This window comes from Uloborus diversus, chromosome 5 (genome assembly GCF_026930045.1).
Source record: "Uloborus diversus isolate 005 chromosome 5, Udiv.v.3.1, whole genome shotgun sequence".
NCBI classification, from domain to species: Eukaryota; Metazoa; Arthropoda; class Arachnida; order Araneae; family Uloboridae; genus Uloborus; species Uloborus diversus.
The window spans coordinates 80,731,091-80,875,269 of record NC_072735.1 but is presented as its reverse complement, the minus strand read 5'-3'; the positions used below and the strand labels follow the sequence as shown (position 1 = coordinate 80,875,269).

At 33.7% G+C, this 144,179-nt stretch overlaps 1 protein-coding gene across 1 annotated transcript; it reads left to right on the top strand.

The window, feature by feature from the left end:
- The first annotated feature begins 44,418 nt into the window (after positions 1–44,418).
- Positions 44,419–92,855, top strand: LOC129222702 (A-kinase anchor protein 10, mitochondrial-like). The gene is made up of 13 exons (XM_054857233.1): positions 44,419–44,624; positions 54,039–54,188; positions 57,092–57,829; positions 64,004–64,102; positions 69,391–69,475; positions 74,197–74,320; positions 78,768–78,901; positions 84,184–84,328; positions 84,419–84,530; positions 87,697–87,871; positions 90,627–90,703; positions 90,813–90,865; positions 92,730–92,855. Exons 1-13 carry the CDS (start codon positions 44,600–44,602, stop codon positions 92,847–92,849), a joined length of 2,037 nt encoding a protein of 678 aa, XP_054713208.1. The 5' UTR covers positions 44,419–44,599; the 3' UTR covers positions 92,850–92,855.
- The last annotated feature ends 51,324 nt before the right edge of the window (positions 92,856–144,179 follow it).

Here is a 144,179-nt window from a genome sequence, read left to right as displayed (position 1 = left end):
GACAGTGAGCAGGTTTAAATTTTTAAGAAAAAATATTTTACAGACATATTACTGTACAATATAAAATGACGCAATATAGGTTACAAACCTTTCAGTGTAAAAGGTATAGACGCATATGTTTCAAAGAGTTATTCTTTGAAACACGCGATTACCTTCTTGTTTCCTTAATCCTCTTTATATGTGATCCAAGCTTGTTCAGTGAAGAAATACTATGACTCAAAGAAACGACAATTCAATCATGGGAAAGCTTTGTTCTGAGAAGTTGAAAATATTTTTCGAAAAGTGAAGAAAGGAAAAAATATGCTCACATGCGCTTTTCTTTCCTTTTTCCGATTTTCGGGTGATTCTTTTGAGAAAGAATAAAATGAATTGAATTTCACTACTAAGAATAAAGCTGAAAGTATGTATGTCTGGATCTCTTTCTATTAATCGTATAGGCCTAGACCAGAGCCGATTTATAAATACGCTCAATTAGTCTTTGAACTGGAAGCTAAAAACATTTTTCATATTAGTGAACTTTGTAGCAATTCAGGAAACTTTTTGGCAATGATACTTGATTTTTCCAAGAAGTGGATAAAAACTATTGAAATCCCGAAGAGTAACACGGGAACAATCAGTTACAGTGATAATTTTTTTTTTCAGTGATAAAAAAAAAACTTTTTTTTCATTTTTAATCGAAGTATGTATTTTTTTGCATATATGTTAATAGTACATTAACAAAAACAACAAATGCATATAGATATCATATATACTTTCGAAAAAAAACAGCATAGATTACTGCAAAAAATATTTGAAAGTGAAATCATGATTGTCTACACAAAGACACAGAATTTTAATACTGCTTCAGAACAACTTCAGTCTGCAGTTTTTGCATGAATGGTTGATAACAAAGCTGAAGTAGACTATTTAAGCACATGATTGAACACAAAACACTTATTCAATTATGAATTAATATTTATATTTTAACTAATTTATATTAATTTTTTGCAATACCCGTATTATGATGGTGTAGTGACTACATTATACTGTATTGTTTATTGAGTTCGGCCGATTTTCATGAAATTCGGCACAAAATTAGTTTGTAGCATACGGGTGAGAACCTCGAAGCAATTTTTCGAAAATTCGATTTTGTTTTTTTTTTCTATTCTAATTATAAACTCATTTTACCGAGCGAATTGCCATAACATGGACGAGCAAATAAAGTATCAGAGCATATTGGTGAGAAATTCATGATCCATTATTTGTAAATATACATGCGAACCAAAAGGACCTTTTAATTTTTTACTACGGACAAAGCCGTGCGCGTACCGCTAGTTTGATATGAAATTATTTCCACATATGTAATTTGTTTGCTAAAATAGAAAGTTATGCTGAAACTCAAAATTTTAGCATTTTTTTCTTCAATTTGTTTTACACTTGAAGCGATTTTTTTTTTTTTTTTGTAGTTCTGAACAACGCGATTTTAAAAAACCCGAAACCACCGAATCGAGTTCTTCAGGGGTTACCTGCAAAACTTATTGCAACACATCAGATTTTAGTAGCAATATAACACGTTTAAGATGAGACACACAACTACACAGACACAAAAAAAGAACATTGCTAGACGAATTAACACCGGCATTGTCGTCAAGTAAAAAGTACAAATTCTAGGATCACTTAGTGCTATTTTACACTGTAAAATATTCCGAAACGTTACTGGGTATTTCCGTGTTACGTTTCAGGATTTTAATGGTTTTTATCCACTTACTGGAAAAATCAAGTAACAATGTCAAAAGTAGGGAGTTATTTGCGTTTTTAGCTTGAATTTTTTTAGGCTTAGCTGAAATTTAGGCACTACTTTCTTTAGTAAATCTATCAATAAAAAGTGAAGGAATTGTACCACAGTTTTCTTTTTAACGCCATTCGAAAAAGCGACCTTTTTTACTCGAGATATAACTTGACCTATGGTCGAAAAAATAAGCTTTTATCTCGAAAGGAAAAAAAGTTACAAGCCTTTTTAAATCAAGTTTAAGAAATTTCGATTCTGTTCAAATTGTGAACCATTTTCTTTCGCATTTTAATTCCTTAAACTTATTTTATTTTGTGTTTCCATGGTTACGCATTTCAAATCCATCTCTCTGGAATTAATTTCTTAAAAGTATTTCAATATCTGTTGTCATTACTTGGAAGGGAAATCGTGATGTTTTATTTAATTATTTGTTACGCCTGATTGTTGAATATACGTCACTTGACACAATTTTTATTTTCAAGGTAGAACGGGCAAAGTCGGGCAACGCAGCTAGTGTTAAATAAATATTAAGTTCGTAATGCAACATTTTCTTAATTCTTCTTGCGACACTAAAAAGAGCTTGACTGCACAGGAAATGTATCTTTTTGACATCCGAAATACCTTTTAGAATGAATGGCTCAACCCAGTGCATAATAAATAGCTACACTCTTTCCCCGTTGCCATGTTAAATGCGTTTCTTTCGCGTGACTACAAGACATTGGTTCCTTTTCATCGACGCTTCCAAATGGATCTGTTTGATGGTTTAAAGGAAGGATGAAAGATTAATCTTATTGAATTGGTAGTATCGATTAAGCAGTCTTCATTTCCGTCAAGAGAAATCTGAAGACTAAAATTGAAGTTTCTTAAGCGTTTTTGTTGGATAAAAACTTTGCAACATTTTATCGATTTTAACGGAAGAACTGTTACAGAGTAATTTGTGTAAATTTTATTGACGGGTAAATGTAAAAAGTTTTGTCTTAAAATTATACAGAGAGTTGGGATCCTTTTCTCCTGTAGTGTCTCACAAAATGAGACAGACAAAACCGTTTGAGCAGAATTTTAAGTTTTCATATTCTGTATTAATTATATAATCCTGATACTTAAAATTTAATTCACTGATTCAGGTAACGCTTCTGACATCATCAGTTATAAAACTCGTACCATTGCATGATAATTTGATAATATTTTTTGCCAATAAATGACATGCTGGGAAATGCTTTATTTTGACAAGGTTGAAGTGGATCCGATAATTTAACTGTTTTACAGGTCAGACTGTCATTTTAGGAGAATGAAGAATTGAAAAAGTGCTCAACTATTGACTCTATCTAACTGGAGTTTAGAGTTAATACACTGGATTTAGGGTTAAAATTTCAGTTTTCAAAATATCACCAAACAGGCAATTGCTAACGTTCAAGTTTAGAAGCAGTTTTCACCCGTTATATCTTGACGGGAGGTTTTCTAGTTTTTAAATCGGGAGATTTAAAAAAACTGATGAGAGTAGTATCTTAGCTTTTACATTAATGTTAAGCATATATTTTTTTAGCAATTACACACATACACAAACACGCACACACAAATACATACACCTACACACATACACAAACACTTACGCACACAAACACATACACACACACAAACGCATACACACACATAAACACATACACACACTCAAACACATACATACACACACACACGCATAAATACAGGCACCTACACATGCACACACACCTACACACATCTACCCACACACTCATCACACTCATGCCTACACACAACTACAGACACCTGCCTGCACACAGACGCAAACACATATGCCTACACACACATACACATTCCCCACCACACACAAACACTCATACACACAACTACCCACACACTCATACCTGCACCCAGACACAAACACACATGCCAACAAACTTATACACATACTCTCTACACACAAACACACATACCCCACACACACACATAAACACACATGCCCACATACACATAAACACACATGCCCACATATACACACACACGCACTTGTGATTGCGAAAAACATAATTTGAATTCAAGAGGTCAAAATTCAAATTATTATTATTATTATTTTTTTTTTTTTTTGTAAAAATATGGGTTTGCAAATCATTTTAGGAATGTTACAGCATGATTTAATTTTGAAGAAATTAATAGCCATGAAGTCTCAAGTAAAAAACAAAAAAGTTAGATACAAGAGCGAGAAGAAAAATAAAACAAGATTCTTGAGAAAATTGGAAAACGCACCATGGAAACGAAAAAAATGTTATTTTTTATACACTGACCTGAGCCATTTATTCTAATAGCTACACCGGACAGCAGAAATTTAGAACAGTTTAATGTTTTCTTGGCCTTTATAGCGTTCCAAACGTGTTTCCTATTTGTACCGAGAATTTGCGAACTACCGATCGAATTTATTCTCTTATAACTAATGAAAAAATGTGAAGGTTCATTTATCTGTCTCTCTCTATCTGTATATCTCTTTCAATTAAAATCTTATTTGTTGTTTGTAAAATTTCGTGAATGGTAAGCCTTTTTTTAGAACTCAAGATGTCTTTCTGAAATAATCTGAAAAAGTATCTGCCATTTGTTATACATTGATGGTTTTATTTTCAATTAGCGATATCCGCACGGCTTTGCCCGTATTGTAGAAAATTAAAAGGTCATTTGGTTCACCTGCATATTTACAAATAATGGATGATGAATTTCACGCCAATTTGCTACGTTAATTTTCTCGCCCGAGTTATGGTAATTTGCTCGCCCATTTTACAGTTCCACGTTGTGATAATTTGGTAATTTACGCATCCACGTTATGATAATTTGCTCGGTAAAATGTTTTTAAAATTGGAATAGAAAAAGAACGAAATTGATTTTTCGTAAAATCGCTTCAAGGTGCACAACTTCATGCTACAAACTGATTTTGTGCCAAATTTCATGAAAATTGGCAGAACGGTTTAGGCGCTATGTGCGTCACAGAGATTCAGACATAGATCCGGACAGATATTCTGACAGAGATCCAGATATCCAAACAAACTTTGTGCTTAATTATTAGTAAAGATTTCAAAACTTTAGAAACTTTGCAGAAACTTAAAAGAATATCATAAATCTAAAAATTGTTATTTTTTAAAGTCTTAATTACTAATAACTAGAGGATTTATTTCAAAAATTTTAATAATTTTTGCCTTTGAGAGCTTTCACGTGTATAAAACACCACTAGCTTAATACTTAAATACTAAAAAACGTTCATGAACTAAAATTAAGAAGCATAATTTACTATGCGCTAATTTGAAATAAGTGTTAAAAATATCCACTTATTGACTCATTTCGTCCTCTCATGTCAATTTAATTGTTTGACAACACTAGCTAACGAGTATGTTGTGGCCATCACGAAACTTTCTTCTATATATATATATATATATTTTTTTTTCTGATCCCTCCCCATGCTTGACGAGGAAGCAATATTCCCAACGAAAACAAAATGACACATGCAAAAACTTGACGACTATACCAATGTCTGAATTATTGCAAAAGCAAAGCAAAGAGCGAAAATTGAAAGTTATTTTAAAAGCCTTGCTTGAATGAATTACAAATATTTTATTTGTTAACAAACATAAGATGGCAACAGTTAAAAATTTTAAATCATTGAGATAATATTTCCTATCATTTCCATACAATTAAAATCACGAGAAATACGCAGACGACAATCTATTACGATTTATCTTTCTTATTGTTGCATTAATAAAAATATTTTTATTCGCAAAAAAAAAAAAAAAAAAAAAATCAACACCTCTTGGAGCGATCGGCGTCAAAATAGAACCAAAGCCTGTTTACATATGGATTCACATATATTCCAAATTTCAACCAGAACGTAGCATTACTTCTTGAGATAGGGCACTCAAAATGGAAAAAAAGAACGGGTGATTGCGCTGCCACCTTTTTAGCTGTTGACACAAAAATAAAATCAGTTCTTATACCCACTAAGGGCTACTTGCCGATAAATTTTTCTTTCATTCCGTTCATTATTTCTTGAGATACAGCAGTCACAATTGACGACAAAAAACGTTCTATAGCTCAACCCCCGTTTGAGTTATTGACACCAAAATTGAATCAGCACCTGTTCCTGTTAATACCAACATATGGACCAAATTTTGTTTGATTCCGCCAGTAACTTCCTGAGGAATAGCAAGCACGCGTAACTCGAAAAACGTCCCATTGCTCCACCCCCCTTGGAGGAATTCGCGCCAAAAACTAATGGGCACAAGTTCACATAGGGGCACATATGTGTACTAAATTTCGTTCGATTTCATGCGGTAGTTTTTGTTGTAGAGCGGCCACAAAAAACTGGTCACACACAGACGTGACACACATACATACACACACACATACATACACACACACACACACAGACAGACATTTTCCAAAAATGGTCGAAATGGACTCAGCACACCTCAAAACGTTCGAATCCGTCAAAATTCGAAATTCGAAAATTTGCACGAATCCAATACTTTCTTCTATATATTAGATATAGAAGAAAGTAAAAATGGGGTCGTTTCCAATATTTTAAAAATATTTTTTTCCTGAAAGAGTATGCTTAAAAACATAGGATCTAACCATTTTTTAAATAATTTGTTTAAGTTTAATATTTTTAAAAAATTACTTAATTCGGAGATCTTTCATTGTTTACATTTCTTGCCGATGACATCACAGATGATGAAATGCCATTCCGTGTTGCCATTCACGGTCCAAAATATTTAATTCGCATCTTTACTCACGTGTATTGGCAACGATAGGGTTGATAGCGAGCGTAGAGCGCAATTTTAATTCGCTGCTTGATTATCATAACGTGGAAACGCGGTACAAAGATGCGCCAAAAAGCATCATTTGTGACGTCATCTACACCATGCCTTGTTTGAAAAATCGGACATTAAAAAAAAATTAATTAAAAAATAACTGTTGGGAAAATAAAAGAATTTTCTGGATCCATGTTATTATTATTTTTTTAAAAACTTATTCTATCAATTTCAGTGACTAAAAGTACTACTTTTGACTGAAGGAAACAACCCCATTATCACTCAATGTGAGCAAAATACACCAGCTCTATACATGCCTAATGGTAACTGCTCTACTTCTTTTCCACATTATTCAGCAAATAATATTTTATGTTTCATGTCTGTAAAATCTAACTGCAAAATAATGGGAAGAACGATTCAGGAAGTTTTCTGAAAGCTTTCAACCAAATGATATTCGAGATTTCTTTTAAAAACTGTAACTGAAAGAACTTTGAGCAATTTCAAATGATAGTACTATTTTTTTTTTCTTTTACAGAAAGCATTCGCGAAGAGAAATGTTCTGGGAGGCATCAAATGTCTGAAACATCAGAGTAGAAAAAGCACATGATAGAAAGAAGAAATTCTTTTATTATAAACTTAAAATCATTTTATCTATGAGCTGTCTATGAATATTATAGACCTTTAAATAAAAATCAAACATCGTATGTGTGGGCGTGTAATTACACTGTTAGATTAGAATTATGTCATTTTCTTAATCTCTACATAGTATAAAATGAAGTCTCCAAAAAGCGTCTGTGTGTTCGAACTCGCAAACCTCGAGAACTACCCGGCCGATTTAGCTGAAATTTTTACAGTTTGTTCCTGTAAGTCCTGAGAAGGTTTGCAGACCAGTTCGAAAACAATTATATGAATAGTTCTCTTTTTATTCCAGTTTAGGCCCAATTTTCACATAAGTTCCCGAATATGGGGGTGAAAAATTACTTGCAAATAGTAATATTATATATCGTTGGAAAGGTAAGAATTTTCCGCGTTCTACGCAATTTGTTTCAATGATCTAACTTAACTACGACGGGAGTTATTTGCGTTTTTAGCTCAAATTTGTTCAGGCCTAGCTGAAATTTAGGCACTACTTTCTTCATTAAATCTATCAATAAAAAGTGAAAGGATTGTCCCACAGTTTTGTTTTTAACATCACTGGAAAGAGCTGCTTTTTTTACTCTAGATATAACTCGACCTAAGGTCGAAAGTTTAACCCTCTATCTCCATTAGGAAAAAAGTTACAAGCGGATTAAATGAAGTTCAAAAATCTGTTCTCTATTCAAGTTCTTAACCATTTTATTTTGCGTTTCCACGGTAACGCTTTTTGAATCCGTTGTTTATTTCCATCTTTTTCATTACCAATTCTTAAACTTATTTTATTTTGTGTTTCCATGGTTACGCCTTTTAAATCCATCTTTCTCATTTTATTTTAATTTCTTAAAAGTATTTTAGTATCTGTCGTCATTGTTTGGTGAGAAAATATTGCATGGTGGTTTTTTTTCTTTCATTTAATCCTGGTTATATTGCTTTTCAGAAAAATTCCAGAATAAAATCAGAAAGGTTGCTGAATTTTAGCGGAAAGCGTTCCGGTTTTTTGCAAGACATGTTACTTGCAGAAATTGGGCACATTAGCTGCCTATAAGTTTCCAGGCACGTTTCTAAATTGTTTTTACAGTCAAAATATGACTTTGAAGCTGAAACTGGTTAGGTTTGTAAACGAATTTATCGACGTTACACAATGTTTAGAATAACTTTATCTTGAACATATTATTAGATCACATGAAAGCAGGGTTGGCAAAAACCCGGGTTTTTTTTAAAAAGCCCATGGACCCAGGGTTTTTTGGGTTTTTTTAAATAAAACCCAAAAAAACCCAACTAAAGCTGGGTTTTTTAAAAGAAATGTTTGTTTTTTTTGTCTTTTTTTAGGGAAAATGTATGGTACTTGTAGCATATTGTAGCGTAAGTATATGAACAAAGCACAAGAATTGTCTTGGGGTAAAAAAGCTGGAAAACTAGTTAAAATTCAGCGTTTTCTGAAGAAGAGTATGAAAGACGACGAAACCCAAGAATGGTGAAGTTTCAGATTTTTTAGTTTCCATGATTACCAACAGTTAAGGCAAAATTACTTCTTGAGTAACCTCAAGTAGTTTAAATCCCTATTTACTGAATTCCAGCTTAATCAAGACATTTCTTTGAATTTTATGTTGCCTGTTTTTCTATTTCTGTGTATAGATTAAGAAATATTAAACTTTTTTGTAAGATAATGAAAATACTGTACATCCTATTCTGTTTTCTGTCCGACCATTTGTAAAACCTGTTAATTTCTAAAAAAAAATATAACTTGTTAATTCGAAATTTGTGACGCGTTGGGTTGCAGAAAATAATTCACATGAAAGCCTTTTAGTAGAGCAGTTTCCTCAGTACAATCTACAAATATTGAGAAAACCAGAAGTGACAGGACTTAGTCAAGATAATTTGAGTTATTTATTGAACAGTTAAAGATAAAAGTTAAATATATATATTTTAAATCTTTGAAGTATTTTTAATGCCGTTAAGAGTTAAGAAATACTATTAAAGTTCAAAATTCATTTTTTATGTCCATTGTCTGTGGTGAAGAACAAATAAAATAGAAATTTAAATTGTAAAAGTATTTAAATTAATTACTTTTTTTAAAAACTTCTCAAAAAATTTAAAAAAAACCAAAAGTGGGCTAATTAATGGGTTTTTTTAAATGGGTTTTTTCAAAAAAACCCATTGGGTCCAACCCAATTGGGTCCAATCCGGCCAACCCTGCATGAAAGTAACACATTAGATTTAAATGTAAATTAATTTGAAGTAATCTAGGATCTTGGTAATGTTAGCATACAATACCTCAACAACAGTTTAAAAACGATTCAGAAATGCTCCTGGAAAATAATGGATAGCTGATGTGCCCAATTTCTGCCAGTAACATATCTCGCGAAAATACAAAATGTTTTCCGATAGAATTGAGTAACGTTCCTGAAATTATCCTGAAAAATCCACAAACCTTTCCTTTTACGCCCATTGTGTCTCTGGAACTTCAGAGTAATCTTACATAGAAATAATAATATAACAGCTCCAGAAGCAGAGTTACTAACATAGCCAAAGCTAAGCAAGAAGTGCAAGCATCTCACTTGCTTGCAAATTCTTGCAAAGCGACGTAGTCCAGAGAATTATTCTTTCCCTTTGGGAGCTTACTCAGTCTGGACGAGCCGAATTTGAAACAAAGCCGAAACACCTCATAAATACTCTCAGTTAATCTTTAAACTGGGAGCTAAAAATATTTTTCACAATAGAGAGAAGCATTGGTGCAACTTGTAACAATTCAGGAAACTTTTTGACAGTGATACTTAATATTTCCAGGAAGTGGATCCAGGATTTACATTTGAAATCTCGAAACGTTACACGGAAATACTCAGTAACGTTTCCGAATTTTTTTACAGTGCACTGTAAAAACGATTCAGAAATCTTCCTGGAAAATAATAGACAGCTGATGTGCCCAATTTCCGCCAGTAACATATCTTGCGAAAAAACAAGAATGTTTTCCGCTAAAAGTCAGTACTTTTTCTGAAATCATCCTTAAATCTTTCTAAATAATACAGAAATATCTTGGGCTGAAGCCAGCCATAATTCTATAGAAGATTAAGTAGTAGCTTGCAACCTCCCTGATATGTCAAAAAGAGCTCCAAAAGCATTACTGCAGCTAAGCCAGAATTGCAAGCATAGGCATCTCGCTTGCAATTCTTGAAAAGCTTCGGAACCCAATGACTTATTCGCAGCCAATAGGGGTTAAGTAAATTCGGATGCACCGTAATCGCTCGCAAGCGGATACACTTAATAAATACGTTCAGTTAATTTTTAAAGTGATAGGTAAAAATATTTCTCCAGCAGTGAGGCGTCTGCATTCGTGCAACTTTCAGCATTTCAGAAAAATATTTGACAAAAATACCTCATTTTCACAGCAGTTGCTGAAAACCTGAGAAATCACGAAATGTTCCATGCATATAACCAGCAACGTTTCGTTTTTTTTTATTTTTATTTTTTACAGTGAATGGGTATGCGCTGCTACTGCTTTTCATTGATTTGCATTTTTTTTTTATTTTAGATTGTAACTTGTATTCTTTACTAATAATAAAGCTGAATGTCTGGATCTATGTCTAGATGTCTGGATGTCTGTGACGTGCAAAGCGCCTAGACCGTTCGGCCGCTTTTCAAAAAAAATGTCACAGAATTAGTTTGTAGCATGGGGGTGCGCACCTCGAAGCGAGTTTTCAGAAATTCCATTTTGTTCTTTTCCTGTTCCAGTTTTAAGAACATTTTACCGAGCAAATTATCATCACGTGGACGAGCAAATTATCATAACGTGGACGAGCAAATTAGCATAACGTGGACGAGCAAATTACCATAACGTGGACGAGCAAATGAACATAGTCAATTGGCGAGAAATTCTTCATCTATTGTTTGTAAATATACAGGCTAACCAAATTATTTTTTTAATTTTTTACTACGGGTAAAGCCGTACGGGCACCGTTAGTAGATTATTAAGCAGTGACCTCTGGTTACTTTCAGTGTATTGCTCGAAATAGTTTCATGTGGTCACAAAAGTGAAGAATTTTGAATAAGTTTCTCGTTTTTATTGTACTTTTTGAAATAATTTCAAGCCGCCCCCCCCCCTCCTCTAAAATTCTTATACTCCCCTTTAGCGACACGCCATCGCCACCCTGGTTGAAAAGCGCTGGCCATGGTCGCACTTAATGCTCATACGCTCATAATAATATGCGTTAGCGCGATCTAGTAGGAACATAGACTGACATAAATGACGAAGTAAAACAGCATAGTCGATTTCATCGGAAACTATCAAAAGCTGTTTGAAAATGAAGTGACGGTTTAAATTTGCCTCAAAGTTTTTAGGGATGTAATCAAATTAGCTATTTTGACACGTTATTATTTGGCATTGAGGTTGAATTGTACAAAATCTTTACTAACAAAAAAAAAAAAAAGAAGAATAGAAAAACTTGTAAATTGTAAATACTCATTTCCGGACGGATGGAAAATATACTTTAAATGTTCGCAGACATGCTATAGAGATAGGAATCGACTGCAAAGATCATGAGACCTGCCATCGTTGAACTTATATTATTTTTGGGATCATCTGAAATCAACGCCCCGAAATACTGATGTAATATTTCTGTATCGTTTTTAACATTGAGAGAAAGGCAGTCAAAATTATCTCTTACAAACTGCCACCTGTCGGAGATACTAGATACTAATAGCGGAAAATTTAATTAATAAATTAATGTTGAATTAATTTTATCCATCACCATACCAACGCCATTCTTGGATAGCCACTGGGTGGTGCTGTTCGCAGGGTTATTTCTATCTATGAGCATTTTTCTTTTTCAAACAAATGCGATGGGCATTTAGTATTAAAAGGGCTCAGCTTAAATGTAAAAATCAAACAGTTGAGAACTTGAAAAATAGGTTGGGCATAAATACCAAACTTTCCGAAAAGCTGTGTTAATATTTTGCGAAAAAGAATGGGCATTACAGTTGCAGGCAACAAAACGCTTCAGTTATCTAGTTACTTATTGGATAGCACTTTTAAAACTGAATGTGAGAGATCAATTTATTTAATCACCGCCATCTATTGAGTATCGATATAAATAGAACAGTAGATCGCCTACTACATTAATAAAAAAATAATTATTGCACGAAAACGGTATCAGGTGTTCCTTTTTCATATGTTTTAACTCACATATGACATGTGTGTCACTGCACCCTAATAAAATAAAAATATTATCAACTATCAAATAAAAAAAATAACACATCGTTAAAAATTTTAAATTTCAGCTCACTTTTGGTCACATTTTATGAAAATTACGACTCAGCTCCAAGTGCTCATTAACATAAAAAGCTATAAACCTGTCATTTTTGTTGATGTTTTACATAAGTTATATTCTTTTGTAAACCGCTGTGTAAAACATAATCGTGAAATTATTTCAGACCCGATGAAATGAACATTGTAAAAACGATTCAGAAATGTTCCTGGAAAATAATGGGCAACTGATGTGCCCAATTTCTATCAGTAACATATCTTGCAAAAACCAGGAACGTTTTGCGCTAATATTCAGTAACCTTCCTGAAATTATCTCGGAAACCTCCTTAAAAATTCAGAAATCTTTCCGTTTGAAGCCAGTTGTGTCTCTGGAACTGTAGAGTAAACTTTAGAAGGTATAATATTATTGCTTGGCCCCTTCCCGATTTATTAAGAAAGTTCCATAACCAGAATTGCAAGCAGATATCGAGAATTTCACTCGCCTGCAACTCTTGCAAAGCAGCGTAGTCCATACTTATTCGCTCCCTTTGGGAGTTTTATCAGCATGGACGGGCCGTAAGTAACCTGAAGCCGATTCACTTTATAAATACGCAAAGTTAAGCTTTAAACTGGGAGCTAAAAATATTTTTTACACCAGTGAGAAGTGTGCATTCGTGCAACTTTAAACAATTCAGGAAACTTTTCGACAATAATACTTGATTTTTCCAGGAAGTGGATAAAAACCATTGAACTCCCGACACGTTACACGGAAATGCTCAGTAACGTTTCGGAATTTTTTACAGTGAAGACTGTTTTCAACGATAACTAATTTACTACTCAGTAGTTTACATATCATATTTTTTCAAAAATTTAATAAAATAATTTTCTCGATTTTATTTAAATAAAATACTTTTTTTTAAAGGACGACAAAGATAAATAAGCGTAAATACTATCACTCTAGATTGGATTACTTTGAAAAAGAATCTTATTTGACAATGTTTATGTGACGTAAAACCTTTCACAGTCGACTTTACTGAGACATAAATTTTCATCCTACTCATTTTAAGTGGAGGGACAAAATCGGTCCCGCTTGTTTATGGGTGACATATTATAGCATCCGCATTGAACCGGGTTTTATGGTTGGATATATGTTTGTATCATATATAATCCGGCGTATCAAAGTGCAGGCAAATTCAGAATAATAATGGGAATCAAGATAAATGGTTAATGATTTTTCAGCATTTTGTTTGAATGGTTAGGAAAAACGAGCTGATGTGTGCATCACATGACTTCCCTTTACTCCAATTTAATGTCATTTCCTATTATTGGCAATTTTAATGTGATTCAATAGTTTACTTTCTAAATATCACCAACAATGGCCAAATTAAAACCAGATTTAAAAAAAAAAAATTTAAAAACGCCAAATTTGTCGCCAAGTTGGCGACAAAGCTTGGCGACCAAAAGATTGCCGATATATCGCCAAGTGTCCGCCAAATTATAACACCACTTGAGTTTACATCAAAACTAAAAATGATTCCCCCCCCCCCAAAAAAAAAGGGGCAAAAGGCCCTCTTTGGAGCATCCGATGCAACCAAAAAGGGAGGTGCACAACTAGACCCCACTAGGAGTCTACGTACCAAATTTCAGCTTTCTAGAACATTCCGTTCTTGAGTTATGAGTACGCACATACGCACGTATTCACATACGCACGTATTCACATACGCACATACATACGTACACACAGATGTCACGAGAAAACTCGTTGTTTTTTTCTCGGGAATCGTCAAAATGGTTATTTCGCTTGTCTATACGTTCTTAGACGCTTATCCACGAGTGGTCGAGTCGAAAAAAAAAACTCAATATTAATTCGGGGGTGAGCAAAATGGAAATTAAGGTCGACTTTTGAGTATACATTTTTTTTGCGAATACAATACTTCCTTTTTTGCAAAAGGAAGTAAAAAGCAAAGCCTATTCTCGAAAAGAACAAGCGCTAGTCTCCGCACCAAAACAAAACAGCTGATGCCCAGCTTTTAATTAGCATAATTTGATCGTTTGAAAACGCATAATATCAAAAATATACCTTTTTATCCACACTAAAAAAATTCCTAAACGTCACTGATTATCTCCCTGGAACGTTTCAAGATTTCATGAGATGTCCTCTATTTCCCCGTAAAATCAAGTATGATTGTAGAAACGTTTCCTGAATTGCTGCAAGTTACACGAATGCAGACTTTTCTGAGTCGTGAAAAATGTTTTTAGCTACCGATTTAAAGATTGACTGAGCGTGTTTAAAAATTATATCGGCTTTAGATTGTCCAAGCTCCCAAAAAGCGCAGATGAGTCTCTGAATTTTTGCCGGCTCCCAGTGAGAACCAAAGCCACTATATAAGGGGAGCTGACTCTTTCGACATTCTGGTTCCAAAATTGCAGAAGCATAAAATTAGTTTTTTATAAATAGAAGTCTTGTTACAGAAAACTGGTGCCCAAGCTTGAGCTGAGTTGCCTGATTGATGTTTTATTATTTTATTCTGTAAATGAAGATTTGATTAATATAAGTTAAAAACTAATTAGGCGTGGAAATGACGAAAATACATTGATGAAATACATTTGTTGAATTTGTGAATTTAGTTACCTTTCTAGGTTAACCTAGAGCCCCTTGAAAAGGACAGGCTGACTTATCCGACATTTTGGATCCACGACAGAATTGGATCCAACCTCGTTTCTAGTATTTATAAATACGTCATAATATTCGCTGGTTGCTAAGTCGTAAAATAATTGATGATAAGTTCAGTAAAATCTCACTTAAGGTAAATTTAGAAATATAACTTCGTTCACAAATTCAGCAAAAATGTATCGGGGAATATTAACCGTAATAAACCTCATTTTCACACCTTATTTGTTTTTAATTTGTAGTAATTAAATCGTATTCATCTATAGAATAAAATAATCAAACATCAATCGGGCAACACACCTAAAGGTTGGACACCAATTTTCTGCAATGAGGCTTTTGTACAAATACTATTTTTTTCGCCCGACAATTTTGGAACCAAAATGTCGGATAAGTCAGCTCCCCTTATATAGGAGCCTTAGGTTAACCTTAAGTGAAATTTGACTCAACTAAACACCAATAGTTTAACGACATAGCAACCAACAAAAGTTATAGCGTATTTATAAATACTAGAAACAATGTTGGATCCAAAGCTTCTTGGAACCAAGATGTCGCATAAGTCGGCCTGTCCTCGAGTTCTAGTGAGAGCAGATGAGTCTGGATAACTGCAGCTTTGCTGGACAAGGATTGTTAGCAAGGGAGATACTGTCTGACCATCGATTACATGGAAAGGCTAATATCCGGTTTATAGGCGGAAATGGACGTATCTATTAGTTTGTAGGGATGTTACTTGGTTTGTTTCAGATGTGCACTTTTGCCTCTCTATTATTTAGCCTTAGTTTAGTAAACATGAAAATTTACTCGCAGCAACATTTTTTAAATCTCAATTATATTCGATCTATATTCTCACGGCAAAAATGAATTGATTTATTTATTCACAACAAAGTTTTGAGCTTACCATTTTGCTTTTACGTTCCTGAACGAAAGGAAAATATTTTATTTTCTTTTTGTTGTTTCCATGGTAACTATTCTTGTTTCATCTTATACTTTATTTTTGTGAATGCAATAAATGAATAAGGCGCTCGGGATATTATAAAACGCATGCATCAAAACCCCATCATTATTTTCCCTTCTCCCCTGCTCAGTGGCGCCGACTCCATGGGGCCTGAGGGGGCCCGAGCCCCCTCAAAAATATTTTTGAGGGGGCAGAGCCCCCCCCCCAATAAATCAAGAAAATTATTAATTATATTATGCTTTCTAAACTCATCCCAAAATCCCAAAGGAGTACTACGATGCACTTGATATTGAGGTTTGTTAAATGATACAATCTTGCATTATTGTGCGGTTTACATCAACTGGAAGACAGGTCATTGTATTGAACAACAGTGCTTGCTTTTTTTAAACAGAGGTGAAACAAATTTTGAAAAATCAACAGTTTTTCAAAAAGGGACTAGACATTGAGAGATTGTTTATACTCGAGTACGTTAGCCGATATCACTAATGAAGAAACAACTGGTCTTAAAAGACATGCGTAAATTAAATTACCTTTTTACGAAAATACTGTGAGTGTTTGTATATATTTATTTCTTTTATTCAAAACCAAAAAAAAAGTGTCAGGCTCGTCGAGTTTTCGGGGTTCTAATGTTGATTATATGACTTTAAAATACTTAAAAAAAACTTTAAAACTCACTATTTTTCATTTCAAATTTAGAAATTTTCCCGCAGTATGACCCCCTCCCCCGGTTTCTCCCTCCCTCCATTTTTTTTTTTAAGTCGGCGTCTCTGGGAGTGCCCTTCCATTCAAGTCAAATGTCCTACCTTATATCAATGCCTAGCGCCGCACTGCACGGCCCCCATAAAATAGAACACAAAAACTCTTATTAAGACAAGTGACATGATTTAGTTGAACCAGAAAATTTGTAAAACAATTTTTAGATTGTTTTACTTCGAAAACGCCATGTCACATGCTGTTTGTTTGTTAAAATTATACACACAAGAAAATATGGCATTTTCAAGGTAAAAAAATCTGACCTTTATTTGGGGTGGGGGGATCTCCAAGGGATTGCATAACCCCCTAAACCCCCGGTGATGTCCCCCCCCCCCCCAATAATTTTTGCAAGTCGGCGCCCCTGCCCCTGCTAGTTTCATTCAGATAGAATCGTCTTTACTTGGCAGATTACCAAATTACATACAATCCATGGTCAAACAGTACTCGGTTATTATTTACAATTCTACCGCGGCCAAGGTTGCGTTATTGCTTCTGGAGCTTCCCTAGTAAACCATGACGATGCTAATCAATTACATTAATCTTTCCTAAACTTCTTTAAAGGTTATAGACTGACTTTAACCAGGAGCTTTCCTAATTCTTCAGAAAGATTTGGGTTTAATTTTAGGAAAGTTATTGAATTTTAGCGGAAAACGTTCCTGGTTTTTGCAAGATATGTTACTGGCAGAAATTGGGCACATCAGCTGCCCATTACTTTCTAGGAACGTTTCTGAATCGTTTTTACAGTGTAAAAGTCAACATTCCAAGACGCACTTGTAGAAACTATTTATCAAGCCGTAACAGTCCAATCAATAGCAATTGTTAGTTGGGCCTTCTCAAGAATCCCTCTCAAGGAACAGACACATAAAAACCCCATAATGGGTTATTTTTTTAATGTGATTTCATTTTAAAACGCACTGGTATTTTATTTTTAATGGAACTAATACTCATTACTCTAATTTTCAAATAATTTCGATTAATATATTCTTAGTTATACGATAGTGATCAAGAAATTTTCGTTGATTTTTATAAAGAAGATTACACTGCGTTAAGCATTTACCGTTTCATTTAAATTAAAGAGCTGTTTATGTAGTTTTAGTAAAAGCGGATATTTTGATTATTACAACTGTAGTTTTAAGTTGAACTACTGATTTATAATATTGGCCTTATATGGAGCCCTGTTCCTTGTAATTCCGTTTGTAAGAGCTTTACAAAGTATAATAAGTAGTGATTATATCTATAATTTAAAAAAGTAATTTATATAACACACAATAAAACCAAGTGTTAATTAATAGTTTGTTTCTTTCATTTATGCAGTAATTGAATTTGTTATTGGCAAAAATTGGGCGCATGAGCTGCCCATGGTTTTCCAGGAACGTTTCTGAAATCGTTTTAACAGTGCAAGAGCAAGACAAATCCTGATATTTTGCATTTTGTAACCATAACAGAAATATCAATGTAAGTCTTTTTTCGGTAGAAACACAATTCGGGTTGAGGACTGTTGATGATATTAATTGAAGACCTAAATTGATTTTCAAAAAATTTATTTATGAGAATATTTTCTTAATTTTTGTATTTTAACTTGATGGGAATCCAAACACTTTTTGGAGATAAAAATAATCACTCATGGAAAAAAAACACGAGGAAATAGCTTTTAAATTTCGAAACTTAGAAATTCACTAAGAACAAAACAATCAATAAATCATCTTCATATGCGTCCTGAAATAATGAACTAAGCAAACAATAATTTTATTTGAAGCAAAAGGAGGGAAAAGTCATTATTCATAATTTTCAGTAGAATAATTTGCATGAACGTTACAGAAGCTCATTCATAGTGGTTTATTAATGACCACTTCGCTTCAAGTTGTTGAAGCCAGACTTCTAAATGCGCTTAGTTGGTGATCTGTTCCATAAATTATGGAGAAACTTTCACAGAAATTTGAACTTCAAAAAGTAACTAAACAACGGAACCTCCTTTTGATATCTATTTGAAATACGGGATGTCCGAAAAGTACTTGACACATTTAAAAAATTCATAGATAGCCAACAAATTGTCGTATGAATTTGCGGTTTGCACCATAATACTTCTCAGGTTTAAGACTTTTTATGACATCGAAAAAAAAAATTGAAAAGGGGAAAAAGAGAAGAAGAAAAAAGGAACTTCGAAGCCATGGTGTCAGTATATGCTATGCTTGTAATTCTTCGTTTAGTAATTTTCATTCCTTTTTGCGTTTTCCCATGTCAACAAAAATGATTTAAAAGGGGATTAAAAACTTTCTAAATCGTATTTGTTGACATGGGAAAACGCAAAAAGGAATGAAAATTACGAAACGGAGAATTACAAGCACAGCATATACTGACACCCTGGCTGCGAAATGCCTTTCTCCTTCTTCTTTTTTTCCCCTTTTCTTTTTTTTTTTTTTTTTTTTTCGATGTCATAAAAACTCTTGAACCTGAGAAGTATTATGGTGCAAACCGAAAATTCATACGACAATTTGTTGGTTACCTATGAATTTTTTAAATGTGTCAAGGACTTTTCGCACACCCTGTATTATGGTAATCCACTTTTAAGAATTTTATTTTAGCTAGCATCGTTTGGGGGCCGAAATTAGACTAAATGTGTTGAGTGTATCTCTCTAGTTCTTTTCAACCTAGCATTCTTCTTAATGCCATAGTAGAAATATCTTTTCTGTAACCTATAGATAAAAACTTTATACTTTATTATTAGAACATCTAAACACAACTATAATAACTGCTTTAAAACACTATTCTGATGAACTTTTGTAATTGTTGTAGATCTAAAACAACCTAATGTATCTACTTATTTCTTTTAAAATAATAATAAAGGCCAAAAATAAATAAGTAAATGAATTTATTTATAATGGGGACGCTGCTGGGGTGGAAAAATCGTGGCTGTAGTAAAGACAAAGAACAAAACCGATTTATTTTTTTTTTTTTTTTAAAAGTCATTATGAGGTGCGCACCTTCACGTTAAAAAACATTTTTTCAGTGAGAGGTGCAAAAAAAAAAAAAAAAAAAAAAAAAAAAAAAAGATCAAAAGACGGGGAAAAAAACTCTTTCTCCTTCAAAAGCACAAAAACTAAAAAATAAACAAGTACAGTATAACCTTGATTTAACGATTGTCAACGGACAGGAAAAAGTGATCGTTAAATCAAGGAAATAGTTAAATTGAGGAGCACAGACATTCAATGCAGTCAAATCCGGATCAGTGAAATGTATTATTAAGTTCAGGAAATTGTTAAATCGGGTATCGTTAAATCGAAGTTATACTGTAAGACCAAAAAACTAACCAACAAAATAAACAGCTCAGTCTTAATTTTCTTGCTTTTTAAACGCTAACTACGGACTTTAAAATCAACTTAGAACAATCTTCATTTCACGTAAAAAAAATCCGACCTTTTTTTGGTAAAAAAACTAGAAACGTGCTAGTAACTTTGGCCTCCAAATTGGAAAATTTATGTGAATATTGTACTTAAATTTTTTATAAAGAAAACAAATCGAACTTTAAACAACTTTTTTGCACGTCTAAAAGTCACGGTACAGTTCTAAAAATGTAAGTTACGTTCAATTCCTCTTTTGTACTAAAGATCTGTGAGGACAGCTTTTAATGTTCACGTGTTAATAAAATGAGACTTATAGAGAATTTCGCATGTAGAAGAATTTTTGAGTTTCTTTTGGTTACTCTAGCATAGCTTAAATGCCATTATAGCATGCATTTGTTGCAAAGATTTTGTAAAACATTGATAAAAAAAATATTGATATAAATTAGCAGTTTTGTTGTAACCCAATGAAATATGTTTCAGCTGCGAGAAGTTCAAATTCAAAGAGTTAATCGAAATTTATGAGATTTGCTTTCAGGACTAGATTTTGGCTTAAAACTTAATGTACTTTCGAAGACAATTTTGAGTTCTGCATTATTATTATCGTTGTTATTATAGGACTAGTTTTTACCCGCAACTTCACTCGTGTTGATGTGGATTAGGGCATTCAATGTAGGTTAATGGCCAACCCTGACAAAGGTCAAATAGTTAAAAAAGTAATTAAATTATATTAATTTGAATTTTTGTCATCTTGAATTCAAATTTTGTTTTTTGCAATCACGAGAGTGTGTGTATGAATGCGCGTGTGTGTTTGTATCGGCGCATGTGTGTGGGTACGTGTACGTATGCATGTGTGTGCGTGTTGTGTATGCAGTGCTGTGTGTGTACGCGCGTGTGTGTTTAGGCGTTCGTGTGTGTGTCTATGTAGGCATATGTGTTTGTGTTTGTGTGCAGGCATGAGTGTGTGCATGTGTATGTGTAGGAGTGTGTGTTTGTGTCTGTGCGCAGGCATGAGTGTGTATGCGTGCGTGTGTGTAGGATATGGACGCAACCTGGAGACGGTTTTCGCAAGAGGAGCAACATCGTGAGGCCGGACGACGCGACGGTGGTGCTGGCAGAGGGTGCTGGTGGGAAAATAAAATGATAGGAATTCAAAACAGTCAAGTGAGAACAATAAGCAATCGTGGTTGCTCAATAATAATAATAATAACTACATATATAAATCAGAAATAAATATAGGAGCATAAAAGAAATTAGCACTAGCAACACTGTGAAAACGATTCAGAAGCGTTCCTGGAAAATAATGGGCAGCTGATGTGCCCCATTTCTGCCAGTAACATATCTTGCAAAAACCAGGAACGTTTTTTCCGCTAAAATTCAGTAGCCATCATGAAATTATCCTTGAATCTGTCTCAAGAATTCGGAAATCTCCCTGGTTAAAGCCAGTCATGTCTCTGAAACCTTCAAAGAAATTAGTTAGGCTCAATGCAATCGATTAGAACCTTCCTGATTTATCAAGAAGCACCAGAAGCATTATGCAACCTTGACAAAAACTAAGACAAAACTGCAAATAAGAACCAAGCATTTCCCTCGCGTGCAACTTTTGTCTTGGAAAGCTGCCGCTATCCAGTGACTTATTCGCTCTCATTAGCCGCGTTTTACATGGACATTTTCTACCATGGAAAAAACCAGCTTTTAAGCAGCTTCCGGTTATTTGCACGATAAATATGGAGTTGTCTTCCTCCTGCTATCGACTGGAGTCAAAGCGAAGTATTTACCCAGAATGCACTTCGCTAAATGAATTTCTGCACTAGCTGGGTATAACCACGAAGGATACTGGGTAAAACCGCTTTATCGGGTACAGGGTTCACGCTCTTTTTGCATGTGAACGGCGTATTTTCCAGCCGGTTCCCCCCCCCCCCCCGGAGTTGGAGCGGGGAAATGCGAACTTCAACAGATTCATGTAAACGAGAGTTAAATCAACCTGGGTGAGTCATAATCGCACTACAGCTGATACATTGACTAAACACGCACAAAAAATCTTTATTCTGGTAGCTAAAAATAATTTTCACAACTGTGAAAAGTCTGCATTCGTGCAACTTGTAGCAATGCAGATAATTGGTTTTACGAGGGAAGAGATGAAAAACCAAGAAAATCCAAAACCTTCCACGGAAATAATCAGTGACGATTCGGAATTTTTTTACGGAATGAATTCTTAAAAATTCCCATCCATTCCCGGGAGCTTCCAATTCGTTGTCCCGAAAATATTCCAATCGTTAAATAAGCAAATAATTAATTAATTATTTTTTGTTATTATGCCATCGCAAAAAATCGCTGCAGAGTAAATAAAAATATATAGATGAAATGGCTTTTTTTTTCTTTTGAGCACTTACATTGCTTATTGTTCTTATTTGACTGTTTTGAAGTCCTTTGATTTCATTTCCCCCCCGCCTCCCTCTGCAGCAGCACCGTCGACCGGCCCCTCCCGATGCTGCTCCTATAGCGAGCAGCGTCTCCAGGTTGCGTCCATATCTTACACACACACACATACACACTCATGCCTGCACACACACAAACACACACACACTCATGCAAGCACACACACAAACATACACGTATACATGTACACACACACTCATGCATGCACACAGACACAAACACACGCATACACACACCTACACACACATGCCCACACATTCATGCCTGCGCACAGAGACAAACACACGCACACACACATACCAACACACACACGCCTACATACACATACACACTCGTGATTGGGAAAAACATAATTTGAATTCTAAACGTCAAAATTCAAATTAATTCTTTTTTTTTTTTTAATTGCATTGAAAGTATGCAATGACTAAATTTACAAATGCGCCTCGGTTCAGTAAAAATCAAGTTGAAAACTATAAGAAATTACCATTCGCATGTAGACACTACGGTACTCAGTGAAGATCGAACTTCTGAGAAAATTAAACGTCAGTCAACATTATTTTAAACCAAGCTTTCCTTTTCATAAAATTCTGAAAAGCAATGCAATATAGCGAGCAAGGAATTGTCATTTCTAAAGTTCGCTTCACTATCTGTCAAATTTAATGAAAAATCAATTTCCGTCATGGCAATTTTAGTCTACCTAGTTTATTGTTCAGAGAGTATTTCTGAACAATGTATGACAAGAAACTTCATTTAATGACGTTTACTTGTTTAGAACATGAGCTTTTGAAATTTTCCTGTAATTGTTGCACTTTTGCCAAAATAAACTCAATATAGTACGTATGCAAGCTTAACTTCCAACTACATAACAGAAACGGTTAAGGTAGATTTAGTACTTATGCACTAGGATTTATTTATTTATTTCATTTTCACTTTTTTTTATTTTATTTACTCATTTATTTCATTTTCACTTTTATTTTTATTTTATTTATTTATTTATTTCATTTTCACTTTTATTTTTATTTTATTTACTTATTTATTACATTTTCACTTTTATTTTTATTTTATTTACTTATTTATTTCATTTTTACTTTTATTTTTATTTTATTTACTTATTTATTTCATTTTCACCTTTATTTTTAGCTATGTTACATTCACTCATCTATTTATTTATTTTCATTTTTATTTCTATTTATTAATTTATTCATTAAATTATTTATTTATTTTCCAAAATTATTCAAATGATTTTTTTTCCTTATAGTGAGAATTAATGTTAGGTCACAAGGGCAAAACGGAAAAGATGAAAATATCCCTTCGTGATGCTCATAGGTCAGGTTATGTAATATTAGTTTAGTAGTAAAGATTTGGAATAGGTGACTTCCTACGCCATTAGGGGCTTCATTTTTGCAAAAAGTTGAAAAGTTAAACTTTCATAAGTAGATTGATGTTTTGATTATTTTATTTTGTATAAATGGGACGAAGATTTAATTGATGTAAATTAAAAACAAAAAAGGTGCGAAAACGAGGTTGATTACAGCAAACATTTTCCGATACATTTTTGTCGCTCTAAGTTAACTTTCTATATTTACCTTAAGTGACATTTTATTCAACTTATCATCAATTGTTTTAAGACTTAGCAACCAGCGGGTAGTATATTTATAAATATTAGAAACAGAGTTGGATCCAAATCTGTCTTGAAACCAAAACGTGGGATAAGTCGGCCTGTCCTTTTTCAGGGGGTTCTACTTTAAACAATGTAGATTTTTCCTTTAACCGGGAAGATTTTTGTGTTACAGTGAAACCTCTCGAACCGGCCACCCCTGTTAGCGGCCAGTCTCCCACGGCACGGAATTTTCTGCCTATTCGCATAATGTTAAATCAACCCTTAAGAGAGGCTATTTAAACTCCTCTGAGCTCTGAGCACAATACCCTTGCCACGCTGAGCTGCGATATAGACTAGAGGCTACTCTTTCATTTCGTTTCTTTTTTTCGTTTATTTATTTATTTTTTTTGGGGGGGGGAGGGGGGAATTTTGAAGTATAGGCACATGTACACTGCTTGACAATTGCTAAGGAACAAGTGATTCATGCAAATTTTTACCTCAACCAGCTGATCAATGGAAACAAATTCAAGTTCAGATGGCGTGATATATCAAGACTCGTTATCTGTATAAAAGACAGTGCATACACGCTCAAGATTGGTACAAAAATTCACGCTGTTTGGTTTTTAACAAAAATAGTGCTGGGTGTTAGAAAAGGTTTTTCTCTGAAATTCTGTTTGGTTCTTGTAATATTTAAGAGTAAAATGTCAGCAAGACATCATTTGAGTATCTACGATCGTGGACGAGCGGTTGGACGACTGGAAGTAGGTCAAAGTGTCACCACTGTGGCTGCTGCAATGGGTGTATCAAAAAGTGCCATCTCCGGATCATAGAAGACCGCTGAAGGTGGAAATGTTTTGCAAAAGCATGCCGGGGGTCGTGGTAGGAACACCATTCCTTCAGAGGATCGCTTTGTAGCCCTCGTGGTAAAAAGGAACAGAAATTTCACTCCTGGACAGATAGCTGCAAATCTTACAACCGCTACCAGTACGCATGTTTCTGTATGAACCATCTCACGGCGAGTAAATAATGTTGGTTTATATGCACGCGAGCCCGTACGTTTCATCCAAGTTCAACCACGCCATCGTCGAGAGAGATCACGCTGGTGTAAGGGACATGTTGGTTGGGATCGTTAAAATTGGTCTAGAGTCATGTTCTCTGACGAATCTCGTTTCAGTGTGACAAGTGATTTTGGTCATCAACTACTGTGGAGAGAGCATGGAACACGTTATGCACAAAAATTTGTTTGCGAACGTGATCGGTACGGCCCAGGCGTGATGGTGTGGGCAGGCATCATACACAATGGCAGAACACAGCTTCACATTTTTGAACAAGAAAGCGTTACGTCGCAAATGTATTGCAGATAAGTTATGCTAGACCATGTTCCTCTTTTTAGGGGGAATGTAGATCCAGACTTTCTCTTTACGGACGACGCTACACGGCCACACAGAAGCATTGAAGTCTCAGACGCACTGCAAAGTGAAAACATTCTCCGTATGCAATGGCCTGCTTATTTTCCCGACTTAAATCCAAGTGAACTTGCCTGGGAGAACCTTGGCAGACGTGTTACGAGAAGAACCGTCCCTCCCAAAACAGTACAAGAACTCAAATCCGCCTTAAGAGAGGGTGGAAAAACATCCCCCAAGCACTCCTCAATAATTAGTGGGGAGTATGGAAAACAGATGTAAAATGTGTATTAGTGTCCCTGGTAATCATACATCATATTAAGGAACTCATGTCTCCATCATTCTGACCTAGATCATTTTTTTGTGGTTGTTTAAAAATCATCTAAGTAGGATTATTTTTTTATTTTTAAGTTTTAACTTCATTGATGCAGTAATATCTGTATTATTTTGTACTTTTAATAAAGGCACATCATCCATACTAACTATATACTTCGTTCTGTTTTTTTAAACATTATCTATTCTTAATTTTTCCAAAAAACGTAATAGTTCCTTAGCAGTTGTCAAGCAGTGTAGGTTAGGGTGATTAAAAAAAAACCTTCTTTCAGTTAGAGTACAGGACGTTTCCTACTTTTTTTTTAGATTTACTATTAGTATTATGCTGTAAAAGATTTAGCTTCTTACTCAAATTTTAAGAGAGTGCTCAATGCTCCCCCCCCCCATTTTAACATTTGCCGTAGCATAGAAAATGTCACAAATTTAGAAATATTTGATTTCCCTCGCTGTTTTTTTTTTTTTTTTTTTTGTATCTAATTATTTTATTGCAATATATATGCATTTTACTAGTGTATATTATGCCATATAGCATTGTTTTTTTCAGTTCAATGTATTTTTTTAACCTCTCTCCTCATACTTATGAAGTTTGAGGGAGGGGGTTGAGCACCGTCTTTCAATTGAAATAGGAAACTAAAATCTTCCAGTATATTACTATCCACAAGTCTAAAAATATTGAGGGGTGTCCTGTTATCTGGGAGAATTTTTTTTTTTACATGTATTTTTGAATTACCCTAATGTAGGTGTAAACTAATGTTTCCTCAATTGGCTGCTTTAGTAATCTATGAGGATTGATAGTTTTTCCCCCAAAAGAAAAACAATAATTTTTAGCTCTAGGGAAAATTTAAATTTTGATGCTTTTTTTACTCGTTAATTGATGGCTGTCTGAAGAAAAATATGGCTTTATTTTTATTTAGAGGATGAAGTTTTTAACATTAGTTGTAATAAACAAAAGTAGAGTTTTCAGCACAGCAAATTCTGGAGAAAATTTGTGATATCATCGCTAATTCGAAAGCCATGGCTTATGACTCAATTCGGGATTTGCTTTGAGAAGTTAAAAATAAATTTGAAAAGAAAAGGTAGTTTTTTTTTAAATTGTAAACAAATATAAATTGAATAATATTTTCCTCAAAAGGAGAAACATGGAATAAAACATTTTCTCTTCTTAACTTTCTTTAAAACTCATTAAAAAGTGTGGAATTAAATTATTAGTAGTGTAGTTCGAGTTCAATAATGAAAACCCCTTGAGAGCGGCCGCCCTCTCTATGTGGCCACATTTTCACGGATCGGAGGGGTGGCCGCTCGGAGAGGTTTCACTGTATTTCAGAAAATTCTGGACTTTTAGCGGATATCGTTTTTGTTTTTGTCAAAATATGTGACTGACAAAATCGGGCACATTAGCTGCCTGTTATTTTCCAAGAAAGTTTCTGAATTGTTTAAATTATAGAATTCCATATGTGACAGAATGAAATTTTTTATATGAATGAATTTTTTTTTTTTTTAATCTTGGCATTTATACACTCTATAACGAAAAAAATCGACGCACCAAGAAGCAATCATCCGATTGCTTTGACATTTTGTATGCATGAGTGTTTTGATCAGATATGCAAATGATTACAATTTGGTGTCCAATGAATGAATAGTTGATCTCCAGCACATCGAAACTGCACATCCAGCAGATATAAAGAGCAGTTCTTCAACAGTTGTTAAAACTTTCGGTTTGATTGTGATTCAGATTTCCTTTCAACAACTTAAAAATGCCTCACCGCATATGGTTCGTGCTCTACGAGCAATTGTCAGAGTTTATAAGAGGTCGTATCCTGCGTTCTTTTGAGAGGTACAGTCATAACAGGAAAAAATGAGTCTCATTACTTTATACACAGACTCTCCTGTATCTTTAAGAGATCTCATATTCAAATTAAAACACCAGACTTTGTTTTGCGAAACCTAAGTTCTTTCTCTCTGTAGCACCATTCCATGTAAACATTTTTTTTTTTTAAACAAGAGAAGTTAGTGTCCCTCTTTCAGTCAACCACACCCACTTTAATCTCATTTCAACCGTCTGCACATTTTTCAGTCTGGTGCTCTGAACTTTTATAATCGTCGTTCCCCCCCCCCCCCCCTTTTTTCGGATTGTACCACGGTACCCCTGGTGACTCATTTGACCACGCCTCTAAACATGCCCAAAATTGCCAAGGCTTTCTCGAATCTAAAATTGACATCTCCTTCCAACCTCATTGTACGTACAGTCGACCCCGCTCAATCGAATAGCCGTTTTGACACAAAAAAAATATTCTAATAAGCGGGATATTCCATTAACCGAGATATGCTCTTTTAGAGCAACCGGTCTACCGTGGTAAACCAGTGAATAATCAGGCTAAGGCCCCTGCCCCTATACGAAATGGGAAGATTGGGCGCCGGGAACTTTGGGCGCAGAGCATTTTGGGCGCCGGGAACTTTGGGCGCCGGGAACTTTGGGCGCCGGGAATACTGGGCACAATTTGCTCGGCGCCCAAAGTTCTCGGCGCCCAAAATGCTCGGCGCCCATAATGTTCCCGGCGCCGAATTTTGAAACGCTCTCAATGCTTACGTTACGCTAGCTACCGGTTAGTTAACCACGTGATAGCTAATGATCACGTGCTCCAATCAACTGCTTAGAACGGTAACCGGTTGATCATAGAACGCTGCGGTTAGTAACCGGTCGACCGGTGAGGTTCGTCGAACGCAAGGAATGCTTGCGTTCGCCGAGCTCAACTGGTAGCTACCGGTTAATCGATCACTTGACATACAATGATCACGCAGCGGTTAGCAACCGGTTACTCAGTGGTCGACCGGTTAGGATCGCCGAACAAAACCAATTACTGTACATTGGCGAAATGAGAAATAAAAACGAGCGCGTTCTATTAAACAGCATGGTGACCTAGATACATTAAAGCAATCCCGAGTAAAATTTAAACAGAGCCGCCCCTTTAAATTGTGAGGTAGAAATTGCAATGCGAAATATTGCTGTTTAAAGTTTTAGTTCGTTTTAATTTCACGATTTACTGTTTTTTGTGTTGTGAAATATTTCCGTTTTCGTAGGGTTTCTTCTGAATCTTAATTTACGTCTGTATTGTTGTTATGTTTGGAACCCTTTCCCCCAACTACCAATCACTTCTGAAGTGCTTCAAATTCAGAGTTAATTACAATACAATATGAATAGCAACCCCTTCTGCAAGTTTTCCGGATTTTTCGCATGCCATGAATGTAAGACCCCTTTTACACGATTCCCGCTTTCGGACATCGGACGGCAGACATGTGACGTCACAAGTCAGAGGAAAATCGTTGCTCATTTACACGAAGGCGGAAAGCGGGAAGCGTATGGAAATTTCGTAACCGGTTCGGTGTTTTGACAGGGCGTCTGCTCCTGTCTGTTTACATTTGTTTCAGTTGAATCTTCTGTTATTTTTCCTATTATTCTTTTTTTAATTTTTAAAGAATTGAAGTGTTTTCCGTAAATGTTGAAGGGTTTTTTTTAGAAAACATGTCTTGGTTAGCGCTGTTTTATTTTTTAATCTTTTTTATTGAGCCACACTAAAAAATAGAAGTAAAAATTCTGAATTTGCCAAGCAGTGCTTTCCCGTGTTTCGCGGTTTACCGCTGTTTTTTTTTTTTTTTTTTAAATCTCTGTGCATATTCAATACATAACATGTGCACAATTAAGCCAAGCTAAAAAAATAAATAGAAGATATTCTGGGTTCATCAAACAGGCCTTCCCTCCCGCGACCCCCCCCCCCCTTCCCCTGAAATTCAAAGATTAATTTAAAAAATAGAATGGTCTATGTTCTAGGATCTTATCACACCATGCTGCTGTTATATGCATGAAAAATTGAAATTGCACAAGGATTTCATAAATAAAATAATTTTTAAAATACTGAAACATTAATTTATTTATTTGATGCTTTTTTTAATCTATTTCAAAAATGAGGTTTTTGGCTTGTGCAAATTATTCTCAGTCAGTGGTGTTCCCATCTGTTTTTCTGAGCGTATACTCCCAGTAATCCATTACGCACAATATGTGTATGTAATCATATCGTTGCCTCAGAGCAACAGTAGGATATCTTAGTGTTGCTCTGAGGCGACGATATACGTAATATGTCTTTATATGAAAATTTTTGAAACTTGAGGGTATACGCTATATGTCTAAAAAATATTTGAGAGTATACGGCGTACATGGAATATACCCTATGGGAATACCACTGTTCTCAGTGTTCAAAAGTTTTCCTTTCTGATAGCCGCTCGAAAAACAACAGCTGATAATTTTTGCTGTGTTATTGCTATTACATTTTCAGAACTCGATGAGGAGCATTTTTTCATTTAGTGATACAGTGAAACCTGTGTATGTTGACCCCTTTATTTTCTTGAAACATCATTAAAAAGTGTTGAATTATATAATTCGTAGTACAGCTCGAGTTCAATAATGAAAACTGTTAAGAATGGCCACCCCTTCTGTGTCCACATTTTCACTGAACGAAGGGGTGGCTTCTCGGAGAGGTTTCACTGTATAACAAAATGCTTGTAGTGATGTATCAAAAGTATATTTTTTTAGAACTGCTTTGCATGTTATTGTGGAATAATAATAACAGTGGTGCTGAAATAATTTTTTTCGGTGGGGGGGGGGGGGGAGAGGCTACATTTAACACATGTACAAATCTATGTGTTTGCAGGCCCGCACCAAGCCTGATCGGGGCCGTCGTGCAAATGTCTTTTGAGCGCCTTTATGCATTAACGTTCAAGAAAATTCTAGTTAACTCGTGGGGTGAGGTTTTATAGAGAAATGCAGTATTGAAAAAATGCGTTTGGCATTTATTTAATGTATCAAAAGGAAAGCAATGTATATATTTAATTTTGGAACACAGTGTACGTTTTTACCTTTGAGCAGGAATTAGTTATCTCTTCATCTCGAAGTTGTTTCGATTAAGGGCGGATGAATCGGAATTGACTTTTGAATTATTACTTTTTCTCTTGGAAACCTTGCATTGAGCTGTTGTTAAAAAAAGGATGGCCAGTTTCAGTTAATCAAAGCATTTTCCCCCAACAATTAAAAAAAACATCTTGGAATTTGATTGAAATAATTATTGCTTACTTTAGTCTGATAAGTATTTTTTTTAAAAATGGGAAACGGCTAATGTGCAGCTTAAATTTCTAATATTTGATTTACTGCCCATAAAGCAAGATGTCGATTTCTGGACTTCGTATTGATCAATATTTAGTTTGTTTCTGAAGCAAATGTTGCAAAATAAAACAAAATTTTGAAAAACCTACTTTATCAAGATAGTGGGTTTTTCCAAATATGCCTGCTCGAAAAAAACCGGGTGTGATTTTTCGCGCTGGGCCCTGCTTTAGATATGCAAATGCGTTTTTGGAGAAAGAAAATTTTTTAAATATCTAAGTTGTCGCTGCTCTTAATATCTCTCTAATCTCAAATTTATAAATAATTATTCAAAGTTTCATATGTGTCAAAACATGACAACAGAGTGCTGAATAGATTTCTAAATTGAAGTAGAGGATATTCCTTTTTAAAGTCTAAAACCAGGGTTGGGTTTTGGACTGTCCGAAACTGGTTTAGGACAGGACAGGTGGTTTTTCCCGTCCAAAACTGTCTTAAAATGTCCAAAATATGCTACTGCTAAAGGGGTGTAATTTAATCATTCGCATTTACTGCAATATTCGCAATGTATAAATATAGATATCAATGAGTATTTGATAATATTTTTCTCCAAAATGTTCATTTAAAAAATTTTTACTTAAAAAATTGCTAATAACTATTACATAAAAACTTTCTTATGTAACAGTTGGTAGAGTTATGAAAGAAAATTCTCAACACTACCAAGACAACTAATTTCAGTTCCATTTATAACGCAAAGGAATGTTATTAAATGTGCAATATTTAGGTGCAAAGAAAAAAGCTTATTTTTTTTAAAAATGGTTTTTGCAAATAACTTTTATATGATGTTTTAACGAAAATTATTTTTTAAATCATAGATTTAAGAACAAGAAATTGACTAACACTTATTTTATAGAACTTGGGTTATTCTTTTTTAGTTCATATTTTTAATATATACATTCTGTAACTATACAAAATTGTAATTTATTGCATTTATGTCAATTATTGTGCTATACTTTGAACTCTTTCTTTTGCACACATGCATAAATGTTGAAAAATTTTGTTTATGGGGGAAAAAAAACTCTTGCATACAAATTAAAATTTTCATTGAATTTAATTTTTAATTAAGTATCTTGAAATCAGCTGCATAAATAAGTTACATATGTATTTATACTTGAATGTTCACATTGAATAAATATATTTAACAGTCAAAAAAATAATTTTGACACATTTTGTTCTGTTTTTGATATTTTCTCACAAAATCTAGTTTCTCAAAAATAGTTTTCAACACTTTAGGACTCGAGGGTTTTGAACAGAATGGTAAAAACCTTTCCAACCCTGCTTTTATTTGCACACATGCATAAACATAGGGAAATTCGGTTACTATTATAAAGAAATGAATAAATAAATAACTCATGCATACAAATTGAAATTTTAATAAAGAATTCAACTTCCATGTAACTAGATTAAAATCAGCTGCATAAACAAGTTGAATGTTCTCATTGAATAAATGTTCAATACAAAACATTACTTTGATACATTTTATTCTGTTTTTGATGTTTTCTCACAGAATACAATTTTTCTAAAAATATAGTTTTGGACTGACGGTAAAAACCAGGGTTTTTACCGTAATGTCCAAAACATTGCCAACTCTGCCTGAAACTGAAATCATTTTCGGTGAAATCAAAAGCTCTAAAACACGGAACCGTTACAAGAGGCATTGAATTTAATATCTAAAACAAATATGTAGTCCTTCCAAAAGTTTTTTTTTTTTTTTTAATACTCAAATAGTAAAAGAAATAAAGGGAGGGGGAGGAGAATTGAGTAATTATGGTCAAGTCATTACTTTTCAAAACTAAAATGTTAACCTAAACTATTGTCCACAGAACATAAATGTTACGCACATCTAAATAATAATACAAATGCAAACTGTATTTTTTATGTATGATAACATAAAGCAGTGGAATTACCACAAATTAAAAATCACGGAAAGACGCCAAACTTCGCAAAGATCTGTTGTAAGTTATGGAGCTGTATAAGGGAAACCTCTTATGGGGCGTTCTCCCCATAGGTAGACGAAAACCCTCCTATGTGTATTCCTAAGCATTACACAACATCTGCACAAGATTTGATAAACTATTTGTGTAAGGACTCCCCCCCCCCCCATGGTTGTCCACCGTGGGATGAAACCCCTCATGTAAATTCTTAAAAGTATCAAAGGACCTTTGTGACAAATTTGGCAAAAATCTGACCCTAATTGTGGATTTGTATAGAGGACATAACACACACAATCACAAACATACATCATATTTTGCTCAAATATATAGATTTTACATTTATTTTTTATTTATTTAACTTTTTCCATGATTTAATTGAAAAATAATCAGTTTAAATTTTAAAAGAAACCAAAATTTAAAAGTTACTTGAAAAAATCCAGGTGATTCTTTAAAAATCCAGTTGGGTTTTTACAAATGCTAGTTTTACTGACCGCCTTGTCTGGTGGTCAAAGAAGTGATTATGGATGGGAAGTTACTGGGAGGTCATGACACAGTCTGCACTATAGAAATGTTCAGAAATGCATCTTTAGGGTTTTTTGTTTTTTTGGACTCCCGCTACTTGCAAACACCAAAGGAATTGAATATAAAAACAACAAACACGAAGATAAATATTTTACCCTCAGCTAAGTTGATTAGCAAAACCGGAGGTTTAATTGTGAAGGATGTGAGAAGAAACTATTTAACATTGAAATTTTAGTCAGATAAAAGATAATGATGGTCATTTTTTATTCAATGATGCCAAGAAAAAAAAAAAAAAAAAACCTGAAGATCCCCCCTCCTGTATACGAACGGAAAAATATCAGATAAATATAGCTTAAAATGAACATGAGTAACATGCATTGAGATTATTTTCCTTTCGTCCACCCACCTTTCACTCTAGTTTGGCGCTCGCAAGTAACGCCTATCCTTTTCCAATGTTGATGTAGCTTTGGAAAGAAAGAAATCGAACAAAGTTTTTGCATTCAATATTCTTATTATGAAGCCATCAAACGAGCAATAACTTTCTTTTCAACTCCTGTTGAATGCTCATGGAAAATATTTACCAGGAAATTAAAGAAAAAAGTTGTAATTAACTTGTACACATTGTATTTATTTTTATCATTATCATTAAATGTAAAATTTATACCTGTGTGTCTTTTTTCCGTAAACTCGAATTTTTTTTAAAAGACCGCATAAATCAAAAACTAGGGATGCACTGAATACCGAACATTAAGTTAAAATTCAGTCCTTACCTTCAGCTGAATACTGAATATTTTGCCAAAATTTGTTGTTGTTTCAACATTAAGCACAATTGTTGATTAAAAATAGGAGTGGAACAGAGCTTCAGCCCAGCCAAATCATGAACTGATTCAGCACATAACAACTTGTCATGAATGTTTTTTTTACAATAACTAGTACATATAGTATTATGTCCCATAATAAGTTACGTACAATTATGCCCTAGAATAAAACACAGTAAATTTAAAAGAATCCATTGAACTATAAGCGGTCCCATAATTGAGAATATGTACCTACTTGGAAGTTGCTAAGAAAAAAGTTACTTGACAACATTTGGTTGATAATTATTTAAAGATTTCTACATTTTTTATGAAATGAAGCTATTACAATATTGCCTAAAACATTGTTTAAACACTTCTAGCGACTAATGAAAACAATGTCATTATTTTTATTACATACTAGGTGTAAGTAATATCACAAAGTATTTGTATGATAAACAATCACAATGGTACTTACTTGAAAAGGTTTCGGGTGTAACATTGAAAATCCAGTAAATCTTCTCATTGCCTCCATAAGCAAGAATAATATTATAATATCTTCTTTTTGCCAGCAAGATAATTCTTATGACAGAATATACAGAAATGATCCTGCCGATAAGAATTACCCAGCTAATTCGTATAGATGCTACGCTGCAGTTCCTAGCATGTTTAAAATCGACTTTTTTTTTTCCAGTGCATGATGGTCCTTCATAAAAAAGAGGCTCATTAGTTTCGCGCGATTATCAATGATTTACGTAGCTTTGTTCAATTTCGAAGTTACACTTTGAAATTCACTTCATCAAAACCATTGCCGTAGACACAAAGATGGCTACCTTTTCCCTGATTTTAGAAGGTTTATTGTTACTATAGAAACGAAAGCATGTGACATCAATAGCCAATCATCGCACGTCGGACTTCGCTTTTCTGACTTGGAGTTGTCAGAAAGCACGGGTGCAAGAATGCACTAGCCAAGGGCACTCACTTTGGCTCCCCTCCCCTCTCTAACTTAACTATCACAGGTGCTATGAATTCAAAGTCAATTATACAATATTTGCTGTAAACTTCTTTGATAGGGAACATTTTAATATAATTAAGATTTTGGTGCAATCTGCAAATTGTTATCAATTATCAGTTCATTCAAGCAAAATTAAGAAGGCAAAAAAAAAAAAAAAAAAAATCTTTTTTAGAGCTCTGAATATATTATTATCATTAGCATACAAATGAACTCACACCTATTAGATTATAATGATTTAGTACAGTTAAGGAGTGACACAAGCTCGGAGCCTAAAACAATCGAAATGGAAAAGCTTACAGTTCCTGGGGCCAATGACTACTGATTGCGAGTAGTTGGTGGTAGCCGAACCAGTCATTTTAATTTTTTCTAGGAAATGGGGGGGGGGGGGGAAGGAGTGTGCAAAGGCTGACACTGGTCGCTCAAATTCTCACCAGCCCCACAGAGCATAGGAGCAGTGACTCAACATCTTCCCACCCATCCTTTCCCCCTTTTTATTTTTTTTTATAAAACTAAAAACTGAGACAGATGAAGGTGAAATTAAATTAAATGAAAAGGATTATATTCTTTCCTGAGATAAAATTTATTTCTTAGATCATTAAATGGTAGTATTTTTTAGATTTTCTCACGGCATTTTTATTGTTAAAAAACTTTATGAAATAACCAAAATCTTCAACATATTGTTCAGAGAAAACCAATAAATTAAAACATCAACAACATAAGAGAAGCGCACTCAGATTGTATTTCAGTTATTATTCTCAAGAATATAAAAAAAATCAACAGTCAAAGAAACTCATTTTGAAACAGCATGTATTATCTACCATGTGAAAATCTGTTCTGCGTCTCTTTCAATGTGAGTTTATTGCGAATGTTTACAGCAAGCAGAATTTTCCAAACATAACAACAATACAGACGTAAATTAAGATTCAGAAGAAACCTTACGAAAACGGAAATATTTCACAACACAAAAAACAGTAAATCGTGAAATTAAAACGAACTAAAACTTTAAACAGCAATATTTCGCATTGCAATTTCTACCTCACAATTTAAAGGGGTGGCTCTGTTTACATTTTACTCGGGATTGCTTTAATGTATCCAGGTTACCATGCTGTTTAATAGAACGTGCTCGTTTTTATTTCTCATTTGGCCAATGTACTGTAATCGGTTTTGTTCGGCAATCCTAACCGGTCGACCACTGAGTAACCGGTGCTAACCGCTGCGTTCTATCATCAACCGGTTACCGTATTAATATAAAGCACGTGATCATTAGATGTCACGTTATCGATTAACCGGTAGCTACCAGTTGAGCTCGGCGAACGCAAGCATTCCTTGCGTTCGATGAACCTCACCGGTCGACCGGTTACTAACCCCAGCGTTCTATGATCAACCGGTAACCATTCTAAGCAGTTGATTGGAGCACGTGATCATTAGCTGTCACGTTGTTAACTAACCGGTAGCTACCGTAACGTAAGCATTGAGAGCGTTTCAAAATTCGCCGCCGGGAACATTGGGCGCCGAGCATTTTGGACGCCGGAAACATTAGGCGCCGCGAGCATTTTAGGCCCCGGGAATACTGGCCACAATATGCTCGGCGCCCAAAGTTCCCGACGCCCAAAATGCTCAGCGCCCAAAGTTCCCGGCGCCCAAAATGCTCGGCGCCCAAAGTTCCCGGCGCCCAATATGCGGAGCCCAATAGTCGGCGCCCAATCTTCCTAGACCGGCCCCTATATATATAAGTTCGACGCATCAGCTTAAGATCAGCCATTTTGGATCGGAGCGCGTGTTTCAGTGGTTGTCTTTTCTGGCAAGTTATTGCGTTTGGTGATTGTTCACTGCGAGCAATTATTGGCAGCAAGTGTATTGTTTATTAAATAAAAAATTATTCACGGCAAGTTTGGCGAAACACGAAATTTGCTGTGGTAACCTTAGCTCCGCAACAATGAAAAATCCGATTAATAAGTTACTTGGAACGTCATCAAATTAACTAAGCTTGCGCTCGACGAACCTAACCGGTTGATTGGTGAGTAATCGGTTATTAACCACAGCGTTCTATCATTATCGGTTACCTCACCGGTTACCATTTTAAGTTGCTGGTTGGTTGGTTGAAACACGTGATCAGTAGCTGTCACATGATTGGTTAACCGGTAGCGACCGAATGAGCTCGTCGAACGCAAGCTAACTGTTGCAAACGGTTGCTCTGTGCTAACATATCTATGACGTTTTGAAAACGTAGCGAGTCATACTGCTTGGAAGGTTCAAAATCATGAAAAGGCGATTAAAAAAGATAAAAATAGTGCTCAATCTTTCCTTTCCGATATTTCTGAGAATGAGTATTTTATGATCTTAATTTAATGTTAATATTTATAATCTTAGCTGTAGAGCCTACAGCTCTGCACGCTCATTTTATGGTTTTTGCTGAAAGAAGGGAAACAACTAAACGCTGTTGCTAAGTGTAAATATTTTTTTTTAATACTCTTGTTAGGGATGGAAGTTTTAGTTCCTTTCGAGGAACTAGTTCGTTTAGTTCATCTCAACCTTGTGAACTAGTTCAATGAACTAGTTCAAATGAACTATTCAGAGCTTTTTGGCGGGAAAATATAGTCACATGTTGCCAGATAGGTAGTTCTCCCTTTTTAAAGGCCGGGGGGGGGGGATAAATTTTGCAATTTGCCGGGCTGTGGAAATTTGGGCTGATTGAATTTTCGCGTATTTATTCATATTTTTCGGTTTAATTATCAAAACTAATATTTTTTAACAATCAGGGGTTCCAACCTGGGGGAGGGGGGGGATCATGGCACAGGCTGCGCCATTGAAATTTTTAGGGGGAGGGGTAGTAGGGGTATTTTTTCTTTTTTTCGGGGGAGGCTCCTGCTTTGGGGGGATTCGTGATTTTTAGAGGGTTGCGCCTTTGCTCAGAGGGGGGGGGAGGACCCCTTGAGCAATACATTAGTGCATATATACATCTTTACAATTATTTTCAACTCATTTTCTTTTACCATTAAGTATTTATGTTGATTTTTAATTTTTTGCGTCACACTTCATGTTCTGTGTTAAAGTTTCGTCATTTTAGAGATTCGTTGGTCTTGTTACCAAAATTAATGTTTCAGAGTTATTCATTTTTGTTTTCATCCTCACATTTACTGTCAAGAGCATTTTTTAATTCTCAATCGATAGCGTACACAGACTTAGGGCGCCCCCCCCCCTCCGCTTACAGAATAGAAAGTGTGCAAAAGTTAAAATTAAATAATAATAATAAATTTTAACATAGTATTATTTCAGAACGTGCGGCCTCCTACCTCTTGCCCCCCCCCCCTCGCGCCCAGGATTTTCATTAACTACTCAAGTTATTCTCCCCCAGGGGCGGCATTTCAACATTTCATTTGGGGGTTCGAGTTTTTTAAACATCAATTTTCTCAATATGGAATAAAATACCAGTACATTTTTTTTAAGTAAGGTCATTAAAGAAATTCAAATTTTAATTTCCACGCTTTTAATTTATTTTATAGTAAACTGTAACAGAAAAGATCTTGATACTGCCGTTTCTAAAGTAAATTTTTAATGTTCGATTTTTGGAATCCAGAAAAAAAGGAAATCTTGGTACTATATTCCGTCAATGTCCAATGGCATGCTCTTGGCAGTATAGCTGAAGATGAAAGTCTTGCTTGTCCCATCATGCACCAAAAAAAAAAAAAAAAAAAAAAAACATCTCTAACCTTCTGAGACACGAAAATGATCTTTCACAGTTAGCTGAGTTGATTGGAATCGGTGAAAAATAATTGAAGCTACAAAGTTATGTTAGAAAATGCATTTTTAAAAATTTTATCTTTAAAAAAACCACGTAAGTTTAAAATTTGTGCTCTAGTCTTCATTTTTCATCATTGAAGTACACTGGCTCTTCACAAAACAATTCTTTTTGCTTCGTTCAACAACTTTTACATGTAACTGAAATATTTTATTTATCTTGTTCAATAACCTGCACATATAATATTGAACTTAGATTTATCACTAAATCTTGTGTTAATTTCATTAGAAACTGAATGAATCTACTATTTCATGCAAAATATTGAGCCAAACATAGGACTTTGCATCATCATCATGTGAATTTTTGTCACTTTTTTAAATATTTTTTTTGAAATGGGTCTAATAATTCCAAATTAATAAGAAACTCTTAATAGGAGCTCAATCAAGAGTTTTAGCTTTAACTTTTGAATACCATTTTGTATACCTCTCAGTTAAAGAAATACAGAAGTAAACCCATCAAAAGTATTTGTTGATGCACGAATTTTTTTCAAAAATAGCGTGTCTTTCGTAAGAAGTTTCCATGAAAGTATACAATGTATTGAATTGCTCAAATATGCCTCTTAATAGAAGGAATCAATGTTCACTCACTAACTGAACGTACATTTAAAATATAAGCGCAACAATGAACTCAAAATACCAAGGAACTTCTCGTTCTGGAAGTTCTGAAAATGATTCATGAATTTCTAAGTTATTACCCTAATAGCGAAAAACAGTTGCTCGTGTCTGGACAGGTCTCGAATTTCATCAACTTTTTCTAAAGATCGTCTGCAGATTTTGTTATGTGAACTGAATTTCCCGATTTCTTAATATTTTGCGCAAAATATTTGGGTGTGCAACCGCCCCCTCTTGCTCCCCCTATTTTCCGCCCCTGTTCTCCCCCCCCCCCTCCCTTCATTTCGCCACTAATTCGCTAAGAATATTTTCTGGTTCTGCTCTGCAAACAAGTCATGGCGACAGAGCTGTATTAGCTGAAATGTTTTACTGTATTGGTTTTTAATTCAAAGTATTTTATGATATGATTGTGTTCCTTTTTCATTTTCTTTTGAATATTTTAAACTCTCAAATATTTTGTTGAAATATTTTGCCTTGAAAGCGACTGTAGGAATTCGGGGGTACAAACTGACGCCCTCTTGCCTCAAGCAGCAACTTTTTAAGGGCGCCCTCATTTGTGTTTTTCTCGTTGAAACTCCTTATAAAAACTCACAAAAAAAAAAAAAAAGACAAGGCACCAGTTTCAAAAGATATACAACGACTAGGAAAGATTGTAGAGCCAGCACTGAAAAGTTATAATTTACTTAACACAACCAAAACGATATACTACATGTTAAAAAAAAAAAACTTATGGAGATTAATTCAAAAAGTATAAAAAAAGAAAAACTTAAGGGGTCAACAAACTTGACTAGTTGCGAAGTTTTCAAAACACATTGAGCAAATGATATTGTACTCATTTTATGAAATATTGTATTTTTATTGTATTTGAAAACAATGATTTTTACGTTGTTGCGGACGTAACACGTACAAGTCAATATTTGTATACTACACAAATTGTTTTTAGAAAGTTGATGCTTCGTTTACGATACATATAAGGGTTCCTTTTATTGGAATATACCACAATAAAATGCCTAAAAATTAAAGGGGGAAAACTGCAAATTTATGCGCAAAAATCTCACACCCGTGCAAATGGATTGAGAAAAATATAGGTTTTAAGAAAGGCAGAACATTTTTATTAGAAAGCACAAAAAAGTCGTTCCTAATTTCTTTTGCACTGTCGAAAGTGGAAAAAAAATCTTTACAAAGCCTTTTTCTTTTCATTTTAAAGTCTATTTGTGCAATGGAAATAATTTGAAGTTTAAATTAAAAAACAAAATAATAATCTGTCAATTTAATTCTAAAATAAGCGCACCCAATCAGTGGCGGATCCAGAGGCCTGTTTTGGGGGGGGGGGCGATTTTATCCATGGGCGATTGGTCCACAAAAAATTTGGGGGGGGGGGGCAGAGAAGTCACGGGAGGGGGGATGCGGGCAGCGTCCTTATTTATTTATTTATTATTTTATTTTAAATTTTATAAAATTGGGCTATGGTATTTTTGTTGTTGGTTAAATGATCGTCTCAAAAAAAAAAAAAAAAAAAAAAAAACCTAGGGACACGACCTGAAATCTCGAGACAAATATCAACAGTAGAATTCCTTCTTTCGATTCAAAGCTCCAATTTAATCTTCATCAAAAAACGTGACGAACATTTAAAGTACCCTTATTAAGTCAATTCTTCTTTCTTTCAACACGTGAATCGATCAGCACCAGCATTTTCCAGTCGATCTATAACTTTGAAGTTAGAAAAACGGAGGGGCAGTGCCCCTTTGTTTTTGAAAAGGAGGGGCAGTTGCCCCCACGAGCCGCCTATGATTCCATCCCATCCGTTCTCACATGCGCTCAAAAGTATCGGACGCACAAAAGCTATTTCGTTGCGAAGATCATTCATGAGCTTTTAAATTGAGTCTTACAAATAAAGGAAATACACTCCCTTATATCGCCATTTTTTTATATATTTTCTCTCATCCTATTATGGAATGAAAAAAAAATACCATTCTATTGTAACGTGGGATTTTCAGAGATCGATATGACATGGATTTATGAGGCATTTCTATGAATCTCCTTGGTAATACATTTTTGAATAAAAATAATGTCTAATGATTGCAGAAAAAATGAAAACAAGCAACTACCAAACACACACAAACACACATCACAAAAGCAAACGATTAAAAACTGCTGAGTTGGGCTTATTTACTATTTACATAAAGTTATCTGAAATATAAAACATCTATGACGCGGAGATGACTGAAAGTTCTGACTATTGTTTATTGTAAAGTAACGTTTATTGTATTGTAAAAGTTTGTATTGTAAAGTATTAACTGAAGTTTCACAAATAAGTCAAAATAATAACAGTAATAACAACGATAATAATTTTATTATATTAGCAATAGTAACAATAATTTGTAAAGCGAAGAAATTAAAACTGATAGCGAGATATATAAAAACAATTAAACAAGATTAAGTTTAAAGAAGAAGAAAAAACTACAAATAGCGGCAGTAAAAAACGCGAAACAAAAGTTTAAATAAAGATATATCGAAATAAATCTTGTAACAAAAATTGCTTTTATGATAGAACCAGAAGCAAATAAAGCGGTTAATTTTCGTTATACAAAACATAATTTTCCACTATTTAACCAGTATTAAAATAAATTTAGGATCAAAATAAAACGTTTTAAGTGTAGTTTACTTTTGTTTGAATAAGATTTTACTAGGAAATGCGAAATACAAGAGACAGAAAAGATCTTTTAACAATTTAAAAAAAAAATTGATCTGTTGAAAAACCATATTCTGTTACAGCATTGTTAAATTACACTTAATCAGTGGCGTAGCAAACTTGGATGTCAACCGGGGTGGTAATCTGAGCTATCACCCCTCACCCCTCATCCCCCATCAACCGAAGGTGAAAAAAAACCTTATTCAATGTTCGATGAAAGAAACGAAGTTCATACAATATTCATAAACAAAACGAAATTGTGTCCCCCCCCCCCCCGCGAGAGGGATATCATCCGAAATAAACGTTTCCCTCGTATTGATACCAATGTATTTGAGAGATTATAAAACATATGCGAATTTCTGTTGGTATTTACATTTTTCCGGAACTCTTACATGCGTTTTGGGAGTCTCCGCTCCCCCCCCCCCCGCCCCACTCCATATGAGTACCAGCCGCTTCAAATGCCCTTCTAGTGAGACCAATATGTTTGATAGAAAAAAAATATATTTTTTTTCATGTTGGAAATAAAATTCTGAATTGAAACATCGAAATTTCTCATATTCATTTTAGTGTCACATTCTAGGGGGTGTCACCCGGCTTAGCCCCACCCTGAAAAATAATTTTTAATATAAATTGAAATGTTGGGGAATTTTTTTTAGAATTGAAGCATTTAAATTTTTCAAAAAAAGTTGAAGATCAATTTCGGGTGCCACCTGGGGCAAACCCATCCGCGCCACCGTAGCAATGCTACTGACTTCATCAACTCACATTTATATGTAAAATAATTAAATTTATCAAATAGATAAAGGAGAAAAAAAACCCGTATTTTCATATCAATCAACTAAAAAACCGCAAATTAAGGGAATATGTAATCCCCCTGGAGCAAAAATAAAACGTATGTATGGCACCAGTTATAAATATGCAGGAATGATTACACCTTCGAACGTTATAAAACAAACGCTGAGAAGGAAATACGCTTTCAATTTTTAACATTTATCATTTAAATTTTGAGCATAAATGAAAAAAATTTAATGTATAAATTTGGAATTTGAAAAAAAATTAGATTATTCTTCAGAAAGTGTTCAAACAAAAACGATTTATTTTGGTATGCAACCTAATAGTAAAAAAAAAAAAAACACGAAGTCTGTTGGGGGGGGGGGGGGGGGCGATCGCCCCAATCGCCCCCCCCCCCCCCTGTGGATCCGCCACTGCACCCAATGCATGTGACGAGGCGCACATACTCCGCCTATTTCACTAATCACGCCACATCCATCGTGCATCGCGATTGAATTGAAAGGAAAGTCAAGAATATTCCCGAACTTTCCCCCACCCGCCTCTGCTAAACAATAGCTCCATTGAATCTTGAATGACTGAACGAAAAGCAGATGCACTGCGAGAGACACGCAGGAAAACTGGTCGAACTAGGTGAAATCGAACTAGATGCAATACTGAACTAAACAGTCAGCTTTTAGTTCAGGGAACTAGATTTCTAGTTCAGTGAACTAGATGAGGAAAAGAACTACTGATGAACTAGATGCCAAATCGAACTAAAGAAATCGAACTAAGAACTAAACGAACGAACTAGTTGCCAAATCGAACGAGAGAAAGAGAACTAAACGAAATCGAACTAAGAACTAAACGAACGAAGAACTAAACGAACTAAGAACTAAACGAACTAAGAACTAAACGAACTAAGAACTAAACGAACTAAGAACTAAACGAACTAGTGAACTAGATTGTTTTCTACTGAACTAAAAGGTGAACTAGTTCGATTGAAAGACCCGTTCACTGTGACCGGGTCCGAACTAAACGTTCCATCCCTAACTCTTGTGTACATTTGGAAATTAAATTCTCACTACAGATTTCGGCCGATTCAAATTTTAAAATCCACGAAGAAGATAAAAATGATTATACAGTTTATTTCAAAGTCGCCCTTGCGGGTTACCTGTATTTAAAGATTACACCATGTGTCAATTTGAATTGCAGGGGTGTCAAATTAAATTTTTGTGAAATTATTTACACATTTCAATTCACCCATACTCTTTGCTGTACTTGAAAATAATGCAATGAGAAAACATATAAAATCATTACCATGCCTCTATTTCGTCGAAAAACAGGTATTGTTATGTTTGCTGCTATATTTCAGATAGTAAAACTCATTATAATGTTTAGTTTATTGCTTGATTTTCCCCCTATTTCTCTTTCGTTTTCATTCCATCGGGCTACTTTCATTCCCACTGATTAACCCATCTTCTCTGGAATTCCATGTTTCATTGTATATTTTAAATGTTTACATTAAAATTTCGAATTGGACCATTAGTTGTTTTAAAAATGCTACTGACAGTACATCCATCAAAAAAATTGCTAAATACCAATTGATGTATATACAATGTATTACTTCAGGAAATTAAAAGATTAAGTCACATAATTTTTTCTGTATTTATAAAAATTATATCAAAACAGGATGTACTGTAAACTGCAACACATATTGCAAAACAACTTATTTACTTGGTCCCACAGGATCAGTGTATGAACTCTTGTCTATGGGCGATAGTACTGTCCATTCTCGAAAGCCAAAACTAGCTCTCGGGATTGATTATTTTAAAAAGGGGCAATAAGTTGAGGATGGGCACTTTTCTGCTCGCACTGGATTTTTTTTTTTCCAACGCTACTTTAAGACAACTGCTGAACACGTTATTTGAACTTTCTAATTAGCATCCTTATACTCCTAGATTTCCATCCTATTTTGATCATATCAAGGCAGACCTGACGCACGCGCAAAATCGCGGGAGGTTTCGGCTAAGGAAGACAAACAGTACACTACAGATACATAGAGTAGGTCAGAATTTAGAGTATAGGAAACGGAATAACATCCAGGCAATGATGTTCCCATCAAGTTTTCTGAGAGTATACTACCAGTAATCCATTTTGCACAACATGTGTAATGGGATCATATATATTACTAGCAGTACCCGCATGGTGATGCCTGTGCTAAGAAGCTAATGGAAGTTCGTTGGACAAAAAAATTCACGCCCCCTTCTGATGTGAAATGATCATTTTTCTTCAACTAAAATCCGTACGCACACCTTTTCAAAAGACCTGATAAAGTCTCTTTGGAATTTAAAACTATTTGCCAAAACACATAAAAATATTAACAATAGTTTTAAAACTCAAAATAATCCTTCAACTACCTTGTTAATCACTTAACGCACCAAGCAACCACGCTACTGTAACCCTTCATTTTAGCCGGTGAAGGGTTTTCCCCCTGCAATTTAAAGTGTTCCGCCAAATAAACAATGCAAAAATAAAAATGTTATAAAGAACAATCACAGTTGAATAATACGAGAAATCAAACTATTTACTTAGATAAGTAACTATCTTCAACTATAAGAATGAAAACAAAGTTTGAAGAAATGAGAAAAACAAAGCCCAAGAAAAATCCTACAAAATCAAATTATGTACCAGAACATCGAAAAAAAAAAAAAAAACACACATTCAAAAAAATCTGTTCGCTGATCACAACAGTGTAGCATGGGAATGGTTCCTCGCAGCTAATGACACTGTCGGCCAGGCCCTCTCGAAGAGTTAACTTACCCTGCCATCTATTAAGAATTCATAGAACTAAACAGTTAATTAAACATTTAGTTTGAACTTACAAATATTTCAGTCAATCGGATTCAAAAAAAAAAAAAAAAAAAAGCCTATAGCATTCTAAGGCTCCACCGATGGCACTTTTTGGCCGATTGTTCAAAGATGGCCGATTGCCGATTGTTTTCCTCCAAACGGCCGATGACCAATGCCGTTGGCCGATGGCAAAAAAAAAAAAAAAAATCTGACGGGAATAAATTGATAAGATTGTCAGGGATTTAAAGGATCAATTATTTATTTCACTTTACTTCCTTTCTACAAATAAGGACTTGTAATCAAAAAAAAAATCAAATTTCTACCTAATTTCTATTTTACGATCACTCAATTTAAACTTCACAAGTTTTTTCGGCACATCTGTACATGCATATGTACCTAAGAACATATAGATGACCAAAATATCCATTTTGAACATCTCCTTAGTTAATTATCGCAAGTTCTCTTGTGATGTCTTCATACGCGTAAACTTGCGCCACTCAGAAACGTTATGAAATAGTAAGTTGAAACCTACTTAGTATGATCTAAGAGTTAGAGGACAAGCAGTATAAAACCTTACCCTGAATAGTTCACATTACCGAAGAACATCTATCTACAAAATAATCACCTTGAACGACTATGCACTTCTGCCAACGTTCGTATAGCTTTTAGAAGCACTCCTGGCTGCCATTTTTCGCAACCTCCTGTAAGGCCTCTTGCGCTGCCGCTTTAACTTCGTCGTGGGGAAGATGGCAACTCTTATGTTGAGGATAAATGGCTTGATTGATCAATGCTCTGATATGACAAACAAATAACATAACGTTTCGTCGGATTTAGCTCTGTGTGACTCTTACCTGTTCCCAGCAAAAAAACTTTTGCATAGACGCCGCTTTCTTCCGTCAGGAGAACATAAAGCTGCATCAGAGTAGGTTGCGAAAAAGGCTTCCAGGAGTGTTTCCAAAAGTTATATGAACACTGGCAGAAGTACATAGTCCCTCAAGGTGACCCTTTGAAGGTGGATGTGCTTCGGTAATGTAAACTATTCTGGGTAAAGTTTTATACAGCTTGTCCCCGAAATTTTGGATCGTACTATATACAATCTATATAGGATGTAGTTATGCTTCTTCTTCTTCTTCTTCTTTTTTTTTGACTGTTGTATAATGGTAGAGAAAGAACAACAGCCCAAAAAAAAAAAAAAATGAAAGAAAGGAAAAAAAGGAAGAAAAACAAAGACTGTTTAATAACCAACTGATTTTTTTTTTAAATTGAACATATAACTAAGATTTCAGTAATATTGTAATAATGTATGAATTATGTACACTATACATAATTAAAAAACTTTAAATTATTTGTCTAATCATTCAAAAAAATTTAAGAATAAAAATATGAAACAGTCAACAAATTACGCAATTAAAGTGGAAAGATTGCACGTAGACATTTTTTAGTCATGAAATTAAACGATAAAGGTAAGAGATAAATTACAATATTAAATCATAATAGCAATATTTTTGTACTTACTTAAAATTTATGAATAGAAAAATTTGCATTTTTCATAAAAGCTCTAACAGTGATATAATTTTTTCTGAAAAAAGAAATAGCCATGAAAAGAGTGAGGTTGTTAAAACGCAGCTACAATAAACAAACTCGATATTTACTGCAAGTTAATAATAACTAAATACATATACTACTTGATCTTATGTTCGCACACATAATATTGAACAATTTGATTGTTTAAAATCTTTTATGAAGCACTACAAACAAGTTCATATTAAATTTTTCAATTTAACAATAATTTGCTGAAATTTAAAAAATTGCTTAATAGAAAATCCTTGAAACTTTTCTATAACATATTATTAAAAATATGATGAAAACGAAAATAACTCGTTCATTGATTTTATAAAAATACATGAAAATAGTTACTTACTATAGAAAATAATTGATCCCTATAAATGATGCAAAAAAGATGGCACATTACGAAATAAAGATGAAATAAGAATGAGAAATACGCAAAATGACATTTCTTGAGCAAAATAAATAATCGCTAAATATTTAAGAAATGCTTGAAACGACGAGGGAGGGGCGGGGGGGGGGGGGGGGGTGTCACCTGCTGATTTTGGAGTAACTCACAACATTAAACTTCGTTCCCAACTTCGGCCACATTTGGTCAGTACAGAACCGCTAACACCAACGCCTTGGAAGAGTTTCTGAGTCGACTTCAGAACTTCCGAAGAAAAAAATTCAAAAGTTCCTTTGATTTCCAAATTATGTCACCATTCAAAACGTCTTTAATCAATTTCTTACATTAATGCTCTAAATTCCTCCTAAAAAATAGAGTAAGTTTGAAAAACAAAATCTCTAATTTTATGAATGGTGTTAGTTTTAAACAACTCGGAAGTGCATTTAGAGTTTAATTTCAGAAATACAGGGAGGGGGAGTGGAGAGGCACGTAAGGTATTCTAAAAATTACCTTCGGTTCAACGGGAATCTAACAAAATGACACAAAAACCGGTTTTGCCTTTTCATATTTATTTCTACGGTCTCCAATTCGGCAGTATACACTCTATAACCAAAAAATCGACGCATCAAGAAGCAATCATCCGATTGCTTTGAAATTTTGTATGCATGATTGTTTTGACCAGATGTGCAAATGATTAAAATTTGGTGTCCAATAAATGAACAGTTTGATCTCCAGCGCATCGAAACTGCACATCCAGCAGATGTAATATAAAGAGCAGTTTTTCAACAGTTGTTAAAACTTTCAGTTCGATTGCGATTCAGATTACCTTTCAACAACTTAAAAATGCCTCTCCGCATGGTTCGTGCTCGTTATGAGCAAGTTCAAAGTTTAAACGAGGTCATATCATTGGATTAAAAAAGAGGGCGGTTGGTCAAATCGGAGAATCGCTCATCATTTGAGCCGAAGCGATGCGGCGATTCGAAGATGCTGGCAAGGATGATTGGAAAATGGCAGAGTTCAGCGTCAGGATGTTAGCGGTCTACCTATGGTCACAACAAAATCGTGATGACAGAGTGATTGTCCGATCAGCTGTCACAGCGCTTTCTTCATCTCTATGTACCATCAGACGTTCAACTCAAACACCAGTGTCCATCATGACCATTTACAGACGGTTGCGACAACGAAATCTACGCTCGCGCCGACCGTTATGCCACTGACGCCTACACACTGCCGAGCCAGATTACAGTGGTGCATGGCTCGATCAGATTGGAATGGTGCCGACTGGGGATGTAGTCTTTAGCGACGAATCCCGGTTCCAACTGTCTCATGACGATCATCGAAGACGTGTTTGGAGACACCCAGGGCAGAGGAGAGATCCTAGTTTCACTTTTGCACGCCACACTGGCCCTAAACAAGGCATTAAGGTCTGGGGTGCAATTTCCTTTGATAACTGGATCCCTTTGGTAGTAATTAGAGGTACACTTACTGCACAGTGGTACGTCGACAGCATCCTAAGACCTGTTTTGTTGCCGTTCCTTTTGCAGTACCCTCTGCTGGTTTTCAGCAAGACTATGCCAGATAACATACGGCATGCGTTGCTATGAACTGTCTGCAAGCTTGTCAAATTCTTCCGTGGTCTGTCAGATCTCTCTCCCATCAAGCATCTCTGGGATAATTTGGGATGGCGATTGAATCTGGCAAGGAATGTTTAAAACTTCTTTCGACGATTGGAGCGAATTTGGCCGGAAATACCGCAGGATAACCTCCGGGAGCTTTATCGGTGTTTCCCATGTCGTGCTTAAGCTTGTATGTATAGGCTAGAGGCCGAGACCTTACTTGATACTTTACCTTATTGAACTTGTTACTGTAACTCTGACATAAATTATTCAATTGTTCTAAGAATTTAATCATTTACTATTCTATGCATTGTCTTCCTATCCACAAATTTTCATCTCAATCGGATCACTCCTTCTTGGTGCTTCGATTTTTTTTGTTATAGAGTGTATCACCAAATGATCGTCAGTCTGAGACGCTCTATTAGTTTTGTATTGAAATAAGTACTTAATAGACAAAAAAAAAAAAGAGTTTTTAAGGTTTTTAGAACACCCGATAGAAAACAAAAAGGGAAGTGCGTATTTGGAACGTACGCACATCACACATGCGAAATTTTAACCTTTTACAGCTTACCATTTTTGAGTTATATGACTTATGAGAGATACATACGTACATCCAGCCGCAAGAAACAACGCAATAATTAACTTGTTTGGTACCTGAATGCAGTATTAAAAACTCTTTCAGGGGGTGGTTAAAATAGAAATTCATACCGAAGTTTAAGTAAACAATTTTATATGAAAACAATAACTCCCTTTACTTTGCATTAAAAAGTAAAACAGCAAAGGTCTTTTTTTTTTCGAAAACATCGGCCAATTCCATCGGCTTTTCGACGTTTTTAAGGCCGATGGGCCGATGTTTCCTGCAAGTTAGCATCGGCCGCCGATGCCGATGGCCCCCAAAGCAGAATACTACTAAATTTGCGACGTACGTCGCAGAACAGATGCCAGAGCTGCAGAACAATTCTGTTCAAATGTGAGAGGAAAACTGACAAATTTTTTGCAGAAACCGCGAAGCAGAAAATCTGTAGAAACCGATGTGCCGAAAATCTGCAAAAACTGTGGTGCCGAAAATCTGCAGAAACTGCGGTGCAGAAAATCTGTAGAAACTGCAGATTTTCCACAAATATCTTCCAACTCAAGGTAGAATTTTGCAGAAGTTCTGCAGATTTCTTAAAATTAGAAGAAAATCTAAAATTCTCACAAATTTCGATAATTTGGCGGAAAACTCGCGGTGTTGAATTCGATAAGTCCTTTGTAGGACTTTCTCCCAATCGATCTTCATCCACTGCAATTTCCGCCATACACGTATGTTTTGGAAACATGCCATCATTAAAACACGTCCATCGCCGGAAATTGCGTGTCTTGTTTGATATTTCAATCCCTTTGCATCCAGAAAATATCTCTGTTATTTAGAAAATTTTGAAGTGTTTCATTATATGCAATGCAAACTCGACTCATTTTATTTATTATTTAAGTAATTTCTTTATTTAGTAACATTATTTTAATTGCTCCTTCATGCCATAAAAAATTGACCAAAAAAAAAAAAAGGTTTGACACCTAGGTTTGGATTTTTATAAAATTTCGTATCATTGCTCTTTCCATGCATTTTAGAAAACATATGAACTATTTTTAGAGAATCTCAATCGGTTTAGGTTTGACACCTTGTTAAAGTTTTTTTGATTTTATAGTTTTAATGATCAACTAATTTTCCAAATTCAATGCTCTTTAATTCGCCATTTAGTTAAAAGCTGTGATGTTTCCGGAAATATCTCATTTCCACAGAAATAAATAATAAGAGTCCAGTTAAAAAAATAAAAATAAATAAAAAAAACTTCTATATGAAATGATTTTGATTTTTGGCACCCAATTTGTGGAAAATATCACGTTTCTCCTCGTACAATGCTTGAAGTATTTGCAGAACAATTTTGGTTGAATGATTTTTCGTTGCAGAACATCCTAAAGTATTCTGCTTTGGGGCCGATGGCTAAGTTGTTGAACCATCGGTGCCGATGCATCGGTCGAGTCCTATAGCCTTTATCAATAAATGGACTATTCAACACAAAAAGAATTTTTGAATTTGAACCAGTAGTTCCGAAGATTAGCACATTCAAACAAACAAACTCTACAGCTTTATATTATTAGTATAGATGTGTCTAAAAAATGTTTGAGAGGATATGGAGTACCCCTTGGAAACACCCTTGCATCCAGGGTGAGGTAGGGAATTGAACTCTCCACTTCCAAATCCACTCAGCCACCGGGGCCCCGATCAACTTTACCAATATTGTTTTTTAAGAAATTGTCTTATCCGCTGTTCCGAAGATTGTGAGAGTAATATGAGTGGTAGTGGCTGCTCTTGGGTCATTTAATAAGAGGTAGTGGTGCCAGGTAATCAATCTGGATGCTGTACGGAGCCCAATGGGAAGAGGGGAGGGCGTCCAAAAGAGAGTAAAATTTTAAAAGTTCATCTTCAGGAAAATCATATATAGATTCTTCAAAAGGAAATATTGTAGATAGGAAATATTAATTTTTAATATAAGTTGTAACTACAGGTACATTCTGGACCAAAAAAAGAAAAAGCGAAAAAGAAATCTACTATACAAGCAGTCCAAGCATAGTTCAGTTTGTTCTCTAAATAATGCTAAACTGAGTGAAAATGTTAGTAAATGATTACCCGTAAACAATCGACTTGTCACAAATTCATGCTGATATTTAAGTGAAAATTTTTAGTTCTGAAATAATAGGATGGCTATCTTTCAACATGAAAAAAAAGAATATTTGTACTCATAATCAATCATGTGATGACAATACAGTGAAATCCCGTTAAAACAAATACCAATGCAATAAAATATTCATTTAAACCAGATAAATTTTTAGTCTAAAATTAATTCTTGAATTCTATTAACAGCAAAATTTCATTACAGCGAACAAAATTAGTAGTCGCTTGGAGTTTGTTATAACAGGATTTCACTATATTTGCCATAATTTCAAGGTTCAGTTTATCATTTAGTTTTCAGTAATGGACATGAATGATTGCATTCTTTACACACAGTTGTGCTATCTATTTCTTAGATATAAAAAAAAAAACTAAGAATTAATGTATTGTGCATGTAGGTTTGCCTTTTCATGCCTAATATATATAAATAAAACTAAGAATATGTGTGTGTATCCTATATATATATATATATATATATATATATGTGTATAAATCCACAGTTTAAGTCGGATCTTGGCCAAATTTGGCAGGGAGATACTTGGGCACCCGAGAATGAACGTAAAGGGTTTTCCAAATGCCAAAAAAGAACCAAACCGTTTGAATTTCAATTTTTGAGCCCGAAAATGGCATTTTGCTGCAGTATGAGAGCGAGAAAAAGCTCACATAAATTAGAATAAAATATCCATTTAAACCCCTGATTTTTCTGCACATTGTTTAAAATTTGTTACAATGTTCCAAGGTAATTAGAACGTGAATTGTAACTTTTTAACAAATTTCATGCTAAAATGAAAGTAAGCCAGAAATTTATTGTTGAACAGTACTTTTATTAAAAATTGTAGCATGAAGAAAATCATTGAGAAGAAAGATCTTTTGCTTTTCTTTTTTTCTTGAATATGAACAAATAAAATTCTGGCTTTTGTTTTAAGGTTTTCCTGCAATCAGGAGGTTTAAAATTTTTCTGTTTGTTTATTTCTCTGTGATCTGTCAGGAAATTTTACAGATTTTATTTTTTTTGTTCAAGTCTGTGATTGTTGAACACGCATCACTTGACCTTGACATTACTTTTATTTTCAAGGTACAACGTGCAAAGCCGGGCAATGTAGCTAGTTGTTTTATAAACGAAGATAGTATTAACCAATACTTGATTTTTTTTATGCTGAGCTAATGTAAAAGAACTTTGAAAAGAAAAAGCGTAAAAATGTCACACACGTTAAGGTGGATTCATGCAAATGTTCTCTGCTCTCGGCAATAGATAAAAGCATCCACGTGAGACTGACTATCGCAATGTTTTATGCTGCGCAATGTTTTTTGCTGCGGTTTTATGTTTTTATATATATTGTCTTCTAAAGTGCTTTGATCATGTTTTTTTATCTGAATTTTTCCTGTTGGCGCTAAAAAAGCATCGCTAATAATTTTCGTCTTCGTCGTTTTGTTGGCGACGCTTTCTTACCGCCAACAGGAAAAAGTCGCCAAGGGTGGGGTATATGACATTAGTTCCGCTTTTTTCTTTTCTTTTTTAACTTAGTTGCCTCGGTTCTCTTTAATGCATTTTTTAATTTCACCCGAAACTATACCTATTAAAGTTTTTATTGCAATTTTAGTAATATATACTATATATTTATTTTAGAAAGTTCATTACCCAAAACTAGTTCTATATCAATATATGGACAAGGGAGAGCTCAACCTTTGCACAGAATTAAAAATTCTGATAAGCACTCTGATTCTGACTCATTTTCAAGTATTGACTTGGATGATAGACCACATCCGCTTGCCTTTGGTAAGAAATTTTCAGTAATTTATACATATTTCCTATGCTCAACAATTCTGCATTCCAATTGTGTCACTTAATGTTGATTAATTTCACAACACTGCAAAACTAAGGTTTTGTAAGAATACAAATTAAGTTTCAGTTAGACTTGTTATTTGGTTTCCTAATTTCGTAAATGACCTCCATTTTTTCCCCATCGCATCAGGATTTTTCATAAAATTGATTTCTATTTTTGCTAAAACTCTGCCTAAAAAATAATTCTCCTGAGCAATTTTGCTCGTAGTATCTGGCAGGGGTGGCGAAGAGGGGGTCAAGAGGGGGCGGTTGCACCCCCAAATTTTTAGAGCAGAATGATAGAAAATGGGTGAATTCCATTTATGTAAATCGGAAATCAGTGTTCATTTTTAAAAATCTCGCTGGTTCTCAGTGACTATTTGATGAAACTCGACACATTCCCAGACAAAAGCAAGTGTTTTTCGTAATTTGGATGATGACTTAGAAACTAATGAAGTATTTTCCAGCCTTTTCAGAACAGAGAAAACTGATGGAAAATGAAGGATAATTTTAACTAAAGAAGAAATGTCCTCTTGTAGGCTAAATGTTTTATATTTGTGTGGCCGGTGTCAGTCTTGCATAATATACACGAACGCGCAAATGGCATTCGCAGAAAAGTTTTGGCTCTGCAGAAATTTTTTTCAGACTGCTTAATGTTAAAAAAGAAGAAGAAAAAAAATAACATTAAAAGTTTGAAAAAAATCGCAGTTTATTTCAGTTGAAGCCTTTTTCCAAAAGCCTTTTAAAGCACGTGTGTGAAAAAAAATAATGGTTTTGGCAGTTTTTTTTCAGTTGATGAAAAAATAAGCAAACTATATGTTATTGTAAAAAAATTAAATGATTTAAAGCACTTTTTTTTGACTTCTTTCATATCTTTACAAATAATAAAGCTGAAAGTCTCTGTCTGGAGGATGTCTGGATCTCTGTGACGCGCACAGCGCCTAGACCGTTCGACCGATTTTCATGAAATTTGGCACAAAGTTAGTTTGTAGCATGGGGGTGTGCACCTCGAAGTGATTTTTTGAAAATTTGATTTTATTCTTTTTCTGTTCCAATTTTAATTCCCCTTTTAATTTTCCTGAGCAAAATTATCATAAGATGGACGAGTAAATTACCAAGTTATCATAACGTAGAACATGGGCAAGCCAATTGGCGAGAAATTCACCATGCATTTTTGTAAATATACAGGCGAACCAAAAGACCTTTTAATTTTCTACTACGGGCAAAGCCGTGCGGGTACCTTTAGTTAGAACATAAATTGAATTCTTTATTCAAGGGTGAGTTAGGCAAAATAATTATTTGCAGAAAATTTTCGAGTTATAATGTATTTGCAGAAAGCTTTTCATTTTATCTAAGTCTAGCCAGTGTAACGATGGTATGTCCAATATAAGAAGCTCGCGCAAAGTGGTGTGACTGCATGATTTCATGAGAAAATTCCTTGATATTTTGCATCCACTTTTACACTCATGTTTTAAGTGTATGTTTATTTAATGACTGTTCATCGCTTTCTTCTGCTAGAAACACGTTTCAGCTACTTAATGCATTATATGCTTTCATAGAAACTTCTGAAAAATGTATGTGATGAAAGAAAAAAAGCACATCAGCAAATACCTTTAATGGGGCTCTGTAGCTATGCAATTTCGAAGTGACACTAGATGATTTTCAAGAGTTAAAAGCGTAAAAGCATCTCTCGATCTGACGACTGGAAGAATTATTGCAAAATGATTCTTTCAATGGTGTAAAAGCTTATGCCCTTTAATATGTATGGCTTTTTTTGAATTTGTATTCAATCTGTTTCTATTGTGGAGAGTTTTTGAATAAAGCTTTACTCTATCAAAACATTTTCTATCTGCTACCCTTAATTTTCGAACCATTCAAGCCACAGTTCATTCTGCAATTGAAACTGAAAATAAATTTCACATGGACGTACATTTCAACCAAACGTGACACTTTTCAAAAAAAAAATCTTACTCCCAGCCTATTTCAAAATGGCGCAAAAAAACAAATAATTTGAATTCTGAAATTTTAAATTCAAATTATGTTTTTCGCAATTACGAGCTGCGACAGGACCCTACTCATTGGAGTTATTGTTTCTAGAAATGGCAAGCCTGCCCCTCCTCTTGGGCAGACGTGTGTATAGTTGTGTATGTGTAGACTTGTGAGTGTGCGTAGACCTGTGTGAATGCACATTGGCGTGTGTGTGTGTGTGTGTGTGTGTGACTGTGTATGTTTAAGAGCATGTGTATGTGTAGACTTGTGTGTGTGCGTAGACCTGTGTTAGTTTTACATGCAGTGGCAGTAACAAAACTTTTTTTGGCTCGACTAATCTTTCTGTAATTACATTCTTAGAGCCTGGTTATAGATTCTGTCTTTTCGGCCATTCTCTTTTGAACCAATGTTAAGCCTTATTGTGGTTGTCCCATTCACAAGTGAAGCACAGGTACTTTATGTACCTGCCTTGCTGGCTAAGAGGCATGGATATAATCTTTACAAATCATCAAAAATGATCAAACTGTGACCAGCATTACTTGATTTGGTTGAGAAAAAGAGCCAGGTTTTCATAGCGTTCTTTTAAGATGTACAGATTTTCCAACTGATAAAGGGAAGGTGGGGAGGCATCGGGGAGTGTCGATAATCAGGAGTTTACTGTATATTTATTTAATGCACATGTACATATGTGTTCCCATACATAAATGCATGACACAAACCAAAAAAGGGAAACTTACTGTAAAATCTCACAATTAAGAAAAAAAAAATGCAAATTTGTCAAAGATTTGATCACACAATTAACAAAAATCTTTGTATCTGAAAGTGTTCACAAAACTAACTGTGATTTATGTTTGCCCTTGTGCTTTTAGCCGAGGCTACATTTGAGTCTTCACTACCTATGAAAACCAAGTCACGATTATCTAAAGATTTGCTGGAAGTTCTTCATGACAATGCAGCTCTGGCATATTTTATCCAATTTATGGATGCCAACAAGGCCAAGCATTTGGTTAAATTCTGGCTTGAAGCGGAGAGCTTTCAAGTTTCGTCTGAAACTAAACGATGGAGTCTAACAGTTACCTCAATGTCAGGTCAAACGAATGATGACCATCTCGAATACGACAGCCATTCCGGAGCTTTGACTGTTCCTAGCAGTGCCAGCAGTGACTGTGCATCATCAGAAAAATCTGATGAAGTCTTCCCTTCCTCTAGTCATTCAAACTATTCTAGTGCAAGACCAAAGTCAAAAAGGAAAGGTTTGAACTCTGTAAGTACTCATGATGTTGTGCCTGTTGTTCCAAATAGTTTTAATGAGACTTCAACAAAAGTTAGTGTTTCAAAAAACTCTGTAAATAATAAGCAGTCTAGTGACATTCAGCAGAGTTCATCTATCGATTCAGGTTGCGAAGTGAAGTCTGTTCAAGGCTCTAGTGTTGTGCTGCAAGAAACACTAGATTCTGTTGGTGACTGTGCGACTGAAAATAGATTGAATGTAAATAATCTTTCCAAACCCAGCTGCCAAGAGAGCTTTGATGCAAGTTCTGATGTTGATTGTGGTAAAGAACAAGACACAGAAATACTCAAAGATGGGCTAGGAAAACTTGAAACAAGTAAGTTTTAGTCTTTTGTACTAATACAGTAGAAGACTGTTAAAACCTACATCTTGGGACCAGAGCTTTTGCATTATACAGGATTTTGTGTTATATAGATCATTTCACAAATTTTGAAACTAATATTCAGAATATATCTATATATTAGCACTTCAGAATGAGTTTTATCTGCAATGAGTATTAAAGCACCAATATTACAATTAGTTATTCACAAATAAATATGTTTCACAATCAAAATCCTGCACTTCTGCTAGCTTCATGGTTTGCATAACAGCTGCATTTTGGAGAGCCATCTGTTGGTATTTTCTTTTTACTGTGAACACTAATTTTCATTTTAAAACTTTGAATTAAGATGGAAAGATGAAAAACTGTTTCAAAATTTAATTTTTCTAACAATTTTTATATTTGAAAAATAAAACGGAGGGAGTTTTTTTAGCTTCAAAACCCATTGTTTACTTCTGAAAAGTTGTGCGGTTTATAGAGAATTGCATTATATAGGTCGCCATTATAACGGTCTTCTACTGTAGCAAATACTCATTTGATGGTTGCTATTTGTCTCATGAATCTTGATAGTTACTGTGCAAGTGCCAGAAAAATGAAAATTCGAAAGAAAGCAGTCTCAAGTCAATGCATTCTAATCTTTATGTACAAAAACCAAATTTATGAGAACAAATTCTTTAAAAAACTTTTTTAATTAAAAAAGTTTCCAAAGAGCCATAAACTGAAATGATAAAAAGTATTAATATTGTTGAATATTTTTTAAAAAGAGTTACAGGAATAGATTTCAATAAAATTGAACTAAAAAAAAATGCTTCATTTGATTAATTTCATGTTTGAGATAGAACTGCTTTTCTGTGATAAACAACTAGCTTACAAAGGGGAGGGGGGAGGGAGTGGTCAAAAGTAATCTTGTGCAGACAAAAAACATTCAATAGAATGTCACTGTATAGATTAGAATAAAACAATTATAAAATATTAAAAGCTGTTAAATAGACAGCATTACTAAAGCTCAAAGGAGGCAAATTATATCAGATATCTTTTCATCCTATGTTTTAGCATTGAAAAAAAGATAATTTGCTAGCCCTAAGAGCGTGTATGCAATTATGGTAAAAAACATTTAAAATAACACTGAAGGGACTGAAATATTTTCTTGCAGATTTGTATTACATAAAAGTGCACAGTCTGGACTACTATATCATTTAATGTTACCCGATTTTTCATGTTAGATGTTTTTGTGTAAAGTTTATTGCACTGTACTTTTTTTCATTATTGTTTCTCAGTTTTTTTTTTTTATTAGCAGCACATTTTTTTTAAATTAATTTTGGTGCAGAAACTTGGTGACATAAGACATAAATCAAAATTAAGTTATGAAGTCAGAAAAGCGAAATAAAGCTGACAATGATGAGAAAGATAAACAGCTGAACTTTAATTTCGACAGAAATAGCGTTAATAATGCAGAAGGCTAATTCCATGCCAAAGTCCACCATAACACAGAATTGTTACAGTTGAGTCACATTTAAAATGTCATGTTACGAAACTAATTATATATTTCATTAATCTAGTAGCAATATAAAATCAAAGTACTATCATTACAAGTTACAATCACCTATTTTTTTTTTTTTTTAACTCAACAGGGGAAAAAACAGGAGTTTCTGTACTTAATACAATGTATTACTTCCTTCTCTTGTAGTGTGAATCACAACTGAATTTCATCCATGTACACAGAATATGCAATGAAATGGATCAAAATTAATGGCTAGGATATATAAATCAAAAATCAATCAAGGTAAAACAAGTGGTAAAACTCAATTTTTTATCTTAATAGCATTTTCATGACCAGTTTGAGATTTAGCTCACTAGTAGAGTAAGTCACACATGTAACTAGCCAGAACAAGAAAGGAATAAAATAATGAAATAAAACAAAAATTAATTTAGTTAAAAAAAAGGAAGCAAATAATCAACTTTTTATACATTTTAATACAAAGCTGGGGGAGGGGACGCACAGTGGAGTATTTGACTGAAAATCCTGGCCAAAAGTCCAAAATTAAAAATTTACCCGATTTTTACGAAAATTTATTCTATGATAGTTAACTAACTGGTGCATCGATCGGCACCTGTTTTGGAAACTTGAGTCACATACAATTGCTCATAGTCTCGTTGAAAGTTGAGATTTCTATAAGAATTTTCGCTTTTTTGTTACGTTTCAGCTTAATTATTACGTTTCAATGAAGATTTTTTTGTGGCTTTCTAAATGAATGGAATCGAACCAAACCAATTTTACGGTATAAAGAAATGTCAGGGCTTTGTGCTAATTATAAATCAAAGTAAGCCTTAATTTATAACTAAAGAAAGCTTTTTAAATGGGTGTCGGGCTCGGTCAGGCTGTTTTGAAAGTTGCATCGTATTTGGCAAAGTCTCTAGTGCTAATTTCAGCAAAAAATCTTCCGCCTACAACTGCCCTTTTTTTAAATGATTTTTTTTGTAAAGTACATAATCCGATCGTTTTGTGACAAGTCATGATTTTAAACTGAATTTACATACAAAGATTTAATAAATTTTTAAAAAGTTACCATAGGTACTACTGAATGAAAAGATCGACATATTTGAGCACACAAACAATGATAAAATTTCAGACATGAGTTTCAGGGTTACGGGAAACCGCTTCATCAATGTATAAAGATGTAAGCTATGGAATGAGAATCATCGAATTAATTTTGAAAACGCTTACCATTATGCATCGCTAAAGAGATTCATTGCACCCCTAAAACATGTGTTTGCGTTCAATTATGTTAATTTTCTCATGTACGTTAATGAGTTAATAAATTAAATTATTTTGTAATCTCGCTAAGGAAATTTGCTCTTCCTTAAAATTGAGATAGGTTTTAGACAGAATAAATAAATATTTATATTTTCTCAGATCATTACTGCAAATAATGTGCCGGGGGAGGGGGGGTCTTTCCCCCCTTATACGTAGCAAAAGAAGGAAAATACCCCCCCCCCCTTACAAGCGCTATGAGACAATTGTAATTATCTCTTAACACTAGCGAGCTATCCACATTTAAGACATTTTACCTACTCATTGTGAAATTGAAGTTATTTAAAATTTTAGTTCCAAGTTTTTGTTAGTACAATTTTTAGCGGGGCACATCACGCTATGTAAAACGAAGGATCGACCCAAGGTATGAATATAATAAATACAATTCAAAAACAAAGAGCTTTTGAATATCCATTTTCGAGTGTTTTTACAGTTATAACATCCTAGTTCATTTATTTATTTTTTTTACGATGGAAAAAAGGTTATTTGTAACCCCAAAACCCTTGTCTTTAATTCTTTTTGTGCATGAGTAACTCAGGATTTTAATGATTGAAACCAAACAAAAAGAATAAAATTGATTTTTTTTTTGGTTTCAAATTAGTGTTTTGTACAGAATATTAGGATTTTTTTACCGCTTTTTGCTTTTTTTCCCTCAAACAGTGCACTTAATTACATATCTTCAAAGGAAAACAGCCATTCGCATCAAACATGTTTACTTATCACTTGTCTAAGCATTATTGGCAAGGAGCCAACTTGGCATCCATTTCGGATCGAGTGAAAATTATTGAAAATTTTTATTTCAACTCATTGAAAAAAAATTCATTATAAATCACTGAAACAACATAACTTCACCGTTTTCACTGTAAATAGAGGTGAGGTGTTTATATTATTTCTTTAAAAAGTTTCAGAGCCATAGCATTATTAGAATATTGAATGCAGGAATTTAAGTTTACATTGATTGAATAATTGAAAAAAGTCGAAAAAGTGACCTCCCTTTGTAAATTCTTAGAAATTTGGTTAATTACGTTAGAACTTTTAACAAAGTATATTCTTGAAGAAAATTATTTTTCCTATCTAGTGATGCATTTTTTTTTCTATGTTTACTAGGATCGTTTTTACGGTCATAAGCATGCAAAGGTCTAAACCGTGGATAAAATATTAAATATTTCATTTTCTAATTCAAATTTAAAAAATCGAGTTTCAAATTGTAACATCAGACCTTTCAGACAACTTGTATATCAAGTTTCGTGTCTATAAGTGGGATAGCTTTGCCTTACAACGCACAAACCCACACAAGGGTGTGGCCTTCAGAAGAGTGAAAATTTCAAACTAGTTTTGGCCAGGATTTTCAGTCAAATACTCCACTGTTGGACGGTGGAATTAACACATCTTGAAATTCGAAAAATAAAAACCTAAGAAAGAAAAGAGGCATAAAAGATCAAAATTAGTAAAATATTGCATTTTTTTGGCTTTGATATTATGCCAAAGATTTGAAATGTATAGAGATTTGAATGGAAGCTGTAAAACATGCAGTCAAACATTCTCAGTATCATCATCATAGTTGGCTTGACAGCCCAGGGTGGGCCAAGGCCTTCCTTTGGAGAATCTTCCAAGACGTCCTACTTTTTGCCTGGGTTTTCCAATTTTTAACTTTGAGAATATCGAAGTCAGATTCAACAGAATCCAACCATCTCATTTTTGGTCGTCCCCTTCCTCGAATTGTCGCAGGTTTTGCAGCAAAAACTTTTTTTACTGGGTTTTCTTCGTTCATTCGAGAGACATGGGCCCGCCCAGTTCATTCTCCTAATTTTTATGCTTTTTATTATGTCAGGTTCTCTAAACAATCTGTAAATTTCAAAATTGAATCGTCGTCTCCAGACACCGTTCTCATTGATGCCTCCAAAAATGCTTCTTAAAACCTTTCTCTCAAAAATCATTCTCAGTATATGATTCACATATCAAGTGTGTCACAAAAATGTAGTGGCAAACTTTTAGAAATTCAAATTGCATCGGAAAGAATGTACCGCATTGGAACACATAAGCAGAAGCATCAGAAAAAAATGGTAACAGACGTAGACGCTTTCAAGAATATTTCAAGTCTTAAAAAAAAAAAAAAAAACTGTGAAAGTACTTGACATATTCTATAGCCAGCAAAATTATCAGGATTGGCAAAAACCCGGGGTTTTTTAAAAAAGCCCATAGACCCAGGGTTTTTTTTAAATACAACCCAAAAAAATCCTACTAAAGCTGGGTTTTTTAAAAAAAGAAATGTGGGTTTTTTTGTCTTTTCTTAGGGAAAATGTGGGGGTACTTGTAGCATATTGTAGCGTAAGTATATGGACAAAGCAAAAAAATTATCTTTGGGTAGTAAAAGTAAAAAAGACGACAAAACCCAAGAATGGTGAAGTTTCAGATTTTTCAGTTTCAATGATTACCAACAGTTAAGTCAAACTTACTTCTCGAGTGATAAAATCTACTGTTTGTTTGTAATTACTACAATTTTTTTTTTTGCATTTTACTTCATTGAATTTTATTTTGTTATGCAAAACTACTCTAGAACCTCAAATAGTTTAAATCCCTTTTTACTGAATTCCAGCTTAATCAAGACATTCTTTGAATTTTATGCTGTCTGTTTTTCTAGTTCTGTGTACAGAGTAAGAAATATTAAACTTTTTTGCGAGATAATGAAACTACTGTACATCTTATTCTGTTCGACCGTTCGTAAAACCTTTTAATTTCTAAAAAATATGCCTTGTTTATTCGAGATTTGTGACGTGTTGGTTTCCAGAAAATATTTCACACGAAAGCCTTTCGGCTAAAGTAGTTTCCTCTGTACAATCTACAAATACTGAGAAAACCAGACGTGACAGGACTTAGTCAAGATAATTTGAGTTATTTTTTGACCAGTTAAAGAAAAAAGTTAAATACATTTATTTAAAATCTTTGAAATATTTTTTTAATGATGTTAAGAGTGAAGAAATACTATTAAAGTTCAAAATTAATTTTTCATGTCCATTGGCTGTGGTGAAGAACAAATAAAAAAGAAGTTTAACTTGTGAAAGTGTTTAAATTAATTAATTTTTTTTTTTAAACTTCTTGGAAAATTTAAAAAACCCAAAAGAGGGCTAAATAATGGGTTTTTTCAAAAAAAAAAAAAAAAAAACCATTGGGTTCAATCCGGCCAACCCTGAAAATTATTTATTTAAAGATATATATTTTGAATTTATTATTTTTAATTATTGCTGCTAACATACAGTAAAAATCTTCAAATCATTATATGTTCTGCTTTAAAAAAAAATTGTTCTGCTTTAATAGTGTTACCATCATTGTTCTTGAATGTAAGTATTTTATGATTTTAGGTACTGAGCAAGATGCTAAAGCAATTTATTATAAATACATTGCTCAGGATGCTCCATCCCCGATTGGCGTAAATGACGAGCTTAGAAGTATGATTCAGGGTAAATATTTCTTTGTTTTTTTAATTCATTTTTATAAAAATGTTAACTCTAAACATTTTGGTTTCAAAGTGGCTTTTGTTAGCTCTTTTTATGTATGCTTTGAAATCTGACTGAATTCAAATTACTAATTTTAAGAAATGTCGAACCTATTTATTTTGAATCTGCCTATCTTGAAAACCTTCTTATGTAAAATTTTTTTATTCTCCCTGCACTTATAGCATAAATTCAGTGTTTTTTCCTATGTTTATCTTTGCTAATAATAAAGTGAATGTCTCTGTGTCTGTCAGGATCTCTGTGACGCACATAGCGCCTAAACCGTTCGGTCGATTTTCATGAAATTTGGCACTAAGTTAGTTTGTAGCATGGGGGTGTGCACCTCGAAGCGTTTTTTCAAAAATTCGATGTGGTTCTTTTTCTATTCCAATTTTAAGAACAAAATTATCATGAGATGGACGAGTAAATTACGAAATTATCATAACGTGGAACCATAACATGGGCACAAGCCAATTGGCGAGAAAATTCACCATACATTATTTGCAAATATACAGGCGAACCAAAAGACCTTTTAATTTTTCTATTACAGGCAAAGCTGTGTGGGTACTACTAGTCATGAATAAAATTTCTGAAATACTGTTGTTTCTCTAATGCCAGCTGCACTGACATATAGTCCTCCAAGTCTTGTGAGACTCTCTGCCCGGAGAAAACTTATCCAAAGTGCACTGTCCATAGACATTCCACCGACTCAAAAAAATGGGGAAGGGGGGTTAAACCGTGAAAACGTTTTGTGAATCTTACTTTTGAATCAATAAACCAGTTCACAAAGCACTTTTAAATCGGCATATCCCCACATCTACTCGGGGGAAAAAAGTTCTAAATTACCCCTTGCGCATGAGAAAAGTGGTGATTTCTCAGAAAGTGGTTTTACCAGCTCCATATACAAGCTTGCAAACTGCATTCTGGGTAGAAACGTGTAAAAACACCAGTTGGAAGCGAAAAGCATGTGGATCCACATTTTACCGGTGAAAAACCGGAATGCAATGATAAGGCGGTTTTAAGTAGGGGACAGGAGCTCCATGTGAACATTGCTGAGGAGTGGTTGACTGGAAAGTAAAACAACATTCTGTTCTCTGTGTTTATAAGATTCCAATGTTTAAACTATTTTAATGGAGGAAAGAGTGAAAACTTCAGCATTTTTGAATGAAAGTCATTGAAAGATAATCTTTGTTCTTAAAGATATGCATGTACATACTGTCAATACAATCTTTCAAATCAGTAAATCTTGTAATCACAAGTCATGCAGTACAAAAGAATCGGTCACCTTTTCCACATTGTTGAAATGCTTATTTTTATAACTTTTATCTAAACCTCCTTATCTCGATTTTTTTTCCCTGTGAAATTTGAGATGGATAGGTTTGACTGTATATAACAGTTGGGTCATTCTTCAAAAAATGTAACTTCTTTGTCACACGCCTTTTACAGTAAAAATCTTAAAGAGCAATTCATTTAACAATGATTTTCAATTTCATCAAAAATACATCTATTTAAACCTGCCCACAATTTTTTAATAATAATTTTTATTTTAGTATATTTTTGGTACACAACATGTGAATTCTCACCTCCGTGGCACGTCACACACCTTGTGTTGCTGTTTATGTTGCTTAATAACTTGTTTAATTAAAAGTATATACTTATTTATTTATTATTCCTTTCACAAGCGTCTCAAATGCTAATTGTTTAAGTGTATTTTTTTTTTTAATATTGTGCTTTAGTTCGTTCTAGAAGGACAAGGAGTCATGTCACACAATAAATTCTCACTTCCGTTACCTAAACACAAAATGCCATTCCTCATTAACATGTGGCAGTAAAGACATCAAATTTTATTTTCGATGATACAAGGAACCCCCTTGTTTGTTTTCAGCCATAGTTGAAGTTGTGAGATTTTTGTCGAAAAACAAGAAGATAGATTTTGCTTTAAAAACTTAGTGTGGTTATGTTGACTTCTCACCTCCGTAAACTTGAATTTCAGGGATGTAAATGAATTTAAAAAAAGAAGCGAACATGTTTTCATATGCTTAATATGTGCAGATTGTAGCAACAAAGGAAAAAATAATTTCCATGAAAAATGTATCTGTTAGGCCTATATCAATGAAAAGATCCTCACCTCCGTGACAGTCCTTATCAATGTCATTATTTCTGAGGTGAAAAAACATCAATAATAGGCATTCTACCAAAATTTTAAATTGCCAGTATGTCTTTAAATTTACTAAATACTAGTTTTCAACATACATTTAAAACTACGTATTAAGCCATACTTTAATTAAGAGAGCTTAATGTTATATTCCCACTAATTATTAAAATAACTGATTGTTTGCACAATTAACAAAATTACTACTTTGATATTAAATTGGACTCAATTTTTAGATATTAAAAGTTTTTTCTTTTTTTTTAATTTCCGTGAATAAGGCATGTTTTAATTTTTTTTTATTTATGAGTAAAATAATTGGAACTTAGCTGTGCCATTGTTTATGGTTACTTCTAGCAGGTAACACTTTCATGTGAGAATAAAAAAAAAAAGAAAACAAAAGGTTTCAAAATTTAAAAATATTTGCGTTCAAAAGTTACGTTTTTTGGAGTGACTCAGTTGTGAATTCATCTTTCTTAACAAATTCATTTAGGGCCTTAGGCCATGCAAGACTTTCAAAAAAGCTATTAACCATGTGACTAATACAAAACACACAGTGTAAAAATTGAATTCTATTACATTTTTTGACAGTTAATGCGCACCATAAACATTTATTTGAAACGAAAATTAAATTCTTTTAGATAAAAATTAATTCAATTATGATTAATATTCAGCATCCATAATGCCATAGCCTTAACAAATTTCTGCTTAATACTCAATTGTAAGCTTTATTATTTCTATGTGAAATCTTGTGAAATTTTAAGTCAATGGATTTGTGAGTTGGAAGTCAGTGAGTAGATTGCAAACTTCAAACTGATATGAGAGATCAAAAATTAGTGGCAAATGGTTTCCAAATATACCAATAGGTAGGAGACTATCCAATTAAAAAAGTAGCATGTTCATTTTCAATATATGAAACAAAATTTGCAAGCTGACCAAGCACATATGAAAACAGGAAATACTCTCAAGTTAGTCACAATAGATTAGCAATAAATTTTGTGGACTCTTAATGTGAAACTTTTTTAATGTCTACCTTACTGCCCAGACTTAGTTCCATGTGATTATCACCTCTTTCATCCACTAAAAATGCATTTGGATGCAGACTGATGCAGAATGTAAGGTACACATAGACAGTGACGTAGCTACAATGTTTGCCGTCTGGGGCGGTTCCTTAATTTGCTAACCTTTCGGTGTGAAATAGTTAATACATTACACTGTCAAGGATGTTTGAATTAAAACTAGAAATTTAATTAAAGAAAAAAATGATGTAATTAATTTCTACATACTTACAAAAGAAAAAAAAAAGGAGGGGGGGGCACACTTGGAGAAAATTGCTAAACTTAAGTAAAAAAACTGCAATTTTAGACAATTTTTAGTGAAGTGAACGAGGCGGGTTGGGTTTACTCGCGATTTTTTTCAAAGCTAAAGTCTCTTTTAGTGTTTCTTTGTTGACGTTACGGGATTGGTGGGCACCGCAAGGAAATGTTCTGAAATCAGAGATTTAAAAAGCAGCTTAGGCTACTTTGTGGAGAGGTTAAGAAAATCCGGAAGAATCGGATACTCAATTCGAAAATTTTCAGCTCTGAAATGTGCAATTTTAGACCATCTTTGGCAACACAGTTGCATGTGTATTCTAACGCAGTTGTAGGCGTTAAGGGAGAGAGGGGCAATGAGGTTTCTTACTGAAATATTTTTTAAATACAAATCAATTTTAGAGGTATCTTTGGTGATTTACCGGAATGGGGAAGGTTCTTTCTTTGAAAATTGTTCAGCACCAAAGTTTCAAAAACGCAATTCTAGGCTATCTTTGATGATGTTAAAGGGTTCCCTAACACCTAAGGCACCAAAAATGTTGTGAAGCTAGGCGGCTTTCTCATAGAAAATTTCCGTAATTGACGCCCGACTTTAGGCTTTGTTTGATATTGATAATGTTAGGAGCAAAAGGGGCAGGGGGAAGTTTCCCTCCCAAAATCTTTCTTAAAGCTAAAGTTCATTTTAGAAACTTTGAGAAAGAAGGATTAGCGACTAGCAAGCTCTCCCATCCACGCAAATTTCTATGAGGGGCCTTTTTTGCTCTCTTTGGGGAGGTTAGGCAAAGTTCTGTGGAGTTCAGCTTTCCTTCCTCGGAAATTTTCCAAAATTGAAGTTTCTAAAACGCAATTTTAATCTTTGAGCACGTTAGATGAGGGGGAGGAGTGATTAAGGTATCTCTCTCAGAAAAATTTTAAAACTGAAGTCCTAAAAACCTGTATTAAGCTATCTTTGATCATTTTCGGATATAAAGGATAATCAAGATTCAAATGTTGTTTTCACAAATTGATATTGAAGTATCAAATTTTTAAAAATGTTATTTTAGGCAATATGTTGAGACTTTAGAAGAGAGGATACGAGTTTTCTCCAGGAAAGTTTTCTGAGTTTAAGACCTAAATATGTACTTTTTGGCTGTGTTTGCCACGTTAGAGGAAAAGCCCAAACCATCTAAAACCATATTTCTAAGCTATCTTTTGTGATATCAGGAAAAGAGATGAAAGATTCAAGAGCTTCCCAATAGCTTTGACCTCTTCTTCACCCTCCAGTTGTCTTTTACCATCTTATAGTGATCTTCCGAAAAATCATCCTTTACACAGAAAAATCGATCTTTTTTAAATGTGCGCAAGTAAATGAAATTTTTGGAGTACTTCCATAAGTAAACTTAATTACCTAGCGAGAAAATTGTAGCAAATTTTACTATAATTTTCAATTATAATACAAAAACATCGACATCGAAACCAAAACATCGATGTTCCAAGAACATCAAAAGTAAAACATTGATGTTAAAAACATCAATGTTTTAACAAAAAGATCGATGTTTCCAAAATATGGACATCGATGTTGCACCCCTTGTTGTTAGGTGGAGAAAAAAACATGCTGTTCATTTATGTATCTTTGTTTCCTTTTTTATTGTTTTCTGTAGCTTACTGATTTGTGCACAGATGTATGGTTTTTCTGCTTATTTTTGGTTTCAAAGTTCAATATATTTTTCAAAGTTTTAACTCTTATGTTGTGCAACTTTTTAAATTTTTATTAACAATGTTCTTCCAGCTACTAATTAGAGTTTGTTTTACAGATGAAATTTTTCGTCCCTCTGGTGATATTGAACCACATTGTTTTGTTTTGGCTCAAGAGTTTGTTGTAAAAAGAATGGACAAAGAGTAAGATGCTTGGAAAGTTTAATTTTTTAAAAATTGAATACATATCTATAAAAATAAAGTCGAGAACATCGTAATATGTAAAAATCTTCTGTGCGGACTTTTGTCCCCGTGCTTTTAAACGGCTGGACCGATTTTGATCAAATTTTTTTGCGTGTAATTAAGTTGTGGCGTGCATGGTTTTGAAGTGCGATGGATCGAATTGGAAACGTTTTTGTTAATTAATAAATTTAATCATTGGATGGTTATATCTCTCAAATGATTAATATTTATTTTAACCTATTGTTGAGCGAGAACTGAAATAAATATTTAACCTGTTGTCAAAGGACATTAAGAAAGTCGGCTCTTCTCTTTTGTAATGAAATTTCCTACTGTTTTATGTCAATTGAGAATAGATAAAACTTAGAGAGAGAGAGAAGCCTTCATTTATCTTGAAACTGGAAGGTTCACGCAAAACCTGTGTTCTGTCCACGTAGTTGAGCCGTGTGCTTTAGGTTTTCCTAACCAAATGATCAGAAAGTACCGTACCCATGGGTGTATTTATAAGGGGGGGGGACAATGCCCCCCAGTCTTGGGATTACTTTATAAATAGAAACAATACTTCCAAAATCTTAAAAGAAAAAATCATAATTTTTTCTTTTTTGAAAAGTTTAGAAGAGAAAATGAAGGGAATAGCAACTGTACTTTTGTGGGGGGGGGGGGGGGACACTGTACAATGTATTACAACAAGTAAAGCGGTCATTGGGATCCTGAAATGTGTTGAAAACGACAACTTTAAACTGAAAGAAAGATTTTTTTTTTTTTAAAATGGATTACCTTTAAACAAAACAAGCTATAGTTTAGGGCACCCGCTTTGTTGAAGGCTCTAACTCCCAAAAACTTCATGGTTTTTTCCTTAACAAAAGAAAAAAAAAGAAAGGACTTGAAAAAACAAATTTCATTTTAAGTGCTTGAAAACTTTAAAAAATTTGGAAAAATGCAGATACAAACCATAAATTTTAACATTGATAACAAATGGGAGGGGGTAGAGGAATAAATGCCAAAATGTGTTAAATTCAGTTCCTTGTCTCATCCTGCATCAAAAATATAAAAATCATGGTTCTCACATTTTTCCAACATATTAATTGAGACAAATTTTTGTGACTCACATGTTTCATATCTTGTTGTTTATTTAATCCCAAGTGCAGTGCAGTATTTTAGAAATTCTCTTGTATTGTCTGCTTCTATCTTACTTCTACTGCATGTTGTTAATCTGTTCAGCCTGGGGAGGGGGGGAAAAAGCACTACCTCTATTCTTTTTCATTTTCTGCACTGCTTGTAATTGAAAAAAAAAAAAAGTTGTTGCAATGAAAAATGTGTAGTTTTTTTTTTTTTTTTTTTCTTTTTCTCTCTGAGGACTGCTGTCACTGATTTGTCAACTCAAAAACAGTTTTTATTGTGTACTAGCTGCGTGCCCGGCGTTGCACGGGCTACCTTAAAAAATGTAAGAGCAGTCCAGTTGATGCTTTTGTAGTACACTGACACTAGTTTCTAACGCGTTAAGGAATAAATAAATGCGCGTAAAGCAAGGTTTGCAAAACACCAGTAAAACATATTTTTGCCAAAACACCTCATCAAGGTTAATAATCGTTATCAATGATACAAGTTATGAGTACATTTTCAGTCAGCACAAAAGGGGAAAATATATGCATTATCAACTATAATCTTTACTCACGTTAAACTGAATTACATCTGATAGACTATATCGGAAATATTTATGCACAATAACAATCCGCTTTTTACATAAAATAGTCTACTACCCGGCGTTGCCCGGGTGTTTATTAATGCAACATACCACTCAGATAAATATTTGGATGGATTCTATCCACATGGTCGTACAAGAATTACATCAATCCGTTTTCCAGGTACAAACCCTCAAAGAACTCAAATAACTTGTAAATCACTCATTTACTTTACGACGTGCACGGTCCTCCTCGAAAATGAAAGTTATGTCATGTGACGCGTATTTAACAATCAGGCTTGAACCAAAAAAAAAAAAAAAAAGTCACTGAAATTTTGCGGCAGATTGCGGAAAACCCCAAAAAGTAAACATTTTAAATCCCCTGATTACAGGAAAAGCCTCAAAATAAAAACAAGAATTTTACCTGTTCATATTCGAGAAAAAAAAAATGGCAACAGATCTTTCATCTCAATGATTTTCTTCACCCGCTATACATTTTAATAAAAGCATTGTTATGGAAAGTTGAGATGAAGCACTGAATAATAATTTGAATGGAGGAAAGCCTTCGAAAAATAGCGATTTGATTTTGAAATCTAAGAGTCATAATTAATAGTTTTTAATTGATATCTCCGCTAATTATTATCGGAGGATTATGTTAAATAGCCAAACATGAAGACGGGAAGATGACGAATCCATCGATACCTGGTTCGATGGTCAGTTCACTGTCGTTCGGGAGAAGAAGCTTGGACATAGATAGATAGATAGATAGATAGATAGATACTCAGATTTTATATGTATAAGATTGTCATAATTCGCAAAAGAGTATTTGGCTATTTTTTTGTGAGATTTTTGTAGTTCCAATTACATTCTTATAATGTTTCAAAACGCTGAATTTTGCATCTATTTTACAAAAATTCCTCCGGGGGAGAAATCCCCTTAGCCCCTAAAATTAGGTATATTCTACACCCACCTTAAAAGGGACACCAATTCCCATCATGTACCATATGTATAAAGCATAGTTGGGGGGGGGGGAGAAAAAAATGGCCTCCCCCCCCCCCCCGACCCCCGACAGAAAATGTTTTACAGGCTACAGAAGACCAAAAACCTGAAGAAGCTTAGGACCAAGTTAAGTCTAAATCCAGCGTTGATTTTAACTAGTATTGTTCAAAAAAGAAATTAGGTTTCTTTCACTTACCAAATGATCAGAAAGTACCGTACGTAGCAACATTTGTTTCTCGGCTCAAATCCATCCGAGTTTTGGCACCAATGGCTAGAATACTTTAAGAATTATGAAATTAATCAGTACAATATTAAAGGAAAAGACGGAATTTAAAGACGAAACAAATTTTATTTTTGTCCAGATAATAACAACAGGGTAGTTCTGTACACAAAAGATCCCTGCAGTGTAAGATCTTTATGTTTTTATCTTTTGTGGAAAGAACAATCTAGGCAATATATGAAGTATTTAAAGTTTTCGATCATAAGATAAGACCGCTAATCGGTCGGAGTTGGCTTCGTTCACTGATCCGCTGGATTACAGTAACGTGGTGACTTAGCAACTTTGGCTATAAACAATAGAGTTGCGTGATCATTTGTTTACATATTAAAGCTACTGTTAATGTGATTTATTGTATTTTTTGCTTATTTGGCCAAATTTTTCAAATTGCAAAGAATTGTTTTTCGTTTTTGAAGAGTTTTCAGTCATTTTAGTTGAAGAATGTGTTTGTTTTACATCGGGAAGGGGGGGGGGGGGGTATGGATGGTTTTTGCTTATTAAGAGAATTGTTTTTACCTTTATCATTTTTTTAAACGATATCCTTTCAATTGTTTTATTCTTTTTCATATGGGGGATGTTGCAGTGGGATTTCCTGTTTGCTCTAGATGGGTAGGTGTACACTTAATGTCTGAGGATGATTTTTATCCTTTGAGTATGGCTGAAGGAGCGAACCATGCAATCTATGAAGATTTTTCAAGTTAGGTGATAAAAAATAAGTCAATAAAACAACTGCTGAGTGGGCATTAGATAAATCAAGTTGTACATAATCATAAATACACGCATTCTGACACCAAGCAGCTTAAAACATTTTCTTTTTACTTATTTTTTTCAACAAAATGGTTCAAACATTTGATAGTTTACTGAAATTTTTTAACTTTTCAATTTACGAAGTTTCAAAAGAACAACGACTGTCAGGTCCCGTAGTATGTATGTATATATGTGTGTATGTTCCTTATACAAATCCACAGTTTACATCAGATCTCGACCAAATTTGGCAGGGAGTCATCCGCAAAAAAACGTAGGGAGGCTTTCAAATGCCAAAAAAAAACCCAATCGTTCAAATTTTAATTTTAGGATCTGAAAATGGCATTAAATGCCTCCTTTAACCTGAAGTAATTTAATTATCCATTATGTTCAATTTTCGTCTCATTTGAAAGCCTACAAAAATTACCCCTTTAGAAGATTTTTGTTTCCTCTGAAAATGAAACCACCAAGTCCCAAAAATCGCAAACAAATAAGTTATAAGCATTTTTAAGTAAGGAAAAATCAATTTGAATTGGAAATTTATCGTTTGCTTTAAATTATGAACCATTAGAGAATAAAACCATTGAGAAGAAAGATCTTTTGCCATTTTTTTTTCTGGACTGTGAACAAATAAAATTGAGATTTTCTCAAGTGAGCAACAAAACTATAGTTTTCCAGGAAATTGTAGAATTCAAAAACTACTGTAAACCAAAATAAACTAAATATTCTAATTTTATCTTGAGCAACTGAACAAAAGTTCAGCTGTGCAAGAACTGTTCAGCTATGCAAAAAAAGGCAGCATAAAATGAGGGAAAAAGCTGAGACAGAGAGTAATGAAATACTATAAATCGAAAATGAATGAATAAATAAAAAAGCTTCCAGAAGTTGTTTAAGTTCCATTTTTGTACATAATTATACTTTTTTGAAAATAACGAACTTTATTATGTTGTGTGTAATTTTATGATTTAACATTTCATTCTTTAGGTTTTTTCCTAATTTTTTACGAAGCAGTTTTCATTGCAAGCATCAAATTGATGTTCTAACCAGTGGAACCGTTTTCCTAGCTGATGTGCTGTATAATGATTCTGCTCTTTTCTTTTTTATGGAGGTAAAGTTTTTATTTCAAACTAGCGCACATACCCAGCACTGCCTGGGTCAGTAATAATATTGAGAAATATTTATGCTTTCCTTTATTAATTTTTAGCTGTGCCCCGCGGTTTCACCAGCATTAAGACAACGTATTAAAAACTATTTTAAATGGATCATGCTGTGATCTACTTTAACTTTTAACTTTAACTTTTAACTTTTCTCGCTAAAACCTCATGCCCGACTCTGAATATTGTTGCTAATGTTTGCGTATTGACTCCTAAAGTCATCTGATTTGTTAATATTTTTTATCAACTTTGTATGATGTCTTATTATTTTCAATTTTCCTTATTATGCCAATCATTTAATGTGATTTAAATAGTTTTAATTTTCATTATTAATGCATGCCAGAATGAACATTTGTTACGTATAAGTGTTTCAGAACAACAATGGCTTGAAACTATATCAATTCTATACTTTTTTTCTCAGTTCCATATTTTTTTTCATTATGGTTTAATTGACATAGTTTACTTTTAGTGTTATGAAAATAAATGACAAGATGCAATCTTTAGTAATCTAACTTCACAGAACTTTTTACAAATGGACTTAGATCACTATCATTGTGAAGTGAACTCATTTAGTATTAATCGTATAGCATATTGACTTCAATGCCTTATGATGTGTGTTTGTCTCAATTTTGTGAAGAACTTCATGTACCTTGCACATTTCTTCTTTTTCTTCTTCTTCTTCTTTTTTTTTATATAACAAACTAGGAGACTCTGCTTCCTGTTCACTACTGATCCTCACTAAACCCTTAAAATTGCTGCAAAATGTTGTTTGGTTCCCAAAGATTTATAATGTTGTTTATGAAGAATCAGCTAAAACATAATGTTACGGATCCTGTGCGCCGTCCAACTTTCTTGATAGGACGATACAGTTCTTGAGAAAAACACAGGAGATTTATTTACACAATGTACAGAAAAGATCGTTAACAACTGCTAAATTAATCATCAGCAATTAAGCAAATATCAATCAACACCGTAAACTCAACGGTTACACACGTATTTACATCCAAATACGAAAAACAACACAGCAAAATGCCTCGCAATCAACAGAGCTAATACACTCTCAGTACAACTTCTCAATCGAAACTGACTTTTCATGCCGCGGAGGCTATTTATAAATCTTTGAAAAGTTTCCACAATGTTCCATTGAGAAGTTTCGATAACATTCTACAAATATCTCGTACTTTCTTTTTATTCATTCATGAATTTTATCAATGAAAAAATATGGGTACCGTATACTTCAGTCGAATATCAGGGGGTTGTTATTCATTACAAGGAACTATTTACAGGTTACGTTACTACAATAATTTTAGATGAAAGATAATGGAATAAAGGCCTAAATTTAGCTAGATTACGACAAATTAGTCACAAAAATAATTACTATTTACAGAATTTGTAACAATAATTTAAGATTTGAAAAAAAAAAAAATCCTGCTCTCCTGTAAAAAATAGAATTCAAGTAACAAGCTCATAATTAGAATGATATTAAAATCCACTCTCACTCCAAGAAAAAAGGAACTTGATGAAAATTTGACAGCAAAATTATTAATAAAATATTTAAAAAAAAACTTTCAAACCCCAAATTCTTTTTGCATCATATTATATAAATATGTTTGAAGTTATGATTTTGAAAATTTTATTGCATTATGATGAAAGGTCAATTTTCTGTGAAAGGGAATTTCTTTTATGAGTGCAAATAACAATAAACAATCTCTTCTGAAGAAATAATATTAATTGAGTTAGCTGAGAACTCAGAACTCAAGTGCTTGAATTTGGAAAAACTTTTGGCTACTCAAAAACCTTAAAATTGGATTAATGAACAATGCCAAAAAGTCAGTCATCGACATACAGTAAAGCTTCCTCAAAATAAGCTAGGTTTTTATTGAATATTTGGAGCCACTTACTGGATAACCGCAGATATTGTGCATGTGGAAGCAGGCAGAACAACTTGTTTAGTAAATTTCTGTAGTTTTGTAATATGAAAATTAATTTAAACAAGAGCAGAGACTTTATTTAGAACGTTTTAGAAAATTTTGAAAGTTGTATCATTCCTAAAGGTATCCAAAAAGCCAGAAATGTCTTCTAAGATATCTTATAATTAGTTGGATTGGCACTAAACAATTGGGATCCAGAGCCAGTGGTGATGAAACAATAACAATTATACAGCAGATGACACTCAAATAAAAACTAATTGTTTACTATTTACTTTTCCTAGCAAAAATGCATTGTCAATAAAGGGTCATTCCATAGTGACTAACGTAACATTCGCAGCTGATTTTCAAACTTTTTTTACTTACACCGGGAGTAAAAATAAATGTGTTTTGGTTTAATATGCAGATTCAAAATGTACAAGGTGACTATTTTTCATTTCTACCAAGAATTTGAAGCAAAATAAGTGCTGGCAGGTGTTTTCTCACCAAAAAAGGCATCGTGACTAACATAACATTTTTGCAACCCTGAGAAACAATGCTTACGTTACGAGACCAATTTTTCTGAAACTTACGCAGGCATTTAAAATTGGCCGATATATTTGTAAGAGGTAAACAACCTATTTTTTAAAATGTACTAGAGATTTGTTACAGATGAATCTTTTTTGGCCCTTAATGGTACTTTTACTAAAAACTGTGTGTGACTAACGTAACGTGACTAACGTAACCATCGAATAACAAGCAACGAATGCATATAAAAAACTTTTTATAATTAATTTCTTGCTCTTATATTACTTTTACACTTTTTAGGAATTTTCTTTGTGTTGCATTATGGTTCTTTCTTTACTTTTTTTCTATATTAGTGTAAGAAATTGAATGGAAGTATTCAGTTCAATTAACTCAATTTGAATGTGCGAAAAAAAATGAACAAATAAAAAAACTGCTTTTACAAACTGAATAACATCATTCTTGGGCTAATTAAATCCTAAATATCTCTCTTTTAAAAAATTAACTTTATGCAAGTTGATAGTTTCACCGAATTCTAGTATTCTGCCGATATATTAGTTATCGTCATAAGACTCTGTAGTCCTTTTCAATGGCATATTATATGTTAAGGTTTACTGATTCATCGAATGAATAGTGTTGTGCATCCTTTTGAATTAAAATGTAGCATTGAAAAAAAAAATATTCGAACGTTTTTGCAGAATTCGTTTTAATTTCAGATATCACCGCAAATGTTTGAATTTCTAAATGATCATTCTTGCATTTTCTGAAATATATGGCAGCAGCGTTTATTGTCACTGTATCATGTAACATCTTCAAATGTTTTCCAACGAGCAGCCTTTACTTCATTTTAATAATAGGTGGAGATGTATTTTCTAAAAAATAGAGACAATCTTCTTTGCTAAGACTGTATTTCTAATATCTTAATTCTTAAGCTTGGATTCTTGTGTTGAATGCACATTCAGCAGAGTACTCATTTTGCTTTACTCACCTTTTTTCTTTTTTAATAATTCTTTAAATTGGAAGTATCTTTATAAAGACCTTTAAAAAAGTATTTTTCTAAGTAAACAGAAGGTCTACAATGTAATATTACTGGTATTTTTGACCCTTTATATTTTTAATCAATATAGAATGCCTACATATTCAAAATTGTTCATGAAAATTTACATTAAATTAAATAAGTTTTAAATATTAGCAGTCATTTTTAAAATGTTACGTCGTTAGTCACATGCAGACTGTTACGTTAGTCACAGCTCAAATGTTACGTTAGTCACACTAATTAGTTTATATCTACTGATACTAAAATAACTATTTTGCCCTTTTTTACTAGATATGACACAAATGTAAGAAAATAAAAAGTACTGTTTGGTTCAATCATCTGGTTTAGTTTTTAAGCAGAAAATAGTACATTTTCGTGACTAACGTAACGTAAATATTTTCAGTGAAATAACCAAACTAATTAAAATACTTATCTTATAATGTATGCAAAAAGAACAGTCAATTTTATTGTACCAACATCTAATCATTTAGAATAAACATAGTTTGTTTAAAGATTTTCAAAAAATTTTATATTACACAAGAAAACTTAGACGCATGTTTTTGCGTATGCTAAGCCTTTTTTACAACCTCGCACGTTTAGAGCCAGAGGAAAAACACAGAATGAAATTTTTGCAAACTGTTACTGGATTTATGTACAAGAAAGTATGCTGAATGAAATGATAGGTCACAATTAAAGCTTTGTGGGAAAAAAATTCTGAGGTTGAGGTTGACATTTCTATGGAATGACCCTAAACTGTTATGAAAAATTTCATTTTTGCCTCTTAACTAAAAAAAACAAAAGGAAATAGTATAGCAGTGTACAATTGAAGTTGTTACAAGAAATAGTAACTATTATTAGATGTTGTTAGTTTGTGAAAAAAAGGTTTTGTTTGAAAATACTTTATGCCTTCATCGAGTTTTATTCTTTTTTTAGTTTATGGAACAAGAAGGTGTTCGTCACTTGGTAGACTTTTTGCTGATGGCACATAATTTCCAGAAACATTTACTTTCTTTAAAGGAATATGATGGTTTGCAGGCTCAAACAGATGCCATGATTTTATATGAAAAGTGAGTGCTCAGTTTGAAAAAAGAAAAAAAAAAAGAAAATTGATTGAGAGTTGTCTTTTTTTTTTTTTTTTTTGTAAAATTTATGTGATTTCTTAGGTTTTTGTTTAAATACATCACAACTTCTCAGGTGTAACCATTTTCCATTCTCAGAAAAATCAGTTGTTAAGAGAGAAAAGCTAAGATAAGTGTACAACTTAATCAAAATTTTGCAAGTTGCTATTCCTAAAAAGTAATAAATACCAGGGCTGTGAAATCAAAGTCAGACAGATTTTAGGGTAAAAGAATCAAAGTTGAGAGTCAAAGGCTTTAAATTCAAAGTGTCACATTCGGTTATTTAGTCTGCAACTCTACCAAGTAAGAGCCAGAGTCGAAAGCTCTAAAATTCCAGGGGATGAAGCCATAGTCAGTAATTTTCCTCCCGACTCCGCAGCCTTTCAAAAGCAATTTTTCCCTATTAAATGCTTCTTGTTTCAACATATGTAATACATAGATATTACCTTTTTTTCTTCTTTATGTTATTTTATTTAGTTATTTATTTTGTTCAGGGAAACATATATACAGTAGAAGACCGTTATAACTAGGGCTGCGGAGTCGGAAGGAAAATGGCCGACTCCGACCCCGACTCCGACTCCTGGATTTTGAAACGCCCGATTCCGACTCCAACTCCGACTCCGGATTTTTTTTAAAAAAATTTAATTGTATTTTTTCAACTCCCTCTCTCCCTTCAGGGGAAGGGGGGAAAACCTCTAAGCAGAGATTGAAATATTAATTCCTTTTTATGAAAATTTCGCATTTTGTTTTTATTGTAAACCCAAGACAACGTTAGAAATTCAATTTAAAAATCAAATTTTCCAATAGTTATGAGTTAAAATGTGAGATGACTTAAAAATCCCTTTTAAAAAATTTGAAAGGGATTATCTGTAATTTGCACCCCTTTAATGTTTAACAAATAGATATTGATCAAATCGTGTGCTTTAAATTTTTGAAAGCTGTAACTTGAGAGAAAAAAAGCTTTTTTTCTAAATCCAAGTTCTTGAGAGGGGGTGGTTTGCCTCGGGTGACACCCATCTGGTAGATGACCCCCAAAGTTAATTTCAGAGTTTATAACAAATATAAATATTTTAATTCTGAAAATTTTCGCGAATATGCTTTACATTATGTTTCATCAATAAAATTTCAATGAAAATAGGGCACATATAGTCAGGAGCTAATTTTACACAAAATGCGGCGGTATACAAATTGGTACGAATAGCTTTTACTATACCTATATTTCTTCTTCGCTAAATTTTCAATTTAAATTTTATTGGCTGCTTTAGAATTAACCTTAATACGAAGATTTTAAGATTAACTGCAATTATTGAGTGTTGTAATCAAGAAATCATTTACACTTATTTTGTTCCATACTTTTTAGTGAGAACCATGCTTATAAAATAGTCTTAACAAAGAAAAAAACCTTAGATCATTTCATGGAATCTTTTGGATTCATGCTTTCGCGCCAGAACTTCTTTGAATTTGCCGATCACCCTTAAACATTTCAACCTTAGCTACGGGCCTCGACTTACTAATTTGTTACGTTTCTTTTATTATTTTATAACTGAGATCAAACAAAACACTATATTTCTATTTTTATTTGAAAGTGATTACTTGAAAACGTTACGTAACAAAACCATTTGCTGACAGTTGCTATTATAGTTTAGTTAAAAAGCAATCAAACTAGGGGACGGCAACAGAATGTTCGGTAAGCATTCAAGCTAGCTGATTGCCATAATGGCAGTTATTTTCTCATTTGTATCTTTTTATACATGTAATCGAACCAGTTGGTAATCAGTTTTTAAAAAATGCAAGAAGAGTCAGTGAAAAGGAAAGAAAAAAAGAAGCCCGGAGTCGGAGTCGGTATGTTTTCTAACGACTCCGACTCCATTACTTCAAAATCAGCCCGACTCCGACTCCGACTCCGACTCCACAGCCCTGGTTATAACGCACACCTTGGGACCAGAGCTTTTGTGTTATGTAGATCATTTCACAAATTTTGAAACTAATATTCAGAATATATCTATATATTAGCACTTCAGAATGAGTTTTATCTGCAATGAGTATTAAAGCACCAATATTACAATTAGTTATTCACAAATAAATATGTTTCACAATCAAAATCCTGCACTTCTGCTAGCTTCATGGTTTGCATAACAGCTGCATTTTCAAAAGCCATCTGGTATTTTCTGCATACTATGAGTACTAATTTTCATTTTAAAAGCTTTGAAATAAGATGGAAAGATGAAAAACTTTCAAAATTTAATTTGCCTAACAATATTTATGTTTGCAAAGCAAAACAGAGGGATTTTTTTAAACTTCAAAGCTTATTGTTTACTTCTGAGAAGTAGTGCGGTTTATAGAGAATTGCGTTATACAGGTCGGCGTTATAACGGTCTTCTACTGTATTATTGTCTTGCATGCTGCCTGAATATGACATCAGTTATTGCAATCTGTTTTCTTTGATATTAGCTTATCATTGCAAGTTCTTTTTGCTGAACAAAATCAGTCCTCTTCAGATTCTGAATGATGATGCCCAAGGGATATAAATTATACTACGTCCATTCCTTATTCAAGGAGGAAAGTTAAGCATTATTGATTAAGTTTTAAATAGGAGATACTTATTATCGGTACTACAACGATATAGGCACCATCATATAGGAACAACCAGGGTTCGCCAATATATATTACAATATATACCAGTATTTATTTTAAAAATATCATGATATTTTGATATATTTTTGATATTTATTTTTTTAACTATGGTAGTAGTTTCAATATAAAAAGTGTATTAATCATAGCAAAATTTTTCATTTATTATTGAAAAAAAAAAAAAAAGTTATGTACTATATTTTTATGATGCATAATACATTGTTAATATGACAAAGTAATATAATATTCCTTTTTTACTTGTATTTTATATTCATAAAATTATTATTAATGTAACAATTTTAATTCGTATTAAAAGTGCCTTAAATTTTAAACATTGCTCAGAAAAAAAAATGTCTAATTCACCAATTAATGCATATTATTTATTTCTGAGTCATATAACTGTAAAAATAGCTAACAAGAAAAATGAATAAAACAGCTAATGCTAAATTAATTGCATTAAAATTGATAGAAAAATAAAAAGAAATATTAGATGTAAATAATGAAAGAAACATTCATTTAAAATCTATATATTGCAATTATAATACTAGGAAATAAAGAATGATTTGAGGATGCATTTACTATTTTGAAAACTTTAGTTTTTGCTAATTGAAAATATCAGATATATATCAAAATATTGGATATTTTCAATATTTTCGAAAATATCATGATATTTTCCAACCCTGGGAACAATGATATAGGTACTACTTGCATTTTAGGTATTGTACATGCGAGGTGTGACCATTAAATAACAAGACTGACATTGTCAAACATTTTATTTTGATTTCATACATGTTTACTTATTATCACCTTTAGTATAATCCCTCCTTTATTCAGACAACTCTCTGTGCAAATCTTCCATTGTTCGAAGTTTAGTGATGATAGTCTTTTTCTGTCAGCTCCTTCAAGACACTTACCGCTTTCTTTTTCACAACTTCAATGGACTCAAATCTTGTCCTTTTAATGCAGATTTTACCTTATAAAACAGATACTGTTTGACCATCGATTACATGGAAAGGCTAATATCCTGTTTATAGGTGGAAATGGGTGTATCTATTAGTTTATAGGGGTGTTAGTTTGTTTGTTACAGATGTGCACTTTTGCCTCTCTATTATTTAGCCTAAGTTTTGTAAAAATAAAAAATTCGCTTTCAGGAACATTTTTTTAATTTAAAGTACATTCGATTTATATTCTCTCGGCAAAAATTAATTGATTTATTTATTCACAACAAAGTTTTGAGCTTACCATTTTGCTTTTACGTTCCTGAAAAAAATTAAATTTTTTTTTCTTTTTGTTGTTTCCGTGGTAACTATTTTTGTTTTCCCTTATTTTATTTTAAAGAATGCAATAAATGAATAAGGCACTGGTGACATTGTAAAACGCGTGCATCAAAATCCCATTGTTATTTTCCCTTCTTCCCTGCTAGATTCATTCAGGTGGACTAGTCTTTACTTGGCAGATTGCCAAATTACATACAATCCGCGGTCAAACAGTAGAAGTCGCACAGAGCAATATTTAGCGAACAACGCTGATGAGTAGGATGCTGAACTTGACCAGAAACCTCTTGAGAAACAATATGGAATGAGCCGGCGCATTGTACTGGTGGAGGACCCATGACTTGCTCCGAAATTCGGATCATTTTGGGTCGTACAGCTTCAGCAGTGGAAAGAATACTTAACGGGCGTTCGGATTAAATCATTGATTCCGATTGTTTCGATATTGTCATCCTTTTTTGGCTTCAAAGGGCGATCAGGAAGTGAATCGTCTGGCATGTCTTCTCAACTGACTTTAAAACACTTAAACCACTCAAAAATGCATAAACGCGTAATGTTACAGCACAATAAACATTCACTGCTGTAGATTTCGTCCAATAAATTATAAGTTTCAGTAGCTCGCTTTCCAAATTTCGTATGAAATTTCACAACAATTTGTTGTTCTGCTGACATTTTTCTGGTGAAACAAAATGGGGCACTGATTCTAAAGAAAGCTATGGCTATACTGATTTTTCAACGAAAGCGATAGATACTGTTTTTGAAAGAGAAGGCGGCTTTAAAATAACAAATGTCAGTAGTTGGGGTTTGGTGCAGGTGCACTTGTTCTGCTGCAATGTTAGTCTTGTTATTTTATCGCCACTCCTCCTATCTGTGTGTTCAAATTCAAAGATTTCAAAAAATCCAAAAGAGGGACAAAACAGATTGTTATGTAAAATTTCTTCAGGTCTCTTCAAACACTCACTAAATAAACAAACTGCTGAAATTGGAAGTTGTCTAAATGTTCTGTTATATGACTGTGTTCTTTTCTCTCTCAGTTTTGATAGAACTATTACTGTGACTGAAATTTGACAAAAAAGATTGGTCCTTCCTAAAAATGAATGCAAACACTTTAGATAAAATTTAATTTATTATCGCTATTCCATTTTATTCACATATAATCTATTTGTTGGAACTAGATTTCTTTTGGCAGAAGAAAGTAATTTCAGTTCTGTATTTCTTATGCATTGTGAGTATTAAAAAATTGTATTAAATGTTCCACAGAAGTTTTAAAGTTTTCTTGTTTTTCGTCAAGTTGAAATGAACCAATTTTTTTTTCTTTGTACATTTTAGATATTTTTCTCTTCAAGCTACAACTCCTTTGGGATTTAGCGATGAAGTGCGTTGTGAAGTTGAAACTAATATTTGTCGAGAGGGTGGTCCTTTACCCGACTGTTTTGTTAAACCTGTGAAAATTCTTATGCAGTATTTAGAAAAAGTAAGGTGTACGCTTAGTGAAACTGAGCATTTATTGTGTGTTTCAAATTATTTTATATTTGCCTGATTTTTCTTTCTTTCTTTTTTTTAGACTTACCTGTTGCAATTTTTAAATAGTCAACTTTATTTCAAATACATTTCGGAGTGCATTATTATAATTCAAAATGGTGTAACAGATGTTCCTGTGCAGCAAAAATATCCAGGTAAATGTTTACATCTGTATTTAAAGTTTTATACTAAATTACATTGTGAAAATGACAGCTACTATCATGCACACAAATAACCATGTAACATAAATCAGGACTTTTAATTAGTATTTCTGAGGTGGGAAGCAAATTTTAGTCTTAGTTTTGGTAATTAACTCCCGTAAATACTATAGACTAGTCGACCCGTGCGGAACTCCGCACTGTGCTTCGAATCGTTTCATAAGGTATTTCGCTTTTTAAAAATTTCAAAGGAAGAACATTATGAAGAAGAACCGAAAAAAAAGTAAGCGCAGAAGAGAAGGCATGCAATTTAAAGACATCAGTAACAAAACCTCGTTAAATACAACGTTGTGATAATTTGATCATCGCTCACCTTTTGGTCGTACATATTTTCAATTAAAACATAAATATCATTAAAAGTGCGGCTGAGTAGTGACTCGTGAAAAAGCAATAATTGTGCATGTGAAAAAACAGGTTGTGGCAAATACAGTCCTGCCCATGTGAGCATCTGACGGGAAAAAAAAGAAACATTAAAGAGATATTTATTGGCACGGACTCGAATTGGCGCCATTCTGATTAACAGCCCGACACCCCAACAAACCTAGCAATTGCGCCTTCCTTTTCGAAAGCTATTCATTGAAGGAATGCGTAGTAAAAAACAGCAAAAAAGCTTTTTGCCAAAAAATAATAATAATAATAATAATAAGATCATACTTCTATGTTTTGTCATTAACCAGCATGATACGATTTGAAATTATTCGCAAAGCATGGAATTTGATTAAAGAATGACAAAAATCTCACGTAGCAATTGAAACGAATATTCTAGAAAAGTAATAAATTAGATTGAAAATAAGTGTTTTTATCTTTGAATATTGAACTATTTCACATAGAAGGTTGCTTTAACCATTACGGCTTAAATGCCCGCACATGTTTCTCTTTTAATTGAACACTTAAAATTCAAAACCAAAACCAGTTGAACTGAGTCCGTTTTTTAAGAGTAATTTTTCGAACGTAGGCAAAATGTTTTTTTTTTCAGCAGAAAGCAGAGGAGTAGAAGATGATTTCTTGCTAATGAAGTTGATAATACTTTTAATGCTTTATATCGTATTCCCGCGAATACAAAATTAAAGGTTTACTGGGTGAAACTCGTAGTTTTAATTTGGCGTAGTATTTTTTCATTTGTACAAAAGGTCGAACACTGCTATTAGAATCATCTACATTTCAGCATACAATGAAAATGTTTTTCTGCACAAAAAAGATTTCCTTTAGGTAAATCTAATACTTTTTTATGCTTGCATTATGCTGAGTGATCTGGATGTAGTCAAAGCTTAAAAAAAAAGGAAAAACGCTCTTCGATTAACAGTCAACTTATCCGAATGATAACTGTAGCCTGCATAAAGGAGTCGAAACACCAAGTAGCATTCCTACTGCATTTATTTTATTACATTTGTATGTTATGAGTACATGTAATGCGTAATACTAATATAAATTTGATATTAAATCGGACAGCCCAAACTTGCCCGAAGTTCAGATAGTTTATAGCCGAACGCTCTACCGAAAAAAACTTATCAATTTAACCGAACAACTAAGTCCAGTGCTTTTAAGCTTTATTAAAATATGAACACACACACAGGCTATTTTTTTTTTTTTTTTTTTGCCGAAAGCGACGTAAAAAATGGAAAACTGCATTAGAACTTTGCTTTTAAAAAATGCATAAGAACTACAGGCTGCATCGAGGTTTTGAAACAGCAAGGGGCGTTTTCAAAAACTTGATTTTTCGACCGTAAGTCTATTTTTCTTCATTAGCCTGCCTGATAAGTTTTAAAATGAGAAGGGAATAATATATAAGATAAGATATTGAAGAAATATTTTTTTATTCTCTAAAATTTTTACAATTTGTTACCGCAGGCTGCTTGAACCGTTATGACTTAGATGGCAGCACGTGTTCATCAGTTAACAGCACGGTTAAAATACAAAATAAATTGAACTATGCTCTTTTTTAAGTGTAGCTTTTCGAATGTAATAAAAATGTGATAAAGGAATTGGTTTTTTTTTGCAAAAAGAAGAAAAAATATATATTTTACCCTTCAAATTGAGGTAGTAATTTTTTTATTTGTACAAAGAGTCAAAAACTCATTAGAAGAATATATATTTCAATATACGATTTATTATTATTTTTTTCTGAACAAAAAACAATTCTATTGTAGTCTGAAATCTTAAACCTGTTACTTATATTTTCGCTTACATTATGCTTTAATTTTCTTACCAGAGCCAAAGCTTAAAAAGAAAAAAAAAAAACGTACAATTCAGAAGTAATTTAGCACAAAGTCACTTCAAGTTTTCATATCAGCAAGGAGCGGTTCCTTCTCATTTATTCTATTCCCTCGTATTTGTTATTCACTTAATTAAGTGTTCATGCAATGCGCGATATTTCTCTACTTTTTTGTTGCAGATTGTCCGGACGTGGGCCCGAACGCTCATTCTCCTGGTTACAAAGATTACGCTCTGCCGATCAAGCTATTCAGCTCTGTCGGTGATAGCGCAAATTAAAGTTATAAGTTTCACCGAAAACCTCATTCTGGTTCTTTAAAACAGGTTTTTCGGCTGAAAAAACAATTTTTAGACCGTGGGTCTATTTTTCGTCAGTAGCCAGCACCATAAGCTTTAAAATAAGGCGTAAATCAAAGAAATTGATCAAGAATTGAGGAAAATCTGGCGTAGAAACCAAAAACAGGCTACAGAAATAATATATAAGGATAATTACCAGTATTGAGTACTATTCAGGGTTGGTTTAAAAAAAAAAAAAAACCCTGGTTTGTATGTTTTTTTTTTTTTTTTTTTCAAAAACAAACAAACAAACCCCAGTTTATGTAGTTGATGCTCTATTTTGCAGACTTCTAATTTACAAACACTCACAATTTTAAAAACAGCTTACCAGTCCTAAAATGTGTTCTACTTAAACAACGCTGTTTGATTTTATGAACAATTTTCGTCCCAAGCAATTCTCAAAATAGTGTCAGCTGTATTACCAAAATTAGATGACTGGATATTATTAGTTAAAATTGTTTTAATGATATCTCGAACTCTGTTTATTACCCATGCCATGTGCTTTTATGTCACTATTACCTTTACTAACAAATACAAAATATAATTTCTGTTTCAGGCAGTGATAGTGGGAGTGAGCAAAGTCTTCCTATATCAACTGTCAATACTCTTCTAGCAATGGATAGCAAGCAACCTGGTGCTTCGAAAATAATCAAAAACATTGATGACCAAGACTTGAGGATAGATACAATCCAGTTCAAACCAGATGCTCTATGGCAGAGGCCTCTAGCTGGGTACTGAAATTTCTTGTAATTTTTTTAAAGTCCAGAACCATTGGGGCTAGATGGTTCAAGGATGGGATAGAATGATTATGGCTTTAGACAAAAATTTTACAAATTGAATACAGCTTGGATTTGGTATCCTCTGTAGTTCCTCAGTTAAACATACCATTTGCACATTTAAAAAAAAAATACAGTTGTCTCTCTATTTAACGACTATCAAGGGACCACAAAGAATCGTCCTTAAGTAGAATGTGTCCTTAAACGGAATGCTTCTAAAACTACAGCGGAGCATCGTTAACCATGAAAAGTCATTTTTAAATAGAGAAAGTCATTAAATAGAGCGTCGTTAAACGGAGAGCCAACTGTAAATATATATATATTTAGAACTTGAAGTAAAATATTCTATATTTAGACAGCGCAAATGCAGCTAAAGTATTGAATGTATATTACATATGTTATTTAAAGTCTCACTCATAGGTAGCACAATGGCAAGTGTACTAAACAACAACAAGAAACACAAAAGAATACTAACAGTTTAAATTGAAAACCATGTAAATATGAAAAGTTGAAAACCATGTAAACATGAAAAGTTGAACAATATGAACAAAAGAATGGGCAGTAACTGCTACGTTATTAAAGAACTGGAGCAGTTGGCATAATATATTAATTTGCAGGTTTCTATAGAGGTCAGTAACATACAAGTCAGCATGTATTTGGATTTTTATCAAATTAGCAAGAATTTACTTGTTTATTTAAACAGCGTGGTAGGCTAAGTATTGGTTGACATTAAACAATTATTATAAAAAGTGACAAGTTTTTTGAAAGTGCTGTCATGTATGGGGGGGGGGTTGAATAGTACATCTATCCAAAACCATTTCTCCTGACAAAGTTTAAGTTGGTAAAAAAGTTTTTTAAGTTATGATTCAAGCTTAATTCTGAGATTTTTCCCAATGGTGTTGGTGGCAGAGCAGATAAAGCGGAAGGAAACAGGTGTTTTGTGGAATTTTGGAATTGCATAAAGGTAAGGTAAACGGATTGAATCAAGCGGGGATAAGTTGAAGAGTTTGTAAGCGGCTAGGAATTTTTTTAAGATGGAAGTTTCATTAAGTGAGGATTTTTTATATGTGGTGGTTTTTTCCAGTTCTTACTTCATAATATTAGCATAAAGCTTTTTACGACAAATGGAATAATTGGAGCTGGTTTTGTCAACAACAGTGAAGACATATGCTTCTTTAAGTTCCTTTAGAGATTTAAGATCATCTACTGACAAATGGAAATAGGAAGATTCTCTATTGACAAATTCTCGAAGTAGCATTTTTAAATTAAGCAGAAAATGATGCCTGTAATCTAGAAAAGCGGCAAGTGGAGTATTGTAATGGTAGGAAATTCTTCTAATAAAATCATCAAGTTCACCAGAAAGTGTATCATAGGCCTTTAAAAAAGTAATCCTAAAGTTAGGATGGAATTTGGTACCAAGTGCAATAATATGTTTAAGGTTATTGTTCTGTAGAAAATTCAGATTGCCAGTTAAAACATGACCAAAAGTAGAATTGAAAAAAACAGTGTCGGAAAAAATAGCACCATTACAATCGAGGTCTAAGTAATTTTCAAAATTTTTTGCAGCGTCATGATAGTTGAGGATTTTTTTGGAAAAAGGGGGATTGAATTTAAAACTAAAAACGATATCAAGATCTCAAACTGCAAAAAAATCCAGGAGATTATTGTGAAGTTTAAAAAGACATAGATTGTCAAAAGATCTTTTCACAATCTTTGTAAACAGCTAAACGCTATTTATGAGCCACTAGGTTCCTTTTTTTTTTGAGTAAGCCCATCTTAAATTTTAGAATGAGAGTGGTGTAAGATATTTATTTAAAAGTACTTGAAACAAGTTACAAGAAACCTTTCCCAAAAGTTAATGCATAATAATAAAAAAGCAAATAAAAATCTTTCTTTTGGAATTAAAGAGTATGCAGTCCTAGTTTTTTTTTTTTTTTTTTTTTGAAGATGTTTCTACAAAACCTTCAATTACTCGAAACTGAGTAGTTTTTACAATGACATATATGTCATTCGTCTTACTAAAATAAGAATAATATTGTACTTGTGTTATACTTTTAAAGTAATTATGTTGAAAAAAAAGAGTGAGGTGAAAATAGGCATTAAAATAATATCGAACGAAAAGGATTTTGATGGTAAACTGCAACCAAAATTTGTTCTGCCACTTGTGGTTTTAATGTAAATTTTAATATTTGTTGTGTTTGTTTACATTTTCTTATTATTAATGCTAATGTAGTCATTTTCTCAGCATTGGTTCTTTTTACATTTTGAAACATTGGTTCAGAAAATTCAACATCATTAAAGAATCTTAAAAGTTTTGTCAATTTTAAATGCCGCAAAAGATACCAAAAAAAGAAATGTGGGCAATTTTCCAGTTGAACATATCAACATTACTGTGGCCAATATGTTATAAAAATAGTTGCTGAGATTATTGTTCAAATGAAGTAAAATAAATCAGAAGGTGGCTGTGTAAAGTCTTATGCTCTTTCAGTTTTGAAGGTCATACCATCTCTACTGGCATTGCCTTTTGTTTCATCCCATGGAACAAAGATTTAATTAAGATGTTTGTTCCTTGATAAATGATTTAAGTACTGTTTCACGTTTTCTCCTTTTCTGAATATCATGTAAAATGTTTGGGGTTTATGAAAGTTGATTTTTGCTTATTCCTATTGGTTCAGCAACAATTTTACTAATTTGTAAAACATTGATTTAGGAGGTTGCAAATGGCTCATGTGGACCATTTGGGACGGGTAACTACTGAATTTGAACCAGAACCAGATAAAAGACGAGGTATTTCATGAATTTTATGCTAACACTTTAATTATTTATTTTCCATGTGCATAAATTTAAATTTTATCCTATTGAACAATATTTAATACATAAATGCTTTATATTTTAGAATCTAGGATTTCAAAAGCTGTAAAAAAACTAGTCAATTGGGAGGAAGATAAAGTAAGTTTTCATGCTGATGATTTGGCATTTTGATCACATTTATACAAATGCATAGTATTTTTTATTGACACTCATTTATACTTTTAAAATTTTGTTTCAATATTTAGTTCTTTCTTCATAAATTTAGTTTGAATTTTTTTGTTTCATTTTAAGTTTGTGTACATACACATCAATTCTAAGAGAAATAATAAAGAAAAAAAGCTAATTCAGCCACTTTTAAACTCCTCCCCTCCCCCCTTCTGTGGCCCTTTATGCATGACTACTATTTCCCACTGTCTGCAACATAAGCATTAATGAAAGCTATGTAGATTAAAAGCAATATATTCTATGACAATTTTACATAATTAATCTAACAAGCAGCCCTGAGCCCTTTTCTGCTTGCAAAAAGGAAACATAATGCCTTTTTAGTGTGCACAGAACGAAATTTATATCATTGATTGTTAAATTTTTTGATTTTGTACTAACTGATCCAGAGAACCTGCAAAAGCTTGGCTTACCACATGCGACCTGTTGTTGGGAGCTTGAGTATTTATGACCTTGAACTTCTTTACCATTTAAAAAGACCAAAACAATCTAACCCAAGTTTTTGAATGGTCACTATGTTTCTTTGGATTTTTTAAGCGAGCTGTAAAGGTTTGTTACGTGATTAATAACAACTTTCTAGCCTTTAAAGAAACTGAATGACTTGATTTACAAAACAATTCAACAGGAATTCTCCTTCATAGAAATTTTCTTAAGGAACATCCTGCTCTTCCTGAATCGTAAGAATTGCATATCATTATGGGGGTCATCCACAAACTTTGAAAGGGGATCGTGAAATTGTGAGCGTGAAGTCACACACTTTTTGTAGGAATATGTTATTGAAACATGGTGTGATGTGTGACAAGAGGAGGGAGTAAGATAAAGTTTGACACTGTGACAGAGGATAAGAAAATAGTAACGAAGCAATAACATTTTTCTTCTTTCTGAACAGTTTATGCAAAATCACAGATTAAAAAATTGCACTGGTCCCAGGCATTTTTGTAATTTTCGTGTTTTTCCAAATGACTGTTTATTAGAATCACAGCATTTTGTACATTTGTAATTTTCCTGTCACCTATTCTTAGTGGCATCATTGCAAAGGAGAGGGGGACCACCAAAGTGGAGTTGCAAGTTTTGAAAAATATGAAGCTGAATTGCATTTTTAAGACTAGAAATTAGAAATTTTTTCCTGGGTGAAACCCCTGGAGCCCCTCTTTTCCACCCCACATCATGGAGTGAATACTATATTCAGGATTAGGTTCATATTGTCGTTATTTAGACCTGGTAGTGACTTCCTCTTAAACCAAAAAACTGAATCCCATTATCTCTCCTTGTGCTTGAGGACCATCAGTCCCCCCCCCCCCCCCTTTTGACCTCTCGATGGCCTGTATACATGCTTCTAAGACAAGGTTTGTCGTTGTTTCTAAAAATTATAAATTTCATGGTTTAGATGGATTATTATTATTATTATTACATTTGTAGTGGGGGGGGGGAGTGACACCACTAATTACTGCCCCGGGTGCCACCCATGCTTGGTACGCCACTGTCTGTTATATTTTTCATGCCCTGCTTTCGTAATATTTGTTGCCTGAATATTTTCTGAGCAGTTTAGTTTCTCACATATTTCTCAATGAAATGTATAGCAATACTTGACTGGCCAACACTGTATTAAATATCATAATACTCATGTACAAATTTTTGCATGCATAGTTCCCTGAAATGTGTGAATTGTTATACTTATAAGCATACTACAGAGTCATTATTACTAAAAATTTCATCAAAAGCTCATATATTTAATTGTAGCTAAGCAATGTTTTGTCAATGATGTGATTTAAAATTTTAGAATCAAGAAGATATGGCTTGGAAAGTTGCTGAAATGATAGTCAAAGACATTTGTAGTGTAACAATGCCAGATGAACCATCCTTAGCTGTAGAAAAAAGTCCATCGCACAGCCATTCTTGATTTTTGGGTAATGTAGAATTTTATTTCGTCCTTGCTTCACAAGATGTATAATTTAAATTTTTGTTCTCCATTTACTGTTTTTTTTTTTTCCGGGAATGTATGTTCTGCTCTGTAATATTTCTTTTTAAAAAAAGCCTACTATATGCATCACACCTGTCAGAAACCCCACGCCCAAAGTTAAAAGTTTAAAAGCATTGTTAATAGTAAAATAAAAATTGAATTGCAATTTAAACAGATTAAATGCTCTAAAGTTTTATTTTTTAGTAATATAATTCCTTCTTATAGTTCAGAACCTTAAATTTGTCACCCTCAAACTTGCTGTATTTTGAAACTATTGCAACTTGGCAGATGGCTTTAATTGAAATAATAACTATATATACACAAATCTGACTGTTTCACAAGTTAAAAGTTATGAAAAATTTTTCCCCTAACAACACTCAAAAATATGAATATTTCCTGATTTTATTTCAACTGTACTCGAAAGAAATGAATACATTCTGGAAAATGTTCTACCACCTGCACGTTAATTAAAGGCGTTAATTACAGTAAAAGACCGAAAATATGGAAAATGCAAGCAACACCAAGTTTTGGATTCATCAGTTTTTTGCATAGGTAATCACTTGGAAATGAGTTTGTAAAACAAAATAAATTAATTAATGTACCTGAATAAATACTAAAAGAAATTCAATAGAAAAATTTTATTGATATTAATTCAGATTAAAAACAATAATTAACATAAAAAAAAGAACTGCAGAAACGTTACTCTTTTCAAAATTCAGGATCACAAAAACAAAACCATTTCAAACACAAGATTGAAAATTGGACATATTTCAGATAATTTTTGAAACATGTTCATTGCATTTTGTTCATTCCTTCTTTTAAAAATAGTCAATATTTTACAAAATGCAATAAAATGTTAACAAAAAAAAAAAAACCTAAAGTAGTTACTTAGTATGACTGGATCACACTTTTTATGAAAAGATTATTGTATAGGTAGCATGTGAGAGTAAAATGACTATGTTCCAAGAAAAATTCTAGGAAGTTTTAAAGAAAACTACAAAAGAAAAATTTAGTTTGCCAAGATATTCATAGTAGTTTTCCAATAAAGATATGCCGCTTGGTTTTGCGGCAAAATTGGTGGTATTTGTTCAGTACGGGTCACCAATTTGTTGATGATCTCGAAAGTACTATTTTGATCATCAAACAATTTATCAGAAGGTTGTATTTCAGCCACATAAATAAAAAATATAAATATATACAATTTATTTACACTAAGAAATCATCAAAATATTCCCGCACCTTTTTGCCTCAATATCTTTTTTTTTTTTTAGATTATTATTTATGGAATTCTAAATTAAAAGTTGAAGTTATTATTTTTTTTTCTTCTTGCAACACATAAATGCATTCAGGTCTGTAAGGCTTCACTAAATTGATTGAGGGTTTTTCTGTCCGTTACAGTATCTATAAGTATCTGGTAACTTTGGAATTTAGAAATTAGAGTTGTTGAATGTCGTTACTAAAAGCTTATTTTGTTTGCAATAGTGATAAATAAATTAGAGTTGCCAAGAGTAAAATTGAGCCAAGTGACAGCAGAGTACATTTTCATCTTCTTTAAGTTACTAATAGTTACAGTGCTCAGTTTAAAAGGAGTTGGCTGCATATAATAAGCATGATCTGTAGACAGACATATTTTTATATGTCTGTCTCTGCTGTCTAAGCAAGAGTGACATCTATTACCAATGTTCAGCAAGATGCTATCTCTATTTTTTCTTCTTCTTTTTTTATGGGGTTATAGTACCTTTCAAACATTTTTTTAAATTTAAGTAAATTTTATATTTTTTTGAAACCTTAACATGCTTATCATTATTTCTTAATCAATAATTTATTTTCAAATTTTAAAAATATTGCCTACTTTTTTAAAAATTCAAAAAATTGAAGAAAATCTATTTTTTGAAATCTCTAAGGCTTTTTTATTTTTGCACTAATTAAATTTTTTTTTGTTTGCTAAGCAATCACTATAATCATCTCTCAGGGGTCGAAGTGGTCCTATATATCCCATATTTCCTATATTTTCAAAAAAAGTATGAAAATCGTCCTATATTTCCTATATTTTTGAAAAATGTCCTATATTTCCTATATTCCTGTTTTTTATCAAATTTATTTCTTTAAAACAACAGTAAATAAACTATCTGACTTCGGATTTTTGTCGAAAGTACGTGTGCAAACGAATTTCAAATTAAAAAACACAACTCACTAAATCCTGCAGCAGGCATCTTCTCTCATTAGCTACAGCAATATGACGTCACTGTAGTGGGTGGAGTTTCGAGAACAAATTCTGAAGTTGGTTTTAGAATTTTGCGTTTGGCAACAGCAGTTTGTTTTGTTTTTCAGCGTGGTTTTTTTTTTGGTTTTGTTTTCGTGGGGTTTTTTTTTTTTTTTTTGGTTTTTGTTTTCGCGGGTATATTTTTGTGTTCAGTGCATTTTCTGATCGGAATGTTATAATAGTCTTTTTGCAATCTTTTCTTTTTGTGGAATTTTATAGAACAAAATATCTGTATATTTGTGCTACAAAGCATTGGTTATTTCCTGTTAGTTCTCAACACAAAGACGGTTTTTATTTATTTATATAAGCTATGTTTGTGACATAGCTTATATAAATAAATAAAATTCTATCCCTGCAAAAATTGTTAGTTGCTGTGTTAATTATCAATAAATTTCACTTTGTTCTTTTTTTTTTTGTCTACAAAGTACACTTTTTTTCAAAAATTATTCTTTAGCTACTGGAAAGTCATTTCAGGTGCAAGTTATAATTTTGTTTGCTATTCATATAATGTGTCCTATATTTGTCCTATATTTTTTGTGGAAAATGTCCTATATGTGACAAGTCGATCACTTCTACCCCTGATCTCTAAAAATCTGTGGATTCATTTGCTTATGAGTTTATTAGGAAATTTTCTGTGATTAATTATGTAAGAAATCAAAGTTTTTTTTAAAAAAAATTGGTTTTTAAAGGTTTAACATGCTGTAAACATTTGAGTAATTTATAAAATGCTTATCCAATGCACAGTTTTGTCATATGTTATCCCAATTGCAAAAAGTATTACTTTAAAGCTGTATCTTTAATAGAAAAAAAAATCCTTAGGGATTCTAATGACATGAAAATGCAAAAATACCATCATCGAGAAAAAGCAGTTTGAAGTTTTTCTCTTGCATAAGAACACATAGCGAGCATGGCCTAAAACCACTCATAACTTTTTAAATATTTGAACTAAAGCAATGAAACTTTTCCCCTGTGTTCAGAATAGTTTTTAGTTTGAAATAAGCAATAAAAAAGTTTTTGATCGTTTCATCATTTTTGAGGTACTGTAACCCTTTAATGTGCTACTGATAGTACGTTTTAGCATGTTTTCTTACTCTAATTTTTATCCTTGCAACCCTTATTTGAAATGGCATGGTCCACTGATGCACACATCTTTGATGCTTTTTAATGTTCAGCGTAGCTTTAAAAATTCTTTATCTGTTCTAAAATTCGCTTTTGTTGCATTTTGATATTTATGCTGCTTATACATTCTTTTTTACATTTTAGGCATACTCCCTTTCATACAAGTCCAAATAATCCAAGATTCCAGATTTTAACGTTAGTATTATAAGATGTGATATGAACAATTTGTTTTCTTTTTTCTTCGCATAACTTGAAAAGTTTTATTGACCAAGAACTTGTTTTCTCTTCGAATGTGTGTGAATTGTTAAAGTTTGGTTTTTTTTTTTTTTTTCCTTTGATGCAAGTCAATCAACTGTTATCCTTAACCTTTTGCCTTTGAAGTACTGGGCAAATGCATTAAAAATGTTTTCATGTTCCAAAAAAAAAAAAAAGAAAAGAAAAAAAAATCTAACATTACAAGCTATATATTTTCTAACTTTAACTGTAATATTATAGTTTGATTGGTTAGATTTTTATTCTCCCTCCCCCCTTCCTGATAAAAACCATATCTATTATTGTTATGAGAATTTGTTTCATTCCAATTATTAAGTGGTAGTTGTGATTTTTTTAGAACATGATAAAAAAAAAAAAGCATATGCTTTGGCTACTTTTTAAAGGGAGATCTTGAGGAGGAAAAGTTTTAATTCTTAACCTTACGTATGTACCAAGAAATTATGTGTGCAAAATTTACCCAAGTCAATAGAATAAACTTTGCATCGCATGTTCAAAAAATGAACACAGAAAAGTTGATTAGGATAAAATCAGAAAAGAACATAACAATGGAAATATAACTAAAATGTTAAACCTTGAGTTTAATTAACTTTGTGATTGAATATTTTACTTGCCGATCAAAAAGAATTTGGAAAAATTTCAACACAACGGGGAAAACCTACCCTAGCAGCATCATACTGCTATGATTAGGACTGGCATAGCCTTCACAATGCTGCCAAGTTAGGTCTGCCCCAGCTAGAGCCACAAAAAAGACAGGCTGCTGCATCAGCTTAAGATCAGACATTTTAGATCAGATTTTTCACTGTTGTGAAGCTAGGGTTACCAGAGCAAAGTTTTGGGACATTGCCAAGCTTTGCCAAATTGTAAGTACAGTCGAGTTCCGACTTACGCGAGGGATGCATTCCAAGATCTTTCATGTTGTGGAAAAGGGTATGTAATACGGATTCTTTATTAACATACCCAGTTATTTTAGCCATTTTAAAACACCCCTCAAACTTTTTCAGACCATTTCTCAACTATATATTACCCTTCCTTACATAATGTGAGCTGAATTTTCTCATTATTCAACATAAAATACTGTTACGACGCACAAAAGCAGGGGGTGAGAGAGATATAAAGTAAAACCATGCGGTACGTACAGTGTGTAGAAATAATAAAGCACTTCACTATAACAGCTGCATAGTAGATACAACAGATAAATTAAACTTATGAAAAATGTTGTGGTTATTTGTAAATACAAATCAAGCGATATATTTGAACTAGTGTGGTGTGGGAAATTGCGTAGTCAGTGATGCCAATAAAAGGATGAAAGTACATTCATGGATTTAATATTTAGTAATTAACAACGAAGCCTATACTTAACACCAGGATTCCTTTCCAAGTATTTTCTTGATACGAGTGAGGAATTCGCACTTGCTCTAAAATTCGTTTCCCAGTGAAAAACTCGCGTTGTAGCCATTTCGCGTAACTTGAATCGCGTTGTAGCGGGAGTCGACTGTAATTAATGTTTTATTTCATTAACAATTGTTTGGATCATAAAATCACCAAAACGCTATAACTCGCCAGAAAAGATAACCAATCCAAAATGGCTAATCTTAAACTGATGCTTCGGCTCGTCTATATAGTGGCCTTAGCCCCAACTATAGTTGCTGTGAAAGGTCATTTTAGGGAATATTCAACTATTATTTGTCTTATTATTATTTTTATTATTATTTAACTTGCTAGTCTTGTATTTTGGCAGCTAATTTTCATTTAGATTGCTCTGTTATGGAGGAGCAATAAGTTGTGTTTACAATATTTTTATGTAGCAGTTTATGTGAATTTCCAAACTGCTGAATTTATACTTCATGCTTTTTGATGATTGTCATTAGCTGGTGATTTTAATCTCATCTGATATTTTTTAACCAAGTTCTCATATTTTAATGTTTATTTTCCTTTTCTGATATAGTATTTAAATTTTATGTTGTTTAATCTCTTGCTTGAATACTCAATTACTTTGTTTTATAAGTTGATATTTAAATTAGTTGTTTCATTGCACTGTTAAAGTGAGCAATGCTAATTCATTTATGTTTTTATTTCAATTATGAGATGCATGTTTGTGACTCTTAAAGTATGTACTTCACTGTATTCCCCCCCCCCCTCGTTTTTGTTTCAAAAATTTGATTATTGGTTGCATTTTCAGTATAGAAACAGGAATCCTGTATATCAACAGTCATCTTTTTTCAATCCACAAAAACAAAGCTACTTGTTTAAAATGGAAATTGATATACAGTCAGACCTCCATATATTGAAGTAGCAAATTGCCGGGAAAAAATTCGATATATAGAAGTTTCGATATATGGAAACAATCTTATTTTATCATAAAGTATCCTAAAACATTAAAATAAAAGCTAATTTTCGTGTATGAAACCCAATTTATGATTTATACGAGTATCGGATTAAATGACAGTTGAGAATTAAAAAATTAACAGAAATTACATTTTTACGCCAACCATACATCTTCATATTCTTCGGCAATTCAACTTGATGGCAGCATTAGGGGATTTTCGTTTTGACAATGTGATCGAGAGACAAGTAAAAAATCAATCTACTTAACTTGAATGATTTTTACTGAAGCTAAGAAGACTAGAAATTATAATCAACAAACAAAAGGGATAATTTGAAACTGATTTTACAGTGTTACTGGTTACAGCTAAGATTTGAAATAAACTTGAGGGAATTTAAGAACTTCACAACGGAACAACGACTTAAGTACACACCCTTCAACTCCAGATTTCTTATGAATTCTGTAGCAACTTTTAGTGAACGTAATTTTCTCCTCTAACCTTCATTTTTCATGAGACAAAGTCTAAAGTGGAAAAAAAATATATGAATGTCTCGAAAAAATTTTCGATATATAGAGATTTTTTCGATATATAGAAACAATTTTTCTATATAATGAACATAGAAATTTGCTGGGATTTCGATATATAGAAAATTTTGATATGTGGAAGTTTGATATATGGAGGTTCGACTTTATATGTACATTGTTGTCCCATTGTGATAGCATATATGCTTAATTACTCCGATTGGGATTAGCATAAGTGCTTAAAATGATAACCTCTGAAAAATAGAAAGTTTTTAAAGAAACTTCACAGCCCAAGCAATGCAAGCATAATAGAGAGACACACATTCAATTTTTAATTCAGTTAGGCTAAGTTTAAATAAATTAGTTAAAGCCAGGATTCCCGTTAGGTAGGGGCAAGCATTAACGCAACAAGATAGTGGTTTTTAGTTGCCTCCCCCCCCTACTACAAACTTTGGAAATTGCTTGAAATTAGTATTTATCTACCCTTAAAAAAACATTCTATGCTATTTTTGATCAGATGAGAGCAGAATAAGCAGTTATGTTGCTCTCTCCTGGAGATGTTTTGAAATTGAGGTCCTAAAGTTGCACCTTAAATCATCTTCGGTGACATTTAGAAAGAGCATGGGAGTCAGGGGTTCTCTTCTAGGAAAGGGCAGTTACCCCTCCCTGCCTCCCTCTGACTGTGCATATTTTATGTATTTCTCATCTTTGTAGTTTTCAATTTAAAAAATTTTAAATTTTGTCATTTAAATGCTTATAGGACTTTCCTATAAATCATTTGTGCTAGGGCTATACAGTTAAAACAGCAGTTTACATGAAACATTCTGAATCAAGTTGCTGTATGCAAAATTAAATTCAATATGCAATAAAAGTAAAAAGAATCATCATGCATTTGGCCGTTTTCATCTTACCCGGGACTTAAGAACTTGTTATAAGAACTTTCTTATAAGAACTTTTTTTCTGGAAAAAAAATAATAGCATGGTCGTTATAAATATCGAAAGTGCTGAATTCGATGGTAAAATTCTAATTTTTTGTAACTTTCTTGATTTTGACGTATACGCAATTGAAATATGGCACATAATAGCATATTTCAATGGCATAAGTTTTTGTGTATTGGAGAGAATCCATCAAATTTTCATCACTTTTTAACTACTAGAAGTAAATTGGAACTGGAGAATTCATACATACATGGACACCAAATTTAGTACAGGTATTAAAAATTAATATGCCATTTAAGAGAGTAACTAATGACTAGGTACTAGAAAGTCTCCTAAGTGTTGCATAGCTAACTACCTAGACTTACATTGAAATATAATATTATATACTTTATTTCAATAGTATATGCAGTCTTTCCTTGCCACTTTGGCTTCGCTCTATCACTATTTTTTCAAATGTGTCATTAGCCTTTTCCAATGGGCTCGCATTAGGTTTTTTTCCGTCAAAAGAGTAACAGAATCTTGTTTTAAAGTAAGGCAAGTTCTTCTAAGGGCTTATAACAGAGCCGGTTAAGGAGGGAGGATTTATACAAGAATCGCTATCTGTTTTCAACCACTGAATACTTAGGAGTGTGTGTCACTGCATTTATTGCAAGCGTATTTGAAAACAGTATTGAACTACTTTTTTTTTGCAAGCAGAAAGCATTACCTTCAACATATGCAGAGGCGGGTCGATTGAGATAGTATCCCTCTCTTTTATTTGTTTGATCATTCAACAACTTGCACTATTTTTACTGGTTATTGCTCATGTGCAGGAACTCAGTGTGTTTTTACTGCAAAATGTAATAACAATGTGATACTTATAACCTCTAATTTTTCTTACTTTTATGTTTTGTATACTACATTGGATAGTGCGAGTGTAATGGTGAACAATGGGTGTTATTTCAAGTTCAGACCATAAGGGCACTAATTGTGTTAAAAAACACATTTTTAAGGTCGTAAATAAGTTTTCTACACTCTACTGAGAAATTACACTAATTATTTACTGAATTTTCAATTTAGAAATAAAAAAATCCTATTTCGCGGAAATTCACTTATTGTGGTCGAGTCTGCAACAGATTATTAATCAATTGACAAGGGTTAACTGTATCTTGAAAATGAGAAAGTTGCGAAAATTTGTGTGTCACCATTAGATTCAACACCTTCAATATATATAAGAACTATGTTTCAAGTAATTTTCTGGAAAAAATTCATAACATCCCCTTGTTAGTGTGACATAGGAATGTAAGTCCAAGCAAATCTAAACAGATTTTCACTTAAGATTGTTATGGTTTCAAATGCTGATTTTACTTTGACTTTGCTAATATTGTTTTACTCTTCATCCAAATGCTTTTTTTAAAAAGATTTCAATACTTAAATTTCTGTGAAATGTTTGAAACAATTCTAGTGCTCCGGATCTTAACCTACAATATGGCTCTTGTTAATGGAATGCAAATAAATGGTATAAGCATATGATTGAATTTTGAATTGATGATCACTATGAAAGCTGTACATTGTAATAAGGACATTTAGAGTTATGATTGCAGTAAAACTATTATTTTTCTTTGTTTTGTATTACGTGTCAAATAAATCATTTAAAAAAAATAACCTTTTCAAGTTAGTATTAGAGCAATATCCTTTTGTGTAAGTTATTCTGAAGTTGATATCACTTATTATTAGAACTAATTAAAATTTTATTTTTCAAATACATGTCTTTGGTTACTCATCTTTTATTATTATTTTAAATGATGAAATAGACTCAACTCATGTATTAGAAAAGTAGACTTTTCATCCTCCATTGCCCTGCAAGTTGTGTCTAGTTCATTGTTGCAGTTGTGTCTAGTGCAGGGTTGTCTAGTTCATTACACTGGCAATTTTTAGATAACTATCCTTGGTAAAGCCTTTGTTTTATGTCTTCATTCATAGCTCGCGTCTTTTGCAATGAAAAAAGGTTCCTCGTAACCATGGGCACCCATATGCAAAATTTTAAGGGGGGACAGATATCTCCCCCATGGTTTAGCAGGGTATTTTCCCCGCAGAAACCGATGTCAGTACAGATTAGAATTATAAAAATTTGATATTTTTAATAACTTATTCACTACAGGCTGGAGAAGTTTTTTTTCTTTTTTCATTTTTGCAAAGAAAAAAGTACTAAAGCAAGGAAGTTCTCAACTGAAAAGGGGGCTTGAGCCCCCCTATTTCGGCGCTCTTGCTTGTAACCTTGAAACACATGTATGCAGTTCTCTGCAAATGTGTTATTTAACATTGTAATATTTTTAAAAACTTTTCTGCAGATGAATATTTCTTTCTTTCTTATTTTATAACAATTTATAATATTGTAAAGGGCAAAACTATTGTTCACCACCAGAAATAGGGCGACTAAATTAAAAAATGGCAGTTAGAAAAGCAGCTCTCTCAGTTGTCACTTCAAAAAATAAACTAATGACCTTAAAGTGTGGAAAATGCATTATGTAATTTGTAAGATATTTTCTACTTACATCAAGATGCAGCTTTTCTGAACTAATTCACTAAAAATTTATTGCATTAGGTAATGTATTTCGGACTGTAAATTTCAACATATTAAAATACATATATATATTGTTTTGCACCCTGAGTAAAAAAGAGCAACCACTAATTACTATTTCAAAAAAGTAACTGCATATTAAAGTGTTACAACCGGCCAATGAGGATTAAAGAATTTCCCCAGTTTTGCCCTTTATGGTGTATATTGAAAATGTCGTACTCTCATTTCTCGAATTCAATCTCTTTGAGTAGTATTTTTTGAAAATAAATGCAAACACAGTTGTAAATCAATGTTTTAAAAAATCAGTGAAGATAAATTAGAAGTATTGAAAAAATTATACTTTTTTTTTTTTTTGAAAAAAATCAAGGATTCTGAAACATAAATAAGAGTACAGAAGTCAGAATCTAAATTTAAAGAAAAGTTGAAGTATGGATATTTTTCATATGTTTTTCCATCATTGTTTTTCATTCTTTACTGTTTTCTTCTGAACAATATCAAGCTGTCTTAGCAAAAAAATAAATATGAAAATACAGTAGAATCTCGAAAATCCATTACTCAAAGTCTGAGATTCCGCTTAATTCAAGGAGCTTTGTTGATATTGTTAAGGTACACTGGACAAAATTTTTTTAAATCTGAATATTGAAATATTTTTCCATGTAAAACTTCCGTAACAACATACAATGATGTTATAAAAAGATATCGAAAGGTTTATATCAATAACACTTGCAGAGTAGGAAGAAGGAGTGGAGAAAGTAGGAAGTAGGTGGTTGACACAAAAAATAACTTGAAATTAAAACATTATTTTGCCTCAAGGATCGAACAAACAGCTCTTTTGGAATATCCGATTACAATTAAAAAGGAAAATGCAAAACTTTACGCTGTAGGGTACGAATTGTATGTACCAAATTATATCCTTTTGTTGCTTATGTTTTTGTATTATGTTAGGTACATGCGTTACGCTCGCACATAAGACAATTAAAAATATTCAAAATTTATTCCAGGAAGATCAAATAGCATTTCTTGGTTGCCTGCAAGTTTACACACAAGTAGTTGTCGACATCAATAAAAAATTTACCAAAACTCATTTAGGGTCAATTAAAACATTAATTTCTGATGAAATTTGAGTGATCAATTTTTTGAGGAGGCAATATTTCCTTTTCATAGCGTAAGGAAGTAAACAGTGCATGTACTTATGTAGTCTAAAGAGTTTTTCAGATAATCCGAGTGTTCAGTAATTCCAGGTGGTGTCACTCCCAATTACCTCAGATTTTCGAGACTCTATTGTAGTAGTTATTAGGTAAATAAGGATAAAAAGTGTTATTTAAATAAATAGATAGATACGCTCACTTGTTTAAATAAAACCTATGAATTTAACTTTTCAACCTGGTACTATAATTGATTTCTAGACACTTCATATTACATTTTACATTGGTTTATTTCTCCCTTGGGTAAAATCTCTAAAAGTTGCTCTTTGTGATCGTAAAAATTTCATACTTTGTTTTCAGGTTATGATGGTATATTTCGTTGTACATCTTTTTTTTTTTTTATTTGCAAGTCTAAAAAAAAAGTTCTTTATTGATTGCAATTTTAGTTTTGAAAACACTGTAGGTAAAATTTTACTTACAGGAGATTTTTAATGCAATAAAACTCAGTCTTTTACACCATATTACTGTTTTTGGTGCTACACACATGTTGTGAAATTAATATTATATTAAAAATAATTTTCTCTGGATCAAGAGCATACAAAGTGTCTGCCCCAAAATGCTCTATTTTCAGTTGAACTATTAATGCTCTATTAACAAAGAATTTTGAAAGAATTCACCCATCTTTTCTAATTGCTCCTACATTGCTTTGTTATACAAGTGGGACATATAAAATGACTTGTACTTTACTTAAAAGTATTTTTTTGGTTAGATACTAAAAAATTTTGTGAGAAGTGAAGAGGATTTGATTCATAGGTGTGTGATCTATTCTGTAAATTATCAAATGCATAGGAACCAGAATGATCTGAAGTCTTTTTGCTAAATATTTAATATTATTGCAATTTACAGAGTGTATTTGAAACATGTATTGAGGAAATACTTTCTCCAACTGTGTGCTCCATTGATTTTTAAAAAATTATTTCTCTCTTTATGTGTTATATTTTCATTAATTTTTTGTTATATGAAAGCTTTTCTTTAAGTTGTGAACTTATAGTTGGCAATGAAATTCATAAAGTTAATTTCCTATTTGCGGAAGTTTGTAAAATAATTCTGCATCTAAGGTGAAAATATAGTAAAACATCAGAAATCTGAATCCCAGAGATTACAAATTCTGGATAGTCAGAAAAGTTTGTGAAATGTGAAGACCTGAAATTAGATTTGAAAAAAAAAATATATATATATATATATTTGTAAACGCTCAAACCTGTTTTTGTGCTGTCTTTTATGGTGCTTTTTTTTTTTCAATGCTCTATATGAAAATTTCAATCTAATTGGGGCTCAATTGCCAAAATTATTTATGTAACAAGTATTATAAGTAGTACCTTCAAATGATGAAAGTAATTTTGAACCAGTTTACCACAAAAAAACTTAGCGTGTTGTCAGACTACAAAGGTTTTAAAAAGTTTTGTCTGTGTAAATTAAGAACATATGCAAATGAAAAATTTTGAATTGTTCACATGTGTACTTCATATATCAGATTATTAAAGGTTTGGCGATATTATAAGTAGCTCTGGGGTCTTCTATTCATTAAACAATGTAACTCTTATAGTTATTTTGTAAGATTTTGGGTTGTTTTCTACCTGCGACTTTTTTTATGCGGTCCCTATTCATTGCATTGAAAAAAAAATTGAACTGTGTTCAAAAAACTACTTTTATAGCTGCTTGTGAAGTTTTAAGCAAGTTTTTTTTAATGCTGTCCGTATCCTCCGCACAAAACAAGTTTGAGTGTGTGTGTGTGTGTGTGTATATATATATATATATATATATATATATATATATATATATATATATATAAAAAGTGAAAAATATTGAAAAGACCACACCAAAAGCCCATAGATGCGCAACGCAGCAAAACTAAAAAGCCAAGTAAATATAAAATTAAGCAAACAGAATTTCAAATGTTAAACAAATTATAAATAATAAATGATGAAGGAAAAATGCAAACAGCTATTAAGTAGGAAAAGATAAAGTGTGAATCCAGAGCTCATCAGCCGTGGAGGATTCATTAATTATGGTCAAAAGACCAAAATTTTAACTATGAACTAAAAGAGAATGTTTAAGCTCCAGTACATGCAATATAGAGTAACAATGGGCAAAAGCACCACTTGCTACGCTAAAAACAATAAACTAGAGCTCAAACCTAAAACTAAAAGCAGGGGGTTTCGCCTCAACTAATTAGGAAAACAAGTTCCGATAATTAGCCTATAGAAAAGATAAAAAGCCTATAAAGTAATATCTTTTAGTATTTTGCTTAGTGTTGCCTAAATTAAATTTGATAAAAAGAGACTTTTTGCTTTTGGTGGGGAAAAATCAGTTGCAAAACAGATTTTTTTTTCCAAGCTACTTCAACTGCATATAAACGAACAGTTGATAATGTAGGTAGTAGTTGTTTCAAGTATTCAAAAACATCATCAGTGCAGAAAAAGTGACATCATTACTGATGAAAACAAAGGCAGATTCTCAAAGTAGTCAATTCCCAATTAAAAAGAGTAAGTGTAACATGATTTTCATTTTCTACATTATTCACGACAACAAATACTGATACTTTTTTAAAATCAAGTGCTGAATTTTTTGCATAAAATGTTTTTAAACACAAATTCCATGAATTTATTTATGAATTCAATACAGTGGCGTACCCAGGGGGTGGGCTGATAGGGCTACAGCCCCCCCCCCGAAATTTTCAAAATTAATTATAAAAATTATAATAAAGAACAAGTTTTTTTTATGATGTATTTTTGAAATCTTACATTCGTATTGATATCAGAAAAGCGATACATGAACTTTTCTTAGCTACAGTTCATAAGTATCCCTCCCCAGCTCAAAGACTTTCGAGCTCAGCCCCCCCCCCCCCCCCGAACTGATTTGTCTGCGTACGCCGCTGATTCAATATAATTTAACATTCTTTTTTTTTTTTCTAATTATTTTTGGTATGTGTGTGAAAACCAGTGAAAAGCTTATCGAATGTGCAGTGATTTTTAGTAAAATTGACTTTAGCATGAATGAAAATGGTATCAATTGTTGAATAAGAATGTTTATCCTCTTGCTAGCATTTGAAATAAAACTATTTTCAATGGTGTGAAGGACCCGTCCAATTAAGGAACTTGAGTTAGAAAGCAAAGCTAACACAAAATTAAATAAAAGCAGAAGAAACTCAAAATTTTTCACTGTCTGCACTGATATCCACAAGAAAAATGCTGATTGTGTGAAGTAAAAAAAAAAAAAAGAGTTAGTAAAAAGTTTTAAAGCCGCATTTCTCAATACGTTATTTGCCCCATAACGTATCCATCTGCCTTTTCTTTCGGCATAGAAATGATGATGTCATTGTTTTGGTGACTCCTTACATTAGTGTTACTTAAAAATGTTTCCTTGTTGATGGTTTTGTAAAATCAGTTAAATTCAGGTACTGCTGGTCCTGTAATTGGGGTGAAAATAGAGGGTATCCTCATTCTTTTGAAGTAACACTAAAATCCTCCAAGCATAAGACCGGTTCTAAAAATTTATAAGGATTTGACTTCAACAACCAATCTATTTACTCATTTTGTTGTGAGGCCACAACCCAGGCCTCACTTAATTCGGGACTTAATTCAGGACCTAATTTCAGGGAATAAATTATTTGACCAGTGTGTCATCAGGTCTCTACTCTACATTTAGTTGTTTTTTCCTTGAAATCTTTCATTTCATCCAATTAACTTTAGCTCTATTTGTATCCCATAAATAATAACAAAAACAATTTGGAAAATGTTTGATAGTATTTCTTGCGAAACTCATTTTGTTTTGAGACTACAACCCAGGGATCTTAGTTTGAGACCTGATTTCAGGGAATAAATTATTTGACCAGTGTGTCATCAGGTCAATACTCTATCTTTAGTTGTTTTTTCCTTGAAATCTTTCACTTCATCCAATTAACTTTAGCTTTATTTGTATCCCATGAATAATAACAAAAACAATTTGGAAAATGTTTGTTAGTATTTCTTGCGAAACTCATTTTGTTTTGAGACTACAACCCAGGGATCTTAGTTTGAGACCTGATTTCAGGGAATAAATTATTTGACCTGTGTGTTACTATCAGGTCAATACTCTATCTTTAGTTGTTTTTTTGCTTGAAACCCTTTTCTTCATCCAATTAACTCAAGCTCTATTTGTATCCCATAAATAATAACAAAAACAATTTTAAAAATGCTTGATAGTATTCCTTGCAATTCCCAAGGATGACCATCTATGACCTATGTACATTAAAATAAATTTAAACCATTGTAGCACCACTCTATTTATTTATGCATTTTGTTTTTGAAAATGCCATAAAAATGTGATGCGTTTCTTTTTTTTTTTCCAAATAATTGTTATGTATTTTAGTCTCCAAAGTGTTGATAATCTGTTTTGTATATTTTTATGTGCTTCCATTAAAAGGGGATTTTAAAGCAAATAATCTATGTAGTCTTTCACTTGTTGTGTTGTTGGAAATTGTTATTCTTATCTGTTTGTAAATTTTAATTTTATTTTTTTAATTTAGTGATTTATCTTCAGAGATGTAAATCGAAAGTATTTGGATTGTGTGTGCGAATGAACTTTTTGTGTATTTCTTTTCTGCCTGAAATGGTTATGCTGTATAATTTTATGGGTTTTTTTATGAAGAATGTTAAGATATTTTACAAAGATGTGCATTAATCAATGACGATATTGTTAAATAATGTTTAAATGCTGTACAAAGTAAACATGGGTAACATTTCTTACGAAATGTGAGATGTACTGATATGTAAATAAATTATGCCATGTTTTTTGTCAACAGTTATTATGTGATGTTTTCTTTCATTTCGAACTTGATTTCTTATGCAAAACACTGAAATGGGCCCAATCATTCATTATATGAGCAAGTCAAGCTTGAAAATAACAGAGAGCTCAAACTCCTGTGCAAACTGAACTCAGCTACTGCCACAAACTCCTTTTTGTATTCCAAAACAGAAATGTATTTATTTAAAAAAAAATTTTAAACATCTTTTGATTATTTTTGTTTTTCTACATTTTGCTTTTATTATTAATTATTTTCGTTTTTTTTCTTTTATTTGTTTATTTAGTTTTTGCTACTTAACTAGATTTTCCCTATAGTAGGGGAGCAAATGGTCAACTTTTAGCTTCTGTGCAATTTTTGTGACACAATTATGGGAGTTAGTTCTTCTGAAAGGTTTTGACCCAAAGAGAAAGAATGTGGATGTTGTCAGTCTCAAAAATGGTGCAGGGGGGGATTTTTGATTCAGCTATGCAATGGGGCGGTGCATGGGGCGATTTTTACGATACAGCTATGAGAAATTAAAAAAGCAGTCGAAAACTTTGTACAATGGAATGAGTAAATACTACAACAACGTGCATAAAGTACAAATAAAGTAATAAAATAGAGTTAAAAACTCAGCAAACAGCTGTTTCGGGGCTGTCATATGCAAGTCCCTTCATCAGTGCATAAAAAAAGAACGAAAAGTCCACACAATGTAGATTGAATGACAAATGAACAAAAATGGAAGGAAGCAATAGGTGTGGTATAGGTGTCGTTGCTGTTCTGTGACGCATGTGTTTCCAGTTTCCATGTCTATTTACTTTGCTTCCTTCCATTTTTGTTCATTTGTCTTTCGGTCTACATTGTGCCGATTTTTCGTTCTTTTATGCACTGATGAAGGAGCTTGCATATGACAGCCCCGAAACAGCTGTTTGCTGAGTTTTGAACTCTATTTAATTACTTTATTTGTACTTTATGCACGTTGTTGTCGTTTTTACTCACAACTATGGGAGTTTGTGTGGCCAAGAGCAAACATCCGTGGACAAATGTTGTCACATGTGGCGTATATTTGTATTACATAAACGTATTGTTATATATTTTTTACTTCAACCAAAATGTGAGATGTCATACTCCCTGTTATCTCTCCCCCGCCCCCTTTGTCATAATTTCACCCACCCTCTGAAAGTGTCATCATTTGTGGGCAGCTCCTAATTTTAAATTAATTTTCAGTAATGAGCACATCACCGTAGAATTAGTTATCGTTATATAAATACATTGATTTCATAAATCTGGGGGGGGGGGGTTAATTTCTAAATCCCATAATTTTTTCGAAAAGTGACTATTTTCCTCGCCTTTTCTTTATTTTCTACTGTGTGTGTGGGAAAGGATTTCATATCACTTCTCGTTTTAGCTCGAACTCTGAATCAACATTTTTGAACTATGAAATTAAATATCTCTGTGGCTATATAGTCCAGTCATATTATATAAAAAAAAAAGGGCTAAAGTCGCAAAACGCGATGTAGTTCTGATTTTTACTTTCTTCTATATCTAATATATAGAAGAAAGTATTGGATTCGTGCAAATTTTCGAATTTCGAATTTTGACGGATTCGAACGTTTTGAGGTGTGCTGAGTCCATTTCGACTATTTTTGGAAAATTTCTGTCTGTGTGTGTGTGTGTGTGTGTGTGTGTGTGTGTGTGTGTGTGTATGTGTGTGTGTGTATGTGTGTGTGTATGTGTGTCACGTCTGTGTGTGACCAGTTTTTTGTGGCCGCTCTACAGCAAAAACTACCACATGAAATCGAACGAAACTTGGTACACATATGTGCCCCTATGTGAACTTGTGCCCATTGGTTTTTGGCGCGAATTCCTCCAAGGGGGGTGGAGCAATGGGACGTTTTTTGAGTTACGCGTGATTGCTATTCCTCAGGAAGTAACTGGTGGAATCAAACAAAATTTGGTCCATATGTTGCCATTAACAGGAACAGGTGCTGATTCAATTTTGGTGTCAATAACTCAAACGGGGGTTGAGCTATAGAACGTTTTTTGTCGTCAATTGTGACTGCTGTATCTCAAGAAATAATGAACGGAATGAAAGAAAAATTTATCGGCAAGTAGCCCTTAGTGGGTATAAGAGCTGATTTTGGTTTGGTGTCAACAGCTAAAAAGGGGGTAGCGCAATCGCCCGTTCTTTTTTTCCATTGTGAGTGCCCTATCTCAAGAAGTAATGCTACGTTCTGGTTGAAATTTGGAATGCATGTGAATCCATATGTAAACAGGCTTTGGTTCAATTTTGGCGCCAATCGCGCCAAGAGGCGCTGATTTATTTTTATTATCATTATTTTTTAGCGAATAAAAATAGTTTTATTAATGCAACAATAAGAAAGATAAATCGCAATAGATTGTCGTCTGCGTATTTCTCGTGATTTTAATTATATGGAAAAGATCGGAAATATTATCTCAATGATTTAAAATTTTTAACTGTTGCCATCTTGTGTTTGTTAACAGAAAAATGTTTGTAATTATTTTAAGCAAGGCTTTTAAAATAATTTTCAATTTTCATTCTTTGCTTTGCTTTTGCAATAATTCAGACATTGGGATGGTCGTCAAGTTTTTGCATGTGTAATTTCGTTTTTGTTGGGAATATTGCTTCCTCGTCAAGCATGGGGAGGGATCAGAAAAAAAAAAAAAAATATATATATAGAAGAAAGTTTCGTGATAGCCACAACATACTAGTTTAATATGTTTGGGTCAGTTAGGGTAGTGTAAATATAAGTTTGCAGTTTTCAAAAACCTGTGCTCGCTGCGTGATTCACGAAAAACTGCGAAATTTTCGGACTTTTTGTAGTTACTTCATAACTCCTAAACTATTCAACTTTTGGTACTAAATGTGATTACCCGTTCTAAAGCACATTAAATTTTGAACAATTCCAGCTCAACTGGCGTTCTGTACGATCAATATATTAGAAGATAGCGTACTTCAAAAATTGGCCACTTTTGGCGAAAAATATAAAAATTATGCTTCGATCACATTTCACGCCAAAAAATGAACATGAATTCCCACTCTAATTGGAAAATACTGGATTTACTGTTACAGTACATTTAATTGGTTTTCATTTAAGCCAAAAATGAAGTCTCTACATTCAATAGTTCTTTTACAATCGCAAAACAAACAAATAGTCGGAAAATTCGACTTTTGAAGAAATGAAGCAAAACGCTTTTCAAGACAATATGAAAGATCTTATTCCAAACTAGTATGTTGTGGCCATCACGAAACTTTCTTCTATATTTTTCTTTTTTTTCTGATCCCTCCCCATGCTTGATGAGGAAGCAATATTCCCAACAAAAACAAAATTACACATGCAAAAACTTGACGAACATCCCAATGTCTGAATTATTGCAAAAGCAAAGCAAAGAGCGAAAATTGAAAGTTATTTTAAAAGCCTTGCTTGAATTAATTACAAATATTTTATTTGTTAACAAACATATGATGGCAACAGTTAAAATTTTTAAATCACTGAGATAATATTTCCAATCATTTCCATATCAATTAAAATCACGAGAAATACGCAGACGACAATCTATTACGATTTATCTTTCTTATTGTTGCATTAATAAAGCTATTTTTATTAGCAAAAAAAAAAAATATCAACACCTCTTGGAGCGATTGGCGTCAAAATTGAACCAAAGCCTGTTTACATACGGACTCGCATATATTCCAAATTTCAACCAGAACGTAGCATTACTTCTTGAGATAGGGCACTCACAATGGAAAAAAAGAACGGGCGATTGCGCAACCCCCTTTTCAGCTGTGGACACCAAAATAAAATCAGCTCTTATACCCACTAAGTGCTACTTGCCGAGAAATTTTTCTTTCATTCCGCTCATTATTTCATGAGATACAGCAGTCACAATTGACGACAAAAAACGTTCTATAGCTCAACCCCCGTTTGAGTTATTGACACCAAAATTGAATCAGCACCTTTTCCTGTTAATGGCAACATATGGACCAAATTTTGTTTGATTCCGCCAGTTACTTCCTTAGGAATAGCAATCACGCGTATCTCAAAAAACGTCCCAATGCTCCACCCCCCTTGGGGGAATTCGCGCCAAAAACCAATGGGCACAAGTTCACATAGCGGCACATATGTGTACCAAATTTCGTTCGATTTCATGCGGTAGTTTTTGCTGTAGAGCGGCCACAAAAAACTGGTCACACACAGACGTGACACATACACACACATACAGACAGACAGACATTTTCCAAAAATAGTCGAAATGAACTCAGCACACCTCAAAACGTTCAAATCCGTCAAAATTCGAAAATTTGCACGAATCCAATACTTTCTTCTATATATTAGATATAGAAGAAAGTAAAAAGGGAGTAAAGAATGATATAATAAAGCTCTAATGCGTGTTTATATAAGTATGTGTGCTGGCAAAACACGACTGCAAGAGTAGCTGCTTATGCTCTTTAATTTAACAGAAATTATTTTACGCGCAATGAAATTGTTTTTGCGAGACGAAGCATTTTCGCCTTATCATAATTATGTATGAAAATTGTGTTTTGTTCAGACAACAGATGGAGGGAAAATTTTGCAGAAGTTTTTATTTCTGCCAAACTTGGAATTCCAATATGATTTACTGTTATGTCATTTGAAAGCTAGTGAGGTGGACTAGTTTTTAGAAGATTTGACCTGTTGTAACTGAAACGATTGTTTTTGAAAATGCCGTTTACAGATTTTGATGCCAATTCAACTTTGAGTACTTCGAATGTTTTAAAGCTTGTAGCCAGGGCCGCGCTGTCCATATGTGCAAGGTCGTGCGCACAAGACGGCGCCGAGCTCTGTTGTGGTAAACTTATGATGTTGGAGTAAAACTTTTTTCTTTTAAAAAGCAGTCTTTGAATTCAAAATTTTCAATACTTACTGCTAATTGGTCTGCTACCCCCTCCCCCCCTTCTCCATCCTATTTCTTTTTTTTTTACTTATTATTTTATTTTTCCTAGTTCGTCTGAAATTAAGAAAGTCGTAAAAATGCCACACCTCCAAATCTCTCCCCCCCCCCACCATAAAAGCATTATAGAGCGTCTCAAATTTCGATTCCAGATCTTCAGTTTCACAAAATTACCAGGGAAGGCCCCCGATTTACAAACAACATCGCTTGAAACTGCCTTCGAAAATCGCCTAAAATTGCGTTTTTACCTTTAATTTCGAAAGATTGATGGCCCTAATGTTACCAAATATGGTTTTGCAAACGCGTTTTTTAGACTTCAATTTCAGAAAATATTCGGGCAAGGACCTCCAAACCGCTTTCCTTTAATATTGCAGAAATTAGGTTTTTTAAATATGACTTAAGAAAAATTTAATTGGAATAACCTCTGAAACTCTTCTTCTAATATTATAGAATATTGCTTCCGTTTTCAGGACTTAAATTTTGGAAAAAAAAAAAAAAAAAAAGCCAGGGGAAAGCTCCACACACCTCTTCCCGTAAAAAATCTTCAAAGTTATTTACAATTGCGTTTTTAGAAGTTAAATTTCGAAAAATTGGAGGGGAGAGGAAAAATTAATTTCTATCTATTTTTCAAAAAAAAAAAAAAAAGGAACTGATGTGATATACCCCACCCTTGGCGTCTTTTTCCTGTTGGCGCCAAGAAAGCGTCGCCAAGAAAACGATGTATGACGACATATGTCATACATCGTTCTTAGCGATGCTTTTTTAGCGCCAACAGGAAAAAATCAGATACTATGAGACCTCTGGCTCGCCAGGACCTCGCTCCGCTCGGTCCGTTATCCCTCCGACTGTTAATGTACATTACAGTCGGAGTATGGTCACAATTATGTATATTTATGTATATTATGCATATTCATGTGTATGTACACCCAAGGGTGGCTCCTTCCGTTCAGTGTACAATAATGACACAGTTTTAAGTGTGAAATATGCACCATTATTGTGCAGATTTATTAATAAAATTCAGCATTTTTAAGAGTACAACCGAAAGAACTTTCAATTTTTAACATAAAATTCAGTACCGAAAGGAGGCACGTTAATGTCTAAATAATTCGTGGCATCGATAAGAATTAACTTTTAGAACAAAATAACCGTACTATTTCTGTAAAATTAATTTACACACAGTAAAAATAAAGTTAAAAACTACAAGAACCCCTCAAGGATTTGTAAAAACAAAGAATTTTGGAAGTGAGAGGTTTTTTCTGAATTCTAAAATAAAGAACTTACCTTTTTATATGGTATAAATATTCACACTCAGTCTATAACAATACATCATATGACAATGGCACGTTACAGATACACACCACGTTGGAGTTAACTTTTAATTAACCTTCAAGTTTGAAGAAACTGGCATTTTCTAATGTTTTTACTTCAAAACACAACTACTGAATTTAAACTAACACAAAATAAGCATTCCTGTTTAACAATCAAGTTTAACAACTTTAAACATTCAAGCATATTTTTTAAATAAATTAAATGCCAAACGTATTTTTTTCCATTTTATATTTGTCTACAAAACCTCACTCCAGGTGTATACTATATTTTCTTCGAAAGAGAGTGTATGAAGGCGCTCAAAAGACATTTGCACGACGGCGCAAAAAAAGTTTCATTTTATAGGATTTTATCTGCTCTTTTCAAATTATGTTCTTTATTTGTGTGTCGAGTTCCCAGGAAATTTCACAAATCGGTCTTAATCTCAGAAGTTTCTTTTTTGGTTGATTTTTCTTCTTTCTATTGTAACTCGGTTACGGTTGCGAATTGAACCCGATAATGGGTGGTTCTATGCTCCCCTGGAACTCTTCTAAAACCCCCTTTCGTTTGGAATATTAGGACGAATTCACCCTGTATAGTTCCACTCCCACGTGAAATATTTCTTTATGTATTTATCTCACATTGTTATCAATCATAAAATGCATTTGTAAATAAATAACACTCACTACACAACCAAAAACAACATTTCGTCTGTAATCTGGTTTTAAATAGTCAATTAATATCAATTTTGGGTCTAGAAAAACTAATATGTGTGGATTTTTTTTATTATCGTTTGTTCTCAAGATAACACAAAAGCCCTCTGGAGAAAGATGCACAACAACTACTCATTGATTTAAAGGTAAAGTTAAAAAGAAAATAAAAAATATTCTATGCAGTAAATAGGTCCTGTTTCAGTAAGAAATGTTTATTTTTCATTGTTTCCTATGCCACCGGTTGGTTTTGACCTATTGCTGTAAACGCTTCATTTTAGATCTCTTGTAATATTTAATAAGTTACCAACCTGTAGCCAGGGCTAAGGTAGAAATACATCGCCAGCTCAGTTAATTCCAGCCGAGGACTGCAGTTTAGTGCTTATAGTACAGTAAAATTAGGCCAAAAAATGGCCAAACCCAAACATCCAAAAAAAAAAAGGTGAAACCTGTTGCAAATTACTTCTTACCCTTCCAGCAAGAAGGGGTAAAAAGTCCCAGCACTTTGCGCGTCGGGTTTTGGGGGGAAAGGTGGGGGACGAAATAATCCTCTATTTAAATAAAAATAATTTCTATTACTTAAAAAAAATTCTCAAACCTCTCAGAAACCACTCTATAATAGTAAAATAATAAACTCTCACAGAAAAAAAAATTCTAATTAACAGGGGTGCACCTGCGGGGGGGGAGGGGGAATGGAGCAGCTTTGCGTCATTGGAATTTTAAGGCAGTTTTTTCAAGGGATATTTCTTTCTTTTTTGAGGGTTTTTATTCTGGATGGATACTCCGTCACACTTAAGGGGTGCGCCATCGCTTTGGGGGGGGGGGGGGACCCTGAATTGACATTCTAAAATCAGCTATTGCAGTGAAGTTCACGAAAAAATTTCCCTGATTTAAACTTTTCCGAAGTACAAAATGCCACACAATGATATGGTAATGTCAGAATGATAATTCTAAAAGATCTAAGCGAGCTCAGTAACCAAATTATTTGTGATTGGAGTTATTAAGAGTCATTTTTTTTAAGCTTGGACACTTTTGATAGTTGATGTCTTCGATTTTCGTAAAAATTTCAGGATGTGTTAGTGGTACTATGATAAGAAAAAGTGAAGTTTATTTTTTTAAAAAACTGATTTGTTTGCCCTTGAGTAGAGGTCAAAGTTTAAGAACGTGAGAAAAAAGAGCTTAATATATGATTGCTTTGCTTCAAAACCAATGGGTGTAGCAAGCCAATTTTTTTTATGTGGATACTACTTGATACTAGGTACATGCTAGCCGAAATATTTTGGTCTCTCATTCATGGCTTTGAGGGCAAAGGTCAATTGAAAATGCTATTTTTTAAACTTTTTTTGCCCTGTTTGGGCCCGGATATCTGCTAAAGCCGTGAGTAACCCTCGAAAATAAGTATATACCTAACTACTCACCACAGTATAGTACTAAGAAAAACATGAAATAGCATGGGTTACTCTTTGCTTTAGCAGTTCAACGGTCTCAAAGTCGATGATTTTTTAAAAATAGCCAAGTTTAGACGTCAATAACTCTGATCGCGACGCATCAACAACTTTGGGACACAGCTGTAGTTATAGTCGAAGTGGTCTATTTTAAGGTCCAGGTTAGAAACCCATGGCAACTAATAAACTTTTTTAGTTACACGGTCTCAAAGTTGAAAATTTGATCTATAATTTCAAGTTTTTTTTTTCAATTACTCTATGACTGATGAGTTAGTAACTTCGAGAAACAGTTGTAATCATACCCTAAGTGATGTAGTTGATGTAGATGACGTCAAGACAGCGTGATTTTAAATTTTGTTTCGTTATGGTTAACTGTCGTTTATAAGTATTTAAAAATAGTTCTTTATTTTTCTTGAAGCCCAATCTATGTAGTTGAAGAATTAAAAAAACATAAATGCCGCTGTGAACCGTTGCTTTTTCCTTTGATTTTTTAACCTAGAAAAGCATATTTTTGCCCATTAAGGTCATGGTTAGCCTTATCAGCCCAGTGTCCTCACTAGGACACCGGGTGATGGGGTGGAGGATATGATCCTGTCTTGCCTACGCTAAACATATGTCTACGAACTGTGCTGAGTGACCAAAAATCATAAAATGCCAATTTATCAGTGTCTTAAATGTGACAATTGTACTTTCACCTTTCCGCTGAAGGAAATTTGATTTTTTTTACAAGTTTATTGAACGTGTCAAATGTGTTTTAATATGCTATCCTATTGGCAACAGAGAATGGTTTCTTTTCGGAGGTTTTTTTTTTCAGAGTTGGAGACCAATGTTCCTAGTTTAGCCAATTTGCCTTTCTTTTTTAGAACAGTGTAGGAAAACATAATTGAAAATTATATTTTTTCCATGGAAATATGTTATCTAATGAATGTGCAAAAGTTGGAGTAGTCAATCATAAATGAGGTCACGAACTTAGGATGGCCTTGTTTGGTGCACTAAGCATATTTTTTGTACTTCTCATATGCAACTTAGGGGTAAAGTAAAATATCACACCTGAACAATAGCGGTCCACTAATACAGTGGTTTTTTTTCTGTTAAAAAAGAAAAAAAGTAAATCAACACGAAAATAGGTCTCAAACATTTTCTACCTTGATTCTTTGCCCACAATTTTCAGAAAATATTTTATTTGACTAACGAGAAAAAAATTATATTGATTATTTTTTGAAACTTGAATCAATTTTTGTCTACCTTACTTTCAATTGAACATATTTTGTTAAACTATATACAGTTTGTTACTAAACCACGTGTTATGTCTCATTAAAATAGTACAACTATTTGAACACTAGTACTTGTAAACTCTTAAATGAAAAAATAGTTGTTTAACATTAAAAAAAAGCAGTACCTTACCTTTACACAATATCTGGCCAACATTCTCTCTGCTAAAAATTTAAAAAAAGCTGGTTGTTGATAGATTTTGTTTTGAATGCTCCGCCTTTCAAAGCTTCGGTTCAGTGTTGTTTGTTTAAAATGGCTACATCAGCCACTACTATCCGGTTTTATAGGTTTTACATATAATTTAATGAAGCCATCTATAAAATAAAGTACGAAACTTTTAAAAAAAATCAGAAATACATTTTGAAAAGGGAGAAAACTCAACACGTGCTATTAACTATATTGAACAAGTAAAAGTTCGAATTAAAAACATATTTTTTTGAAATTTTAAAAGTGTCATGGGTATGAAGCAGATTCTAAAACTACATCACTTGGAGCACAATTACAGCTGTGTCTGAAAGTCTTGTTTTCGTGGATTAGCTTAGTTGAAACTTGACACTTTATGTTAAAATTATCATTTTTGTGAGACCGTTTAATTAAGCAAGATGATTAGATCCCAAAGTTTTCTGGCCTGAGTCTAAAACTATATCACTTTGAATGTAATTACAGATGTTTTTCTAAGTTACTAACTCACCAATCATAGAGTAATTGAAAAAAAAAAAAAAGAAATTATAGCTCAAATTTTCAACTTTGAGGCCGTATAACTAAAAAAGTTTATTAATTGCCATGGGTTTCTAACCTGGACCTTAAAATAGACCACTTGGACTATAACTAAAGCTGTGTCCCAAAGTTGTTGATGCGTCGCGATCAGAGTTATTGACGTCTAAACTTGGCTATTTTTAAAAAATTATCGACTTTGAGACCGTTTAACTACTAAAGCAAAGAGTAACCCATGATATTTCATGTTTTTCTTAGTACTATACTGTGGTGAGTAGTTAGGTATATACTTATTTCCGAGGGTTACTCACGGCTTTAGCAGATATCCGGGCCCAAACAAGGCAAAAAAAGTTAAAAAAAATAGCATTTTCAATTGACCTTTGCCCTCAAAGCCATGAATGAGCGACCAAAATATTTCGGCTGGCATGTACCTAGTATCAAGTAGTATCCACAAAAAAAAAATTGGCTTGGTACACTCATTGGTTTTGAAGCAAAGGAATCATATATTAAGCTCTTTTTTCTCACGTCCTTAAACTTTGACCTCCACTGAATTGCCAACAAGTCAAATTTGAGAAGAAAGAAGCTACACTTTGTCTTATCACAATACTAGCAACATATTCTGAAAATTTCAGGAAAATCGAAGGTGTCAACTATCAGGCTCCCATTCACTTTGTCCAGCTTTAAAAAAAATGACTCTTAAACTGTTTAGAACGCTGGAAAAAAAATTCCTGTGCAGCATAAAAAAAAAGTCCAAACTGACCAAAGTTTCCCTACTTCTTCTTGATTAACTTACTTCAACTTTTCTACAATCTTTTGCCATCGTCGTAAGGGGGGACAAACCGGAATGGCCAATAGTTAGACGGGCAATGCTGCAATTCTGCATCCTCTAACTCGGTGGGGGTTCTCATTTGCAAACACGGAGCTACCTCTCTTTTACGCAGCTGGTTATGTGAATTATGCTAAATATGCCGACGTATACTTGCAACACTATCTCAACTTTTGAGTACATTATGCGATAAAAAAAATTTGATCACATCAAACATTAGCTATCCAACGATGTAACGCAGTGACAAATTCAGGTGTCTAGGACCTGTAGTGATTCAACGATAGAACAAGTCTTGATGAGATCAATGAGTAATACGACAATAGAATGCTAAATATTTACACCTTTTTGTCTCTCAGTTTGGAAATCACAATCCGTTTCTAAAGTCCCCAGAAGTTTCCTACCTCTCAAGTTGGTAGTGGTATTGCTCGTTGATGATAAGGTGAGTTGCGATGAGACCTTTAAAGTTCGGGTAGTAACATCAAAGGCTATTGAAGGCAAACAATTTTGTGGCATTTCTTTGTAAAGGAGGTAAGCAGTTATGTCTTTAGCTTCTGTTACGAGAGTAGTTACTATGTGTAAAGATGTGTAAGCCCAAACCATCTTTTACACCGAATGGTATGAACAGTAAAGATGGAATAACAAATTGTTAAAAATTTCTGGTACGAGTTATGCGCTGTTCCTCCATCAGTATTCGATGAATCTGGTTTCAGAAGGAAAGAAATTTTGTATCGTTAAAGTGCTATTATCTGAAGCAAAAGGTTCATCCACCATCACAGAACGAACAGCTAGTGCCATATATAAGGCAGTGAGAAGAAAAGGCATGTAAATGGACATTTTCAAGTTTTGAATAAAACGCGTTTAAAGATAAAATCCTAGGTAGGCTTTCATTGATTTTCTTTTCTAAATTATGCTGTATAGAAGCAACTACCAGGTCTACTAGTACCATCTCTTGCCCCAAGATAGAGGAGAGGTTCACCAACCATTTGTACTGGTTATCTCCAAATTTTTAATTTTGCCACTTACACCCGTTTGCCTCTCACTGCCTCCTATGTAATAGATGGAAGATACCTGCTTGATCATATTTTTGGTAATGATCTGTAAGCTTCAAGGACATATGCCAGCAATGCAGTGTATAGGTAACTTGTAAGTATGGGAAAGCTAGTGTCATTTTTGATAGGTGCAAAGAAAGTACCACAGAAATATAATGTACGTCCTATTACAACAGCCAAGCCTTCTGCTCTAGAAGACTTTCCGCGTCTCAAATCTTGTGCTTGCTCTGAGGGGTTCATTGGATATAGTGAATGTTTGAAAAGTCTAAAATTGGACTGAAGTGCTCAATTATATGCAAAAAATATGTTAGACATATCTGCAACAATAACGATTTTGAGGATCTAGATTCCAAAAAACATCTTGATAACGAAGACTTCTTCTTACAAGCTTAGAAGAAATTATTTGAAAGCAAAAAACAGTTCAGCGTAAATTTTCTGACCATTAATAAAATGTGCACCATCAGAGGGAGTGGGGGGGGAGGATAATATTTTAGTATATAATTTCGTTTTGGGAGGTGAGCTACTGTTCTTATGGGGTGGACAGTCCTGATTTAATGCATTTTAGATTTGCATGAAATAATACTTCTACTTGAAATAAAAGGGGGGGGGTGAGGATTTATTTTATTTGGCGGAGGGGGGATGCTGTAGCTTTGAGAGGAGGTGCACCATCGATCTTGGAGGATGGACACACTCGATTTCTAACTTTAACTTAGCATAAAATGGTGTTTCCATATAAAATGTATGGAGGGGGTTTCGTGTGTACTGCTTCGTTTTACGGGAATGGGGGGGGGGGGGCTCTGTAGCATTGGCGAGTTATGTCATCCCTCTTGAGGGTCAAACACCTTTAATTTCATGCTTTTAAATTTAGTATAACATAATATTCTCACTTTAAATTTACTCTAAAAATTCTGGAAAAATACCCAAAACAGCAATTTTTAGATGCCCTCCATTCAAAAACCCGACGCACAATCGGGTGGGACTTTTTACCTGTTCTTATTGGGAGGGTAATAAACAATTTGCACCAGGTTTAGCTTTTTTTTTTTGGATGTTTGGGTCCGACCCCTATTTTTACTGTACTATATTAGCACTCATTAGCCCGGCATAAGAGTGACTGAACTGGAGGTGGAAAACCTCTTAAGGAAGCCTAGAGAGCCAAACAAACTGGTAGCTAATACAGAATTAGCACTGACCAGACGAGTGACCGAAACAATGGTTCGGTTCAACTCGAATATTGAAGGCAAGGCAGATATATTCAGTAAGTTACCTCCTATAGCCAGGGCTAAGGCAGAAATACATGAAATACACCGCCAGCTCAGTCAATTCCAGCCGAGGACGGCAGCAGAGGACGACGATTGCAGTGTATTTCATGTATTTCTCCCTTAGCCCTGGCTATATGTGGTAACTTACTGAAGATACCTGCCTTGCCTTCCATATTCCAGTTGAACCGAACCATTGTTTCGGTCACTCGTCTGGTCAGTGCTAATTCTGTATTAGCTACCAGTTTGTTTGGCACTCTAGGCTTCCTTAAGAGGCCAAACAAGTACAAGAAGCTCTGTATCTTGAAAACTAGAACGTTCAACTTTTTATGATGATTTTCGTGTTAAGTAGAGCCCCTTGAAAAGGACAGGCTGACTTATCCGACATTTTGGTTCCAAGACAAAACTGGATTCAACCTCGTTTCTAGTATGTATAAATACGTTATAATATTCATTGCTTGCTATGTCGTAAAAAAATTGATGATAGGTGGAGTAAAACCTCACTTAAGGCAAATTTAGAAAGATAACCTCGATCACAAATTCAGCAAAAATGTATCGGGAAATGTTTACTGCAATAAACCTCATTTTCACACTTTATTTTTTTAAATTTGTATTAATTAAATCGTATTTATCTACAGAATAAAATAATCAAACATCAATCGGACAACACACCTATAGCTTGAGCACCAGTTTTCTGCAATGAGGCTTTTATACAAATATGATTTTTTTCGCCCATCGATTTTGGAACCAAGATGTCGGATAAGTCAGCTCCCCTTATGTAGGAACCCTTGTGTTAAGTAAGGGAAAATTTCCTTTGAAATAGCTACTTTTGAGCCGAATATTGTTGTTAGTAATTATTTCACACCGTCAAAAAAAAAAAAAAAGTTGTAAATTTGTTTATACACTGTGGCTCTGAAAAAAACCTTTCCAATTCATGCTCATGCTCCATGACAATAGCATCATGACTACTTCCCTCATATCCGGTAAAAGAACGGAACTTCGCTTTAGCTAATATTTATCTTCACCAGGGTGCTATCTATTGAGTAACTAGTAAACTTGAGTAAAGGAGATGAACCCAATTAGCTTCACTTTTCCACCAGTTTTTTTTAAAGAAACAGATGTATAAAATTATATAAACGAAGTCAAAGTTATTTCTACCAGTTTTTTAAATTTCAAAGTAAATATAAATAAAATATGATTTTGAGTGGGTTTGATCTTTTGTTGCTATCTTAGCTATTTTGAAAATGCGGGTGTGGACAGTTGCTGCACGCCTGCTAGCAATCGCATGCAGAAGATTTGATAGTTGAAATTTCATGTCTGAGTGAGGGTTCGTGCATTTTGGTTTTGAACAGTCATAGAAGATAATTAACCAAAACAGTTACCCCGGTCAATTTTGGATTTTTTTGCGCTATAAATTTATAATCTTTACATATCTTCTATACATGTAATAAAATTTGTTGGAGTCGTATGTGTGGCGCGCTTCCCGGGAAAACGGTAAGGTCTAGAAAAAAGAAATTTGGTACACAGGTGCAATTTTTGCCGAAACTGTCCACCTCGGGATTCGATTTTTGATATTTTAATTAGATAAAAAGTTATTAAATGTTTTATGTGATTTTTTAGTACTTTTTACCTCACAGACCCCGAACCAATAGCGCCAGACAAATATGTTTTGAACTTTATTGTGGGAAATTTAATTTTAAATATGATGAACAAAAAAATTCGAAGATGGAGCAATTTTTGTATTTTTTATGAATTTCGAAACCCCCTCGCCCTTTTTTCTTTTTCTTTCTTTCTTTCTTTCTTTTTTTTTTTTTTTTTTTGAATTTTTTTCTGAATTTAACTTTGTCTAAACTCCTCCTGTGATCCTGTGAAAAGTATTAAAAGCCTCTATTCTAAAATTAAAGTTAGTGATTGTAAAAACATTTCGCCCTCATCAGAAGAAAAGTTTTTTAAAAATACGAATTTGTTTGTTTTCTTTTACAATTTTTTTTAATGCAGAACACGACGCGAGCTGTACGCCTTGCCGGCTAACTGACTTTCGAACTCACATCATGACGTCAGATCACGTTATCTAATTGAAATCGTTTGCTTTTTAGCCTTCTTTCCCATATAAGTCACAAAAAGAAGAAAAAAAAGCATGAAAGAAGACTTGACGCATCTTAAAACTATCCCGAAAAAAAAGTGAAAAATAAATAAATAGGGTAAAGACCCCAGTAATTGGCACTTTAAGAGTTTGTCCTTAAACTTACCTCTGGTTTTCAGTACTTAGAAAAAAAATACTCTCTTGCAAATATTTTTGTATCAAAGAGTGCACATCTGTGCATCTATTTGGTTCACTAAAATCAAAAATATTTGAATCGATGCTTTTATAAAAATATGTATATAAAAAGTTACCAAAATCCCCAGTAATTGACAGCTGATAGTCCAGTGTATGACACCTTGTGATCCAGTAATTGGCACACGTTAATAGAACAGGAAAATCTCACTTTATTTTTTACTTTTAAATTACATACAAATTTTATCATCATAAGAAGCATGAGTAATGTTAATGTAAAGTAGGTAATATTTACTAATAATAAAGCAGAAAGTCTCTCTGTCGGGATCTCTGTCTGTCAGGATCTCTGTCTGTCAGGATCTCTGTGACGCGCATAGCGCCTAGACCGTTCGGCCGATTTTTATGAAATTTGGCACAAAGTTAGTTTGTAGCATGGGGTGTGCACCTCGAAGCGATTTTTCAAAAATTCGATGAGGTTCCTTTTCTATTCCAATTTTCAGCCAATTTTTCATATAAATTTGATAATATGGGGAAGAATGCGTTTATCTTTCTTCTTCTTTATCTTTACTAATAATAAATCTGGGAATTTCTCTGTCTGGATCTCTCTCTGTCCGGATTTCTGTCTGTCTGTCAGTATCTCTATGACGCGCATAGCGTCTAGACCGTTCGGCCGATTTTCATGAAATTTGGCACAGAATTAGTTTATAGCATGGGGGTGTGCACCTCGAAGCGATTTTTCGAAAATTCGATTTTGTTCTTTTTCTATTCCAATTTTAAGCCCATTTTTTCATATAAATTTGATAATATGGGGAATAATTTCTTTTCTTTATCTTTATCTTTACTAATAATAAAGCTGAAAGTCTCTCTGTCCGGAGGATGTCTGGATGTCTGGATCTCTGTGACGCACATAACGCCTAGACCGTTCAGCCGATTTTCATGAAATTTGGCACAAAGTTAGTTTGTAGCATGGGGGTGTGCACCTCGAAGCGATTTTTCGAAAATTCGATGTAGTTCTTTTTCCATTCCAATTTTAGGAACAAAATTATCATAAGATTGACGAGTAAATTACGAAATTATCATAACGTGGAACCATAACATGGGTACAAGCCAATTGGAGAAAAAATTCGCCACACAGGCGAACCAAAAGACCTTTTAATTTTTCTATTACGGGCAAAGCCGTGCGGGTACCAATAGTTTTATATAAATTAATGCTAAGTCACTCTTCTTCATGTTAGAAAAGTATTTTAGAGAAATAAAAACATAAATTTGGAATGTTCCATGCAAAAGATATTGAAATTAATGCTGTTTCATCCTTCGGTTTACTGTTTTGATTTTACGAATGCTGCCAAGTTAGGTTTGCCATAAGTATAGTTAAAAACTCATGTAGCATACTTTTTTGCATAAGTTTTCCTCTTTTTTATTTATCAAATGCAACAAGTCGGTTTTCTTTCTCTTGAAAAACCACCCGCTGAAGGCGGCATTGAGATACCATAGGTGGCGAACGGGGGTTAGCGAGCGAATCGAGCAGAGGACGGAGCACCCAATATAAAATTAATTACTAACTTTCATTTGGATTTTTTCTGGTGAAAGTCACTCCAATTGACAAAAAGCCGCAACTTCAAAAATTGATGATTTTGATGCTTTTTTTGACAATTACTGTACAAAAGCTACCGATTTCAATTTCCGCTTTATCATATTCGTAATCTACGCAAAAAACCGAAGATAATGACACCTCACTCAGCTTTATCGCGGAAATGACGCTATTTCCCCAGTACTTGGCACACATGCCATTTACTGAGGACTAGCAAAATTGAATCACCAGTAAATGGCACCCATCATTATTTTAAAATTCCAAATAGGGACGAAAATATACTTCTACACAATTAAAGTAACACCTTTCAACTAAACAAAACTTTTGACAACGAAAATTTAAAATATATTTTAAGTCAGATTTTAATGGATTTTTGTGCATGCTTCCTTTAAGCCGGAGAAGAAGCTTTTGCAACAAAAATGGCTGATTTGACACAAGCCACAATTGTTTCTCTTTCCTACGTACTGCTGCCATTTAGTAACATGAATTGAAGTTATTATCTTTAAAATTAATGTACATTCAGTTGGTATATAGCCTTCTATTTAAAAAAAATGTATACGAGTCTTTTTTTAGGACATTTTTGTTGGAAGTGCCAATAACTAAGGCCCCTATATATACGAGCCGACGCATCAGCTTAAGATTAGCCTTTTTGGATCGGAGCGCGTGTTTGAGTGGTTGTCTTTTCTGGCGAGTTATCGCGTTGGTGATTGTTCACTGTAAGCAATTATTAGCGGCACGTGAATTGTTTATAAAATAAAATATTATTTTCTGCAAATTTGGCGAAATCCGAAACTTTGCTGTTGTAACCCAAGCAGTGCAACAATGAAAAATCCGATCCAAAATGGCTTAACTTAAGCTGATGCGTCGGCCTGTCTATATAGCGGCTCTACCAATAACTGGTGCCGTGCCAATTACTGGGGGTGTTACCCTAAAATTTTATTTGAAAAATTAACTAGTATGTTGTGGCCATCACGAAACTTTCTTCTATATTTTTCCGTTTCTGATCCTTCCCCATGCTTGACGAGGAAGCAATATTCCTAACAAAAACAAAATTACATATGCAAAAACTTGACGACCATCCCAATGTCTGAGTTATTGTAAAACCAAAGCAAAGAGCGAAAATTGAAAGTTATTTTTAAAGCCTTGCTTGAATTAATTACAAATATTTTATTTGTTAACAATCATAGGATGGCAACAGTTAAAAATTTTAAATCATTGAGATAATATTTCCGATCATTTCCATACAATTAAAATCACGAGAAATACGCAGACGACAATCTATTACGATTTATCTTTCTTATTGTTGCATTAATAAAGCTATTTTTATTCAAAAAAAAAAAAAAATCAACACCTCTTGGAGCGATTGGAGTCAAAATTGAACCAAAGCCTGTTTACATATGGATTCACATATATTCCAAATTTCAACCAGAACGTAGCATTACTTCTTGAGATAGGGTACTCACAATGGAAAAAAAGAACGGGCGATTGCGCTACCCCCTTTTCAGCTGTTGACACCAAAATAAAATCAGCTCTTATATCCACTAAGGGCTACTTGTCAAAAAAATTTTGTTTGATTCCGTTCGTTATTTCTTGAGATACAGCAGTCACAATTGACGACAAAAAACGTTCTATAATTCAACCCTCGTTTGAGCTATTGACACCAAAATTGAATCAGCATCTGTTCCTGTTAGGGGCAACATGTGGACCAAATTTTGTTTGATTCCACCAGTTACTTCCTGAGGAATAGCAAGCACGCGTAACTCAAAAAACGTCACATTGCTCCACCCCCCTTGGAGGAATTCGCGCCAAAAACCAATGGGCACAAGTTCACATAGGGGCACATATGTGTACTAAATTTCGTTCAATTTCATGCGGTAGTTTTTGCTGTAGAGCGGCCACAAAAAACTGGTCACACACAGACGTGACACACATACACACACACATATACACATACACACAGACAGACAGACATTTTCCAAAAATAGTCAAAATGGACTCAGCACACCTCAAAACGTTCAAATCCGTCAAAATTTAAAATTCGAAAATTTGCACGAATCCAATACTTTTTTCTATATATTAGACTAGCAAAAATACCCGGCGTTGCCTGGCTTAGCAATAATTATGAGAAACAATCGTTACTTGCATTTGTTTTCTGTTTTAAGTGAAAGAACTTAAAACACACCTTTTTGACATAATTTAAAATCTAGCTTCTTCCTTACTCATAAAATTAATGTAGCAGTAAGTAAAAAGAGCAAAATAGTATTCATTTAGAAACGAAAACACGAAATTTAAGCGTATACAAATTTGAAGAATTTCCGAAATATGAAATTAAACTTTACATGTTTAAAAAGATTTATCAGTTAATACTTTTTTTTTTTTTTTTTTACATGGAGTCTTACCTTTTCTGTATGTCTATTGAAGAACGAACGTTTAAAAAAATGTAGCCGCGCGTCCGTGATCCCCTTAAACTTGCTTTAGTTATTTTGGAAAATTTGAATTATTGTGGGTTCTTGGTGCGATTTAAAATGTTACCGAATTTGCGGGAATCGTTTTGGGATACCTTGGATAATGCTCCCCCTCCTTACTTTGTAAAACGGTATGTTACTAATTTTTATTAAAGAGATTATCGCCATATGCTAAGATATTTTTGGTCACCATAAAATGGCGCTAAACAATTTCATCCGAAATGTTTCCAAAATAAGTAGTAAAATTTGGCGACGGTTTGAATTTAAAGCACAAAGTCACATTAATGGAAGCTTTTGTGCTGTTTAATGGATTTGTCCAATTTAGGTCCTGGATTATTTTACAGTAAAAAAAGTTTTTAAAGATTCTTTGATTGACGATATTTTGTTTACATGGTGAAAGCTGACAATCATTATTACGTAGTCTTTGACTTCAAAAACCGCGACAGTTGAAAAAACTGCCAAATGCATCCGCTACTGAAATCTTTCTGCATAAATTTTGGAGAGGTTTCTGCTGTTGGATCGGATAATGATTAAAAATTCCAATCAGCACAAATAATAAAAGAAAAAACCCTTTAATTACACTAAAATCACACTCCGTTTAAATGGAAAATAATCAACCAAATCTAGTATTATTAGCCAATCTTGGGGAAAAAACGTTACTTTAAGATTTGACTTGAGAAAAGCCTCAAACAGTCAGACGAAACACAAAAACATTCAACAATGCTAACTATGAACTGGGAGTTGAGATGATACACTAAATAATGAATTGGGTTGAGGAAAGCCTTCGAACATGGAACAAAAAAAGCTCATAACTCGTTTTTCATACAACTTAAAACTTTCTAACAGATGCCATCCTCAGCAGAAAAATAAGCGCTTTCGATGGATATATAATTTTAATATGTGCACGTATTTTTTCACCGTCATATTGGGGCATTTATGCGAAAGTTTGGACAAATTAGAATAAAAAAGGAACTATCAATCGGATTCTTTTCGAACTGGTCTACAAACCTCCCCATTACCAAAAAGAACAAACTGTGAAAGTTTCAGCCAAATCTGCCGCGTAGTTTCTGAGATCTTAGGGAACAAATTTACCAAAGTCCATTTTTATATATATAGATAACTATTCAAAAGAAGAGGAAACTGGGCGCTTTTTTTAACTGGGGCTCTCGGGAAATGCAATTGAGAAGACCGGCGCCGGTAGTAGTCGGCTTTATGGCGCCGTGGTTATTGCAATAATAATAATAATAATAATAATAATAATAATTTAAAAATAAATAAATAAATAAATAAAATAAATAAATAAATAAATAAAATTAATAGTTAACTTAAACTGTTAACACCGGGTCAAAAAGGGACGCATACATATATAGATAAATAAACAACCTAGTAACAAAAAAAAATTTTTTTTCACAGAATTTTTTCAATGAATCTCTTCACACAAATGATCTAACCTGATAAATAACTGAAGACATTGCTCTTTTCGTGATGCTATTCGTTGCATATACGTCACTGTAAACTTTAATGTCTCCGAGACGTCATTTATTGAATGTGCCAATGTAGGCTATCACTGTATGCTTTTGCTGATTCCGAGACGTTATCTTCTATATATATAAAAATGGAGTTTGGTAAATTTGTTCCCTAAGATCTCAAAAACTACCCGGCAGATTTGGCTGAAATTTTCACCGTTTGTTGTTTTTGGTACTGGGGAGGTTTGTAGATGAGTTCGAAAAAAATCCGATTGATAGTTTCTTTTTTATTCTAATTTGTTCAAATTTTCGCATAAATGCCCCAATATGACGGTGAAAAAATACGTGCACATATTGAAATTATGTGTCCGTCGAAAACGCTTATTTTTCTGCTGAAGATGGCATCTGTTAGAAAGTTCTAAGTTGTATGAAAAACGAGTTATGACCTTTTTTTGGTCCATGTTCGAAGGCTTTCCTCAACCCAATTCATTATTTAGTGTATCATCTCAACTCTCAGTTCATAGTTAGAATTGTTGAATGTTTTTGTGTTTCGTCTGACTGTTTGAGGCTTTTCTCAAGTCAAATCTTAAAGTAACGTTTTTTCCCCAAGATTGGCTAATAATACTAGATTTGGTTGATTATTTTCCATTTAAACGGAGTGTGATTTTAGTGTAATTAAAGGGTTTTTTCTTTTATTATTTGTGCTGATTGGAATTTTTAATCATTATCCGATCCAACAGCAGAAACCTCTCCAAAATTTATGCAGAAAGATTTCAGTAGCGGATGCATTTGGCAGTTTTTTCAACTGTCGCGGTTTTTGAAGTCAAAGACTACGTAATAATGATTGTCAGCTTTCACCATGTAAACAAAATATCGTCAATCAAAGAATCTTTAAAAACTTTTTTTACTATAAAATAATCCAGGACCTAAATTGGACAAATCCATTAAACAGCACAAAAGCTTCCATTAATGTGACTTTGTGCTTTAAATTCAAACCGTCGCCAAATTTTACTACTTATTTTGGAAACATTTCGGATGAAATTGTTTAGCGCCATTTTATGGTGACCAAAAATATCTTAGCATATGGCGATAATCTCTTTAATAAAAATTAGTAACATACCGTTTTACAAAGTAAGGAGGGGGAGCATTATCCAAGGTATCCCAAAACGATTCCCGCAAATTCGGTAACATTTTAAATCGCACCAAGAACCCACAATAATTAAAATTTTCCAAAATAACTAAAGCAAGTTTAAGGGGATCACGGACGCGCGGCTACATTTTTTTAAACGTTCGTTCTTCAATAGACATACAGAAAAGGTAAGACTCCATGTAAAAAAAAAAAAAAGTATTAACTGATAAATCTTTTTAAACATGTAAAGTTTAATTTCATATTTCGGAAATTCTTCAAATTTGTATACGCTTAAATTTCGTGTTTTCGTTTCTAAATGAATACTATTTTGCTCTTTTTACTTACTGCTACATTAATTTTATGAGTAAGGAAGAAGCTAGATTTTAAATTATGTCAAAAAGGTGTGTTTTATGTTCTTTCACATAAAACAGAAAACAAACGCAAGTAACGATTGTTTCTCATAATTATTGCTGACCCAGGCAACGCCGGGTATTTTTGCTAGTATATAGATATAGAAGAAAGTAAAAATTGAAAAGTAGGGTCTCGAGATAGGAAAAATGTCTGCGATCTATCTGTCTGCCCAGCTCCCCCTCCCACCCTAATAACTTTTGAATGAGTTTTCTGATTCGAACCAATTATTTTTGTTCGAAAGATCTCGGCGAGGACGCTTCGTTCCATGTTTAACTTTTTGATTTGAACTATTTTTCGTTCAATTTTGAACACTTCCAAAAACCTAACATTAGCGTTTACGGGGCAAATACAAATTCCGCACTTAGAGACGAATTTACTTCTAACAAGCTTCAAGCTTGTGATGAAGAGCATGAATAGAAATTATCAAATTGTACAATTTGATTTGAACAATTTTCCGTTCAATTTTGAAGAGTTCAAATCCTTCAACATTCACCGTAGAGGCACTGGTGCAGATTTGAGGGTCGAAACCTCATCCAAAGGTCTTGGTTTTAACATCATTGCCCATCCTAATACAGTAGTTTAAATACATGTAAGGACTTTCCGAACCTCTCCAGAATGTATATTTTGGCTGCGCTAGTATTATAGTTAACTAGTTCCCGCGTGCGAAGCATTCGCGTTTGACAGTGGTAACTCAAAAATCCGATTTTCCTTAGGGTATTTTTTCAAAGAACAGCCAAAACTGTTTTTTTTTTTTTTTTTTTTTTTTTTGTTTATGTTTCGCCGATAGCGGTAAAAAATGAATAAAATGATGCTTTATTTCTGTAGTTTTATAATCTTTACTAATAATAAAGCTGAAAGTCTCTGTCCGGAGGATGTCTATAGGATGTCTGGTGTGACGCGCATTGCGCCTAGACCGTTCGACCGATTTTCATGAAATTTGGCACAAAGTTAGTTTGTAGCATGGGGGTGTGCACCTCGAAGAAATTTTTAGAAAATTCGATGTGGTTCTTTTTCTATTCCAATTTTCTTTACTAATAATAAAGCTGAATGTCCCTCTGTCCGGAGGATGTCTGGAGCTCTGTGACGCGCATAGCGCCTAGACCGTTCGGCCGATTTTCATGAAATTTGGCAAAGTTTTTGTAGCATGGGGGTGTGCACCTCGAAGCGATTTTTCGAACATTCGATGTGGTTCTTTTTCTATTCCAATTTTAAGAATAAAATGATCATAAGAAGGACAAATAAATTACGAAATTATTATGACATGGAACCGTAACATGGGCACAAGCCAGTTGGCGAGAAAATTCACCATACATTATTTATAACTATACAGGCGAACCAAAAGACCTTTTAATTTTTATATTACGGGCAAAACCGTGCGGGTACCACTAGTGAAGTATAAAAGGAAGCATGTTTATGTATAAAAAAATAAGCCCTAAAATATTTGGTGATTTAAACTAAACTAAGTGGCACAACAGCCCATGGGGACAGAGGTGCTCACCTGTCATGGAGCAGACTGCGCCATTGAAATTTTTAAGGGGTGCATTAGGAGTATTTTTCACTATTTGGGGAGATGAGCTCTTGCTTGTTTGGGGGTCTTTGCGATTTGGGGGGGATGCGCCTTTGCTCTGGAGGGGGGGGGGGCGCCTCTGCATGCGGCTACTGTGCCCATTTCAGGTTACGACACCAAGGGCTTTCGGGTGCAAGGCAGATGCTCCAGTTAGGTGGTCAACCGAACGCAGAAATCCCAGAGTTTAGTTCCCAATCCCAATTGATTCACTAAAGGGATGACAGGCTGACTGACCGTGCCCAACCAGGGAATCGGTCCTCGGTTTGCGGAGTGGAAGCGAGAAGCGCTACCACTGAACCAGTGGGCTGTTCGAAGAATTACCACACTGTAAAAACGATTCAGAAACGTTCCTGAAATATAATGGGCAGCTGATGTGCCCAGTAACATATCTCACAAAAAAAAAAAAAGTTTTGTGCTGAAATTATGTAACTATTCTGAAATTATCTTGGAAGCTTCCTGAAATATTCAGAAATCTCTCCGTTTAAAGCCAGTCCTGTCTCTTTAACTTAAGAGTAAACCTAAGGAGGTATAATACTATAACTTAGCACCTTCCTGGGTTTCCATGAAAGATCCGAAAACAGTATTGCAAGTAAGCATCAAGAATTTTGCTCGTCTGCAATTCTTGCAAAGCTACCTAGCCCACAGACTGATTTGCGCCCTTTGGACGTTTTATTGGACTGGCCGCACTCGACATGAAGCCAAAACACTTTATAAATACGCTCAGTTAACTTTTAAATTGGGAGCTGAAAATGTTTTTCACAACACTGAGAAGTTTACATTCGTGCGACTTATAGCAATTCAGGAAACTTTTTGAGAATGATACTTGATTTTTCCAGGAAGTGGATGAAAACCATTGAAATCTCGAAACGTTACACGGAAATACTTAGTAACGTTTCGGAATTTTTTTACAGTGCATGCTAAAATAAAAGTCTTTTTTTTTTTCAGACTTTAATACAGCAGCATAACTGTAGTTCAGAATCCCGAAATATGTTGAATCATCTCAATTTTTTAAAGAATGGAATGCCTCACACAGCGATTTGAAGAGCAGTGCGAAATTCCGTACGGTCGACTAGTTTTTCTTTTTTAAATTATTATTAACTATCTTTTAACAGCATGTTTACCAAACATAGACATCGATGCTGCACCTGCACCACTAGTTGGCGGTGAAGCAGAGGGATATTTCGAAAGTTGAAATTTTTGCGTCAAAAACTTTTGCTAAAACTATAATAAGAAAAATTGCCAAGGATACCAGATATCAAAATCTAGAGTGTTTCAAATTAATCTAGAGTCCTTAGTATTAAAGTTTTTATTCCAATTTATTTACTTACGTGCACTGTAAAAAAAAAAACACGAACCATTACTAATTATTTCCATGTAAAACGTTTCGGGATTTCCCAGGTTTTAACCGATTTCCTGTGATAAACTAAAGTAACTTTGTCAAAAAGTTTCTTGTATTACTACAAGTTGCACGCATGCAGACTTCTCAATTTTGTGAAAAATATTTTTAGCTACCAGTTTAAAGATCAACTGATTAAGTGTATCGAGCTTCAGCTCGATTTCGGTCCATCCAGACTGACTAACCTTCCAATAAGAGCGAATAAGGCTATAAATTCTGCAGCTTTGCAAGATTTTGCAGGTAAGTGAGAGAAATGGAACTTATTTGCAATTCTGTCTTAGCTTTGGCCATAGTTTTAATAATGCTCTTGGAGCTTTTGTGGTGAATCAGGAATTGATGCCAAGCTATTACTTAAAACCTTTTAAAGTCTATGAAGGTTTCAGAATTATGACTGACTTTACTGGGGAGATTTCTGTATCATTTACAAACATTTAAGGATACTTTCAGGAAGATTGCTGACTTTTAGTGGAAAACATTCTGATTTTTTGCAAGATTTTGTTACTGGCAGAAATTGGGCATGTCAATAGCCAATTATTTTCCAGGAACGTTTCTGAATCCTTTTTAGTGTGTACTTAATCAATTCATGGAACATATTGAAGAAAAAAAAAAGAAAGAAAAATGTCCAATTTAAAAATTTGCTGAAGTTCAATTGCTTTCGGTAACCAGGGACGTGGTCTGTGACGTTTACATTTGATCTTAATTTCAGTGGCCACAGATGCACCATTATTTGATTTTTATTTTCTAGTAAGAGATATTGCCAAGTAATGGTGATTTGTAAAAGAAACTAATAGTTGTTTAAGAGAATTAATCAGTAATTATTAATGAGACGGATAGCTTTATATTTAAAACTAGTGATACCCGCACGGCTTTGCCCGTAATAAAAAATTAAAAGGTCTTTCGGTTCGCCTGTATATTTACCAATAATGTATGGTGAATTTTCTCGCCAATTGGCTTGTACCCATGTTACGGTTCTACGTAATGATAATTTCGTAATTTACTCGTCCATCTTATGAGAATTTTGTTCTTAAAATTGGAATAGAAAAAGAGCCACATTGAATTTTCGAAAAATCGCTTCGAGGAGCACACCCCCATGCTACAAACTAACTTTGTGCCAAATTTCACGAAAATCGGCCGAACGGTCTAGGCGCTATGCGCGTCACAGAGATCCGGACAGAGAGAGGGACTTTCAGCTTTATTATTAGTAAAGATGAAGGTTTTCCTATACGCCGGTCACAAGGCTTTTTACACTTTTCTTAATAAGGCGCTAAGGTGAAAAGTTCGAGAAACGATACTTGAAGGGAATTACTGTTCTACCTCCACACAGCGTCACTAAAAACACCCTTAATCAAAATTTTAGCAATATACAACTCATTTACTTAAGGACCCAGCCAATTATGGAACTCAAAGGTATACTATCCCTTCTCATTACATTTTAAGTACTTCGGAATAAATAACGGAACGCAGAAGAGCGAGGGAGCTTCAAATCTCATTAGAGTGAAGCACTCGAAAATGTTGACACGTGGAGAAGGATTGCTTTAATAAATCCTTTGTTCGTTTTAATTGCATGGTTATGTCAGGAAGATTAACAGTAATGGGAAATGTTCTTTTCCTAACGTAGTTGGTTAAACAATTGTTTAAAATAGTAACTTTTGTTAATAGCATGCATCTTAATGGGATATTTTAATTTAATTTGGATCTAATTACTGAGAGGATGGTTTTTAGTTATTCATCTTAATTAGCTTGTAAGGGAATACTGGCTTTAACTTTTGCAATATTTTGCACTAACATTACACTTAAATCCAGAGTTTTATGCTACTCATAACGCTGTATACGTACACTGTAAAAAAAAATCCGAAACGTTATTGAATATTTCTGTGAAAAGTTTCGGGTTTCACAAGTTTTCATCCACTTTCTGGAAAAATCGAAAAATCAAGTATCTTTGTCGAAAAGTTCCCGGAATTGCTACAGGTTACACGGATACAGGCTTCTCGCTATTGGGAGAACATATTTTTAGCTCCCTAGGGAAGTTTTCGATTTTTCAATTTTATTTTTATATGATAGAGTAACATGTATGAACATCATAGGTGAAAAAATTTTTGCGATACGATAAGTAGTTTTTTTTAAATTAATTTTTAAAGTTCAAGCTCTTATGACGTCATTTGGCATAGGAAGTGACGTCATCCCCTCTTCTGCTAGGGGGAGAAGCGAAGGTCACGCATTCGATTTCGAAGACGAAATGTAAAACGCTTTCTCCTCGCATTTAACTCCTCGCGTTTCTGGAACATTAAACCTCTCATCCTCTCGAAAATATTCGAATATCTCATTGGTGTTACTTGAGGAAGATTATTTAGATTGTGCTTTAACGAATCCGGCCTCCATAGTGTGTTCAAAAGGATTATTGAATTTCTAAAAAATAAAAATCAGCGCGCTCAAAATGTTCCTAGCGAAAACAAGGGATCTTCGGCGGAAGGCTGCCCATTCGCGCCCTGTGACGTAGGCTCGTGACGTTTCAGAAGAGCGCACTTTTGCGCGTGGATTTTTAAAAATTCATTAAAAATCTACCACGGTGTTTTAAAATTCGGCGATGGTGAATTTTTTAGTTTTGAGGGTCAATTAACAATATCCAATAGCCAAAATATGAACATTTAATAGGTTGCAACTTCCCTATTTAAAGATTAACCGAGGGTCTTATTAACTATATCGGCTTCAGTTTGATTATGGCCGGTCCAGATTGATTAAGCTTCCAAGAGAGCGAAAACGTCTCTGGTTTCTGTAAGAATTACTGGCGAGTTAGATTCTTGATACTAATTTGCAATACTGTCTCAGCTTTGGCCATATTTGCAATAATGCTATTCGAGCTTTCTTGGTAAAAAAAAAAAAAGGTAGGTGTCAAGCTTATGGCAAGTCGACGCAGGTTTTCTCCAAGAGACACCGACTGGCTTTAACCTGGGAGATTTCTCAATTCTTCAGAAAGATTTAAAGATGGCCATTTTGAGAGTTAGTAACGGATAAGTGATCAACGCTAAATGTAAGTTCCCGATATTGCTTTCTTTATTACTAATAATAAAGCTGAAAGTCTCTCTGTCCGGAGGATGTCTGGATGTCTGGATCTCTGTGACGCGCATAACGCCTAGACCGTTCAGCCGATTTTCATGAAATTTGGCACAAAGTTAGTTTGTAGCATGGGGGGGGGGGGGGTGCAACTCGAAGCGATTTTTCGAAAATTCCATGTGTCCCTTTCTATTCCAATTTTAAGAAAAAAAATATCATAAGATGGACGAGTAAATTACGAAATTATCATAACGTGGAACCGTAACATGGGTACAAGCCAATTGGCGAGAAAATTCACCATACATTATTTGTAAATATACAGGCGAACCGAAAGACCTTTTAATTTTTCTATTACGGGCAAAGCCGTGCGGGTACCACTAGTAAATAATAAAAGTACGCCCAGTTGGTATCGGAAGCGGAGGCTTGATGTGCAAGTTAAATTGGGCCAGAGAGCCAAATAGATAGTTAGAAGGCTGACAGGGTCCGATTAATATATCGTGGGGCCCTAGGCCAGATACTATTTTGGGGCCCCATTTATTCAAACTTTATAACTTTAGTCATTGGCGAAAACAATTTAAGCCATAGACTAAAGTAATTTTAGCCACTTAGGGGCCCTTAAATATTGGGGGCCCTAGACTACGGCCTAGTTGGCCTATTTAGAAATCAGGCCCTGAAGGTTGAGCTGTGTGACCCGTGAATATAGTGGCGGGATTTGGAATTTGGTGTTGCTGGCGGATTCTCAAAACGTTCCGTCCAAGCTGGAGTTTTGAAGCAAGGCGGGTTCCTCGTATTGGTTCCTTTTTACGGCACTTAAATATTTTGTAATTGCGCTTTCTTTCGAAGGACTCTCCACCTGTTGTGTGAATTTTTAAGGACTTACATAAGATCTTTTAATTTGTGAAATTGTGTTACTTTGTTGTGCTATTATAATGCTATTTTAATAAGTGTGTAGTTTAGTTTTCATGATAAAATGTATTTTAACTTATAACATGATTATATCGTGATTTTAGTAATCTAGCAAGAGTGTAGTTTTAAATTTTATAAAAGTTATATTGTTACAATTTTAATTGTGTAATGAAACTGCTTCTTAACCATGCCACCTCGTAGAAATAACGCTGTTTCTTTCTTTAAAGAATTGTTATAAATAACTTGAACTTGGTTATTGATTCGGGATTTTTCCCGTGCTGTGCATTGGATACAACACGTTGATCCGCTTTTCCACTTTTCATATCTCATGGAAAAAATTAAATGAACGATTTGATTTTCTACCATACGTTTCATTAAACATTTATCATGATCCTAGATTTTTTTTTTTAAATGTTCAACTGACAAACTTCTTTTCTATTAATATTTGAACAGAACAGAGAGAGGCCTCTGCGTCTTTGAGGTAAAAATTTCACATGGAATGCCGAAGGTAGCGGATTCAATTCCCACAGGATCCCAGAGTGTTATTTGCTCCCTTTGTGCTGCACATTTTTCTTGTGGTGTCTTTTAGAATAACAAAGAAGTTTAACCTTTCGAGGCAAAGACATGCCATATTTTCAAAGTGGTTATTGACTATGACACGACAACAACAAAAGAACTTTGTGATGTGGACCAACGTGTTCAAAAATACTTTGGCCTGTTTTACTAAAATAACTTCTGTTAGGAGCCTCAGTAGCCGAGTGGTCTAAGTCTAAGCGATTGCTTCACACACATGAGGCGGTGGGTTCCACTCCCACCCTCGCTCCGGATGTACTTTCCCCTCTTTGTAATGTAAATTCTTTCATATGTTGTAAAGACACTCAAACAGTGGTCCTCATCAAAAATAAACCTGTGCAATAAGCACTAAAAAGAAAGAAAGAACTGTTACAATTTTAATAATAAATGTTATCCATGACAAGAGATATATATATAGCCTCTTCGCTGGCGTGAAAGTTGTTTTTAGCTATAAGTTTAAAGATTAACTGGGTGTTTTTCTTAAGGGTGTATCGTCGTTAGTTCCATTAGGCCCGTGTAGCTTAACTAATCACCCGATGAGGGGCAGTTCACACTACGGCCGGCCGTACCGTCCATCACGTTTACTGTCACCCGAAACAGGTTTTCTTTGCTGGTTGCTATGACAGTAAGCCATCTTGAACGGGACCGGTTTCGATCAGAAGAGCCTTGATATCTGATGGCCGTCACGACCAAAATCACGTCCTGTCGAGTACCCTGAGTTACAATTTGATCTAAGAAACAGTCACCAATTACTTTCAAAAATTCCTCTTCTCTGCTATTACTATGGTAAAAATTATTCCAATCAATTCCTGGAAAATTAAAATCTCCCATTATAATGACTGACCCCTTGCTGGAAATGTCACAAATAATACTAAACATCTGTTCGTCTTGACTCTGGCTTAATTTGGGTGGCCTATAAATATTCCCCAAACGTAGTTTTTTGCCCTTATTACTAATCAACTCCAGCCAAATCATATCAATCTCATTAGGTTTATCATTAATTACCAATTCATTGCAAATTAAAGTGTCTCTGACATAAAATAAAACCCCACCACCTCTTTTACCTACTCTATCTTGTCTAAACAAATTATACCCAGCAATAGATAATAAATCATCATCACTTTTGGTAGCCCATGTCTCGGTAACTCCAATAATATCCAACCTCTCGTCTATAATTATGCTTTTCAATTCTTCCATCTTGTTCCTAATACTACGAGCATTTGTATAAAAAAACCTTAAGTAAGCCCATCTTACTTTTATTTAATGCTGCACGATTGTTTGAATCCCAAATGTTAAAATCTTTTTTCTTATTAGCCACCCTATTTCCGTTTCTACTAAATTTCCAATAGTTAGTACCCTTTCGAATTCTGCTCCTTAAACCATGCCCCCCATTCCAACTTAGTTTTTTGATTCTGAAGCCTCTAAAACCAAACCACTAACCATTTTGACCCCTGTAGAGCTCAGATGCAGGCCATCCCTAGCAATCCAATCGCGTTTACATTTACTCCACACATCAATAAACCTGATACTACGCTTAATGCAAATTTCCTTGAGTACCAGGTTCATACACCTAGCCCGTTGGTTTAACCAACTCCTATGCACTCCATACCTGGGAAGCAAACCTAATACTTGGACATTTGCCGAACAGTTGGTTGCTTTGTCCAACAGGGAATCCCATTCCTTTGTAAACTCATCGTTGTTACTATGGTCTACATCGTTAGTTCCTACCCACAAAGTAACTACACTACTGCTATGATGCACAAAAACGATGATCAATGGGAAAGAACGACATAAAATAAACCAGTACTGTACGTATAGCATGTAGTAAGGAAAACAAATGCCCTATAATTGTACTGTACACTGTACAGTTGATCCAGTAATGATATTTGTAAATTAAAAAAAGTGAAAATGATGATGGTTTATGCTACGTGATCAAACCGTAATCTATATACAGGGTGAGTTCGATCGAATCTGCCATACGAAAGGGGGTGATAGATGAGCCCAAGTGGAGCATAGAACCACCCATTATCGTGTCCAATCCTTAACCGTAACCGAGTTTTGTTAAATTTAAGGAAAATGAGTAAAAAAACAAAATTCTGAGAAAACGGCCGATTTCTGAAATTCTTGTAGGACATACAAGGAAAATAAGTTCATATTTGGAAAGAGCAGACTGAATCCTACAAAATGATACCTTTCGCATTAAGATAGTCGCATTTTACCGAGAGCTACAAGCTTTGAAATATTGGACACACTCAGAATTAAAATGGTGCCAACATTTTTAATCGACATTTTCAAAAACAACCGTAAGAGCTACAATCAGGCAAATCTACCAAAAACTGGCCCATTCCATTAGCTTTCAGATGATACAACAACAAATCATATTGGGCTTCATGTTCAGCTGAAATTCAGGTTTTTGTTTGAAACAGTAAAAATCTGCATTCGTTAAAAAAAGGAAAACCAGCGAAGAGTCGCACTTTTCTGTTTTGAATTTTCTGTTTCACGATAGCATGTTGCTTTCTTTGTTTAAGAAAATGATATTTTTATATAAAAATAATAGTTTTAACAGTTTAATAAAAATAAAAAACACACGAGATAACTATTCGCAGAAATAAAAGAAGCATTACTTTCCCGTGCTTTTCACAAAGGGAAAATCAAGAACAAAAAATGTTACACCAACTTCAATTAGTACATTTAATAAACCTTCAAAATTTGCAATAGCTGCTGAAATTAGTCACCGCCACACCTGATACACGCTCTTGCCCTTTTGCGAACGGAAACAACCGTTGCTCTTAGAGAAATTTCATTCCTTTTATTGGCTACCATTTTATTGGCTTTCAGATGATACAACAACAAATCATATTGGGCTTCAAGTTCAGCTGAAAGTCAGGCTTTTGTTTGAAACAGTGTAAAAATCTGCATTCGTGAAAAAAGGAAAACCAGCAAAGAATCGCACTTTTCTGTTTTGAATTTTCTGTTTCACGATAGCATGTTGCTTTCTTTGTTTAAGAAAATGATATTTTTATTTAAAAGTAATAGTTTTAACATTTAATTTAGAGAAAAAACACATGAGATAACGATTCGTAGAAATAAAAGAAGCATTACTTTCCCGTGCTTTTCACAAAGAGAAAATCAATAACAAAAAAATGTTACACCAACATCGATTAGTACATTTAATAAACCTGCAAAATTTACAATAGCTGCTGAAATTGGTCGCCGCCACATCTGATACACGCACTTGCTCTTTTGCGAACGGAAACAACCGTTGCTCTTAGAGAAATTTCATTCCTTAGTTTCCCTACTGCTTCAGCAAGCCGGTCGCTCAATCCTTGCAAACTTGCTACTTCTGTTTTGTAAACTTCTTGTTTTAAGAATCCCCAAACAAAGAAGTCCACTGGCGTCAGGTCTGGGGATCTAGGGGGGCAAGTAATGGGGCCCATACAACCAATCCATTGGGGATACTGTTCAGTTAGAAATTTCCGAACGGCATTTGAAGAATGTGCAAGGGCTCCATCGTGTTGGAAAATGATTTCCGCTCTCTCCTGAACAGGAATAGTATCAGAAAGGTCAGGCAAATGATGTTCAATGAACTCTAAATATGAGCTTCCTGCATTATAAGACCTTAAAACGTATACAGACCCATCAAAAGACTTCTGATTACGATTTATGATTGTGAAAAATATCGTCTGAAAATAAAAAGCATTTGTTTAACAAAACAATTAATGATAAAAACAAAACAGAATTATTCATTTGTCATAATATTTTATGTATCGTTTGCTTCTTTCTGATATTTTGTAAATGTGTTTTGAAAATTGCTAGAATTATGATTCTTTTTACAGTAAGTCAGTAGAGAGTGTGTTTTTAGTTTTTGAAAGTTTTCGTTAAAGTTTCTAAAGATAAGTTGCTATATTCTTTTCTCGATTTTTGGGTATGTCTCAATATTTTAACGAAGAGTATGCTGACATGCATTTCGTGTACGGATTTTGTGATGGTAATGCTCGCAGAGCCGAGAAAGAATACCGGCTCCGTTACCCAAATCGTTCTGCATCTAATAGATGTGTTTGCCTCTATACATCGAAAGCTCAGAGAGACAGGTTCATTTGGTACGTTGTTCGAGAGGGGCCAGGATCACCGTTCTGCCAATGTTGAGGAGTATGTGCTGGACCGAGTAGTGGAAAACCAAAGTGTGAGTTCACGCTCGATTGCTATAGAAGGTGGACTATCACAACGTAAAGTGATGAAAACATTGCACCAAAACTAGTATCACCCGTATCATTTTACTCTAGTACAAGAACTGCGCAATTCAGATTTAGAAAAGCGGGTAACATTTTGCAGATGGCTACTAGCCCGAGACACTGAAGATCACCATTTTCTAAGAAAGATATTGTGGACAGATGAGTCGTTGTTCACTAGAGGGGGCATCATATATTTGCATAACTGGCATCATTATACTGAACATAATCCTTTCTTAACCCAAAACTCATCATTCCAAACTCGATTCAGCATAAATGTTTGGATTGGCGTAATAGGAGATCATTTAATTGGTCCGTATGTGTTTCGAGGTAACCTAAAAGGAAACACATATTAAGTGTTCATTGAACATCATTTGCCTGACCTTCTTGATGCTATTCCTGTTCAGGAGAGGGCAGAAATCATTTTCCAACACGATGGAGCCCCTACACATTCTTCAAATGCCGTTCGGGAATTTTTAACTGAACAGTATCCCCAATGGATTGGTCGTATGGGCCCTATCCCTTGGCCCCCCTAGATCCCCAGACCTGACGCCAGTGGACTTCTTTGTTTAGGGATTCTTAAAACAAGAAGTTTACAAAACAGAAGTAGCAAGTTTGAAAGAATTGAGCGACCGGCTTGTTGAAGCAGTAGGGAAACTAAGGAATGAAATTTCTCTAAGAGCAACGGTTGTTTCCGTTCGCAAAAGAGCAA

Excerpts from the sequence above, each read along its gene's own strand:
- LOC129222702 (XM_054857233.1), top strand. The coding sequence starts at position 44,600 with ATGCCTCTATTTCGTCGAAAAACAG. Across the intron at positions 74,321-78,767 it reads CTCTTTTCTTTTTTATGGAG|TTTATGGAACAAGAAGGTGT; the intron begins GTAAAGTTTTTA and ends TTCTTTTTTTAG. Across the intron at positions 84,329-84,418 it reads TTATGCAGTATTTAGAAAAA|ACTTACCTGTTGCAATTTTT; the intron begins GTAAGGTGTACG and ends TCTTTTTTTTAG.